At 43.6% G+C, this 102878-nt stretch overlaps 1 protein-coding gene across 2 annotated transcripts; it reads right to left on the reverse strand.

Moving 5' to 3' along the window:
• Positions 1-2948: 2948 nt before the first annotated feature.
• LOC139556947 (FYVE, RhoGEF and PH domain-containing protein 3-like) lies at positions 2949-98273 on the reverse strand. Of its 2 annotated transcripts, none has more exons than XM_071371131.1 (19): positions 97960-98273; positions 32385-32549; positions 31192-31393; positions 30154-30805; positions 27821-27910; positions 25692-25828; positions 23686-23842; positions 23404-23542; positions 22333-22391; positions 21508-21654; positions 21268-21372; positions 21073-21152; positions 20899-20929; positions 19394-19498; positions 18618-18671; positions 17803-17898; positions 17499-17633; positions 14251-14391; positions 2949-5368 (listed from the first exon to the last, which is right to left on the reverse strand). In XM_071371131.1, the coding sequence occupies exons 1-19, from the start codon at positions 97982-97984 to the stop codon at positions 5123-5125; spliced, it is 2766 nt and encodes a 921-aa protein (XP_071227232.1). In that variant the 5' UTR covers positions 97985-98273; the 3' UTR covers positions 2949-5122. The 2 variants fall into 2 exon arrangements, with proteins under 2 accessions (XP_071227232.1, XP_071227231.1); XM_071371130.1 differs by having other exon boundaries at positions 30145-30805; positions 97960-98272.
• Between the last annotated feature and the right edge of the window lie 4605 nt (positions 98274-102878).

Raw genomic sequence — 102878 nt, forward strand, 5'->3', positions numbered from 1 at the left:
CCTCTGAGGAAACCAACTTCTGAGGACATTCACATCTCAACATACTGTACCACGGAAATGCCAGGAAACCAAATGACAGTTGCAACCGACTTCCCCGACACAAATGAAGAAATGTCTACACAGTCTTGCCAAACAGTGCAACAAAAGCTTTGCTGTGGGTGTGTGTCTGTCTGTGTGACAAACAGTCACAGGAAAAACTAGCTTTGTGTGTGCACCCACTCACAAACAGACACTGGTAAGAGCCTTACGTTCCAATGGCCTTAAAAAGCCTCCACATCTACATTAAAACCATTCTCATCAGCTGTGTTTGGGGAATATTAGAAATCCAATCTCACCCTGCAGCCCGGGTACCCAGACTACCCTGCTCAGTGTGTAAAAATATTGCTTGGCACGGGATGGTAAGATCTCACAGCAGAACCGTGTGTTCTTTGACCTGACTTAAAGCGGTTCTCTGTCGAGTTGCTGGCAATGATAGCAGCCATGTTGTACCTGGTCTGTTGTGTTGAGGAAAGCAGGTTTGTGGCCTTGATGAATGAAGTCATTAGGACGAGCCTTGAGGCTCCTGGTAGAGGCCGAAGTAACACACCCTACGCTACCTTGGTGGATCTGACTGTACACAGAAAAACTGGGTTGGGTACTCTGTCTTTCTCTTTCGGCGCTATTTTCTAATGCACACACACACACAGGCACGTGCGCGCATACACATGTTATAAGCCAGTCAGCTGGTGCCTACAGGGAGGAGCAGGGGAGAAAGGATCAGTATGAAAGAGAGTAGCATCTCTAATACACAAAAACAAAATATGCCATTATGAACAATTAGGGAAAAACAAAACAGTTTTGCTGCTCTACTTCAAAAGCCCCAGCCTCCAGATACTTGAAACTGACTCTGCTGCCTGGGGAGATAAGCTCCTCGAAATCTGGCTTTGCTACCAACCAAAAAGTTGAAGAAAAAAAACCCCATAGAAATGTCGTTTTCTTTTGAAGGGAAATACGTGACGAGTTTCTCAGCATGGTCTCTGTCTAGCAGCGACACAATGCACCCAGCGCTCAGTTCTAACTGCATGTAAACTATGACAGGAAGTAACCGTCAGCATTTTCAGCGACTATCTCTCTGCACCACATCTCTCAGCTTGGGACAGGGCACATTTTTAATACATCACTTTGGCAGCTCAAATTGCTTTAAAAAGATGGGGTTCACACTATCTATAACTGTCCCTCTTTATCACACACGGCACACACACACACACGCCCCTCACGCACACATGCACAGACACACACACAAATCTAAATATTGTCATTGCAGGGTGGAAAACAAAGAGCTGAGAAAAGGTATGAGTTTGTGGAATGTGTTTTAGGGCAGCCCTGTTATTCCCCACTGCTCTCTTGCTGTGGTTTAACCCTCCTACTATACCTGGGTTTCGCTATTCCCCCCCTTTCTGACCAAACCAGACCCCCCCCCCCCCCCATCTCAGTCTGTGTGGTAGTTTCAGACACCGACACTTGTCCTCTGGTACGAAGGCAGAAGCACGTACGTCCTGGAGACAGCCAGCGTAGACAGTCAAAGACATTATACAATCACTGACCATCACATCACAGTGCTGTAATACAATGACCAAAGGACATGCATAAAGCACACAGACAAAATTCACATTATCAGTGATGTCATTTGTAACGTTCTACTCTCTAGTACACATAACCCTTCTCAGGGACACACTCACACCGTGGCTCGGATAAGCTCAAAGGCTCTGTGGCTTTATGACTACTTGTGTTGCATGACAAAATGTTCTGGCTTACCAACCTGAGAGGCTTTTGTTTTCATAATGTAAAGTAGATACGTATTGTTCTGTTCTCATGGAGAGATGTGACTGGGGAATGACGGTATAAAATTGTGCCATACTACTATAGGCCTTCAGTTAATTCCGATAGGTTTCCTTTCTACATCAAGACCAGTTATTCATCCTGTCTATCTCTCTCGCTCTCTCCTGTCTATTCCTCTTAAGATAGCTAGGTTAGACAACCACATGTTATGGTCACAGTGAGTAAATGTTTTCCTCAATAAAGTAGCTATCAGCCAAGTCAGCGCTAAAAGACAAGTGCGAGCGTTAGTTCAAGAAGTCACTTACACATCAAGTTTGCATCGTTTGCAAGTAAGCATTCAGTACCTCTCTCCATCTATTAGTGTCGTGTAGGCCTACTTGACAAACATAGCATGAGATCCAATATTCATACTTGATCAAACATTGCCTCAATTTGGGGAATAGAAATTGCATAAGAAAGGGGGAAGGAGACAGAGACAGAAACAGAGAGAGAGAGAGAGAGAGAGAGAGAGAGAGAGAGAGAGAGAGAGAGAGAGAGAGAGAGAGAGAGAGGGAGAGGGGGGGGGTAGGGTAGACAAGGGTAGACACAGGAAAACCTGGCTCCCTGTAAAGGAAAGGCTGTGTAACCACTGCACAACAGCAGAACCTGAGACGGAGCTGCATTTCCTGACAAAATGTAAAAAAATATAAAACAATTAGAGTGTCATTTCCCCAAATTTGAAACCCTTATTCAAGGTTTCAAAGACCTCTCTGATGAGAGTAGGCTACCCGTCCTGTTGGGGGAGGACGCAGAGAGCTGTGGGTTGGCAGCGCACTACATTGCTGCCTGCCATAAGTTGAGGGACAGTGTCTGACAGACCAATCAACCTGCATATGTACTCTACTGTATGCCTATTGTTATTGTTGAATGTATGGTTATTTTGACCCTTGGTTATTGTTGTTACTGTTGTCACGTTGACCATTTTGATTCTCATGTTTATATTGTAAATATCCAAAATAAGCTTTGGCAATATGTACATTGTTGAGAGAGAGAGAGAGAGAGAAGAGAGAGAGAGAGAGAGAGAGAGAGAGAGAGAGAGACAGAGACAGAGACAGAGAGAGAAAACACAAACCGACAGGACACTAGAGGGATCATGTTGGACAGTATGACACCGAGTGAGCCATTCGTCTCTTTATTGATGATATGCCTGACTGCTCATCCACAGTGCACATGCCAGGGTTAAAACACGCAATACTGAGTCTGCTCACTTTACAGTACGACAAAGAGGAAAGAGGGCCACTGGGGGTTTTCAGGGTACGGTACATAAATATGAGTGAGTTTATACATGCACATAGAGAGCCACTGAACAGTCCTCAGGTTATTTACAAGCTGGTGCCAGGGGGATTGGGGGGTAAAGGGGGACAAGGCAAAACACACAGTCTTAAAGGCTTTGCATGGTCAATCCGCAGACATCAGGGCTTTCATACTTCTTGTGTTTAGCGGAGCAGGGCAGAGCTGTTGTGAAGGAAGTTGTCAAGGAAGTGAGTTTGTATTTATACAGGACGTACCGCCCCCACCTACCGTCAACCAATCATGTCAATGTGGAGCTAGACGGAGCCCTCCGCATTGTTACAAAATTTGAGAGGCGCATGGCGATGTGGTACGAAGCTAGAATTGGCCTCTGCATGCCTCTGAAGGCTCCGCAATTGCGTCACACCCTCCATACGAAGCCTCCGACCACATTTTTGGATCAAGCTTAAATTAGCTTAGCCAGTACTTATATTGTGGCTATGGTTTCTATCACGTGACCAGAAGGGGCAGACAGGTGAGCGGTAGAAACAGGAAGTGGGAGTATATTCCTGGCCGCTGAGGGCAGAGTTGATAGAGAGGGAAGGGAAGGAGCAAGACCATACAGGAGCCAGGGACTAGCTATACATTGTCTGTAGAAACTGATTTAAGGCCAGTTTTGCGTTGTTTCCCCACATGGTGATTTGGGGAGGGGAAGCTGATCCTAGATCTGTGGTAAGTAATGTCCCGATCCTCTACAGTGGCTTCCTCTCTTCAGTTACCGGACAGGTCAAAACAACATTGGCAGGAACTCCACCCAGTCTACCGGTGGAAGAGGAACAAAATCCACCATATTGAATCGACCATCCAGTCAGATTACGTGATTTACAAAGGAGAGAGAGCAAAGAAAGAACGTCCTTTTTAAAACACGGGGACACAGCAAGGGAATGGGGTGTGTCTGGGGGGCGAGAAGGGGTGTGAGGAGTTGGGAGGCTGATTGTGGGAGCTTCAGGTGGCCAGCCACAAGCGTTCGTTCACATCTCTTAAGTTAAAATTGAGTTATTTTAGTTCATGACATACGATAGTATACACACTATACAATCACCACTGAGCTGCCACTGGGTCCACAGTGGTGGGGAGAGGGGGTATCTGCATGTGGGGTTCGATACGCTAACATTGAATATTGAAATAAAACACAGGAGCAACACACACACACACACACGCACGCACACAGACAGACAGACCGGCAGGGGTTAATGGTTCACAGTCACACAATGTACAAGGAACTTCACCTTTTAACAAAATCATACAGGATCCATCTAATAAATGCCTTCGGCTATAATTCGAAACATTAAATCAAAGAGTCTTCCGTTCTTCTTGAACTGCAGAGAACACTGAGAGAAATATAACGTAACCACGCATACAATGGTGGCGGAGTTGGTGAAACAGGTGTGTATGTGTAATGTGTGTGTGAGAGAGAGAGAGAGAGAGAGAGAGAGAGAGAGAGAGAGAGAGAGAGAGAGAGAGAGAGAGAGAGAGAGAGAGAGAGAGAGAGAGAGAGAGAGAGAGAGAGAGAGAGAGAGTGAGAGAGAGTGTGTGAGAGAGAGAGAGAGAGAGAGAGAGAGAGAGAGAGAGAGAGAGAGAGAGAGAGAGAGAGAGAGAGAGAGAGAGAGAGAGAGAGAGAGAGAGAGAGAGAGAGAGAGTGTGAGAGAGAGAGTGTGAGAGAGAGAGAGACAGAGAGAGAGAGAGAGACAGAGAGAGAGAGAGAGTGGGAGAGAGAGAGTGTGAGAGAGAGTGTGAGAGAGAGTGTGAGAGAGAGAGAGAGAGAGAGTGTGCAAATGAAAGAGAGAGCAAGTCTGTGTGTAAATGTGTGTCTGGTAGAGGAAAGGGTGAAGTGGCAGCAGAGGGGGGGAATCTTCCCTCCCTTCAAAGAAAATAAAAAGTACAAAGGAAAAGTGAATTCAAGTAACGTGTGCTCTGTCCACAGGAGAGGGGTGAAAGGTGGGATGGAGGGTCCTGTGGCTTCAGCTGAGCCGCACTATTGGCTTTCCCTGTGCTCCGTCAGGCTGCAGGGCGTGTCTGTGGGTGTTTCCCCGCGGGCGGCTCTAGAGAGAAACTCCACCCACTTGGCCTGGACTTCTGTATCCTGGGCGCTGAACAGCAGAGCCTGCTGGGAGTGACTCAGCTGGAACACGTGCTTAAGCTCAGACTTCTCTGTTGCCGACGGCGCTGCCACGCTCACCTCAAACCCCGGGAGGGGTATGGCCCGTGCCCCGCGAGAGTCCTGAAGAGACACAACAAACATGCCAATCAGAGTCAAGAGGAAGCATAGCAGTGCAGTTTTCCCCTCCTTTAATGCAGGGGGATGGATTTGATTTCATAAGCCACATGCGTACAGTGCATTCGGAAAGTATTCAGACGCCACGACTTTTCCCACATTTTGTTACGTTACAGCCTTTTTCTAAAATGTATTAAAATAAATATTTTCCTCATCAATCTACACACAATGACAAAGCGAAAAATATGTTTTGACATTTTTGCAAATGTATTAAAAATAACAAATTTAAATACCTTATTTTATTAAATATTCAGACCCTTTGCTATGAGACTCAAAATTGAGCTCAGGTGCACTTTTACAGCTTGATTATTGGAGTCCACCTGTGATAAATTCAATTGATTTGACATGATTTGTAAAGTCACACACCTGTCTATATAAGGTCCCACAGTTGACAGTGCATGTCAGAGCAAAAACCAAGCCATGAGGTCAAAGGAATTGTCCGTAGAGCTCCCAGACAGGATTGTGTCGAGGCACAGATCTGGGGAAGGGTACCAAAAAAATGTCTGCAGCAGTGAAGGTCCCCAAGAACAAAGTGGCCTCCATCATTCTTAAATGGAAGAAGTTTATAACCACCAAGACTCTTCCTAGAGCTGGCTGCCCGGCCAGACTGAGCAATCAGGGGAGAAGGGCCTTGGTCAGGGAAGTGACCTACAACCCAATGCTCTGACGGAGCTCCAGAGTTCCTCTGTGGAGTTGGGAGAACCTTCCAGAAGGACAACCATTTCTGCAGCACTCCACCAATCAGGTCTTTATGTTAGAGTGGCCAGACGGAAGCAAAAGTAAAAGGCACATGACGGCCCGCTTGGTGTTTGCCAAAAGGCACCTAAAGGACTCTCAGACGATGAGAAACAAGATTCTCTGGTCTGATGAAATCAAGATTGAACTCTTTGGCCTGAATGCCAAGCGTCTCATCTGGAGGAAACCTGGCACCATCCCTACGGTGAAGCATGGTAGTGGCAGCATCATGCTGTGGTAATGTTTTTCAGCAGCAGGGACTTGGAAACTAGTCAGTATCGAGGGAAAGATGAACGGAGCAATGTACAGAGAGATTCTTGATGAAGTCGTTTTTTGGGGTATCTGCACTTTACTTTACTATTTATAATTTTTACAACTTTTACTTCACTACATTCCTAAAGAAAATAATGTACTTTTTACTCCATACATTTTCCCTGACACTCAAAAGTACTGTTACATTTTCTTTGGTTAGCAGGACAGAAAAATTGTCTAATTCACACAAGAGAACATCCCTGGTCATCCCTACTGCCTCTGATCTGGCGGACTCACTAAACACATGCTTTGTTTGTAAATGATCTCTGTGTTGGAGCATGCCCCTGGCTATCGATACATTTAAAAATGAAAGAAAATGATGCTGTCTGGTTTGCTTAATAGAAGGAATTTGAAAATATTTATACTTTTACTTTTGATACTTTCAGTATATTTCAGTAATTACATTTACTTTGATACATAAGTATATTTAAAACAAAATACTTTTAGATTTTTACTCAAGTAGTATTTTACTGGGTGACTTTCACTTTTACTTGAGTCATTTTCTTTGACAATTGCGTACTTTTGCCACAACTGAATATAGGTGTGCCAAGCTTGGAATGTCATACCTAAGAAGACTCGAGGCTGTAATCGCTGCCAAAGGTGCTTCAACAAAGTACTGAGTAAAGGGTCTGAATACTTATGTAAATGTGATATTTCATATATTTTTTTTATACATTTGCAAAAATTTCTAAAAACCTGTTTTTGCTTTGTCATTATGGGGTATTGTGTGCAGATTGATGATGGGGAATTTTTTTTAAAATTAATTTTAGAATAAGGCTGTAACGTAACAAAATGTGGAAAAAGTCAAGGTGTACTGAATACAGTACTTTCCGAATGCACTGTAAGCTCCCTCCCCTCCCCCTTCCCCAGTTTCTATCGAATCATACAAAAACGCTCATCTAACAATCATTCATCTTAATCTTTTGCCAGGGGATGTCAGCTTTCTGCCTGCCTGGGATTGTCGCAGAGAAAGGATTTTGGTGGGATTTTGGTCTCTAAAATGGAATGGGCAGAGGCTACAGTGACTGGTTTTCAGTAGCTTTTGGGGCTTTTACCAAATTGTGCCGGTTCATTACGCTGAGCTTTTAACACAATGCACATTAGTGACATCTACTGGTCGGCAATGAAAAACACTGTTTTATGTTCAAACAGACGTTTTTTTTCTACAATATTCATCAAATCTCTGTGGCGTGGCAGTTAGTCGCAGGTCTTAGTAGCCTACTAGCAGTTCCCATACAGGTTCGCAACCTTCAATCATGCTTCCATTTTTTGCTGTCAAAAACTGTACATCTATGGCATTATTTAGGATGCTAAAGACAGAAGCTTATACTTCACTAAATAAAACGAATTGTTTGCACAACAATGTGCAGAAAGTGTGGTTTCACATAAAACCATTTTCTAAATAATATGACTTCGCCGGGATTCGACCTCATTCCCTGTCATCTGAGTGTTCTCTATCTGCTGAGCTACCTTTTAGCTAATGTTGCATGAAAAAAATCGTAAGTAGTAAAACATTGTAAGTAGTAAAAAAGTAGGGTGTCAAGTAGAGGTCGGTGTTTGAAAGCAGCTTGGAATCGAAGAAAGCACCGGAACCACAGCGAAATCATTGGGGTCTCGCATTTGGCAACACACAGTTTGAAAAACCACGTGATCAAACGAAGCTTCGTACGTCATTGATCATGTGATAATGTTACTTTGAAACGAGCATCGGTACATTGTTTCTGATCAGTAGTGCTTTGAAAACTGCATCGGAGCATTGGCGCGCCGGTATCAATCGTCCCATCGCTAGTTTTCAGCCCCGGTTATGTCTGCATACCTATACTATACAGGACAGTGGTGAAGCACCCTCAGAAGAGGGAAGAAGGTTTCCCCTGACAGTTATTATTCATTACATCAATGGTTAAAATCCCACCTAGCGAGTCCTCGCCACCTTTAAGAAGAGGCCCCAGAGTGCCACATCTGGTCACACAGTGAAATAGTAGAGTAATACCACCATGGTAATTACTGTGTAATAATTGAGTAAAAACACCATGATAATTACGGTGTAATAATAGAGTAATAACATCATGGTAATTACAGTGTAATAGAGTAATAACACAGTGGTAATAACAGAGTAATAGCACCATGGTAATTACTGTGTAATAATAGAGTAATAACATCATGGTAATTACAGTGTAATAATAGAGTAATAACGCCATGGTGATTACAGTGTAATAATATAGTAATAACACCATGGTAATTACTGTGTAATAATAGAGTAATAACATTATGGTAATTACAGTGCAATAATAGAGTAATAACACCATGGTAATTACAGTGTAATAATAGAGTTATAACACCATGGTAATTACAGTGTAATAATAGAGTAATAACACCATGGTAATTACAGTGCAATAATAGAGTAATAACACCATGGTAATTACAGTGCAATAATAGAGTAATAACACCATGGTGATTACAGTGTAATAATATAGTAATAACACCATGGTAATTACTGTGTAATAATAGAGTAATAACATTATGGTAATTACAGTGCAATAATAGAGTAATAACACCATGGTAATTACAGTGTAATAATAGAGTTATAACACCATGGTAATTACAGTGTAATAATAGAGTAATAACACCATGGTAATTACATTGCAATAATAGAGTAATAACACCATGGTAATTACAGTGTAATAATAGAGTTATAACACAATGGTAATAACAGAGTAATAACACCATGGTAATTACTGTGTAATAATAGAGTAATTTACATTTACATTTAAGTCATTTAGCAGACGCTCTTATCCAGAGCGACTTACAAATTGGAATAACGTTATGGTAATTACAGTGCAATAATAGAGTAATAACACCATGGTAATTACAGTGTAATAATATAGTAATAACACAATGGTAATAACAGAGTAATAGCACCATGGTAATTACTGTGTAATAGAGTAATACCGCCATGGTAATTACAGTGTAATAATATAGTAATAACACCATGGCAATTACAGTGTAATAATAGAGTAATAACACCATTGTAATTACTGTGTAATAATAGAGTAATAACACCATGGTAATTACAGTGTAATAATAGAGCAATAACGCCATGGTAACTACAGTGTAATAATATAGTAATAGCACCATGGTAATTACTGTGTAATAATAGAGTAATAACACATGGTAATGACAGTGTAATAATATAGTAATAGCACCATGGTAATTACTGTGTAATAATAGAGTAATGACACATGGTAATGACAGTGTAATAATATAGTAATAACACCATGGTAATTACAGTGTAATAATAGAGCAATAACGCCATGGTAACTACAGTGTAATAATAGAGTAATAACACCATTGTAATTACTGTGTAATAATAGAGTAATAACACCATGGTAATTACTGTGTAATAATAGAGTAATAACACCATGGTAATTACAGTGTAATAATAGAGCAATAACGCCATGGTAACTACAGTGTAATAATAGAGTAAAAACACAATGGTAATAACAGAGTAATAGCACCATGTTAATTATTGTAATAGAGTAACACCATGGTAATTACAGCGTAATAGAGTAATAACACTATGGTAATTACAGTGTAATAACAGAGTAATACCGCCATAGCAATTGCAGCGTAATAATAGAATAATAACACCATGACAATTACAGTTTAATAGAGTAATAACACCATGGTAATTACAGTTTATTACAGTAATAACACCATGGTAAATACAGTGTAATAGAGTAATAACACCATGGAAATTAAAGTCTAATAACAAAGTAATACCTACATGGTAATTACAGTGTAATAATAGAGTAATAACACCATGGTAATTAGTTTATTAGAGTAATAAAACCATGGTAACTACAGTTTATTAGAGTAATAACACATTGTAATTATTGTCATAATAGAGTAATAACACCATGGTAATTAGTGTAATAATAGAGTTATAACACCATGATAATTACAGTTTACTAGAGTAACAACACCATGCTAATTACAGTTTACTAGAGTAATAACACCATGACAATTACAGTGTAATAACCGAGTAATACGGCTATGGTAATTACAGTGTAATAACAGAGTAATAACACCATGGAAATGTACAGTTTACTAGAGTAATAACACCATGATAATTGCAGTGTAATAACAGAGTAATACGGCTATGGTAATTACAGTGTAATAACAGAGTAATAACACCATGGAAATGTACAGTTTACTAGAGTAATAACACCATGATAATTGCAGTGTAATAACAAAGTAATACGGCTATGGTAATTACAGTGTAATAACAGCGTAATAACCCCATGGCAATTACAGTTTATTAGAGTAATAACACCATGATTATTACAGTGTAATAACAGAGTAATAACACCATGCTAATTACAGTTTATTAGAGTAATAACACCATGGAAATGTACAGTTTATTAGAGTAATAACACCATGATAATTGCAGTGTAATAACAGAGTAATACCGCTATGGTACTTACAGTGTAATAACAGAGTAATAACACCATGGAAATGTACAGTTTATTTGAGTAATAACTCCATGGTAATTACAGTGTAATTATAGAGTAATAACACCATGGTAATTACAGTTTATTAGAGTAATAACACCACGGTAATTACAGTTTATTAGAGTAATAACACCATGACAATTACAGTTTATTAGAGTAATAACAACACAGTATTTACAGTCTAATAACAAAGTAATACCACCAAAGGAATTACAGTGTAATAATAGAGTAATAACACCAGGGTAATTAGTTTATTAGAGTAATAACACCATGGTAACTACAGTTTATTAGAGTAATAACACTTTGTAATTATTGCAATAATAGAGTAATAACACCATGGTAATTAGTGTAATAATAGAGTAATAACACCATGGTAATTACAGTTTATTAGAGTAATAACACCAAGGTAATTACAGTTTATTACAGTAATAACACCATGGTAATTACAGTGTAATAGAGTAATAACACCATGGAAATTACAGTCTAATAACAAAGTAATACCACCATGGTAATTACAGTGTAATAATAGAGTAATAACACCATGGTAATTAGTTTATTAGAGTAATAAAACCATGGTAACTACAGTTTATTAGAGTAATAACACATTGTAATTATTGTAATAGAGTAATAACACCATGGTAATTAGTGTAATAATAGAGTTATAACACCATGCTAATTACAGTTTATTAGAGTAATAACACCATGATAATTGCAGTATAATAACAGAGTAATACCGCTATGGTAATTACAGTGTAATAACAGAGTAATAACACCATGCTAATTACAGTTTATTAGAGTAATAACTCCATGGTTATTACAGTGTAATTATAGAGTAATAACACCATGGTAATTACAGTTTATTAGAGTAATAACACCATGGTAATTACAGTTTATTAGAGTAATAACATGGTATTTACAGTCTAATAACAGAGGTATACCACCAAATGAATTACAGTGTAATAATAGAGTAATAACACCACGGTAATTTGTTTATTAGAGTAATAACACCATGGTAACTACAGTTTATTAGGGTAATAACACATTGCAATTATTGCAATAATAGAGAAATAACACCATGGTAATTAGTGTAATAATAGAGTTATAACACCATGGTAATTACAGTTTATTAGAGTAATAACACCATGGTAATTACAGTGTAATAACCGAGTAATACGGCTATGGTAATTACAGTGTAATAACAGACTAATAACACCATGGTAATTACAGTTTATTAGAGTAATAACACCATGGTAATTACAGTTAATTAGAGTAATACCACCATGGTAATTACAGTTTATTAGAGTAATAACACCATGGTAGTTACAGTTTATCAGAGTAATAACACCATGGTAATTACAGTTTATTAGAGTAATAACACCATGGTAGTTACAGTTTATCAGAGTAATAACACCATGGTAATTACAGTTTATTAGAGTAATAACACCATGACAATTACAGTGTAATAATAAGGTAATACCACCATGGAAACTAGAGTAATACCATCATGGTAATTTGTTTATTAGAGTAACAACACCATGGCAATTAGCGTAATAACACCATGGTAATTACAGTTTATCAGAGTAATAACACCATGGTAATTACAGTTTATTAGAGTAATAACACCATGGTAGTTACAGTTTATCAGAGTAATAACACCATGGTAATTACAGTTTATTAGAGTAATAACACCATGGTAGTTACAGTTAATTAGAGTAATAACACCATGACAATTACAGTGTAATAATAAGGTAATACCACCATGGAAACTAGAGTAATACCATCATGGTAATTTGTTTATTAGAGTAACAACACCATGGCAATTAGCGTAATAACACCATGGTAATTACAGTTTATCAGAGTAATAACACCATGGTAATTACAGTTTATTAGAGTAATAACACCATGACAATTACAGTTTATTAGAGTAATAACACCATGGTAGTTACAGTTTATCAGAGTAATAACACCATGGTAATTACAGTTTATTAGAGTAATAACACCATGACAATTACAGTGTAATAATAAGGTAATACCACCATGGAAACTAGAGTAATACCATCATGGTAATTTGTTTATTAGAGTAACAACACCATGGCAATTAGCGTAATAACACCATGGTAATTACAGTTTATCAGAGTAATAACATCATGGTAGTTACAGTTTATCAGAGTAATAACACCATGGTAGTTACAGTTTATCAGAGTAATAACGCCATGGTAATTACAGTTTATTAGAGTAATAACACCATGGTAATTATAATGTAACAGAGTAATAACACCATGGTAGTTACAGTTTATTAGAGTAATAACACCATGGTAATTATAATGTAACAGAGTAATAACACCATGGTATTTACAGTTTATTAGAGTAATAACGCCATGTAATTACAGTGTAATAACAGAGTAACAACACCATTGTAATTACAGTGTATTAGAGCAATAACACCATGACAATTACAGTGTAATAATAGAGTAATACCACCATGGTAGTTTATTAGAGCAATAACACCATGGCAATTAGCGTAATAGAGTAATAACACCATGGTAATTGGTTTATTAGATAATAACGCCATGTAATTACATTGTAATAATATAGTAAAAACACCATGGTAATTAGTTTATTAGAGTAATAACGTCATGGCAATTACAGTGTAATAGAGTAATAACACCATGATAATTAGTTTAGTAGAGTAATGACCCCATGGTAATTACATTGTAATAATAGTAATAACACCATGGTAATTAGTTTATTAGAGTAATAACGCCATGGTAATTACAGTGTAATAAGAGTAATATCACAAAAGTAATTACGGCGTAGAATGAGTAATAATGCCATGGTAATTACAGTGTAGTAATAGAGTAATAATAACAGTGTAGTAATAGAGTAATAATCGAGTAATAACACCATGGTATTAACAGTGTGACAGCCAGCTGAGCAGCAGAAGCTCCATCTGAGGTCAGAGTGAGGACAGACAAATCCCCCTGACCCAAATCTACTGAGTACAGACAGTGGGAACACACATGACAAGGACACAGACTTTACAGTACAGGAGGTGTAAAGCACATTGACACACAAAATATAATTGATGGGATGAAAAATAACTGACCCTGTGTCAGTTGTTAGGGGAAACCTCTACCTACATATACAGGTGACCTGGGCATGGAGACAGGACGTAGACAAGACAGCGGTACAAAGACACAAATAAACAGACAGACAGGAACACAGATACAGATAAAGACAGACACAGGTGTGTGTGAGTTTAACCCTTACCTGTCCGCTGGTCTGCAGGTAGAGCACCAGTGGTTCAGCCTTGGTGATGGCCACCCAGGTCTTGGTCCAGCTCTTGCCCTTCTCCTGCACCTGCAGCTGGGCACACAGCAGACAGTTGTCCCCCGACAGAGACACCTGCTTCTGGAGAGACAGAGACACACACAGGAGGCAGAGTTAAAGGCCCAATCCCAAAGTCGATCTACCGCAGTGGGAGCCAATACTCAAATAATATTCGATAGTTCAACACAATTACAGTAGCTCGTTCCCCATGCACAAACCAACGTTTGGAATTGGAATTCCAAACGTCAATTCTACTTTTAATTCAAAGTGATAATCAGCCTGGACGTTTAAGGGGCACTCGAGGATAAAGGTCTGGGACATTCGCTTACATAACAAGCCTTGGTGTCCAGGCTCCAATTTGCTTACCGACCCAATAGGTCCACAGACGACGCAATCGCAACCACACTGCACACTGCCCTAACCCATCTGGACAAGAGGAATACCCATGTGAGAATGCTGTTCATCGATTACAGCTCAGCATTTAACACCATAGTACCCTCCAAACTCGTCATCAAGCTCGAGACCCTGGGTCTCGACCCCGCCCTGTGCAACTGGGTCCTGGACTTCCTGACGGGCCGCCCCCAGGTGGTGAGGGTAGGTAACAACATCTCCACCCCGCTGATCCTCAACACTGGGGCCCCACAAGGGTGCGTTCTGAGCCCTCTCCTGTACTCCCTGTTCACCCACGACTGCGTGGCCATGCACGCCTCCAACTCAATCATCAAGTTTGCGGATGACACTACAGTGGTAGGCTTGATTACCAACAACGACGAGACGGCCTACAGGGAGGAGGTGAGGGCCCTCGGAGTGTGGTGTCAGGAAAATAACCTCACACTCAACGTCAACAAAACAAAGGAGATGATTGTGGACTTCAGGAAACAGCAGAGGGAGCACCCCCCTATCCACATCGACGGGTCAGTAGTGGAGAAGGTGGAAAGTTTTAAGTTCCTCGGTGTACACATCACGGACAAACTGAATTGGTCCACCCACACAGACAGCGTTGTGAAGAAGGCGCAGCAGCGCCTCTTCAACCTCAGGAGGCTGAAGAAATTCGGCTTGTCACCAAAAGCACTCACAAACTTCTACAGATGCACAATCGAGAGCATCCTGTCGGGCTGTATCACCGCCTGGTACGGCAACTGCTCCGCCCACAACCGTAAGGCTCTCCAGAGGGTAGTGAGGTCTGCAGAACGCATCACCAGGGGCAAACTACCTGCCCTCCAGGACACCTACACCACCCGATGTCACAGGAAGGCCATAAAGATCATCAAGGACAACAACCACCCAAGCCACTGCCTGTTCACCCCGCTATCATCCAGAAGGCGAGGTCAGTACAGGTGCATCAAAGCAGGGACCGAGAGACTGAAAAACAGCTTCTATCTCAAGGCCATCAGACTGTTAAACAGCCACCACTAACATTTAGCGGCCGCTGCCAACATACTGACTCAACTCCAGCCACTTTAAAAATGGGAATTGATGGAAATTATGTAAAAATGTACCACTAGCCACTTTAAACAATGCCACTTAATACAATGTTTACATACCCTACATTACCCATCTCATATGTATATACTGTACTCTATATCATCTACTGCATCTTGCCATCTTTATGTAATACATGTACCACTAGCCACTTTAAACTATGCCACTTTATGTTTACATACCCTACAGTACTCATCTCATATGTATATACCGCACTCTATACCATCTACTGCATCTGCCATGCCGTTCTGTACCACCACTCATTCATATATCTTTATGTACATATTCTTTATCCCTTTACACTTGTGTGTGTGTGTAAGGTAGTAGTTGTGGAATTGTTAGGTTAGATTACTGTTGGTTATTACTGCATTGTCGGAACTAGAAGCACAAGCATTTCGCTACACTCGCATTAACATCTGCTAACCATGTGTATGTGACTAATAAAATTTGATTTGATTTGAGCATATAGGACAAATGTATTGGGAGTTTTGGACATGCACAGGTGTTCATGCTGCTGCCCCACTGTAACTGATGTGGTGCTGGAGCCCCCCTTGGTGGGAAATAATACCACTGCAGATCACTGCCATTATGGTACTGCTACTGTGAAAGATCTAGTTTGTGTGTGTGTGTGAGACAGTATAACCCCAAGACAGACAGACAGACGGATTAGACTGCTCAGTCGCTGCATCATAGGCATGAAGTGGAGAGACTAGTCACTTTCCACTAAGCCCCTTAACTAGTCATGGTACTTGTTCTCAAATAGAGGTTACTCAATATTGCTGTGTGTGTGTGTGTGTGTGTGTGTGTGTGTGTGTGTGTGTGTGTGTGTGTGTGTGTGTGTGTGTGTGTGTGTGTGTGTGTGTGTGTGTGTGTGTGTGTGTGTGTGTGTGTGTGTGTGTGTGTGTGTGTGTGAGAGAGAGAGAGAGTTTCTTAGCAGTTTCTTTTACAGCAGCACTGTGGGCTTGGTAGACATGGATAATGACACTGCAATAAAACAAAGATATTACAGTATATTATAAAGACATTGTTCAGGATTGCCTACGGGCTTTGAGACACAACGATCTGCTTCGTCCAGTCTCTGTTATACGCTGTGCTCCACACAAGCAGTCTATTGAACACTAGATCACCTTGACTCCTGGTACACACACAGAGATGAATCTTATTGAGCCATGCAGACTATAGACTGTGTACCACTGTTCTATCTCTCTAGTTAGTGTGTGTGTGTGTGTGTGTGTGTGTGTGTGTGTGTGTGTGTGTGTGTGTGTGTGTGTGTGTGTGTGTGTGTGTGTGTGTGTGTGTGTGTGTGTGTGTGTGTGTGTGTGTGTGTGTGTTTGATTGATTGATAGAGGTGCATGGTGCTCTGTGGGCCTGTCTGGGCTGGGCTCTGTCTTCTCTGTCATGCTGGTGCAACTAACGTGATTATGCCGCTCTCTCCAGAGGCTGGAGCTGAGATAGCGTGCCCGCTGCCAACCCCCATACTCCAACTCCCTTCCTCAGACCTGCTCTGCTGGGAGTCCACTCTGTGCAGCCTGTCCATGCTAGCTTCTCAACAACACTGTGCAATATACAATAAGTATGACGTTTGATTGTCTTATGATGTTTGTGAGGGGAAGCCAAAGGGAAGTCTCTGGATGGAAAATGTGTTTAAATTAAGTTATATTCTATTCTACTCTTGTCTATAGTATAAGCTGAGAGTCGGTCCTCACCTCGGCTGTAGCTTTCCTCTTCAGCTCTACTGGGGCCCCTGCAGGCCCCTCGGGGCCCTGGCTGGTCTCGAAGCACTCAGGACACACACGACACGTCTTATTCTCCAACATCTTAGAGCATTTACCACAGATGGCCTGCAGAGGGAGGGGAAGAGTGAAAGAGGAAGAGGGAGGAATTGGAGAGAGATAAAAAATATATTTAGACAACTGAAAATCAATTTTCATCGGACATCCACCAATGAAAATGCAGCATCCTGGCACTAACTGTTCCAGCCCCCAACCTCCTCTCCCTCTCTGCGCTCACCGCTCCGCAGGCTTTGCAGTGGTGCTTGCGCTTGGTAAAGTTGAAGCTGTCGTTGCAGCCTTTGCATGTCTCCTTCTCCTTTTTCTTGGAACTTTTCTGGGGAAACAGAGAAACACATACAAACAATGTATCACGATCTGTCCAATCACAAGGTCACCTTGTCTCAATACATCTTTGTGATGCCTAAGTAACCCTTACCCTGAAATAGTTGGACGAGTTGCCATTTCCCCCGCTCTCTCTGTTATCTACCCTATTCTTTCTCTCCCACTCCCAACATCGTCCTCTAGAACCAAAAAAGTGAAAATCGAAGCCCCTCCCTCTGCTCTCTCAGACTGGGGCATCGATAGCACCACCAGCCGTTTAGCACATTTGCATTGTGGGAGGGAGTGTGAAATTCACCCCCTGATCGTGTCTCATCTCTCCACAGACACCCCTCACCGCTGCTAGAGAGCGAGCTAGTGATGCTATCCCCGTAGAGAAGACAACTTACTATTTATACCTCTCTGCAGCCTACTGTGTGGATTATAGATCCACTACCATTGTAATACTACCATTGTCTTGCTACCTCAAACACAGACAGACATCCGGGCTTTAGAACAGGAGAGATCAATCTACTTCTTGTTATCAACTCAGTCATTCATGGTACTGTATTCACATTTATATTGCCCATTGTATGGTTTCTATTATTATGTGGGGCGACGCCATTCCTACTGTAGCAAAGATTCTCTTCTAATCGAAAGCAGAGTCAGTAACAGAACAGCATCAGGCAAGAGAGCCTGAGGAAATGTATTCTATTAGGACGTTTTGACACCTACCCTTTCTTGCAGTCTTTCACTGTCTGAGTCGATGGATGTGCTGCTCCAGGGACCCTGAGAAGAGAAGACAATGAATACCCGATCAGAGTGACATATTTAACCCTGGGAGAGACGTATGAGTTACATTGAAAGTACATCCATTGTTATTACGTGGCTGGCACTTCATTTCAGGTGTCAAACATATCGCTAAACAAAGCTCTCTCACACACGTCGCCAGAGAATGGGACCATCCGCCTCTGAATATTACCTAAAGCTGCTGTGTGGGTTTGTCCCCACTAGACGGCAGCCATGCCTCAGAGATAGACAATAGGCCTGGCATGTGTTCCTACTTTGGCCTGTGTCCAGATCCAACCGGTCCAAAGTGGGTCAGTGGAGATTCAGAAGAGATTTTTTGTACAGTGTGCATGGGGGCTTCCCCTATTAGGTCATGAGAGAGTGCCGGGGAACTAAAGACAGACCATGACAGTGTGTGTGTTCGTTCGTTTTGTGTGGGTGTGCGACTGAATAAAGGGCTCCTTCATAAGTATACATGTTTGTGTGTGTATGTGTGAGTTAAGTAAGAGCTTCTTTGTGTGTCTATCAGTGTCTGCAGTGAGGGACGCGTGACAACACACGGCTGTGTGTGTGTGTGTGCGCGTGTTAGGTGAGGATAGATGCTTTTGTCAGATAAAGACCTGACCGTGACACACTTTCGGACAAAGCCGTAGTGCTTTCATATTGATATATACACATGGCTTGACAGAGAGAAAGAAAGAAACGCAGACAGACTGACTGACCGGTGAGTCTGGCGGGTGGTCTTCGTCCCTGGAGAAGGAGCTATTGAAGGCTTTGTTAAAGGTCTCACTGTTCTGCTTGTGCTTCTCTATGGTGGCCAGGATCACCTGGAAGTGGATGGGATGGGGGAGAGAAGGAGATAAGCCATTAACAGTTTCAGACAGTTCAAATATTCTTCACTGGTTTACAGTAAAAGTCAAGAAGTCACAGATTTTACAATGGGAGAAATTCTACAACAATCTACAGCCCCTTAGGAGAGAGATAGACAGAGAGAGAGAGACAGAGGGAGAGAGAGAGTGGGATAGACAGGGAGAGAAAGGGAGAAAGAGGGCCTCTGCCTGTCTGAGTTAAAGAGAGCTAATATTAATAATATGCATGTCAATCTCTCCTGGCTGAAAGTGGAGGAGAGATTGACTTCATCACTACTTTTATTTATGAGAGGTATCGACATGTTGAATGCACCGAGCTGTCTGTCAAAACTACTAGCACACAGCTTGGACACCCATGCATACCCCACAAGACATGCCACCAGAGGTCTCTTCACAGTCCCCAAGTCCAGAACAGACTATGGGAGGCACACAGTACTACATAGAGCCATGACTACATGGAACTCTATTCCACATCAAGTAACTGACACAAGCAGTAAAATTTGATATAAAAAAAACAGATTAAAAAACACCTTATGGAACAGCGGGGACTGTGAAGCAACACACACATTGGCACACAAACATGCATACACACACACACACACACACATGGATTTTGTCATGTAGATATGTGGTAGTGGTGGAGTAGGGGCCTGAGGTCACACAGTGTGTTGTGAAATCTGTGAATGTATTGTAATGCTTTAAAATTGTATAAATTGCTTTAATTTTGCTGGACCCCAGGAAGAGTAGCTGCTGCTTCGGCAGCAGCTAATGGGGATCCATAATAAATACAAACACAAAAAGAGGAGAACAAAGAGAGAGACATCGTTGTCGTCTGGACTGACCCTGTTATAGAGAGATGACATCAGCCATGACATCAGAGGGACAAATGTATCAGGGACCTCTGATCCAGCCCAGTGGTCTGTGTCAGAGACTGGCCTCTACTGCACTAACAGAGTGTGTGTGTGTGTGTGTGTGTGTGTAGTGAGCACTGTATTCATGTGTGAATAATAGACTCTGTGAAGGCACAATCTTTGTGCAGCCCTCTCCAAAGTCTTGAGACACCACACATTCCTCTGTGTCCTTCAGATTGCCGAAGGGCCCTTCCACTCCTTTCCACACACTCCCAGACCCCCTGCCTGGCACACACTCCTCCCCTCCAGCCTGTGAGCCCCTTTAACCAGCTTTAGTTAGCTTTAAATGGGCTAAATGAGCTTTAATGAGCAGCTTAACGAGAGGAAACAATTTCCCAACTCAGTATGGCAGTGTGGAGGAAAGCCGCACTAATACAAATACTATTCCTAATACACAAATCCCCTGTAAAACCCATTCCATGTTAGTGTTGCTCTGGTATTCCTGACCTGTATCCAGTCTTCCTTTTCCTCAGCCGTCCTGAAAAACAGAGGGAATGTTTCAACAATAGCCCTATAGCTATTAGTACTTCTATGAGTTACTGCTGTGCCTGAAATGTTGTGTCTCTGTTACAAAAGGCACAGTTCTACAGTTCTCCCATGTAATTGCTCCATAGTTCTTACCTGGCCTGCAGCTCTAGTGAGCGCTGCTTGCCGATGATGGTGAACGTGTGAGGGAGGTTCTGCTTCACGTTCTCTTGCACCTGAAGCCGCAGAGGAGAACAGTGCCACTTTACCTCTGAGAGCAATGTCCCTTCTACGCGTCACGCATTCAGAATGGAAGGAAAGTAACAAGAGAAGAGAGGTGGCTTCCGTTACCTCCTTCCTGATCTCCATCCCAGCGATGTCGATCCTCTCTCTCACACTGAACTTCTGCCCCATCAGCCTCAGCTTGGGAACGCAGTACAGCACCATGTTGTTGAACTGCAGCACGGACACACAGAGAGAAGGGACAACGGATGAGAATACACATTAAATAGACACATGAATACGCACACACACTTTGGTATCGTCCCATTCCTACACATTCTCTTCATTCCAACTCCTTCTGCCACTCACCAGGTAGAGGTATCGGTCCTGGGCCGTCCCATTCTTGGCAGACATCTTCTTGATGTGTCCTTCTTTGATGAGCTCGTTGGCTGGGTTCACGATGTCCTCCTCTCCCCCCAGTCTCTCATAGACCTGCAGCAGTTTGTTCATCTTCTCCTGAGGAACACCAAGGATAAGGAACAATGTGAAACACACAAACATACAGAGCAAAATTATACATTCATTTAAGTCAGGGCAACAAGGAGCTATTGAACTAAAACTGTTGAGACAGAATAAGACACGATAAGTCACACCAGAGGGCAGAAGTGTGACTGTGTGTGTGTGTGTGTGTGTGTGTGTGTCATAGAGACATAATTCACTCTTCTGCAGGCTGTGAAACTAGTGGCAGGAAACGGCAGCATCCTGTCTGCACTGAAACACCCTCCCTCCCCGCAAGTCGCCGCATCCAACGCAGTTTGGACGCTAGGCTGGCTAGTTCTGCGAGCTATTCCCAAGGAGTGTAACTACTGTCATCCGGGGAACTATTCAAATGTGTTGTGTTTTGGTCTTTGCACAGTCGTTTCATCATTCAGGCCATGTGATGTTTATTGCAACAACAAAAAAAATTAAATCGTCAACACACGTTTAAACGCGTTGCGTCCACGTTGGTGGTTGCATTGCGTTTTTAAATGGTCAAGTGAAATCAACCAATCAAAACTCTCTCCCTCCTTCCCCCGCTGCTGTGAACTACAACACCACCGTCGTGAAAACCAGTGAAAAGTAGGAGAAGTACGTCAGAGAGATTCACATATGGAGGGAAGAGAGAGGGCTCCGAAGCAGAAAAAAACATCTTACCATTTTCCTGATGGCAGCATTGGAGTGGTTGGCTGCTGTGGATATGAGTTCCAGGGCTTCTATAAAACACACACAGGCAGTGTTAGACCTGTCTGCAGCAACTCTACGTAACCATGCATCAGCCCTACACATTTGAAACACTCACTGTTTATACACGGAGTGCATAAAAGATTAGGAGGTGCACCACCCGTTTGCCCTCAGAACAGCCTCAATTCGTCGGGGGCATGGACTCTACAAGGTGTTGAAAGCGTTCCACGAGGATGCTGGCCCATGTTGACTCCAAAGCTTCCCACATTTGTGTCAAGTTGGCTGGATGTACTTTTGGTGGTTGACCATTCTTGATACACGCGGGAAACTGTTGAGCGTGAAAAGCCCAGCAGCGTTGCAGTTCTTGGCACACTCAAACCGGGGCCACTGGCACCTAATACCATACCACGTTCAAAGGCACTTAAATATTTTGTCTTGCCCATCCACCTTCTGAATAACAACATCAATAAGGGATCATAGCTTTCACCTGGTCAGTCTATGTCATGGAAAGAGCAGGTGTTCCTAATGTTTTGTATCCTCATTGTATATACGACTTAGTAATTGAATTGAATACTGTGAGAAATAGGTCAGTGTCCAACCTTTCACTGCAGCCAGCCTGTGCATCATCAGACTATGGGCCTACTGTAAATGACCATGCATCAAACATATACAATGTTTGTGTTACACAGACAGGGAGAGTGGTAGACCTCTCCTACCATGTACATTACCCAACATCAGAGACACACATTCTACATTAAACACACATTAACGCACACTGCATTAAAGTCATGAACTACATAAACAGAGCTGACGTTCCCCTCTACAGGACTCCTGACACGTCACGGTGGATTATGCAGGCTTTACCTAGACATTCCTAGGTCACAAGGTCACAAGACATGGAGCTTGTAGAGTGGCTAGTACGGGTCCTAGTTTAGGAAGGGTAGTGAGGGACAAACAGACAGACAGACAAACACACAGGTAATGAGTGGGTGAGCAGTGTGTAGGTACAGACAAACAGACGGACAGACAGGCAGACAGACATACTCTCCGTGTCCTTCCTGTCCAGTGCATCATCAGGCAGTTTCTTCAGATAGTCCTTGAGCAAGAGTTCATAGCGAGGGATCCTCTGCACAGGCTCCAGCATGTGGTGCTGGAGAGTCAGGTTCCCACACACATCCTGCTTCTGTCAGGATCAAACACACAGCAACACAGTTACACACACAGTACTGTAAACATACTGTGGGTACACCACACTTTCATTCACGGGTAACAACAGCACACGTTACCATAAACACACATTGATTCTGTGGGAGAGATGCCACCTACTTGTATGTTCTGGACCACACTCTTGAACAGTGATGACCGCTGGCTCCAGGTGTTGACCAGGTCCATAGCACGGTCAAAGTTCTTCACGTACTCTCCGTACATCTTCATAAAAGGAGCCAGCTTCTGGAGGATGTCTCCGATACGTGGGTTTGAGTCCCTAACACACAGAACACACACCCGCCCATAGGGCTTAAAACTCTAAAAAATTCGATGTCTATTTTTGTACTGTACTCTGAACTTAGAGTATACTTGCAGTACACATGTGGAATTCACAGAAACAGTAACCTACGGTACATTTACTGTTTATTGTGCGCAGAAGGCGACAGGTGGAATCCCTCTACATCATTTCTATGAAACAATAATCTCTAGACAGAGAGAGACTAGCGTTGGCACACACTTATGGTAAATTTACTCCCAGCAGATGAAGACAGGCGGATAATGCCCCTATTCTACCAGCCTGGCACACACCAACCCCCCCCAAACTGCAACCCAGCTGTCAGAGTTCTACAGCCAAAACACATACCGACCATTGCAGAATTATCACTATTCAGTAATGAGAGAGAATAGAAGAGAAGAGAGAGCGAGCGAGCGAGCGAGCGAAGCATCTAAGCAGAAACCCAATATCACATAGGTGTTGTTTGTAGAAGATTTTGCATCCTACTGCACAGTCTTGATCGGAGAGCCAAGTCTAGGTCCAAAAGGCTCCTGAACAGCTTCTCCTTAACTTCCTGACTGATGTCTTGAGATGTTGCTTCAATATATCCACGTAATTTTCATCATGATGCCATCTATTTTGTGAAGTGCACCAGTCCCTCCTGCAGCAAAGCACCCCCACAACATGATGCTGCCACCCCTGTGCTTCACGGTTGGGATGGTGTTCTTCGGCTTGCAAGCCTCCCCCTTTTTCCTCCAAACATAACAATGGTCATTATGGCCAAACAGTTCTATTTTTGTTTCATCAGACCAGAGGACATTTCTCCAAAAAGTACGATCTTTGTTCCCATGTGCAGTTGCAAACCGTAGTCTGGCTTTTTTATGGCGGTTTTGGAGCGGTGGCTTCTTCCTTGCTGAGCGGCCTTTCAGGTTATGTCGATATAGGACTCGTTTAACTGTGGATATAGAAACTTTTGTACCTGTTTCCTCCAGCATCTTCACATGGTTCTTTGCTGTTGTTATGGGATTGATTTGCACTTTTCGCACCACAGTACATTCATCTCTAGGAGACAGAACGCGTCTCCTTCCTGAGCGTTATGACGGCTGCGTGGTCCCATAGTGTTTATACTTGCATACCATTGTTTGTACAGATGAACGTGGTACCTTCAGGCGTTTGGAAATTTCTCCCAAGGATGAACCAGACTTGTGGAGGTCTACAATTTTTTTTCCTGAGGTCTTGCCGGATTTATTTTGATTTTACCATGATGTCAAGCAAAGAGGCACTGAGTTTGAAGGTTGGCCTTGAAATACATCCAATTGATTCAAATGATGTCAATTAGCCTATCAGATACTTCTAAAGCTTCTAATGCTTTTCTGCAAATTTCCAAGCTGTTTAAAGGTACAGTCAACTTAGTGTATGTAAACTTCTGACCCACTGGAATTGTGATACACTGAATTATAAGTGAAAAAATCTGTCTGTAAACAATTGTTGGAAAAATTACTTGTGTCATGCACAAAGTAGATGTCCTAACCGACTTGCCAAAACTATAGTTTGTTAACAAGAAATTTGTGGAGTGGTTGAAAAACAAGTTTTAATGACTCCAACCCAAGTGTATGTAAACTTCCGACTTCAACTGTATATATATATATTTTTTTTTTATATTACTTTAGTTTATTTAGTAAATATTTCCTTAACTCTATTTTCTTAAATCTGCATTGTTGGTTTTAAGGGAAGTAAGCATTTCAAGGTAAGGTCTACCGCGCATGTGATAAATAACATTTGATTTGATTTGCTAATAGAACCATATAACATGAATGAAACACTATTACAACATAGCCCTTGGTCTCCTCACCATTCTCCAGTGATGCGTGTCTTGAGCTCAGGGAGCAGGAACTTGTGGTGAAAGCAGTAGATGGAGGATATGTTGGAGAAGATCCCCGTTATCACGTCCTGAGGGATTCCAGCTTCAGTCAGCTTAGTGCAAAATACCTACAAACGACAGGAGTAACATTACTAACATTACTAACATTACTAACTACATTACTATAAATGATATAACAAACCATGGGCTCTTTGATCGAATAATCTTTTTTCATAGGGGGATGTGTATGATGGTTAGATCTGTCTGTCATCATCAGGTCCATGACCTGTCACCTCCCTGTCAGTCACCCAACCACAGGCCTGCGTGCACCTGAGTTTCCCTGACAAACGCTACCAATGTGAGGGAGCAGAGGCTTGACAAAAACAGGAAGCGGCTCTGAGATTAGCCTACCGTCTGTGCCAGCACATATCCTGTTGTCTGTGGTCATGTACGTGACGGTCAACTTCAACAACAAATATGTATATCTCACACCAGATATAAAACAATATGAATATGGCCTAATATGGGAGGAGTAGGCCTTCGTTAAGGACAGTGAATTCGGAAAGTATTCAGACCCCTTGACTTTTTCACCATTTTGTGACGTTACAGCCTTATTCTAAAATTCATTAAATAGTGTTTTCCCCTCATAAATCTACACACCCAATAATGACAAAGAAAAACAGATTTTTATAAACAAAACTGAAATATCACATATACATAAGCATTCAGACAATTTACTCAGAACTTTGTTGAAGCACCTTTGGCAGCGATTACAGCCATTGAGTCCTCTTGGTTATGACGCTTCAAGCTTGATACACCTGTATTTGGGGAGTTTCTCCCATTCTTCTCTGCAGATCCTCTCAAGCTCTGTCAGGTTGGATTGGGAGCGTAGCTGCACAGCTGTTTTCAGGTCTCTCCAGAGATGTTCGATCGGGTTCAAGTCCGGGCTCTGGCTGGGCCACTCAAGAACATTCAGAGACTTGTCCCGAAGCCACTCCTGTGTTGTCTTGGCTGTGTGCTTAGGGTTGTTGTTCTGTTGGAAGGTGAACCTTCACCCCAGTCTGAGGTCCTGAGCACACTGGAACAGGTTTTCATCATCAAGAATCTCTCTGTATTTTGCTCTGTTCATCTTTCCCTTGATCCTGACTAGTCTCCCAGTCCCTACAGCTGAAAAACATCCCCACAGAATGCTGCCACCACTAGGCTTCACTGTAGGGATGGTGCCAGGTTTCCTCCAGACGTGACGCTTGGCATTCAGGCCAAAAAGTTCAATGTTCGTTTCATCAGACCTGAGAAGCAAGATTCTCTGGTCTGATGAAATGAACATTGATCTTTTTGAGAGTCCTTTAGGTGCCTTTCGGGCAAACTCCTAGCGGGCTGTCATGTGCCTTTTACTGAGGAGTGTCTTCCGTCTACCATAAAGGCCTGATTGGTGGAGTGCTGCAGAGATGGTTGTCCTTCTGGAAGGTTCTCCCATCTCCACAGAGGAACTCTGGAGCTCTGTCAGAGTGACCATCGGGTTCTTAGTCAACTCCATGAGCAAGGACCTTCTCCCACCATTTCTCAGTTTGGTCGGGCGGCCAGCTCTAGGAAGAGTTGGCGGTTCAAAACTTCTTCCATTTAAGAATGATGAAGACTATTGTGTTCTTGGGGACTGTCAATGTTGCAGAAATGTTATATATGTTTTATGTTTTAATACATTTCGAAAATTTTCCAAAAACCTGTTTTCACTTTGTCATTATGGGGCATTGTGTGTTGATTGATGAGGGGAAAAAATTATTTAATCGATTTCAGAATAAGGCTGTAACGTAACAAAATGTGGAGAAAGGGAAGGGGTCCGAATACTTTCCGAATGCACTGTACGTGTAGCACATGGAGATGTGTGAAACTTACTCCTCAGCCTTAAGTGTCCACGTTTGCGACACTCAAGAGCTAGCGACAGGTAGAGGCGCTTGAGGGAGAACGGTAACCTGTGTTTATCAAGCTGAGGCCCCAGGTTCAAGCCAAGTATGTGCCGAATCGGGAAGAAGTGGTACCCTCTAAGCAAGCAGTCTGACGTCCTTTGCATGTGGTTGTGTATTTCAGAGTACACAACCCACTGTGTGTGAGTGTGTGTATACCTGGTCGAGGAGGTTGAGTCTTTTGACGTAGGCTTCCTCAGTGTGAAGGAGCTCTCTGGCGATGTTCAGTAACCTCTGTGTCTCTGAGTACTGAGGGAGAGAAGTGGACACAAACAGTCAGAACCTTAGCATACCATATAGAATACACAAACCTACATTAGACCTGTATCGTACATTAAACATATGCCTCCGGGCCTATGACCTTTGAGAGAGAATATCGGCAACATTAAAACAAAACATATTAGGTGAAAAGCAACCAAACTCTAACCAGTGATTACATATAAGATAAAAGTGGTCTGAAATGGGGATGTCCGCATGTGCTCTTCTCATCTCGGTTGTTGAGTGAAACTGGGCCAACCTCATAATGTGTCAGCGCATGTTGTAACGATCGGCAGTCGGTGCTGCTTTACCGAGAGCTGAGTTAGTCACCAATACCGTGTTTACTAGTGGAGCTGAGACGACACGTAAAGGTGCTGCGGATGTGTGTTCAGTTTGACTACTTCAGGAAGAGGAATTGACTGAATGGATGAAATGACATTCCTGTGACGTGTGACTGAGACCAGTCCTCAGAAAGGGAGGGTGTACTACATTGTGACATTGTGCTTTGCAACAGCTGTCCGGTACACAATCACATGCGTGCACAAAATCGGGAAATTGGAGGAAATTGTGAAACATACACTCTTAGAAAAGTGCTATGTAGAACCTAAAAGGGTTCTTCACCTGTCCCCATAGGGGGACCATTTAAAGAACCCGTTTTGGTTCCAGGTAGAACCCTTTTCTCTTTCAAGTATTTCAAGTATGTCACCTGGTGGCAGAAAAGCCTCACAACATTAGTAAACAACTAACTCAATCAACACAAAACGACTCTGACAAACAATTGACAGCAGAAACCAAAGCAATACAAGTGAAAAGGTTTGGGTCCTTTTGGTTCCAGGTGCAACCCTTTTCTACATGAAACCCAAAAGGGTTATACCTGGAACCAAAAAGGGTTCTACCTGGAACCAAAAGGGATTCTCCTATGGGGACAGTTGAATAACCTTTTTGGAACCCTTTTCTCTAAGAGTGTACAGTAGAGATATGTCCACAAACAAACACACATTCACATACTGTAAGCATGACACACACACACTTGAACACACTCACATACACATACAAACACAAACAATATGTCTAATCTATTTCCGTAGCAGACGCTTCAGCTAAACGCTGAAAGAAGAGAAATACATTTCTTTCTTTTCCTGTTTCAAAACCCACATCCTCTGCGACAGCAGTGTCATTAAAAAGCTATCGACATGTCAGCTATTAGTGTCAGAGAAGTGGCACTGTTCCCCCACACCCATCCACACACACCTTTCCTCTGGGCAGTAATGCTGATATCAGGAAACATAGGATACCAGAGATCCCTTCCACATGAGGCAAAAGGGTGTTGGCTGCCAATACAGGGCGTGTGTGTGTGTCTGTGTGTGCTCATGTGTGTTTGGTGCGGTGCCTAGGTACAGGGCGTGTGTGTGTCTGTGTGTGCTCATGTGTGTTTGGTGCGGTGCCTAGGTACAGGGCGTGTGTGTGTCTGTGTGTGCTCATGTGTGTTTGGTGTGGTGCCTAGGTACAGGGTGTGTCGGACTGTACTGTGCCAACACACAACAACTCCAACCAGAGTTGCAGCTCCCACTCACACACCCCTCCTGTCTCTTTCTGTTTTGCGCACTCAATTTCATTACACGCTCACACTTTTCGGCCTCTCTACTTTTTTTCTCCGCCTCCTTTTCTCCCTCTCCCTATTTTTGTCTGCTGTTGCTTGACCTTCCCGCCATCCTTTAATTTCAATAAATATTTTTCTGTCGGGGGGTTCATGAATACCGGTATGATGCAAAGTTCTCTTTTGGAGGTGTCGGTGTCCCGCTCACACAGATCAACGGTGGAAACAGTAGCTGAGCTGAGTGCACTTCTGTTTCTGTCTGTCCTCTAGCAGTAGCAGTCACAAGCTCCTGTTACAGCCCTGGGCAGGTACTCTATTCCTCCACACCTCACAGAACATCCATTTTTAGATACGTCACCGACGCTTGTGACCACCACACACACTTGAGCGTCTGTGTGTGTGTGTGTGTGTGTGTGTGTGTGTGTGTGTGTGTGTGTGTGTGTGTGTGTGTGTGTGTGTGTGTGTGTGTGTGTGTGTGTGTGTGTGTGTGTGTGTGTGTGTGTGTGTGTGTGTGTGTGTGTGTCTAGACAGCCTGAAACTGATACAAATAAGAATAGAAAGACAAGTTACAGTTGCTGAACTAGGGACTAAGGAGTTTGATAAGAATGTGCGTGTGTGTGTGACTCACCCTGTGTACCTCTGTGTGTGTGTCCGCCTTCTCCCCTCCCTCTGTCTCGCCACTGCTGACCTCATCCAAGTCACTGTCCTCGTCCTGCGTGGAGTCACGCTTGTTGCCCAGTGTTACACAGCAGGACACGCTAGTCTCTGTCTCCGTGACGCTGTCGTAGCGCTCCTCCTCGTCGATGGCGTCTTCGTTGGGGAACACCTCGCCCTCTGCTGCGCACGATGGGCTGTCGATCCCGCTGTCCCGGTTGGGAATCTTCCCGTTTACGTTCTGCTCCGAGGACTGTGAGTCCGGATTGTCCTGGAGCTCATGGGAAGAGTCTCTCTGCTCCCTGTCCGTGTTGTCAAGGCAACCAACTCGATCGCCGCGGACGACGTTGAGGTCGTCCTCTGTAGAGTCCAAAGGAATGTCGCCGGGGTCGCCAATGCGGATTGAGGCCAGGCACGAAAGTTCCGTCAGCTCGGTGACCTCATCGGTCTGCTCCGAGACGATAAGAGCAAGTTTGTCGGCGGGGGACGGTTCCCCAGAGTCCTTTGCTCCTGCTGACCCTGAAGGGGCGTGTGCTGTGGGGTTAGGGGCAGAACGAGCTGTGGTTTCGGGTGTCGCGTCCATACTCAGGCACAAGTGGAGCTGATTCCTCGGAGGAACGCCAAGAATTGGAACGCTGGGATATAAAAAATAAACACTTGTGAAATTAAACCTTTCTCAGTTTCAGTCTTGGTTGGGCTGGAACCACAACACACCACCAGACAGAAGTGAACATTCCCGCAGACAGAAGTGTGAAACACAGGTTGGGTAACATCAGAAAAACAGAGTGTGTATTACGTGACAGAGGGTAAGAGAGTGTGTATTCCGTGCAAAACATTCAAAGTCCTACTCATGGTGTATAACAATACCCACATCTTAAATCATCAAACGAAATATAATGATGTGTGTCATACCACCAGTTTTCTTTACACACAAACACATGCACAAAACACTCATCTGATGCGTCAACAGGGCAAGAGCACCTCGTGGAATACCCTACCCCCCTGCAGGACAGTACAGTACCTGGAGTTCTCAAACCTCTCGATGAGCAGCCCCACGCTCTGGGCCTCTCTCTGAGGCTGTGTGGCCAGGCCAGCTGGTGTCTGGCTGGGCCGCGGTTTGGGTGGAGGTGGAGGAGCAGGCAGAGGCCTGGAGGGTGCTGGGGGAATCCTCTTGGGCTTCTTGTCCTGTCCGAGGACCAGCAGGAAGGGGGGTTTAGGGGGCACTGCAGGTGCAGGTCCAGGAAGAGGGGTGACGGAGGGAGGAAGAAGGAACGAGAGAAAAAGAGAGAGATGAAGTCAGGTCACTGGCGTAACCACGGAAAGAGTCCTGTTTCAAGTTCCCCGTGGAGTTCCGAGAGAGAAAGCCTCCATTACTGTATTCCAGATGGCTGCCGCGGCTCCCTACTACAAATGACAAAGCCACAGTCCAAAAACCACCACAAAACACAACATATAATCGCTAAACCTCTGCGAGTAGGTTTCTCGAACGCAGCGCAGGAGACGGTTCTGATCGTGCTTCGCGGAGCTGAGACAGCTTCCTGGTTTCGGAACAGGATGCGGAGACCAGTGTGTCTAAGTCACTGTGGTTTCACAGAGAGAGAAAGAAAAAACAAGCGCACGCAGGCACACAAATTACAGGCCCGAGAGTGGTCCAGAAACAGACTGCGCAAACTGCACACGCGATCAGAAGCTAAAATACTACTGCTTGGCTAGCTACATGTTCTTTAAAACATGGTTAGTGCAGAATGCATTTGGAGGACAGTAGGCTTTCTCTGTATCTTTTACGTAGGCCAGTCTTGGCTGTGTTCTTGGTGTTGCGTCAGGGCAGAATGAGGAAGCAGGCATCTCTGCCTCAGCTCTCTCTGTGTGAGGTGCCACTGCTTCCTTCCTCTCTGACTGGGTGTGTGTGTGTGCAGCTACAGCACGGCAGAGAATGGCAGGGTGTATCGTGTGGAAATTAAACTCATGCATCAACAGGCAGATAGCGTGAGGCTATAGTAGGATTAACAAGGAGTATTTTTTTTAGAGCCATCCATGTGTCTATCTGACTGATGTGTTCGTGGGATAAATACTGTACGCGGGTGAATGGGTGACCTGACCAGGTAAAACGCCGATAAACGCAAGGTTTTATATTGTACCAACACTGTTAGTCAATGATAATGACAGTATTGATATTACAAAACAACAAGTAGGAGTGATAAACCAACAGTGTACCTTGAGGTTTCTGAGAGGTGGGTGTGGCTGTGGGCTGGGGGCGGGGCTTGACTGCAGGCCGGACGTGACATTGCCTGGGAGGGGGCAGGGCTTTCTTCGCCAGCCGCGGGGAACACAGGAAGTCCACCGATCCACACTGGCACTGTAGAGAGGAGGGAGGGAGGTCTGAGAGAGAGAGAGAGAGAGAGAGAGAGAGAGAGAGAGAGAGAGAGAGAGAGAGAGAGAGAGAGAGAGAGAGAGAGAGAGAGAGAGAGAGAGAGAGAGAGAGAGAGAGAGAGAGAGAGAGAGAGAGAGAGAGAGAGAATATATTAGATTGACTGAGTGCATTACTTCCGTTCACACAACATCCAGGAACGCAACCTGTTCGGAAGGAACACACTCTCTTAGAAATAAGGCTTTCGAAAAGGAGAACCCTTTTGGTTCCAGGTAGAACTCTTTGTGTAAAGGGTTCTACCTGGAACCAAAAGGGGTTCTTCAAAGGGTTCTTCTGTTGGGACACCCAAATAACCCTTTTTGGTTCTAGATAGCACCTTTTTTACTAAGAGTGCAGTATTACTTTGCAGCACGAAAGAGTCACGGCTGAGACCAAATACCCAGCAGCTTCAGCCCCAGTCCATTACAAACCTGACCGATGCAGTTCTATACCGTCCCAGCCCCAGTCCCCCCGAGTGGTGCAGTGCAGTGTGTTACTGTAACAGTAGGAGGTGAACAAACGACCTTCACCCCAATGCCTTTGTCATGCTGCAGTGAGCAGAAGGAAGCAGAGAGGAACCAGAGATGGAGCAGAGAGCCCCTGCATCAATCATGACACCAGGCCAGGGGAGAGAGAGGTGAGGCTCTCTACAGAGAGCTCTTTGATAGGCCTGCCTCTATTTAATACATCTCTATATCCTGATCCTCCATCCTTTCAGACTGTCTGGGAGTGATACTGGCCTGTGTATGTGTGTGTCTTACTTTCTCTCTGGATGTCTGTGATATCAGGCTTTTTGAGAAAGTGTGTGAGTGTGTGTGTCCCTGTAAAAGCGCATCACAACCAACGCAACAGAACTGCAAACACTGGGACAATGAGACCTTTAGCAGCTAGCTAGTTACATCAGGGAATTGTCTGTCAGTGATTCCAATCATGTGATGCCTATAGGGGCTCTGTTAAATCCAGTGAAGTGAATTGAAGTGTGGAGTGCTGTTTTGTGCAATATGTTGGTATGGTCACATAATGTATGGTTTGTGTTTGCATTGAAAGAGGGTGAAGTGTGTGTTTACAGTATATACACAGTATACAGTTTACAGTTTAGCAGACGCTCTTATCCAAAGCGACTTACAGGAGAATTTACGGTTAAGGGCTCATCGGCAGATTTTTCACCTAGTTGGCTCTGGGATTCGACCCAGCAATTTTTCACTTACTGGCCGAAAAATTGTGCGTTTGTGTGTAAGCCTGTGTGTGTGTGTGTGTGTGTGTGTGTGTGTGTGTGTGTGTGTGTGTGTGTGTGTGTGTGTGTGTGTGTGTGTGTGTGTGTGTGTGTGTGTGTGTGTGTGTGTGTGTGTGTGTGTGTGTACTTATGTATTACTGTGCCTATGTGTGTGTTCCTGTGTACTGTATGTGTGTCTCTGTGTGTGCGCATGTGTGTGTGTGTGTGTCTAAGTACTGCTATGTCTTTGTTCCAAGGGCCCTTATCACAGCCTTTGTTTAGACTGGCTATGTGTTATCAGATGTGGTTGTCCATTAGACGTCAACGATAACCCCGGCAGTACATTATGATAATCGCTATGTAAACTAACATCCACACTGCTCCGTCTCATGCAGGCTTATCTATCCACGCCACACGCATCTCCAAAAGATTCGTTCGGAGATGGTAGTGAGACCCCCCCCCCCCCCCCCCCCGAGGAGCACTTCCATGTCTATTTTGGCGTTGTCCAGCCCAGCTTCAGGCACTGACGGCAGAGCTCTGTGAACCTGCAATAAGTCCTGCTGCGCTGTCTGCCCCCAAGAGGCCCTGCTAAAGGCTGGCTTTCCCACCGTGCTATACAATTTTACCAAACCACAGAGGGAGACGGAGAGAGAGAGCTTACATGCATCTGTGAAAGGCACATATTTCCACTTCAGACATAAACGGTATCTGTAATACACAGCCAATAGTACGTGCAGCGGCTGGGTCAATAGATGTACAGTAGCAAATCCTAAAATATAGCCCAGTTCCAGCTCTCACCTTACTACTGTTGCAACAGAAATTGACTATACACTGTAAAGGGGTTACCGTGAATTTGACAGTAATTTACAGGTAGCTGTACATCTACTGTAATATACATACGGTACCAAAGCAAGTACTGTGTAATGACACACAGTCAAATACTGTATTATAATGTAAAAAAGCTAATTCTACCGTAATCAGAATCAATGAATGGATGAATGAAATTCATTGAGGGGAGGGTTATGTATTTCACAGTATTTTACAAGGGATGGTGCAAGCAGGTTGGCTGCTAGGTAAAGTGTTTACACATTACGGGATATGAATTCATTTTTGGTGTTTTATATTACCTGCATTTCGAGAGGCCGTAACAAAGGCGTCCAGACTGGCAGTGACTTAAGGGCAAAAAAATACCAAAACGGCATGGCGAAATGCTCAACCATGTAAGGTTTAAGAGTAGTTGCCCTTCCAATCTGTCCCCTATACATTTTAAATTGATGGGGCACTTTAACCACATAGAAGTTAAAATAATTCTCACTCACGGGTGCAACAAATATAGCCTCTTACAAGGCATGGCTGAAAATATGTTAATGAGCCAGAAACAACCATACTATGAACCCACTATTGGTCAAAATGGGTTTTCACTCTCCAAGGATACGTTACTGTATTCTGTAGAATTACAGTACCATTTGAAATACAGCACTTTTCCCACAATGCACAATCATTTACAGTGTGCTGCAGTAAAACATTTCAGTTCTTTTGACTGTTGATAATACCTCAAATGACCGTATAAATGACCGTTTTCTGTTCCAGTGTAGAGTAAATAGCATCCTACAGTCTCCTATAGAGGAAAGCTGATTTCCGCCATTCGTCAAAAAATAATTGGTGTCTTGAAACATCGTAAAACAGACTCTGGGATCAGCTTTTCTACACTCGGTCCTAACCTTAACCATTAGGGGGATGAAATTAGAGCGAGTGGTTAGGGGCAACATCTATCTACTCTGACGTTGTCCAGCTAAACCACTGAGAGACTCTTTGACTCTAGACACAGGTCAGGTCTTGGGAAAAACAAACAGTCTGTAGCAGACAGACACTAATGAGACCGATGGTGCCATAGGGGTCTGGCATATGGAAACATCCCATAGTCATGGTTACCTAAGACAGTGAAATCTGGACCCGCAGATCAAACATCCTAACATTAAACTGGAACTTGATGACACAGCACGGAGAGAGGAAATACATCTACTTAACTCAACTCTACATAACACTCAACTCACCTTTATACAACTCTATACAACTTCATAACACCGTATACAACTCTACACAACTATACAACTCTACACAGCACTCATAACTCTACACAACACCCACTTAAAACTCAACACAACACTCCCAATTATACTACGCCTCTATACGATACTGAAAACTCAAACGTTTCCAAAGGTCTCAAGGACTAAAGGTCGTTCAATTGAACAACGACCTAAACCTGATAGCCAGACTGCTTATTTTAGGAGTGTTACAGACAAGAAAAGACAAGAACATGAAAGAAAAAGCTACCTGTCTCGTTGAATATTCTGCCTTTCCTTAGATACCAAGAATCCAGTGAACCATTTCAATAGGAATATCCAACACACCTTCCTTGGCCAACAAAGTAACTCATATTCTCCCAGTGTGTGTGTGTGTGTGTGTGTGTATGTGTTGTGTGTGTGTCTGTATAAGACCGGAAAGCTCTCTGTGCCAGCTCCCTGCACACACACACCCTGGAGCACCCTAAAACTCAGTCCTGCATAACACTCATCTGTAGTTGGGTGTGTTTTAGTCTAACTGCACCTGCCAAACCTGCCCTACACACCTGTCACCGTGCCCAGCTGACGTGTGTGTGTGTGTGTGTGTGTGTGTGTGTGTGTGTGTGTGTGTGTGTGTGTGTGTGTGTGTGTGTGTGTGTGTGTGTGTGTGTGTGTGTGTGTGTGTGTGTGTGTGTGTGTGTGTGTGTGTGTGTGTGTACTTCACAGAAACAGACACATTTGAATAGTAACCACACACATGCAGATTGACAGTTATGGCAACAAGGAGGTAAACATATTTCCTGATTACCCCTGTCTATGCAACAGTACAGGGCAGGAGCCTAGGTCAAACGCGACAACAATGATGGTCCACACGCTGCGTGAACACGAAGGTTATGGGAAAGATATGAACCTCTGCGTCTGATACTTTAAACACTCCGTCAGGTCCTGCTCAGAATGTCAGAGTGGTATAGTTATGTGCACACGCACATGGATTAAAAAGAGGGAAATGACGAATCAGAACCAAGGTTATTATAGTAAACTAAAACGAATCATGAAAAAACGATTTAGTAAACTGAAATCAAATAATTAACAAAACCATCATGAATTATGTTCAGTTTCTGTCACGCCCTGACCGTAGAGAGCTTTTTATGTCTCTATTTTGGTTTGGTCAGGGTGTGATTTGGGTGGGCATTCTATGTTCCTTTTTCTATGATTTGTATTTCTTTGTGTTTGGCCGGGTGTGGTTCTCAATCAGAGGCAGCTGTCTATCGTTGTCTCTGATTGAGAACCATACTTAGGTAGCCCTTTTTCCCACCTGTAATTGTGGGTAGTTGTCCATGTATAGTTGCCTGTGAGCACTACGTTGGCGTCACGTTTTCGTTTTTGATGGTTATTGTTTTGTTGGCGACGTCTTAAAATAAAGAAGTATGTACGCTCACCACGCTGCGCTTTGGTCCCCTGTTTCCACCTTAGACGATCGTTTCAGTGTTTTGTTCTTCTAAACTTTGGGGAAAAAATGTAATGGGGGTTTCAATGGGAAATCCAAATCAGGTCTGAAAACTAACTGAAACTAAACAGAATTTCTAATCAAATCTAAAAACGAATAGAAATGTAAAAAAACAAATATAAAAACACAAAACTATAATAACCTTGATCAGAACATAGCAAACAACTACAGGACAAACAGGCACGGAAACAATGTTTGACACAAACCGAGTAAACGAATACATTTGCTCACAGAGGGAGAGATGAGATTAACATTCTGTAATTACGAGAATCCATTTAACCGCAATTTAATAAAGGAAGTGGATTTCCTCTTCTGAGCTCCAATCACGACGAGGGAACAGAGAAATACAACAATTCGCTTCCGAGGACAACCATCACCACGGTGGCCCTGGGGAGCAGCGGGTTGCCAGGACGACCTGAATTAGAAGGCCAACTCATCAACGACCATACACCGTCATTATGGACAGGCAAAGGATTGCGTCTCTTAGGCAAGCTGTTGACTCACTTGCCTGTTCCTTGAGAGTGGAGATGGCGATGTCATCGCCACACACTCCAGTCAGAAGAGAACAGGAGAGAAGGAGATGGACTCAGAGAGCACAGAACACTGAAAGACAGCAGTACTGCTAGCGCTAAGACAGTGGTAAGGTAGTGTGTGTTCGGATACACTGAGGTATTCTGATACTCTAAGGTATTTGGACTGCGGATATGGAAGCATAAAGGTATTGTGTGTGTGTGTGTGTGTGTGTGTGTGTGTGTGTGTGTGTGTGTGTGTGTGTGTGTGTGTGTGTGTGTGTGTGTGTGTGTGTGTGTGTGTGTGTGTGTGTGTGTGTGTGTGTGTGTGTGCCAGAGGTGACACACTAATATAATGCAACTTTATGGGTGACATATTCAGATTCCATCACAGGAGAAACAGCAATGGCATGACAGTCTGATGTCACAGGCCAGAGCTCAACATTTTTGATTGTTTTATTTGTCTTGTGTAATTTCTTAGTCATTGTATCTAAACTGTGTGTGTAGACATGTATACGCAGGGCCCAGCTGTAAAAGAGACCTTGGTCTCAGTCTGTGTTCCTTGTTGAAATAAAGGTATAATCATTTATACTACTGCAGAGAGTAGCGAGAGTGGAGAGGGCGGTGTGTTTAAAAAAAAGTATATATATATATATATATACAGTGGGGAGAACAAGTATTTGATACACTGACAATTTTGCAGGTTTTCCTACTTACAAAGCATGTAGAGGTCTGTAATTTTTATCATAGGTACACTTCAACTGTGAGAGAAGGAATCTAAAACAAAAATCCAGAAAATCACATTGTATGATTTTTAATTAATTAATTTGCATTTTATTGCATGACATAAGTATTTGATACATCAGAAAAGCAGAACTGAATATTTGGTACAGAAACCTTAGTTTGCAATTACAGAGATCATACGTTTCCTGTAGTTCTTGACCAGGTTTGCACACACTGCAGCAGGGATTTTGGCCCACTCCTCCATACAGACCTTCTCCAGATCCTTCAGGTTTCGGGGCTGTCGCTGGGCAATACGGACTTTCGGCCCCCTCCAATGATTTTCTATTGGGTTCAGGTCTGGAGACTGGCTAGGCCACTCCAGGACCTTGAGATGCTTCTTACGGAGCCACTCCTTAGTTGCCCTGGCTGTGTGTTTCGGGTCGTTGTCATGCTGGAAGACCCAGCCACGACCCATCTTCAATGCTCTTACTTAGGGAAGGAGGTTGTTGGTCAAGATCTCGCGATACATGGCCCCATCCATCCTCCCCTCAATACGGTGCAGTCGTCCTGTCCCCTTTGCAGAAAAGCATCCCCAAAGAATGATGTTTCCACCTCCATGCTTCACGGTTGGGATGGTGTTCTTGGGGTTGTACTCATCCTTCTATTCCTCCAAACACGGCGAGTGGAGTTTAGAGCAAAAAGCTCTATTTTTGTCTCATCAGACCACATGACCTTCTCCCATTCCTCCTCTGGATCATCCAGATGGTCATTGGCAAACTTCAGACGGGCCTGGACATGCGCTGGCTTGAGCAGGGGGACCTTGCGTGCGCTGCAGGATTTTAATCCATGACGGCGTAGTGTGTTACTAATGGTTTTCTTTGAGACTGTGGTCCCAGCTTTCTTCAGGTCATTGACCAGGTCCTGCCGTGTAGTTCTGGGCTGATCCCTCACATTCCTCATGATCATTGATGCCCCACGAGGTGAGATCTTGCATGGAGCCCCAGACCGAGGGTGATTGACCGTCATCTTGAACTTCTTCCATTTTCTAATAATTGTGCCAACAGTTGTTGCCTTCTCACCAAGCTGCTTGGCTATTGTCCTGTAGCCCATCCCAGCCTTGTACAGGTCTACAATTTATCCCTGATGTCCTTACACAGCTCTCTGGTCTTGGCCATTGTGGAGAGGTTGGAGTCTGTTTGATTGAGTGTGTGGACAGGTGTCTTTTATACAGGTAACGAGTTCAAACAGGTGCAGTTAATACAGGTAATGAGTGGAGAACAGGAGGGCTTCTTAAAGAAAAACTAACAGGTCTGTGAGAGCCGGAATTCTTACTGGTTGGTAGGTGATCAAATACTTATGTCATGCAATAAAATGCAAATTAATTACTTAAAAATCATACAATGTGATTTTCTGGATTTTTGTTTTAGATTCCGTCTCTCACAGTTGAAGTGTACCTATGATAAAAATGACAGACCTCTACATGCTTTGTAAGTAGGAAAACCTGCAAAATCGGCAGTGTATCAAATACTTGTTCTCCCCACTGTATATATCCTTGGCCATTCAGACTTGACCTCTAATGACAATCCTTTCCCATCTCCTGCATGCACATGTACACACAGGCAATCACATGCACTGAGAAGTACATGCACACACAATATTCACTCTTCCCCTCCCCCTTTTCTCTCGCTGAACACTGAATGTTGAACACACACACACACACTGCTGCCAATCACTGCCAGGCCTGAGGCGACCCTGTTGGAGTTGTTTATTACCCACCATCCCTAGAGATGGATCACTCCCGACGTGGGAGCGTCTCGTCCGTCAGTCACAACTCCCCTGATCCCCCCCCCCCCCCCCAAGCCCCATCTCCCAATCACACAGCTACCCCCACACCTACCAACACTCTCTCTCTCCCCTTCACTCAGTAAGTCAGTACGTCATTCTCGGTGTGTCTCTCTCTCTCTCTCTTTCTCACAATCTCCCTCTTACGCTCTCTTATCTGCCTCTTCCTCTCTCGTGGACCGTCCTTCTATCCGTCTTTCCCTCTCTCTGTCCACCTTTCCCCCAACTTCTCTTTCTCTACAACTCATCCCTCCCTCCCTTTCTCTCTGACCCTGGCCTCCGCTGTCTGTTGTCCTGACATATCGAGACAGACTGGAAGAGACTCTCATCTAATGGCACTTTGATTGATAATGGTCATTGATCTGAGCAGTGTTACGCACGCAGACGAACACAGAGACACACATACACACAGTGCACCAGTCTACTTCTCCATGCGGCCACACTACGCTGACAGAGGCATCCAATGGGTGTCTCTCTCTCTCTCTCCATACGTCTCTCTCTCTCTATCCATCTCTCTTTCCTTTCTGCAACTCTGAGACAGTAACGAGCGCGCTGCCCTTGATGTGTTTCTGATATTTATCCCCTGACGGTCAAACCCCCGTAATTACACACAGAGCCCCATAAAGGAGCTCCACAGGAGACATGTATACAGAGAGAGAGAGAGAGACAGACTGGGAAACACATGGAAATACACACACAGAGACACACACACAGAGGCCCACGGAGACAACACAGAGATACACAGATAGACAATGGAAAACACATTGATTGAAATACTGTAAATGCACTCATCAAAAATATAAACGCAACATGTAACAATTTAAAAGAGTTCAAGTTCATATGAGGAAATAAGTCAATTGAAATAAATTAATTAGGCCATAATATATTGATTTCACATGACTGGGAATATAGATATGCATCTGTTGGTCACATATACCGTAAAAGAAAAATAGGGGCGTGGATCAGAAAACCAGTCAGTATCTGGTGTGACCAACATTTGCCTCATGCAGTGCGAGTTGATCAGGCTGTTGATTGTGGCCTGTGGAATGTTGTCCCAACCCTCTTCAATGGCTGTCCGAAGTTGCTGGATATTGTAGGGATCTGGAACACGCTGTGGTACACGTCAATACAGAGCATCCCAAACATGCTCAATGGGGGACATGACTGGTGAGCATGCAGGCCATGGAATAACTGGGACATTTTCAGTCTCCAGGAATTGTCTAAAGATCCTTGCAACATGGGGCCTTGTGTTATCATGCTGAAACACAAGGCGATGGTGGCGGAAGAATGGCACAACAATGGGCCTCAGGATCATGTCACAGTGTATCTGTGCATGGTTACACGTGGTCTGTGGTTGTGAGGCCGGTTCGACCTACTGCCAAATTCTCTAAAACGACGTTGGAGGTGGCTTATGGTAGAGAAATTAACATCTCTGGCAACAGCTCTGGTGTACTTGGGACATCTTGGGACATCTGTTACATTGTGTTGTGTGACAAAACTGCAAATTTCAGAGTGGCCTTTTATTGTCCACAGCACAAGGTGCACCTGTGTAATGATTATGCTGTTTAATCAGCTTCTTGATATTCCACACCTGTCGGGGAGATGGATTATCTTGGCAAAGGAGAAATGCTCACCAACAGGGATGCAAACACATTTGTGCACAAATTCTAGAGAAATACGCTTTTTGTGAGTATGGAACATTTCTGGGACCTTTTATTTCAGCTCATGAAACATGGGACCGACACTTTACATGTTGCGTTTATATTTTTTGTTCCGTACAGTTTGAAAACACAGAGATCGATAAACACAGCCTGGCACCTGTACTGTACAAGTCAGACTAGCCTAGTTCTACAGTGTAAACTCTGGCATGGTTTGCTGTTGGACTGATGTCTACTCAGAACCAGAGCTGTGCTGCTTAGAACCAAAGGGCAGGATTCATATTTACTAACTAGAGCAGATCTCTACAGCTCTTACAGCTCAAAAAGAAGGGATCACTATTTTCTACACAGGGGAAAGGCTCACAGTGGCAAAGCAGCACAACAGCTGTTCTAGGGACACAGGGTATATAGAATACAGGCTAGAGCTCTTCCCAATCGATGGCAATTCAGCAGATTTCTCAGTCAGGTACAGTAGGCTACAGTACATTAGAGTGATACTGCAGCGTGCCTAGCTCAATCTGTGGATAATCCATGCACATACAGGGGGATAAGGATCTCATCCAATCGCACGGGCTATATAGTACAGTAACAGCTGGCCTCCCTTCGACAGATTACTACTTTATTACTGCGCATCCATTCATTTATTTCCTCCTATCTGTTTGATTGAACCACACGACATCAGACAGCACCTCTCTCAGACATTTAGACCGAACACTAGGCTGTGGTTCTCCAGGAGTGAGCCACGCCTCAAAGCCTCCGTGGTATCATGGCTCCCCAAGCTACGCTACAGACGGAAAGGGAACGGGGTAAAGAGGGGGATCAGGGATAAGTCATCCTGCTCCTGCCCCTGTCAGTCCTAAATCAGGTCGGTGGGCACAGCAGTGGAGTAAATCAACCCCAGCTCACACACTAAGTAGGAGTATTTCACCAGCTCCCACAGATTAAGACGGAGGGATTTGGTTGGGGGGGATGAGAAAGAGGAGAGAGAGAGGACGGAGGATGAGACAGAAGGAAGGGGAGAGAGAAAGAAATGGAGAGTATGTTTAGAAGGGAGAACAAGGGAAGTGATAGAGGAGAACATTTGAGGGAGAAAAAAAATCCCCCTCAAGCCAAGCTGTAGATATTATAGAGGTCTAAATGACATGCGGACAATAATAAGCAAACAGTGTGCGGACACACACACACACACACACACACACACACACACACACACACACACACACACACACACACACACACACACACACACACACACACACACACACACACACACACACACACACACACACACACACACACACACACACACACACACATTCAAAAGGACTGCATACTCTAAATACCATGCCTAAACCATCTGAGCTGACCGGAAGCCAACACTTGTACCCAAAGGTGTGTAGAAATCAAGTTGATCTGTTTGCCCTTTAATGAGCAGTCCAGTCCTCTTCTCCTTCACACCCCCACAGGAGAGCAGTGTGGCGTGCAGACACCAGGTACTACGACAAAGCCCTCTCTCAAACCGGTAACACACAGCCTCACACGCATTGCACACACATGCACACACATGCACACACATGCACACACATGCACACACATGCGCACAGACAAACTGCAAGGCAACATCTCAGGGGGAGAAAGTGTAAACATAAAGCCCGGAGTCAGTGCACTGTTCATGTCGTGTGGCGTACAAGAGAGGTCAGATGTATGGGAGGATGCAGGTCCACTGTGGTGAGCTGATCCTCTTCAGCAGTGGCTAAAGTGCATCACAGCAGCCTAACATACTCACCAGCACACTTGTACCATACGTGATGTAATATCAGAGCACTTAGAAGGTTATGGTGAGTCCACTGTTGCTTCCACTTACTGGTGATGTTGAAAGAAAAAGAGGGTGTGGTTGAACAGAGAGATGGATTGATGGATATTGATGGATATTACTGGGGACTGGAAAACTAGCCCTTTATCTTAGGCTGGATCACGTTCTTATGTTATAAAATACCTGTTACCGAGACAAATAGGATTGCTCATGTTCTGAATCGTTCAGTGGGTTCTTTCTCTAGCATATCATTGACATTATATCCAAAAAAGTCCGATTTCGTAACCTAACACATGCCATAATAAGCACCGAGCTTTGTTCACAGAGCGGTGTGCTTTCTCGAGGCGACTTTTGAGGATTTGACATGTTGTGGTGGTTATCTGAAAAGTTGTTTACATCGGGGTCGCAAAAAGTCAAACTAACCTGACACGAATGGAATAAAATGAGCTCAGTGCTCTGTGACATTTTGCCAAAATACACTTGTTGTGATAAATCCTCAAAATAAGAACAGGAATGTCGCATACTAAAATGTCATGTCTCAAAATCGATATCTATCTTACCTCTATATTGTTTTGTGCTTCGGATTCGAGAAGAAAGATGACGAATTCAACGGCCGGACCTGGACTGTTTACACAAATCATTTGACTACATGTGTGGGTAGGATGTGGGTATGCAGACCCGCAAACCACTGTGGCCCCTCATGATGACTTCAGATTTCTTGTGGCCTACACCCCTATCAAAGTTGCCCATCACGGATCTACAGCTACTCAGACACACACACATCCTCTCGTTGGAAAGGAGAACACTCACATAGCTGGTGGAAAACAACAGTCCCACCCTGACCACTGTCACTAGGGGATGTTGGTTGCACTACAGTAAACATGAGTCATGGCCCCACCAACAACTAGCCTACTATAAAGAGAAAATTGCCGATAATTTAACTTGGTATTCCTTGATTATGTCGATTCTGAGACTTGATTCCCTCTAGATTACAGGTCAAACCTCGGTCTGCTATCTACTACTGACTAAGGGCTTCTGATGTGTGAAAGTAGTGATAATCTTAATTAATATTGACAGGTCTGATTTCACCAATCACTATGATGGATAGGACCAGCTTACTGAATGACCAGCAGGTGACAGCATGATTGATTAATTGATGATTTTAAATGTGATTTTGGATGTTAATTATTATGTATTAAAGTCCACCCCCATATTCCCGCACCCAATGCCACTGGTTACACACGTACAAACGCCCGCACAAACACACTGAACACACACACTCTCAGTTCAGTGAAGGTCCACTGCTCCTCATTGCTTCTGCAGGTAAGCCAACGTCCTCTAAGATGTCACGCACTAACCTGAGAGAGACCACAAAATCCCTGTGACACTTAACTCATGTTAACCGTGTCGACATTACACTCCCACTTTGACATTTTACATCTCTTACTAACGGTCCCACCGCTACCACACAATAACGTTACACTGAGACCAAAAACATAGCCCTACAAAGCAAGTATTTCACACGGCGCCCCCCAAAAAAACACACACTCCACACTTACAACATTTCACAGACAACCTAGACACCTCTCACTGCCACAAAATAACATTTCACTCAAACCCTAAATTCTCTCCCACACTGTAATTTACTGGCTATGTAACAGTACAGACAGTAGGGAGAGAGAAACACTCTGTGTGCTTGTGTGTGTGTAGTACAGCCTGCAGTATCACTTGGAGACAGTTTATCAAGAGACCAGCAGCAGGAAGTGGCATTTCGTGTGGTTTGCTATCACTGACAGGGAGGGACGAGACCAGCTTCCCTCTCATCCTCACCCCTAACCTCTCTTCAGCCTAGCCTCTTCATACCCCTCCTCCCTCTCTTTTCCTTCACACGAGTGGTGGGTACCTCCACAGGACCAGACGGGTGTCTTCCTGTAGAGGGGAGTGTCACCCTGTTTGTTGACAGTCAGAGTGGTCCTGTGGGGGGAAGATAGATACAGTACTGCCTGGGTCTGGGGTTGGGATTGGGGTATCGCCCAGGACAGGACAAGCAATGTCCAGACCACACCAGTACACCGATGGGAGGGGATGAGAGGAGTGGAGATGGAGGAGAGAGAGGTGAAAGGGGTGAGGACAGAACAGAAGAGACCAGGGAGAGGATGTGTGCTAGAGGTGGGTTAGGTGGAGGTGAGAGAAGAGGAGATGGAAGGGGTGAGGGTGGGTATGCTGAGGGCATGACAGGGGGCGACACCCCCCACTGATCTCCTGTGCTGGTACACACGACTCTACCCAACAAACAGACAAAGGTCACTGCACATTAACTGGGCTTTAGTATCTACATTTGACGTCATTACCTGTTTCATAAAGTCACTCGGTGTTTTTGGGCCTCAAAATGGCAGTGTCAGCATGGGAACGTTCCAAAATTGAAGAGCTCTCGCCAATCATGCTCCTGTTTTCGAAACTATCCGGGGAATAATATGTGAGACTCAGGACTCGGAGAGAAAGGTTTAACATTTCATGTGACTCTTGTACTTGAAACAATAACAAAACAGGACTTGGCCATGTGATATCCCTGGGAAAAAATAACAACCACTGACCTTCCCTCAAAACACCTCAAACAGTAGTCCTCAGTCTTCAGCAGAGCCTCCCATCAAAAAAAAAGAGTAACGCTGTGCTGCTGCCATGCTATGTTGTCGTTGCTCTCTTTATGTAGTGTTGTGGTGTCTCTCTTGTCGTGACGTGATTTTGTCCTATATTCTCATTTTTTTTGTATTTTTAATCCCAGCCCCCGTCCCCGCAGAAGGCCTTTTGCCTTTTGGTAGGCCATCATTGTAAATCAGAATTTGTTCTTAACTGACTTGCCTACTTAAATAAAGGTTAAATAAATCCCTCAGTTCATCGTAATAGCTAGCAAACACACACACAAACACAGTGCAGAGTGGGAAAACGTGGCCTTGGTTATAGAGCACAGAGTGTTGCTCTGCTATAGGGGGAAACTCTGGAGCCATTAGAGAGGAAATAAGGTCCTTTATTACCCAGTCTACTCTACACCTGAGGCATGTTAGCAAGCCCATAGGAGACATGCCACTTTCCTGTTCACTCAGTTAAATCATGTAAACTGGCCAGGCCAGTGGGCTCTTAATGAGAGGGCTGTCACCAGGGCCGGTTCTTGCCTTTCTGCCGCCCAAGGCGAGACCAAAAAATGCTGCCACCGCAATACTAAAATAGTCCCCGTAAGCAAAATGACTTTGAAAAGACATCTAAAAGATACATTTTCCAGACTTTGAAGTTCGGTTAAATTTAGGTTCGGAATGAATGGTGAAAAGACGTATTTTCTGGACGTTTAAAATACACATTTTCCAGGATGTTGAAAAGGCACCAAAGATGTTGAAAAATATGTATTTTCCAGACTTCAAAATCAGGTACATTTTCAGTTCTGAATGAAAGTTGAAAAAACGTATTTTCTGGATGTTGAAAATGCATATTTTCCAGACGTTGAAAATATGTATTTTCTGGACGTTGAAATTAGGTATATTTTTTGTTCTGAATGAAAGTTGAAAAGAGGTCATTTATAGACATCTATATTTGACTGGCACAGACCGGACCAAATCTGAACCAAACATAGACATATTTGATAGGTTCAGATTTGGTTCGGACCGTGACAAAAATGTGGATATGGCAATCAAGGCAGGTTTTTTTTATTTGTTTTTTTTCACCTTTATTTAACCAGGTAGACTAGTTGAGTATGTGCAAGGAAGGCAAATTGAAAGTCCAAGGAGGCATGCAACTGAAATGCAGGGATAGCAGCAATGAGGTTACTGAGGTAGACATGTACATGTACAACTGAATAATGGCCTTAAACAGACTTTGCAAAGCAATGTCAAAGTCCAGTAGTACCGTGAAGAGTGCAAAGAGAGTAATGCAGCAAGGTCCCTGAGAGGCAGTACTAAGATGTGGGCGGGTGGATATGACTAGTGCCGTGTCACAGAGTTCAGCAGGGTTACAGTAGCTGGAAAGAAACTGTTCTTGAGCCTGCTAGTGTGGGAACGTAGAGACCTGTACCGCCTGCCTGATGGTAGGAGGGCAAACAGTTTGTGACATGGAATTGAAGGGTCCCTGATGATACCGGGCGCCCTACGCAGACACCGCTTGTGTTTGAGGTCTACGATGGCAGGGAGCTGAGCACCAGTGATGTGCTGGGCGGTTTTCACCACCCGATGCAGGGCCTTCCCGTCGGCCACGGAGCATCCACCAAACCACACTGTGGCACAGTTAGTCAGAATGCTCTCGACCGTGCAGCGGTAAAAGTTCACCAGGATCACGGCCTTCTTCAGCCTCCTCAAAAAGTACAGGCGCTGCTGCGCCTTTTGATCAGGGTTGAGGTGTTGAGGGTCCAGGAGAGGTCATCGGAGATGTAGACACCCAGGAATTTGAAGCTGGGCACATGCTCCACCTCAGTGCCATCAATGAGAACTGGGGCGTCGCTGCAGCTTTTGGACTTCCTGTAATCCACAATGAGCTCCTTAGCTTTCTTTGCATTGAGGGCCAGGTTGTTGTCAGCGCACCATGGAGCCAGGTGCTTGACCTCCTCCATGTAGGCTGTCTCGTCATTGTCACTGATCAGACCTACCACCGTGGTGTCGTCTGCGAACTTGACGATGGTGTTGATACCGTGTACAGGAACTCAGTCGTAGGTGAAGAAGGAGAACAGGAAGGGGCTCAGCACGCAACCCTGTGGCACACCGTTGCCTAACCTGACAGACTGGGTTCTGTTGGTCAGGAAGTCCAAAGTCCAGTTACAGAGAGAGAGGCTGATCCCTAGGTCATGGAGTTTGGTGACCAGTCTAGAGGGAATGACCGTATTGAATGCTGAGCTAAAGTCTATGAACAGCATTCTCCCATAGGTGTTGGTTTTGTCCAGGTGTGTCTGTGCAGAGTGTAAAGCTGTGGAGATGGCGTCCTCTGTAGACCTGTTTGGTCGGTAGGCAAACTGGTGGGGATCCAGTGTTGGAGGGAGGCAGGACTTAAGGTAGGCCAAAACCAGTCTTTAGAAGCACTTAATGATAGTGGGGGTGAGTGCAACAGGTCAACGGTCATTCAGGCTTGATGCGGTCGACTTCTTCGGCACTGGCATAATGGTTGCGGTCTTGAAGCACGTGGGGACAACCGCCTGAGCCAGTGACAGATTAAAAATGTCAGTGAAGACCTCGGCCAGCTGCCCAGCACATGCTCTGAGCACACGACCGGGGACGCCATCAGGACCAGCAGCCTTGCGTGCATTCACCCTGCTCAGTGCAGACAACACATCTGCGATGGATAGTCTGAGGGGGAGGTCATCTGGGGGGAGCTCAGCTTTGATGGATGGATCTTTGTTGTCCCTGTTGAAGCGATCATAGAACCTGTGTAACTCGTTGGCGATGGAGACGTCGCTGGCTGTGGGGGTAGGGTTTTTTGGCCGGTAGTCTGTGATGGCTTGGATGCCCTGCCACATGCGTCGAGGGTCGGAGTTGTTGTCGAAGTGCTCCTCATTCCGCAGTTTATGGTCATGTGTAGCCATCTTGATGCCCTTTTTCAGGTTGGCCTTGGATGAGCTGTAGGCTTCCGCATCACCGGATCTGAAAGCAGCGTCGCGTGCCTTTAGCAGTAGTCGGATCTCTCTGTTCATCCAAGGCTTCGGGTTGGGGAAGGTCTTTATAAGTTTATGGGTGGTGACATTGTTGATGTAATCCAGAACGGAAGAAGCATATGTTTCAAAGTCCGTATGGGAGTCAAGTGTGGCCTGAATGGCAAACAATCTCCAGTCTGTGTTTAAACTGGTGCTGTAATAATGAGTCTGACCCCTCTGGCCACAGTTTGACTGTTCTCACTGATGGTTTCACGCGTTTTAATGAGGTGTAAATACTTGGTGAGCAGGAACAGTGAAAGGTGATCAGACTGTCCCAAATGGGGGAGGGGAATGGCTTTGTAAGGCTCCGGAATGTTTGTATACACGTGGTCTAGTGTATTGTCTCCTCTAGTGGGGCAGGAGACAATTTGGTGGAATTTGGGAAAAACTGTTTTCAGATTTGAGTGGTTAAAATCCCCTGCAACAATAAAAGCACCATCAGGATGTGTAGTTTGCTGTTTGCTAATAGCAACCTGCAGTTCCTTCATTGCTAGTTTAGCATTAGCATCCGGAGGTATATAGGCTGCAGTAACAACAATGGATGTAAGCTCCCGAGGCAAGTAGAAAGGCCTGCACCTAATCATCAGGTACTCCAGATTGGTTGAGCAATGACTGTTACTGTCTGTACTAGAGGTCGACCGAGTATGATTTTTCAACGCCGATACCGATTATTGGAGGACCAAAAAAAGCTGATACCGATTAATCGGACGATTTTTATGTATATACTGTATATCTACCATGTAAAAAATCTAACGTTTCAGTTCCTTTCTCAGAACATGAAAACATATGAAAGCTGGTGGTTCCTTTTAACATGAGTCTTCAATATTCCCAGTTAAGAAGTTTTAGGTTGTAGTTATAATAGGAATTATAGGACTATTTCTATTTGTATTCCATATACCTTTGACCATTGGATGTCCTTATAGGCACTATAGTATTGCCAGGCTAATCTCGGGAATTGATAGTCATAAACAGTGCTGTGCTTCAAGCATTGCGAAGAGCTGCTGTTAAACGCAGGAAAGTGCTGTTTGAATGAATGCTTACGAGCCTGCTGTTGCCTACCACCGCTCAGTCAGACTGCTCTATCAAATATCAAATCATAAACTTAATTATAATATAATAAACACACAGAAATACGAGCCGTAGGTCATTAATATGGTCAAATCCGGAAAATATAATTTCGAAAACAAAACGTTTATTCTTTCAGTGAAATACGGAACCGTTCCGTAATTTATCGAACGGGTGGCATCCATAAGTCTAAATATTGCTGTTACATTGCACAACCTTCAGTGTTATGTCATAATTATGTAAAATTCTGGCAAATTAATTGCGGTCTTTGTTAGGAAGAAATGGTCTTCATACAGTTCGCAACGAGCCAGGCGGCCCAAACTGCTGCATATACCCTGACTCTCCTTGCACAGAACGCAAGAGAAGGGACACAATTTCCCTAGGTAATATTGCCTGTAACATGAATTTCTTTTAACTAAATATGCAGGATTAAAAAATATATACTTGTGTATTGATTTTAAAGAAAGGCATTGATGTTTACTGTTAGGTACATTGGTGCAACGACAGTGCTTTTTTCGCGAATGCGCTTGTTAAATCATCACCTGTTAGGCGAAGTAGGCTGTGATTCGATGATAAATTAACAGGCACCGCATTGATTATTTGCAACGCAGAACAAGATAGTTAAACTAGTAATATCATCAACCATGTGTAGATAACAAATTATTATGTTAAGATTGATTGTTTTTTATAAGATAAGTTTAACGCTAGCTAGAAACTTACGTTGGCTCCTTGCTGCACTCGCGTCACAGGTGGTCAGCCTGCCACGCAGTCTCCTCGTGGAGTGCAATGTAATTGTCCATGATCGGCGTCCAAAAATGCCGATTACCGATTGTTATGAAAACTTGAAATTGCCCCTAATTAATCGGCCATGCCGATTAATCGGTCGACCTCTAGTCTGTACACCATGCTTTGTTTACATAAATGCACAAACCACCTCCTCTGGTCTTACCAAAGTCCTCTGCTGTACGATCAGCCCTGAAGACGTCGCACCCCTCTCGCCCAATAGCGTTGTCGGGTATGCTGTAATCCATAATAATAAAACCATGACGCTGCAATCCATAATCCTTTTTTGTGAGACGATTCTTAGTCGTTTTTCGTCCATTTTGTTCACCAGTGACCGGACGTTAGCGAGGAAAAGGCTAGGTAGTGAAAGCCGATGTGGGGTTAGCTTTTGCCTAGCCCGGAGGCCACCCCGCATCTCTCGCCTTTGTTTATGATCTCGACGCCGCCTCCGGGCACTTCCTCTCGGAGATGTTTCAGTCTCCCGGGGCGTCTTTGCGATCTACAGTGGAAGTTGTAAGTTGTCAAAAAACTCTCTTTGTGCATTGTGTTCCAATATCCAGAAGTTCTTGTCGGCTATACAGAGTGTACGTCAGGCTGTACTGAGTGAATAAACTAAGAACTATTAAGTAAATTACTGCTAATTCGTCAAATCTGGGTAGACGCCAAGCCTCGCGGTGTACATGCGCCGCCATTATAAAATTAGATTATTGCCATAAAGGGTCTCCTGGGATAGGTTTCACAGCACATCTGACCACCTGTTTGCCACCGGCACATTCTGTACAATGAATATAATATGTCTTGACTTTGGATAAAACAATTCTGCTAAGATAAATTACCATATTAGTGGGATAGAGGAAGCCTATTGGTCAAAGCCAAAGCCAGGCCAATGATATGTGGAGAATGTACATTTGTGGAGCTTTAGTCTGGGTTGAGAGAATTCCTAAAGGTAAATTCATAAAAGGTAAGCAAAAAATGCAGAGTGTTTTTCAGGAAATTGCATCACAAAACAAATGTGGTACCCATAAAAGCATTTAACAATCATATACTGTGGTAAATCTGGTGGAAAAACAGAACAATAATACTGTTTCCCCATTTCTATTCCTGCAACAGTAGCACCCAATAGCCTATCTAATAACAGAGCACAGCAGCATCATATGCACCAACTACAGTTCATAAATGAGAGAAATAGAATGAGATTTCTTTGTGATGCATTTATGTGTATCTATAAAACAGCATATTACAGCTGAAGGTATTCCTGTCACGTGCCCATGTGTGAGTATAAGCGCCGAGTATCCAGCTTTAAAGCAGCCTTTAAAATTGCCTCCTGATGTTAGTCTAGAGGGCCTTGATTCTGGGGTCTTACATTCTCACACACACACACACAACGTGGCCTACGGCCGAGAGAGGGGCTCTTTGGGTTTGTTAAATATCCTGTTACTCGCTCCTGGAACTCACCCCTCTTCTTCCCCAGACTGGTAAGAGACTAGAGGAGGGCACTACAACGGCACAGCTCCAGCATCACTGATACCTCGCGGCTCCTGCTTCCTTTTGAAGTACTGAAGCGCTTTTAAACAGGAGACAGAAATGAGAGGCAAATGGCCTCCCCTCCAAGAGGATGTGCAAGATAAGAGATGTTAAATATCATCCTGGCTGCTAGCACTACAGAGACTTGGCTCTCAAACCCCCCCACACACACACGATGCTCTGCTGAACTGCTCTTTCATTTAATGTAGGCAGTTTATGTGTGTGTGTGTGTGTGTGTGTGTGTGTGTGTGTGTGTGTGTGTGTGTGTGTGTGTGTGTGTGTGTGTGTGTGTGTGTGTGTGTGTGTGTGTGTGTGTGTGTGTGTGTGTGTGTGTGTAGGTCTGGACGTGTTTAACTATACTTGTGGGGACCAAATGTCCCCACAAGAATAGTAAACAAACCACAATTTGACCAACTGGGGACATTTTGTTAGTCCCCACAAGGTCAAATGCTATTTCTAGGGGGTTTAGGTTTAAGGTTAGAATTAGGGTTAGAATTAGGTTTAGCGTTAGAGTTAGGTTTAGGGGTTAGTGAAAATCAGATTTTTAATGGGACTGAATTGTGTGTCCCCACAAGGTTAGCTGTGTGTGTGTGTGTGTGTGTGTGTGTGTGTGTGTGTGTGTGTGTGTGTGTGTGTGTGTGTGTGTGTGTGTGTGTGTGTGTGTGTGTGTGTGTGTGTGTGCGTGCGTGCGTGCGTGCGTGCGTGCGTGCGTGCGTGCGGTTATCCTCCTTCTCTGATCTGAAGCTGACGTTTCTCCTGGACACAACACACATGCTTCATCGGAGAGTGTCCCTAATGCTTTCTGACTGGCTAAGCAGGAACACACACATACTGTAGTACAATTAACAAAACCACTGACATCCAATACACGCAGATAAACATTGGCACATACACATTAACAAACATACTGTCCTCATGCTCCTTAGAATCCAACACACCAAAGAATTTGAAGGAGAGTTCACCAAGGGATGGGATAGCCCAGGGCTGATTGTTACCATGACAACAACGCTACTCTTGAGCTCAGACAGACACTGTGCCATCCACTCCCTAAAGTGGTACCAAAATCGATGTCGGCTAAAACACCTCTTTCGACATCCAACTATATTTAAACCCTCAGCCAAAGCCTAAAATGACACACTGCAGGCAGGGAGGAAATGGACGTTCTCCAGTGAAGGACCCCCAGGTGCCCTGTATCAACCAGCCCAGGATAATTACAGCTGTGATACAGCAGCCTGATCATGCTGACTGTTCAACCTGGTATTAGGGTGTGTGGTGTGGTGTAGCCAGCCAATTAGATCTACTCCTCCTGTCCCTCCAGACTTACCAAGGACCGGCGATCAGACAACCACCATCTGACATTCAAGGGGAGGTTCGATAAATCTTCATATTCGTCATGGTAAGAATCTTTAGTCATAGTTATAGCTTAATAGCCCAAAATGTAACGATAACATATAATATACATTTAAAAAATTGGACTTAATAGTTGGTTTAATCTTTGCAGCAGCTGTCCAGAAAAAAAACTGATGTTGTGTAGATATTGAATGTTGTAGATATTAAAGGATGTAGATAATCAAAGGTTGTAGATAGTGAAGGCTGTAGATATTGAATGCTGTAGATATTGAAAGTTGTAGATATTGAACGCTGTAGATAGTGAAGGTTGTAGATATTGAAGGTTGTAGCTATTGAAGGCTGTAGATATTGAAGGTTGTAGATGGTGACGGCTGTAGATAGTGAAGGTTGTAGATATTGAATGTTGTAGATATTAAAGGATGTAAATATTGAAAGTTCTAGATATTGAACGCTGTAGATAGTGAAAGCTGTAAAAATTGAAGGTTGTAGATATTGAAGGCTGTAGATATTGAAGGGTATAGATAGTGAAGGCTGTAGATAGTGAAGGCTGTGAATATTGAAGGTTGTAGATTTTGAAGGCTGTAGATATTGAAGGTTGTTGCTATTGAAAGTTGTAGCTATTGAAGGCTGTAGCTATTGAAGGTTGTAGCTATTGAAGGTTGTAGATATTGAAGGTTGTAGATATTGAAGGCTGTAGATAGTGAAGGCTGTAGATAGTGAAGGCTGTAGATAGTGAAGGTTGTGGATAGTGAAGGCTGTGGATATTGAAGGTTGTAGATAGTGAAGGTTGTAGATAGTGAAAGTTGTAGATAGTGAAGGCTGTAGATAGTGAAGGTTGTAGATAGTGAAGTCTGTAGATAGTGAAGGTTGTAGATAGTGAAGGTTGTAGATTGTGAAGGCTGTAGCTAGTGAAGGCTGTAGATAGTGAAGGCTGTAGATAGTGAAGGCTGTAGATAGTGTAGGCTGTAGATAGTGAAGGCTGTAGATAGTGAAGGCTGTAGATGGTGAAGGTTGTAGATAGTGAAGGCAGTAGATAGTGAAGGCTGTAGATAGTGTAGGCTGTAGATAGTGAAGGCTGTAGATAGTGAAGGCTGTAGATAGTGAAGACTGTAGCTAGTGAAGGCTGTAGATATTGAAGGCTGTAGATAGTGTAGGCTGTAGAGAGTGAAGGCTGTAGATAGTGAAGGCTGTAGAGAGTGAAGGGTATAGTTAGTGAAGGCTGTAGATAGTGAAGGCTGTAGATAGTAAAGGCTGTAAATAGTGAAGGCTGTAGATAGTGAAGACTGTAGATAGTGAAGGTTGTAGATAGTGAAGAGTGTAGATAGTGAAGGCTGTAGATAGTGAAGGCTGTGGATAGTGAAGGCTGTAGATAGTGAAGGCTGTAGATAGTGAAGGCTGTAGATAGTGAAGAGTGTAGATAGTGAAGGCTGTAGATAGTGAAGGCTGTGGATAGTGAAGGTTGTAGATATTGAAGGTTGTAGATATTGAAGGCTGTAGATATTGAAGGGTATAGATAGTGAAGGCTGTAGATAGTGAAGGCTGTGAATATTGAAGGTTGTAGATTTTGAAGGCTGTAGATATTGAAGGTTGTTGCTATTGAAAGTTGTAGCTATTGAAGGTTGTAGATATTGAAGGTTGTAGATATTGAAGGCTGTAGATAGTGTAGGCTGTGGATAGTGAAGGCTGTAGATAGTGAAGGCTGTAGATAGTGAAGGCTGTAGATAGTGAAGAGTGTAGATAGTGAAGGCTGTAGATAGTGAAGGCTGTGGATAGTGAAGGTTGTAGATATTGAAGGTTGTAGCTATTGAAGGCTGTAGATATTGAAGGTTGTAGATGGTGACGGCTGTAGATAGTGACGGCTGTAGATATTGAAGGTTGTAGATATTGAATGTTGTAGATATTAAAGGATGTAAATATTGAAAGTTCTAGATATTGAACGCTGTAGATAGTGAAAGCTGTAAAAATTGAAGGTTGTAGATATTGAAGGCTGTAGATATTGAAGGGTATAGATAGTGAAGGCTGTAGATAGTGAAGGCTGTGAATATTGAAGGTTGTAGATTTTGAAGGCTGTAGATATTGAAGGTTGTAGATATTGAAGGTTGTAGATATTGAAGGCTGTAGATAGTGTAGGCTGTAGATAGTGAAGGCTGTAGATAGTGAAGGCTGTAGCTAGTGAAGGCTGTAGATAGTGAAGGTTGTAGATAGTGAAGGTTGTAGATAGTGAAGGCTGTAGCTAGTGAAGGCTGTAGATAGTGAAGGTTGTAGATAGTGAAGGTTGTAGATAGTGAAGGCTGTAGATAGTGAAGGCTGTAGATAGTGAAGGCTGTAGATAGTGAAGGTTGTAGATAGTGAAGGTTGTAGATTGTGAAGGCTGTAGCTAGTGAAGGCTGTAGATAGTGAAGGCTGTAGATAGTGAAGGCTGTAGATAGTGAAGGCTGTAGATAGTGTAGGCTGTAGATAGTGAAGACTGGAAATATTGAAGGCTGTAAATAGTGAAGGCTGTAGATAGTGAAGTTTGTAGATAGTGAAGGCTGTAGATAGTGAAGGCTGTAGATAGTGAAGGCTGTAGATATTGAAGGGTATAGATAGTGAAGGCTGTAGATAGTGAAGGCTGTAGATAGTGAAGGCTGTAGATAGTGAAGGCTGTGGATAGTGAAGGCTGTAGATAGTGAGGGCTGTAGATAGCGAAGGCTGTAGATAGTGAAGAGTGTAGATAGTGAAGGCTGTGGATATTGAATGTTGTAGATTTTGAAGGCTGTAGATATTTAATCCTTGAGGGCTTTACTCCTGGATCATTCACATCGATCCCCGGTCACAAGGTCGGTGAGTACACAAACACGACAGTCCCCTGCCTCGCACAGCTGGCGCCGGTCGTCATGGAAACACTACGACTCCATACGACTCAAAGATAACCCCCTTTGTCAGCTGAAGGGTGGTGTGGCGAAACGCGGAGAGTGATATAGACACATGACAGTAAAATACCTCCATAATAGTAGCAATAGTGGTTCAATCAGCTTGCTGTTATAGCTGAGTAATCTTTGGGGACAGTGCGGGATGTGGTCATGCCCTAGATGGTAGTGGACAGCTGAATGAGGTCAGTGGTGTGTCACCTTGTTTCAACATGACCTCTTCCTCCTGCTGATCGTTAACTGGGATGGGACCGGGCGTTGTAAAATCATCAGAAGGACTTTTTAAACCGCGGCCGTTACATTTGAAAACCCCCATAAATGATCGAAACAGCGGGAGGAAGGGGCAACTCTTACTCACCTCATCAGTCAAACACCCAGTAATGTAGACAAACTGAGCAGGAATGTAAAAGCAGTTAACGTAGTTCACACACTCATTCCCACACTGCTCGGCTAACATCACTCTTTCAAGGAGTAAAAATACACCCAGCACTGTAGTATTCACTGAAATAACACCCGCGGGGAGACTGAAGGCAGCATAAATTGTCCCCAATGTCAGTCTCTCAATAAAACATGCAGGCTAGCATGAATATTTCAACAGGCTAAAAGAATTAGCCCACATTCAGCAGACAGCTTCTACCCCATACATCCCTGCACACCTCCTCGACCCAGACAGAGGTTCAGAGAAAACTCATATACACACACATACTTACAGACGGTCTGAGACGAACATTGTAGACATTACTACAACTGGCTACGGCTGCACAGATGAGCAATGTGCATAAACAGAGAATATGAAAACACAAGTCAATGATATAACCACATTAACATATTCATCATAAATATGTGTTAAAACATTTCCACTTATGCACACGCACGCACGCACGCACGCACGCACGCACGCACGCACGCACGCACGCACGCACACACACACACACACACACACACACACACACACACACACACACACACACACACACTGGAACTCACCAGCTAAGCATAGGCTGCCATCTGCACTCTATGGTTTTCTCTCACTCTCCCTGAAATCTCTGTAGGGTCACTCTTCTCCAGTCCGACACACATCACACACACAATAACACCAATCACAAGGGTCCAGTTTAGTCCAGCAGCATGTCGTTACAGCCACGGGGTTGTTGTGAGAGAAGCCTGGATGGGTTTATTACAGTAGTAATGTGGATCTTCAGTCAGTCAGTCAGTCAGGCAGCATGACTCTCCTTCTCCAGGATCTCTCTCACTGACTCACTCTGCCCGAGCTTCCACCTCTCTCTCTCTCTCTCTCTCTCTCTCTCTCTCTCTCCCCTCCTCCTTCTCCTCCTTCCCCCACACTACAAACACACTGTCCCAGCCCCAAAAGTGTGCTCCTGTCCTCCTCCTCGCTCTCCCTGTCCTGATCCCGCTCTCCCATTCAGCAGAGCGCTGGTGAACAATGCCCCCACCGCCGCAACTCTCAAAGCCGTTCTCAGCTGGCAATAATGCCTATCCACCGTCACTATGGAAACTAATGAAGGCCCGGCCGGGGTGGGGGAGAGGGGGGGGGCAAGCAAGAGAGCGAGAACGAGGAGGAGAGAGAGAGAACGAAGGGAGAGGAGTGGTTGAATGAAAGATGGGGAAGCGTGTGAGTGAATGAGCGATAGGGGGAAGGTTTGACAATTCTAGGTTCAGGCGGTGATGACATACAGTACATGTTTTATTGTTAAAGGGGCAATCCTGAAATATAACTCCCTAAATTCCATACCTCCAGAGAGCTAGTTACTCCACAGCGGATCACTAGAGTCTAGGGTGCGGCATACCCCAAGTGACTTCAACCAGACGGAGGGAGCCTTCTTTAAGCAGACGCGCCCAAGCCTTCTTCATATGCACAGGCTATTATACCCTTTTTCTTCTTCTCTCTCCCTTTCCCCTCCTCCCTCCTTCCCTCGATGGGCCAAGTCTCTGTCAGGGTGACGGGTGAGGGGCGTGTCTGAAAGAAGCAGGCGACGTCGCCCGACGCACGCGCGGAACCCGCCCTGAACAGTTGCGATTTCCACGGAAACGGCGTCGAAGTAACCGCTGTTCCTAAAATCACGGCGTTGAATTGGAGGAGAGGAAGAGAGGGGGGTGGGTGACATTTTGTCACGAGACGCACGTGCAAATGTGGGAAAGAGAGTCAAACGCTAGCATGAGAGCTCGTTGATTTTTGCGTTGATCCTGCCTTCGCCTTTCTGGGCTGTTAATGTGCTGTGGTATAGGGAGGTAACCTGTATTAATTCACATACCTCAGCATTTACTGGACTGTTGCTGTCTGAAGCATGCACTGTGATTGATATTCTCTGCTGTCGATCAGCTGCTCCTCTCCATTGTACTAGAGCAGGGTGCTGAACCAGACACAACTACTCAGGTAAAACCGATCTGAGGAAAAACACAAGGAGGGCAGCAGACCTAATCGTCTACTTAGGAGTAGATAGCAAGGGAGCGATATGGAAAGGATTGATGAAGAGACACGTTTACTCTTCACACAGACGAGAGGAATTTGGGACACTGTGAAACAGAAAGGAATTCAAAAACGTCCCATCATCCTTCCTGCTACATCCATTTGGCTTATGCAACACTGGAGAACGGGGACGGTGCGTGTGTGTGTGTGTGTGTCTTGGGAAAGTAGGACTGAGTTAAGTTGGTCAACTCTCCCTGGCCTATACGTGTACCCTCTTTCCATATGTCCTACAACCAGGCCATTCTCACCATCCACACTGCTTGTACTCTACTCTCATCTACGACTCTAGTCAGATTCATTATATCTTCACAGTACAGTGTAGAGGTTTATTCTGATCAAGTCACCGAGATGCAAACACACACACTGACACACACACATGCACATATACACACTGCGAAGAACACCAGTCTAAATCTTCTGTCCTTCATGCATATGCTTCACTGACCTGAGCACAGCATCTGTCTCACAGCTGCCTGAGGTGGTCAACACACACACACATATGCATGAAATAGCACTCGTTTTGACCAACAGTGCTCGAATAACACTAGAACGCACACTTGCATGCACAGACAGACACACAGAGACAGATGGAAGACACTATTTGGAGATGTTTTCTAATTTGAGGGAAGATTATATTCCTTTGGCAAGGTCTGACACTGTGAAAAAGTCAAGGTCGGCCAACTTGACTGTCCGTGCGTGTGTGTCTGTGTGTGTGCTCTCGCAGAGAACAAGGCACATGAAGTCCTGCAGCAAACCATCCCCCACTAACAACCTGACTAACTACCCCCTACCCACACACACACACACACTCACACACACTTTCCACTGTATACACACAAATCCCCCCTCACCCACTCACATGCAGACAAAAAACATTTAAACAACAATTATTTCGAAAGCCTGCCATAGTCTTGCCAAAGCCTTCAAAGACTATGTCTGCATTTGCCTCACAAACCACAAACCCCCTTCCCAAGGACATTACCTACTTCCAGAGCTGATTTTTAAATAGTTAATATAAATCGATGAGATGTCGCCGTGGTGAGGCTCAGTGCACCCTACGGATTGTGAGCCGGAAGGAGGACACTGGGCTGTCGTCATGGAGACCACGCTCGCAGTCCACTCACAAGTACAAATACCTAACGTGAACGCAGAACGCACATGCATGTGCAAGCATTGCCCCGTAGCCTATCCCGTGAGGACAGACAGCGTTTCAGTGAACTCAGGCTTATCTCTGAAGGCCTGTGTGTGTGAATATCGCCAATGTCAGAGACACAACATGCTGCCTGGCTTCTGTTCTGTAAGGGGAAGAGGTCGCGAAAGGACACTGGCATCGCAACAGAAGGCCCCTCTACAGCTACTAAGACACACTCTTTATACACACTAAGCATCAATGAGATTCTGGTCTAATTCTATTGCTAAGCTACTAAAATATTGTAATTGACTGAGAGTTTGGGAATTACAAATAGAAAAAAAATGGGTGGAACATTGTAGGCTTTGCCCAAGTGTGTATCCTTAATCAAATCAGTCTCCAGACGATCAAATGCACTGAATGTTGACACTGACAATCCCCTTTAAGGCGCCCGCATGCTTCCCATTCGAAACAGTTCAGAACAGTTTGTGCATACAGTACATTATGTTTTTATTCCATTTGATCTTCGTCAAGGGTTTTCATGCGCACAAAACAAGTTCTCGAGACAAGCCGAAGTTTGGTCGCCGAAGTCTACAGCCCTTCATTGGTGATGGATCAACAGTAGGGATTCTTCAATAAAGCGTTTGATGTCATTCAATGAAAGAGACGACTCGTTTTCATGTCATTTTCTTTCACGAGAAATACCGCACCAAACATCTTAGTTAGATGTACAATTGCGCGACTAAGATCTCCTCGGGCAAAAATTGCCAAAATTAATTACAGATTTCTTGAGTTATCTAAGATCAATTCTGCCTATTTCGAGGAAGCGTATACTGGCTACGGCATCTCAAGATGGAAAAACAGTACTAATGCCGCTTTTTTCTGGTTTTAAAAGCAAAGGTCTTTTAAGGGAGTATACGAGCACACTCGTTCAGTTCACCTGAGGCGCCAGCCAACCCAAAGCACGTGGAACGCTTTACTTAGCTCCTCAAATATTCAGTAGCCCAAATCACAATGGGGTTTAAAGCCCTCTGATCTGCTCATCTCTTTCACCCATCATCAGCCACAGTGTGTCTTTAAAGGAGCAAAGCCATTAATATTTCACCCAGCTGGAGGAGCCTTTCATTTATTATTACAATTAAAACAGATCTGGTGGAGTGAAGAAGAAACGGAATAACAAAGAGGGCAAACCCCTGTAATAATCCCTGTAGTGCCCCGCTAGATAGAGTTACTAGACCTGCTCTCCCGACGAGAGCAGCGGTCAGACACGTCAGTGGACCAGAGTGGAATGATCTGGCGAATGCATATCTATGCTTGTCACACTGTGCGAGGTTGACTGGCCCTGGGGCTGAGAGAGAGAGAGAGAGAGAGAGAGAGAGAGAGAGAGAGAGAGAGAGAGAGAGAGAGAGAGAGAGAGAGAGAGAGAGAGAGAGAGAGAGAGAGAGAGAGAGAGAGAGAGAGAGGGGAGTCACATGAGCTGTTAGCGTGTGTAATAGATGACACTGCCCCAGGGGGTGACAGTTAGAGGTGCCGGACCATGGAAACCCAGTTTTGAGGCACTGTCCCCCCAGGGTCCCCCTCAACACCCGCCGAGCCCGTCCCGTGACCCCCTTACCTTGGGGCACGGAACCCACTGTGGCCTGAACATGGACTCAGTCATATCAGAGCTTTTTATCTATCTAAAATACGACTACTACAAGTTGATAGTTGCAGAAGAATGCAGTTTGTATTGACTTAACCTCTATGTGGGTATCGATTAACTTGAACTTCAGAGAGCAGAGACTTTATGGGCGCTGTGGTTTAGAATGTTGTAACGGTGTAGTTTCGTGAGGTGTAATACTACAGCAGCTGTAGCTGCAATACGACTCCGAACCATAAGTCAAATAATGAAACATCATTAAGGTCATCGTGTTGCGTTCATACGGTGCGACTGCAATAATGACAGGAAGCAGAGTGGGACTACAACACTATGGGATTACAACACCAAACAGGCCCCAGGCCAGGATGGACCGAGATATGACAAGGGAGCTACGAATACTACAAACTACGTTTACATTAGCTTCATCAGGAACTTTACTCAATCATCCTACAGTAATATACTGAGAAATACCAGGTAATATACAGTACACCGTACACAGTTGCTATTGGGATTAGAAAAGGCTCGAGAGGTCAGTTATGTGTCCTACCCACCACCGCGACCTGTATGTTCTCGTTGGCTGGCCCTCACTACATATCCGTCGCCAAACCCACTGGCTCCAGGTCATCTATAAGTCTTTGCTAGGTAAAAAGTTCCCCGCCTTATCTCAGCTCACTGGTCACCATAGCAACACCCACCGGTAGCACACGCTACAGCAGGTATATTGCACTGGTCATCCCCAAAGCCAACACTTCCTTTGGCCGCCTTTCCTTCCAGTTCTCTGCTGCCAATGACTGGAACAAATTGCAAAAATCTCTAAAACTGGAGTCTTATATCTCCCTCTCTAACTTTAACCATCAGCTGTCAGAGCAGCTTACCGATCACTGTACCTGTACACAGCCAATCTGTAAATAGCACACCCAACTACCTCATCCCCATATTGTTATTTAACTTCTTGCTCTCTTGTACCCCAGTATCTCTACTTGCACATCATCATCTGCACATCTATCACTCCAGTATTAATGCTAAATTGTAATTATTTTCGCCTCTAGGGCCTATTTATTGCCTACCTCCCTACTCTTCTACATTTGCACACACTGTACATAGATTTTTCAATGTTTATTTTCTTTTGTGTTATTGACCCTACGTATGTTTATGTGTAACTCTGTGTTGTTGTTTTTGTCGCACTGCTTTGCTTAGTCTTGGCCAGGTCGCAGTTGTAAATGAGTACTTGTTCTCAACAGGCCTACCTGGTTAAACAAAGGTGAAATAAAACTTTATTTTAATTTTGTATTACCGATATCATTAATATTGGCATATCACATGCTCTTTTCAGTGGGGTTTGACAGAGAGTAATTAAGGTGTGATAACCCGCTCTTTTTTTGCTATCCCTTTGTGCCAGAGCATGTGTGATAAACTGTGTGATGTTCTGTGTTTGAGAGCCTGTGGCTTTATTCTGGTCCATTAGAAAAGGTGTGATATTATTTAAAGTGCTTCTGTGCACACTGTCCATTTTCTGCTTCTAGTGTGATATTTTGTGTATTGCCAAGCTTGTTAGAATCTTTTTCTGCCCGCTGTGTTTAGTACCCAGTACACTGTGTGTGATTGTGTTTATCTATGCAAGTTATATTGTGTTAATATGTATTTTCCTGCGTGATGTACGTTTAGGGGTGATTTTGTGTGTCTGTGCGTTGTATGGTGCTATTGTTAAAGGTGTGATCGTGTGTGTAGTGACCAGGGTCCTCGGTGGGGTTTGTTCATCTGACAAGCTGCAGACTCATCTCATCTCCCCAGCAAGTCCAGATGGCCTGTTATTACACACGGCTCAGCACGGATTAACACAGAGAGAGAGAGGGAGAGAGAGGAGGAGGGGGGAAGGGAGCGGGAGTGGGAGGAAGCGAGAGGGAGGGAGAGAGAGAGAGAGGTAGCGGCAGTAGGATGCTGCAGGGTAGGACACCTGGCATAGAGCAGAGGACTGACAAACTGTGCTTCAATGGAATGTGACAAACACACACACTACGTCATTCCCTCATCCTTTCCCATAACTGACTATCTCAACCTTATTCTAACCATAGACATTAAAAACCAGTAGATAGTGATGGCGCTGACATCATCCATGTATTCCTATGGAAAACTCCTGATGACGCATGAAGCTGGAAGTATTTTGAAATTGAAGATCACCATATTGCTGAAGCGGGCTGAATGGCACCCCCAAAAATTCGAAGGATCATGGTGAAAGTGGCCATAACTAGCAAAGGATCATGGTCGATGTAGTCGTTTTCATCCTGCCTGAGTCAACCTTAATGTCTATAGCATGAGGGCGTGAGCGACCTCGTAGCCTGCTGGCCCGTGATTGGTCTGTGTCAGTACGCGGTCCTGTGTGACGAAAAATGTACTATTTAATGAAATATCTCGATTTGAAGCAAAGTTCAAAAGAATTCACTGTGGGGATCGAACTAGCTCATTATAAACTCATTTTAGAGCCCAGAACGGCCATCAACATTTTTGTTGCTTGGCCGTTCTGGCTATCATACTTTACATATAGGCTTTCTAGGGCAGACCAGGACTTTTGGCTCGTGACTTCACGCTCCAGACCGGACACAGGGGGCCTGATTCAAATACAGACTCCCTAAAATCTCATCATCATCCCTCAACATGCAACCAACATTCCCTAACTAAAATGTCACCTCAACCTTTCTCTGACACACAGACGCGGAGGGTGTCATCGCGATAACTGAATAGAGCTCCCTATCTACATACTGTGAGGTGATACGCACACAGCAGCAGCAGTTGATGGATTGGGACCTTCTCCACTGTGACTCTGTCAGCCCAGAGTTCCCCGCGAGGACATTCGTCACTAGACTCCAAGGTGACATGATGGATCACGCCATTGCTCATAAAGCACACCGACATAGCCCACAGAAATAAGTACCGCCTCACCTTTCCAAAATACCATTTAAGTTATACAGTTTATGTTAGTAGCTGGAGGCTGATTCTGAAGTGGCTCTGAAAAGGTTTATGTTAAATATGAAGGGACATTCCAAGTGAAAGTATGTGCAGACTCAGTTTATAGAGCTAAATGTATGATGTGGTTAGATAAACAGACTTATACAACAGTAGAGATTTACACGTTTTATAAACATAAATGTACAGTATACGTACTGTATGTATATACAGTAGCTAGAGATGTTCCACATAATGTACAGACAAACTGTCATGGCGGTTTAAAGGAGAGGACCAAGGTGCAGCGTTGTGAGCGTACATTTTCTTTATTTCATCAAAATGACGCCGGACAAAACAATTAAACACTACAAAAACAAACCGTGAAGCTCAAAGGCTATGTGCCCTAAACAAAGTCAACTTCCCACAATGACAGGTGGAAAAAAGGGATACCTAAGTATGGTTCTCCATCAGAGACAACGATAGACAGCTGCCTCTGATTGAGAACCACACCCGGCCAAACACAAAGAAATAGAAAACATAGAAATAAAGAAACTAGAATGCCCACCCTAGTCACACCCTGGCCTAACCAAAATAGAGAATAAAAGCCTCTCTATGGCCAGGGCGTGACACAAACATTGACTCACAGGAGGCATTAGGGCCATGTTATTGTTTCATGTTGACTTATTCATATCACTCAACAAAACCAGGATCTAAAATGAAATAGAGGACAATGAGAAGGTTATTGAAGAACACAATCCACGCAGAGATCCTGTTTGTGGTTATGACAGTACTGCCAGGCTCCATTTAGTTGTCAGTGTGACTGGTTCACCTCTGAGTGTGTTGCTGGCACGTCCTGGCTGTCAAAATAGTTGAAAGACGGTCGCGTGCTGTTGTGTTGTTACTATTATCAGTCTAGAAACAGTAACAACGTAGACCAGACATATGCTATAGCAGGGGAGTCATGTTAGCTGGAAGGCAGATTGGATTGTGTGAGTATTCTCTAGGGTTGGGCTGTATCAAGATGTGTATACTGTCATACCATTTCTGTACCATACTGGGGTATACGGTATTGCCGGAAGTGCACACACAGGACTCTATAAAAAAATTAACAAAGTATATTCAGTGGGGAGAACAAGTATTTGATACTTTGCCGATTTTGCAGGTTTTCCTACATACAATGTGATTTTCTGGATTTTTTAGATTCCGTCTCTCACAGTTGAAGTGTACCTATGATAAAAAAATTACAGACCTCTACATGCTTTGTAAGTAGGAAAACCTGCAAGATCGGCAGTGTATGAAATACTTCTTCTCCCCACTGTATATATATATATTTTTTTTTATGGTGTTGAAAACCATACCATTGGTTTTTCTTAAATATCCCGGGTATATGCTATTAATGGTTTATCCCCCAAGCCTAGTGTTCTCTATAATGAGCCCAATCATTCAGCTGTGTCTTGCTCCACATTGATAGATGGCAGCTGAAGAGGGTACATGCGCTTCATATTTCAGACATCTTTCACTGAGGTAATTAATTACATCCATTTACCTGCAGGCATTTAGAACAGTGGAAACAGGAAGGAAGCCCTGCAGGCTCTCAGCATCTCTATCACACACACAGCTGCCAGTGTGCCTGAGGTGTGTTGTTGGTTTTTAGTACATTTTGACCCGACTGGATTGTTGTTCATCTAATGAGGGGCTTGTTAGTGAATTAGAGCCTCAGTGAGAAAATAAAACCTTAACTACAATAACTGAAGGAGGAAATGAATGGACAAAGACCAGAGTGACAGGATCCATCTGTTTGGGATGTAGCCCTCATCCCCTCATTAAGGCATGGGTGTTGTATTGCTCCTGTGATGACAGGCTAGGGCGGTCAAGGTGTGGTGATGTAGTGGTTAGTGAAGTGGACACTAGACCAAAGGATTCCCGGTTCAAATCACACTGAACAGAAAGGAGCATATATAGTGAATTAGTTAAAGGGATAGTTCCCCCAAATTATTTAATTACATATTGGTTTCCTTACCCTGTAAGCAGTCTATAGACAAGGTACAATATGACAGCAATGTATGGTTTGGTTTAGTTTTCCTGGCATTGTTTCCACATGCTAACGTTTTAGCATTTGTGGCAAAAATCAAATTGAAGTCATACAGTGCACATATAATACCAATATAATTTATAATAAATCATCTATAAGTGACCTTGATGAGATTCACATTCAATTTTAGATAATTTTGGATGATTTGGACTTTGTGCGTAAAAAATGCTAATATCAGTCCCATGACTTGAATGGGAAGTGTACCACAAATGCTAAAACATGTCAGCATGTTGAAACAGTGCCAGGGAAACTTAACCAAAGCATTGATTGCTGTCATACCTTCTCCATAGACTGTTTACAGCGTAAGGAAACAATTTTTTTATTTGGGTGAACTATGCCTTTAACATCTCACAACATAGCTCTGATAATGTTTGGTGTGGGGTGCTGTGGGAAAAGTGCAAGTCATATTTGAGATATCTATATAATATATATACAGTTGAAGTCAGAACTGTACATACACCTCAGCTAAATACATTTAAACTAAGTTTTTCGCAATTCCTGACATTTAATCCTAGTAAAAATTCCCTGTCTTAGGTCAGTTAGGATCACCACTTCATTTTAAGAATGTGAAATGTCAGAATAATACTAGAGAGAATGATTTATTTCAGCTTTTATTTCTTTCATCACATTCCTAGTGGGTCAGAAGTTAACATACACTTAATTAGTATTTGGTAGCATTGCCTTTAAATTGTTTAACTTGGGTCAAAAGATTGAGGTAGCCTTCCACAAGCTTCCCACAATAAGTTTGGTGTATTTCGTACCATTCCTCCAGACAGAGCTGGTGTAACAGAGTCAGGTTTGTAGGCCTCCTTGCTCGCACACGCCTTTTAAGTTCTGCCCACAAATGTTCTATGGGATTGAGGCCAGGGCTTTGTGATGGCCACTCCAATACCTTGACTTTGTTGTCCTTAAGCCATTTTGCCACAACTTTGGAAGTATGCTTGGGGTCATTGTCCATTTGGAAGACCCATTTGCGACCGAGCTTTAACTTCCTGACTGATGTCTTGAGATGTTGTTTAAAAATTTCCACATAATTTTCCATCCTCATGATGCCATCTGTTTTGTGAATTGCACCAGTCTCTCCTGAAGCAAAGCACCCCCACAACATCATCAAGGTTGGGATGGTGTTCTTCGGCTTGCAAGCCTCCCCCTTTATCCTCCAAACATAACGATAGTCATTATGGCCAAACAGTTCTATTTCTGTTTCATCAGACCAGAGGACATTTCTCCAAAAAGTAAGATTTTTGTCCCCATGTGCAGTTGCAAACCGTAGTCTGCCTTTTTATGGCGGTTGGCTTCTTCCTTGCTAAGCGGCCTAACAGGTTATGTCGATATAGGACTCGTTTTACAGTAGATATAGATACCTTTGTACCTATTTCCTCCAGCATCTTCACAAGGTCCTTTGCTGTTGTTCTGGGATTGATTTGCACTTTTCGCACCAAAGTATGTTTATCTCTAGGAGACAGATCGTGTCTCCTTCTTGAGCGTTATGATGGCTGCGTGGTCCCATAGTGTTTATACTTGCGTACTATTATTTGTACAGATGAATGTGGTACCTTCAGGTGTTTGGAAATTGCTCCCAAGGATGAACCAGACTTGTGGAGGTCTACAATTCTTTTCCTGGGGTCTTGGCTGATCTCTTTTGATTTTCCCATGATGTCAAGCAGAGGCACTGAGTTTGAAGGTAGGCCTTGAAATACATCCACAGGTAAACCTCCAATTGACTCAAATTATGTCAATTAGCCTATCAGAAGCTTCTAAAGCCATGACATAATTTTCTGGAATTTTCTAAGCTGTTTAAAGGCACAGTCAACTTAGTGTATGTAAACTTCTGACCCACTGGAATTGTGATACACTGAATTATAAGTGAAATAATCTGTTTGTAAACAATTGTTGAAAAAATTACTTGTGTCATGCACAAAGTACATGTCCTAACCGACTGCCAAAACTATAGTTTGTTAACAAGAAATTTGTGGAGTGGTTGAAAAACGAGTTTTAATGACTCCAACCTAAGTGTATGGTAACTTCCGACTAAAACTGTATATATAAAGAAAGAGCGAGACAAAGAGAGAGAGAGAGAGATTTCACTATTTGCACATCGTTACAACACTGTATATATACATAACATGACATTTGAAATGTCTTTATTCTTTTGGAACTTCTGTGTAATGTTTGAATTGAATTGAGAGTATCCAGTCTTACAGAATCATTACTGCCTGAACCCAGAGAGGGAGAGAGAGGGAGGATAGAAGAAGAGAGTGACATGATATATGGCTCACAGTGTGTGCTGACTATAATAGGACAGAGAAAGAGAGGAAGAGCGGAGATGGGGAGAATCAGTCTATCGTTGTCACGGTGACCTTCAGAGTCAAACACCTTGACGACAGCCAGAACGAGCCGAGCACCGCTGGGCTCAATCTGGATGCCCTCAAACCCCAGAGGGCCCCAAACACAGGGCAAGACCAGTGAGTCAGCGAACACTAAGCAATCACAGTGTAACATGTCAGGTTGTAACTTTTCATATCTTAAAAGTCAAGGTGAGTCAGTAGGAAATCTGCAGACTTCAAACCCGAATGAATGACAAATATAGAAATACAGAGTTAGAGCGTTCACATTCATGATGGTTCGAGGCAGGCAGAGCTAAACTTGTAGTAGGCTAGATTTGTTGAATAGAGAGTGCATTTGTACAAAACAGGCCAAAGAGACCATAGGAATCTAGATTAAGGTTATGCAATGCCATGCAGCCAGTGAATGATATCTTAAAACCTCATGTACATTGATACCAATTCCTTCCCGTAATGAAATGCCATTGTGTATTCATCATTGGCTGAACACTGACTCAGAGTGGCCATGGCCTATAGATGGTTCCTGTGCGAAGGCTGAGAAAAGGCACCATTCAGGCTGTGTTACAGAGGCCTCTGGTGGTCAAACTGGAACGGTACAGGCAGAGATAGTACAGTAGAACAGTACCAGTAGGTCCTATGTGAAAAGGAACGCATGACTCCCCTTCATATTACTACAAAACAATTCATGTATGTCTTAAAAATGTGCATTTTATGTCACATTTTAAATAACCCCATCTAAGTACTCTCTCTCTCTCTCTCTCTCTCTCTCTCTCTCTCTCTCTCTCTCTCTCTCTCTCTCGACCTGCTGTTTTCAACTGTCTAGACAGCAGGAGCGGTAGAGATACTCTGACTGATCGGCTATGAAAAGCCAACTGACATTTACTCCTGAGGTGCTGACCTGTTGCACCCTCTACAACCACTGTGATTATTATTATTTGACCATGCTGGTCATCTATGAACATTTGAACATCTTGGCCATGTTCTGTTATAATCTCCACCCAGAACAGTCAGAAGAGGACTGGCCACCCCTCATAGCCTGGTTCCTCTCCAGGTTTCTTCCTAGGTTCTGGCCTTTCTAGGGAGTTTTTCCTAGCCACTGTGCTTTGACACCTGCTTCTACACCTGCATTGCTTGCTGTTTGCATTGCTTGCGGTTTCTGTACGGCACTTTCTGACATCAGGTGATGTAAGTAGGGCTTCGTAAATACATTTGATTGAATTTGATTGACACTTTCAATTTCTCGAGCTCCTCAAACTCAGATCGCCTCATTAACACCCAGGAGACAATGTGTGGGAGGCAAGATAAACAGACAGACTAAATGCAGCCATTATCACAAAGCCATACAAAGAGGCAGCTGGGCATTTCCATAAGTACAACCGTAACAATGAACTAGTGTTAACAACTGTTTACTGAACCGTTAACGATTCCACAGCATTGAATAGTTCATAGTGGGGTCTCCAGGTCCTTCTTTCTCTGTATTCTGTATGATAAGCCAACAGGGGGCCTAGAGGGGTCTTTATAAGATAACAACACACTTCATTCATAAAGCCTTCCTCTCAAACACAGCATGGCGCTAAGAACCAATGTTCTGCTGACACCAGCACACACCCTTCCCACCCCTATATCTCCTTTCCCTCTTTCTGTTATCCCATTCTCCTGCCCCCCCCCCCCCTCCCTTTTTTTTGATTGTAACGGTTTATTTGTTGAAATTGTAGTATTTAAATTGTACCTTGTACTTTTGTTATTCTTCTTGTTTTATTTTGAATGTTTGTACTCGGGGCACAATTGTGAATGAGACCCTGGTCTCAGTTGGGCTCCCCTTAATAAATAAAAGTTAAACAAAAAATACATTATTACCTCCCTCTCGCTCCCCTCGCAGTGAATTTGTAATGAAGCTCTGAGAGTGTGCAAACAGGCCAGCTATTTAGTCTGGGGAGACATGGTGACAGGCTTGGACAGGTGCTACAGAAAAGACGGGTGACATGTGTTTGGCTTCCAGCCGACTGATATGACCTGAGGGCTGAGGGCATGGTATTAGCTTAGCTTAGCATAGCCCATCAGGATGTATGGAGGGTTTGGCCTAGTTCATTATGTACAAGAATCTAATGTGTTAAAACTGTTTGATTTCTGTCGGGTAGGCTACACTCTTCAAAAAAAAGGGTTCCAAAAGGCTTCTTCGGCTGTCCCCATAGAAGAATCCTTTTTGGTTCGGTTCTACCTGCAACCAAAAAGGGTTCTTCAAAGGGTTCTCCTATGGGGACAGCCAAAGAATACTTTAAGGTTCTAGATAGCACCTTATTTGAATATTTTCTTCTAACCCTTCCCTCATGTTCTATTTGGCTACACACTGTTATGTTCCGGGTCAATTTGACACAGTACAATAAGCACAGTCAACACAGAAAATACGGTAAGTACAGTTATCTAAATGTTGCTGAGCATGTCCTCTTCCAGATCCTCTTTTTTCTGGGTTGGTAGTCCAAACCGGATTTTTTTTTGTGCCAAAAGTAATACATCCGTCAGATCGTCGGTGATCCGACGTCGTAAATAATAATTTGTCAAAACCCTGTTTTTAGCGCAAACCCTCTGAACGTTATAGGGAAATCATACTTATATCTATGTGATCGACATGGTCACGCCTGTCACGTGCAGGAAGCAGCTTGCTTCTAAGACACACCGTTTAAGAGTTATAGGTCAAAGGTAGAAGATCAAATTGCAGGTCAAATTGACTTCCGATCAGTGTTTCTCACCCTCTGAGCATCATAGGGAAGTCATACTTAAATCTCCGATGTGATTTCAAACTCAAATATGTGTCAAAATCACACGGAACATAAGGGAAGTGCAATCAGCAGCACTGAGACTACATTTATGACTTGTTTTACGGGTTACATCAGGTGAGCATGAGTGTGTGTGTGTGTGCGCGTGTGTGTGCGTGTAAACGGTGTGTTAAATGTAAACGGTTCTGAGGGTTATTTTATTTTCATGACAATCTTCATCCATAACCACTGGTTACACGATCATACGGCAATTGTGCCAGCCCAAAGTACCAATTCAGAACACATTGTTGTGGAGCTCCACAGCAGACTAACACAGGTGCTTCCTCGTCCTCTCTTCCACCCATGACCGACCACCCGCCACCTCCCTCTACCCCTCCTCCCCGTCTCTCTCCCTCCCTCATTCCCTCTCGTTCTCCATTTACATCTATCTCCTCTCTCCTCTCTCCCCTCAATCCTCTTCTATCCTCCCTTGTTCTACCTCTCTCCCTCCTCTCCTCCTCTAATCGTCTATCCCTCTCCTCCACTCCTCCTCCTCCTGTCTTCTTCCTCCCTCCCTCCGGATCCCTCAGCCTCACCCCTGTGTGTGCAGGAAGCTTCCATTCCAGAGAGTGGGCTTCTTTGATGATCAGAGGGGAAAAACACAATTCCGACAGTGTGCTAGAAGGAGCACAACTCATAAAACACTCATACACACACGCATGCACGCACAAACACAGAGAAATCCAATGGCACGTGCATTTAATATCACTTTTTTTTTTCTTTCCATATGACTTTCCCAGAAAATTTCCCCTCATCAGTGTAGGTCCAACCCAGTCAGACAGCCCTGAGCCTGGGGAGCACAGACAAAGAAGGAGGATGGAGAGTCTCTATCACTCTCCTATACCTATAGTCCAGATACAGTAGTTGTTTGAGTGTGCATGGAGGCTCCACAATGTCCATAGGTTTTATACTGGTCCACAGATACAATATTACTGCATCAGTGTTTAGTATCTAGACCAAGATAAGCTACTTGTGACAGTCAATATGTCAAAGCTTTACATTATTCCCAAGTCACTGAGCATATCAGCTCTATATTGGATGACACTGAGTAAAAAAACTAATTCAGTCCATTTCTGGAAGACTCCAACAGTTGGTACCATTTAGCAAATCTAGGTCACTTCCGCCCTCTGTAAAACTGTGTGTGTGCGTGTGTGTAGCAGGATGTGTGTCTCAACCAGACCCTACTCCGAGAGACCTGCGTGTAGCAGGATGTGTGTCTCAGCCAGACCCTACTCTGAGAGATCTGCAATATAAACACATGGTACTCTCGACAGAAACATCCTTCTCTCTCTCTTTATCACACAACTGTCTCACCATCATTATCTCTCTATCAATCCCTCTTTCAACCTCAGCCTTATTCCTACATGTGTGAAGAGGGCAGGGCAGCACCTCTTCACCCTCACGAAGCTGGAAAGATTTGGATCCTGAAAAAGTTATACAGCTGCACCGACGAGAGCATCTTGACTTGGTATGGCAAATGCACCGCCCTTGACCGCAAAGCGCTAGAGGGTGGTGGGGACAGCCCAGTATATCTCTGGGGCCGAGCTCCCTGCCACCCAGGTCTTCTATATCAGGCGGTGTCAGAGGAAGGCCAAAAATATTGCCAACGATTCCAGCCACCCAAGCCATAGACTCTGTTACCGTCCAGCAAACGGTACTGGAGTATTGGCTCTTGGACCAACAGGCTCCGAGACAGCTTCTACCCCAAACCATAAGACTGTTAAATAGTCAGATGGTGCCAGGTTTCCTCCAGATGTGACGCTTGGCATTCAGGCCAAAGAGTTCAATCATGGTTTCATCAGACCAGAGAATCTTGTTTCTCATGGTCTGAGAGTCCTTTAAATGCCTTTTGGCAAACTCCAAGTGAGCTGTCATGTGTCTTTTACTAAGGTGTGGCTTCTGTCTGACCGCTCACCATAAAGGCCTGATTGGTGGACTGCTGCAGAGATGTTTATCCTTCTGGAAGGTTATCCCATCTCCACAGAGGAACTGTGGAGCTCTGTCAGAGTGACCATCGGGTCTTGGTCACCTCCCTGACCAAAGCCCTTATCACCTGATTTCTCCGTTTGTCCAGGTGGCCAGCTCTAGGAAGAGTCTTGGTTGTTCCAAACTTATTCCATTTAAGAATGATGAGGCCACTGTGTTCGTGGGGACCTTGGGGACCAATGCTGCAGACATTTTTTGGTACCCTTCCCCAGATCTGTGCATCAACACAATCCTGTCTCAGAGCTCTACGGACAATTCCTTTGACCTCATGGCTTGGTTTGTGCTCTGACATGCCCTGTCAACTGTGGGACCTTATGTATGCATAAGATGTATGCCTTTCCCAATCATGTCCAATCAATTTATTTACTACAGGTGGACTCCAATCAAGTTATAGAAACATCTCAATGATGATCAAGTTAAACCGAATGCACCGAATGTGTTTCAGACATAAGGAAGTAGATGGCGCCAAATGTTCTACTTTTAAACTCGGACAAAACAGAGATGCTAGTTCTAGGTCCCAAGAAACAAAGATATCTTCTGTTGAATCTGACAATTAATCTTGATGGTTGTACAGTCATCTCAAATAAAACTGTGAAGGACCTCAGCGTTACTCTGGACCCAGATCTCTCTTTTGACAAACATATCAAGCCTGTTTCAAGGACAGCTTTTTTCCATCTACGTAACACTGCAAAAATCAGAAACTTTCTGTCCAAAAATGATGCAGAAAAATGAATCCATGCTATTGTCACTTCTAGGTTAGAGTACTGTCTCACCATCAGTGAGAGAAAAGAAAAATCTAAAAGCTTTAACAAGAGCAAGGTATTGTGTTTCATTTGAAAACAGCATCACATTTTGTAAAAGCAGAATATTTCAGGTCATCCTACCCCCCTAACCTTTGACCCTGCTCTACTTTCTGGCTACCCGGATAAAACACGAAATAAACTTCAGTTAGTGTTAAATACGGCTACTAGAATCTTGACTAGAACCAATTTGATCATATTACTCCAGTGCTAGCCTCTCTACACTGGCTTATGTTAAGGCAAGGGCTGATTTCAAGGTATTACTGCTAACCTACAAAGCATTGGACTTGCTCTTACCTATCTTTCTGATTTGGTCCTGCCGTACATACCTACACGTACGCTACGGTAACAAGACGCAGGCCTCCTTACTGTCCCTAGAATTTCTAAGCAAACAGCTGGAGGCAGGGCTTTCTCCTATAGAGCTCCATTTTTATGGAATGGTCTGCCTATCCATATGAGAGATGTAGACTCGGTCTTGACCTATAAGTCTTTATTGAAGACTCATCTCTTCAGTACGTCCTACGATTGAGTGTAGTCTGGCCCAGGAGTGTGAAGGTGAACGGAAAGGCACTGGAGCAACGAACCGCCCTTGCTGTCTCTGCCTGGCCGGTTCCCCTCTCTCCACTGGGATTCTCTCCTGAGAAACCCAATTACAGGGGCTGGGTCACTGGCTTACTGGTGCTCTTCCATGCCGTCCCTAGGAGGGGTGAGTCACTTGAGTGGGTTCAGTCACTGACGTGATCTTGCTGTCCGGGTTGGCGCTCCCCCTTGGGTTTGTGTCGTGGGGGGAAACTTTGTGGGCTATACCCGGCCTTGTCTCTGGATGGTACGGTGGTGGTTGAAGATATCCCTATAGTGGTGTGGGGGCTGTGCTTTGGCAAAGTGGGTGGGGTTATCTACTGTTTGGCCCGACCCCTCCTGTCTCAGCCTCCAGTATTCATGCTGCAATAGTTTATGTGTTGGGGGGCTAGGGCCAGTCTGTTATATCTGGAGTATTTCTCCTGTCTTATCCGGTGTCCTGTGTGAATTTAAGTATGCTCTAATTCTCTCTCTCCACAGTGACTGTACGTACATACCCCAATCAGAAGCCATGGATTACAGGCAACATTCGCACTGAGCTAAAGGGTAGAGCTGCCGCTTTCAAGGTGCGGGACTCTAACCCGGAAACTTACAAGGCATCCTGCTATGCCCTCCGACGAACCATCAAACAGGCAAAGCATCAATACAGGGCTAAGATTGAATCATACTACACGGCTCCGACGCTCGTCTTATGTGGCAGGGCTTGCAAACTATTACAGACTACAAAGGGAAGCACAGCTGCGAGCTGCCCAGTGACACGAGCCTACCAGACGAGCTAAATCACTTCTATGCTCACTTCGAGGCAAGCAACACTGAGGCATGCATGAGCGCTTCAGCTGTTCCGGATGACTGTGTGATCATGCTCTCCGTAGCCGACGTGAGTAAGACCTATAAACAGGTCAACATACACAAGGCTGCGGGGCCAGACGGATTACCAGGACGTGTGCTCCGGGCATGTGCTGACCAACTGACAGGTGTCTTCGCTGATATTTTCAACATGTCCCTGATTGAGTCTGTAATACCAACATGTTTCAAGCAGACCACTATAGTCCCTGTGCCCAAGAACACAAAGGCAACCTGCCTAAATGACTACAGACCCGTAGCACTCACGTCCGTAGCCATGAAGTGCTTTGAAAGGTTGGTAATGGCTCACATCAACACCATTATCCCAGAAACCCTAGACCCACTCCAATTTGCATACCGCCCAAACAGATCCACGGATGATGTCATCTCTATTGCACTCCACACTGCCCTTTCCCACCTGGACAAAAGGAACACTTATGTGAGAATGCTATTCATTGACTACATATCAGCTTTCAACACCATAGTACCCTCAAAGCTCATCACTAAGCTAAGGATCCTGGAACTAAACACCTCCCTCTGCAACTGGATCCTGGACTTCCTGACGGGCCGCCCCCAGGTGGTGAGGGTAGGTAGCAAAACATCTGCCACGCTGATCCTCAACACTGGAGCTGCCCTCTCCAGTCGTGAAGAGGGCACGACAAAGCCTATTCCCCCTTCAGGAAACTAAAAAGATTTGTCATGGGTCCTGAGATCCTCAAAAGGCTCTACAGCTGCAACATCGAGAGCATCCTGACTGGTTGCATCACTGCCTGGTACGGCAATTGCTCGGCCTCTAACTGCAAGGCACTACAAAGGGTAGTCCGTACCGCCCAGTACATCACTGGGGCTAAGCTGCCTGCCATCCAGGAGCTCTACACCAGGTGGTGTCAGAGGAAGGCCCTAAAAATTGTCAAAGACCCCAACCACCCTAGTCATAGACTCTCTACTACCACATGGCAAGCGGTACCGGAGTGCCAAGTCTAGGACAAAAAGGCTTCTCAACAGTTTTTACCCCCAAGCCATAAGACTCCTGAACAGGTAATCAAATGGCTACCCGGACTATTTGTATTGTGAGCACCCCCAACCCCTCCCACCCCGCAACCCCTCTTTTTACGCTGCTGCTACTCTCTGTTAATCATATACGCATTGTCACTTTAACTATACACTCATGTACATACTACCTCAATTGGGCCGACCAACCACTGCTCCCGCACATTGGCTAACCGGGCTATCTGCATTGTGTCCCACCCACCACCCGCCAACCCCTCTTTTACGCTACTGCTACTTTCTGTTCATCATATATGTATAGTCACTTTAACCATATCTACATGTACATACTACCTCAAATCAGCCTGACTAACCGGTGTCTGTATGTAGCCTCGCTACTTTTATAGCCTCGCTACTGTATATAGCCTGTCTTTTTACTGTTGTTTTTATTTCTTTACCTACCTATTGTTCACCTAATACCTTTTTTGCACTATTGGTTAGAGCCTGTAAGTAAGCATTTCACTGTAAGGTCTACACCTGTTGTAGTCGGCGCTTGTGAAAAATAAACTTTGATTTGATTTGTCTATGTTTGTGTTGCTTCACAGTCCCCGCTGTTCCATAAGGTGTTTTTTTAATCCGTTTTTTAAATAAAATGTTACTGCTTGCGTCAATTACTTGATGTTGAATAGAGTTCCATGTAGTCATGCCTCTATGTAGTACTGTGTGCCTCCCATAGTCTGTTCTGGACTTGGGGACTGTGAAGAGACCGCTTGTGGCATGTCTTGTGGGGTATGCATGGGTGTCCGAGCTGTGTGCCAGTAGTTTAGACAGACAGCTCGGTGCATTCAGCATGTCAATACCTCTCATAAATAAAAGTAGTGATGAAGTCAATCTCTCCTCCACTTTCACCCAGGAGAGATTGACATGCATATTATTAATATTAGCTCTCTGTGTACATCCAAGGGCCAGCCGTGCTGCCCTGTTCTGAGACAATTGCAATATTCCTAAGTCCTTTTTTGTGGCACCTGACCACACGACTGAACAGTAGTCAAGTTGCGACAAAACTAGGGCCTGTAGGACCTGCCTTGTTGATAGTGTTGTTAAGAAGGCAGAGCATCGCTTTATTATAGACATACTTCTCCTCATTTTAGCTACTACTGCAGCAATATGTTTTGACCATGAAAGTTTACAATCTAGGGTTACTCCAAGCAGTTTAGTCATCTCAACTTGCTCAATTTCCACATTATTTATTACAAGATTTAGTTGAGTTTTAGGGTTTGTTCCAAATACAATGCTTTTAGTTTTAGAAATATTTATGGCTAACTTTTTCCTTGTCACCCACTCTGAAACTAACTGCAACTCTTTGTTGAGTGTTGCAGCCATTTCAGTCGATGTACAGTCGTGGCCAAAAGTTTTGAGAACGACACAAATATAAACTTCACAAAGCCTGCTGCCTCAGTGTCAGATGTTACTATGGAATACTGAAGTATAATTACAAGCATTTCATAAGTGTCAAAGGCATTTATTGACAATTTCCTGAAGTTGATGCAAAGTCAATATTTGCTGTGTTGACCCTTATTTTTCAAGACCTCTGCAATCCACCCTGGCATGCTGTCAATTAACTTCTGGGCCACATCCTGACTGATGGCAGCCCATTCTTGCATAATCAATGCTTGGAGTTTGTCAGAATTTGTGGGTTTTTGTTTGTCCACCCGCCTCTTGAGGATTGACCACAAGTTCCCAATGTAATTAAGGTCTGGGGAGTTTCCTGGCCATGGACCCAAAATATCGATGTTTTGTTCCCCGAGCCACTTAGTTATCACTTTTGCCTTATGGCAAGGTGCTCCATCATAATGGAAAAGGTATTGTTCGTCACCAAACTGTTCCTGGATGGTTGGGAGAAGTTGCTCTCGGAGGATGTGTTGGTACCATTCGGGCTGTATTCTTAGGCAAAATTGTGAATGAGCCCACTCTCTTGGCTGAGAAGCAACCCCACACATGAATGGTCTCAGAATGCTTTACTGTTGGCATGACACAGGCCTGATAGCAGCGCTCACCTTGTCTTCTCCGGACAAGCTTTCTTTCCGGATGCCCCAAACAATCGGGAAGGGGATTCATCAGAGAAAATTACTTTACCCCAGTCCTCAGCAGTCTGTCCCTGTACCTTTTGCAGAATATCAGTCTGCCCTGATGTTTTTCCTGGAGAGAAGTGGCTTCTTTGCTGCCCTTCTTGACACCAGGCCATCCTCCAAAAGACTTCGCCTCACTGTGCGTGCAGATGCACTCACACCTGCCTGCTGCCATTCCTGAGCAAGCTCTGTACTGGTGGTGCCCCGATCCCGCATCTGAATCAACTTTAGGAGACGGTCCTGGTGCTTGCTGGACTTTCTTAGGCACCCTGAAGCCTTTTCACAACAATTGAACCGTTCTCCTTGAAGTTCTTGATGATCCGATAAATGGTTGATTTAGGTGCAATCTTACTGGCAGCAACATCCTTGCCTGTGAAGCCCTTTTTGTGCAAAGCAATGATGACGGAACGTGTTTCCTTGCAGGTAACCATGATTAACAGAGGAAGAACAATGATTCCGAGCACCACCCTCATTTTGAAGCTTCCAGTCTGTCATTCGAACTCAATCAGCATGACAGAGTGATCTCCAGCCTTGACCTCGTCAACACTCACACCTGTGTTAACGAGAGAATCACTGACATGATGTCAGCTGGTCCTTTTGTGGCAGAGCTGAAATGCAGGGGAAATGTTTTTTGTGGATTCAGTTCATTTGCATGGGAAAGAGGGACTTTGCAATTAATTGCAATTCATCTGATCACTCTTCATAACATACTGGAGTATATGCAAATTGCCATCATACAAACTGAGGCAGCAGACTTAGTGAAAATTAATATTTGTGTCATTCTCAAAACTTTTGGCCACGACTGTAGTAGCTGACGTGTATAGTGTTGACTCATTCGCATACATAGACACTCTGGCTTTACTCAAAGTCAGTGGCATGCCGTTAGTAAAAAAAATTTAAAGCAAGGGGCCTAAACAGCTACCCTGGGGAATTCCTGATTCTAACTGGATTATATTTGAGAGGCTTCCATTAAAGAACACCCTCTGTGTAACAATTTTTCCACATTATAGCAGGGGGTGTAAAGCCATAACACATACGTTTTTCCAGCAGCAGACTACGATCAATAATGTCAAAAGCTGCACTGAAGTCTAACAAGACAGCCCCAACAATCATTGTATCATCAATTTCTCTCAGCCAATCATCAGTATTTGTGTAAGTGCTGTGCTTGTCGAGTGTCCTTCCCTATAAGCATGCTGAAATTCTGTTGTCAATTTGTTTACTGTGAAATAGCATTGTATCTGGTCAAACACCATTTTTTCCAGAAGTTTACTAAGGGTTGGTAACAGGCTGATTGGTCGGCTATTTGAGCCAGTAAAGGGGGCTTTACTATTCTTGGGTAACGGAATGACTTTAGCTTCCCTCCAGGCCTGAGGGCACACGCTCTCTAGTAGGCTTAAATTGAAGATGTGGCAAATAGGAGTGGCAATATCATCTGCTACTTTCCTCAGTAAATTTCCATCCAGAATGTCAGATCCTGGTGGCTTTTCATTGTTGATAGACAACAATAATTTTTTCACCTCTTCCACACTGACTTTATGGAATTCAAAAGTACAATTCTTGTCTTTCATAATTTGGTCCGATATACTTGGATGTGTAGTGTCAGTGTTTGTTGCTGGCATGTCATCCCTAAGTTTGCTTATCTTGCCAATGAAAAGCCATTAAAGTAGTCTGCAATATCAGTGGGCTTTGTGATGAATGTGATTCAATAAATGAAGGAGCCGAGTTGGCTATATTTCCCCAAATTTCATTTGAGGTGCCCCAAAGCTTTTTACTATCATTCTTTATATAGTTGATCTTTGTTTCATAGTGTAGTTTCTTTTTCTTTAGTTTAGTCACATGATTTCTTCATTTGCAGTACGTTTGCCAATCAGTTGGGCTGCCAGACTTAATTGCCATACCTTTTCCCTCATCCCTCTCAACCATACAATTTTTCAATTCCTCATCAATCCAAGGGGATTTAACAGTTTCTACAGTAATTTTCTTAATGGGTGGGTGTTTAGTAGTAACTGGAATAAGTAGTTTCATAAATGCGTCAAGTGCAGCGTCTGGTTGCTCCTCATTACACAGCAAATATTATTTACATCATCAAAATATGAATCATTACAAAACGTATGACCTCTTATACACTATATTAGGCTCAGACTTTGGAACTTTTTGGTTTTCCTAGATATGGCTATTATATTGTGATCAATACATCCTATGGATTTGAATACTGCTTTAAAGCAAATATTTGCAGCATTAGTAAAGATGTGATCAATACATGTTGATGTGATGATTTAATTCCTGTGCTGTTTGTAACTACCCTGGTAGGTTGACTGACAACCTGATCCAGGTTGCAGGCACTGGTTACAGTTTTAAGTTTTTTCCTGAGTGGGCAGCTTGATGATAGCCAGTCAATATTTAAATCACCCAGGAAATATACTTCTCTGTTGATATCACATACATTATCAAGCATTTCACACATGTTATCCAGATACTGACTGTTAGCACTTGGTGGTCTATAGCAGCTTCCAACAAGAATGGGCTTTAGGTGAGGCAGATGAACCTGTAGCCATATTACTTCAACAGTATTTAACATTAGATCGTCTCTAAGCTTTACAGGAATGTGGTTCTGAATATAGACCGCAACACCGCCTCCATAGACATTTCTGTCTTTTCAGTAGATGTTATAACCATGTATTGCTACTACTGTATCATCAAAGGTATTATCTAAGTGAGTTTCAAAGAGTCAGAAGTCAGAATATGAATGTCATCTGTTACAAGAATAGACTTCATGGACCTTGTTTCTTTGGCTACATATGATAATATGGGCAATTTTTTAGCACTTTTCTGGGCTACTTGATTGTTTTTAATACTTTACTGGGAAGCTTATCAGAGGTAGGCTTACTCATGTTATTTACGTTGGAGCTGATAGTGCAGGGTGAGCTGCATAAAGTGGTCTTCCTACTATTGCACACCGCCTCAGTGCTAACAGTGTAACTCTGGGTTATAGGCTCATGATTACTGCTTACAATAGCTGTAGGATAATCAGATGTATTCAGTGCAATTAGGGGTACATAAATTAAATTACTTACATTGTGTTTGCCAATGCCCCTAAGATAATGTACATTTGATGCAGCATTATGACAACTCATTGTCACAATTGTAGGGATTAACGGAGCTGGTCTTGGATCATTTACCAGTCATTGTTTCAACGCAGCCTTGAAATGCCAGGAGTCCAGGAGCCAAGATGATTTGGATGGACTCCGTCATTCCTGTAGAGTATCTTCTGTTTCGAGAAAGTGTCAAAGTTCAATAAAAGACTCCAACAGAGCTACAGTAGTCGTTTAGCCAGATGTGTAATGTAAATCCATTTTCAAATGTTCCCGAGCTAGCCCTAATGATGTCGTTTGACCCCACATGGACTACGACAGTGTCAGCTCCCGGCATCTGTGGTAGAACAGTCGGAAGCAGCCTTGGTATGTCCTGTACTCGTGCTCCTGGGTAGCACATGGTTTTTGCCTTGGGGACCGAGATGTTTCTCACCATAGAGCTGCCTATGATGACAGCTGGTGATGTTGAATGGGCCGGACTCTCAGGCAGCCTCACGGTCTGGTGAGGCCGGGAGCCTCGAGGATCTGAACCAGAGGTAGAAGCCACCATTATCATTTCTACACAGTTTCAATTTGGTTTTAGTCCTTTATTTATTTATTATTATTTTTGTGTGCATTTCACGCCCTTTTTCGATCTTGTCTCATCGCTGCAACTGCACAACGGGCTCGGGAGAGGCGAAGGTCGAGTAATGCGTACTCCAAAACATGACCCGCCAAACCCGTACTTCTTAATTAACACTCGCCCGCTTAACCAGCATGCTGCACCAATGTGTCAGAGGAAACACCGTTCAACTGACGACTGAAGTCAGCCTGCAGGTGACCGGCCCACCAAAAGATCTAAACTTTTGATCGTTTTTTACTCAAACCACTTTTGTTAGTTTTTTACTCAAACCACCCACGGGCCAGATTGTTTGGCCTTGAGTTCAACTGACGACTGTAGTCAGCCTGCAGGCGTCCAGCCCACCCCAAGGAGTCGCTAGAGCGTGATGAACCAAGTAAAGTGCCCCCGGCCAAACCCTCCCCTAACCCGGACGACGCTGGGCCAATTGTGCGCCGCCCTATGGGACTCCCGGTCAAGGCCAGTTGTAACACCGCCTGGGATCAAACCTGGGTCTGTAGTGACACCTCAAGCACTGCGATGCAGTGCCTTAGACTGCTGTACCACTTGGGAGGCCGGGCTTTAGTCCTTTAAATGTTAGACACGTGATCTACAGTAACATAGTTTTTTATATTTGACAGTAATCACACATGCACATAAATGTAGCGTGCACACACAGACGGACACACACACAGACACACAACGTCTGTCAATCACACTTCATCTGGGTGTCAGTAATCTCGTTCCCAGACACTTCTGCCCAAATGCGCAAAGAGTCAAATGCATTAAACTTGGCCTTCGTTAGTCATTAGTGTGCAGTTGCAAACCGTAGTCTGGCTTTTTTATGGCGGTTTTGGACCAGTGGTTTCTTCCTTGCTGAGCGGCCTTTCAGGTTATGTCGATATAGGACTCGTTTTACTGTGGATATAGATACTTTTATACCTGTTTCCTCCAGCATCTCCACAAGGTCCTTAGCTGTTGTTCTGGGATTGATTTGCACTTTTCGCACCAAAGTATGTTCATCTCTAGGAGACAGAACGCGTCTCCTTCCTGAGCGGTATGACAGCTGCGTGGTCCCATGGTGTTTAAACTTGCGTACTATTGTTTGTACAGATAAACGTGGTACCTTCAGGCGTTTGGAAATTGCTTCCAAGGATGAACCAGACTTGTGGAGGTCTACAATTTTTGTCTGAGGTCTTGGCTGATTTCTTTAGATTTTCCCATGATGTCAAGCAAAGAGGCACTGAGTTTGAAGGTAGGCCTTGAAATACATCTACAGATACATCTCCAATTGACTCAAATTATGTCAATTAGCCTATCAGAAGCTTCTAAAGCCATGACATCATTTTTTGGAATTTTCCAAGCTATTTAACAGCACAGTCAACTCAGTGTATGTAAACTTCTGACCCACTGGAATTGTGATACAGTGAATTAAACGTGAAACAATCTGTCTGTAAACAATCAATGTAAAAATTACTTGTGTCATGCACAAAGTAGATGCCCTAACTGACTTGCCAAAACTATAGTTTGTTAACAAGAAATTAGTGGAGTGGTTGAAAAATGAGTTTTAATGACTCCAAACTAAGTGTATGTAAACTTCCGACTTCAACTGTATAGGTGCTGTGTGCAATAGCCTGAGGACGAGGTGAGGGTGTCAGTAACGGACCACACCAGCATTCCTCTCTGCACCTCTGGGAGGATTATACCATCGCTGTTCACCAGTTCACAGTCCCTGTGTTCTCTGTCATTATGGCACATTTTTAACACAACATAAACACATATATCATCAGAACAGTTGAAGAGAGAGCAAGATCCAAACAATGGCCTTTAGGACTGAAAATGTGAATAGAATACTAGACTGTAGTGAACGTTCCCTACTCTGAATGTCACAAATGAATGTCATGTCACCAGTCAAGCAGCATCATCTGAGGGAAACAGTCACACACTGCATGGCACGCGAACACAAGACATTCCTACAGTCCATTCAAACAGCGAGTCCAGGGCTTCAGTTCCTTCCGGACATCCAGCAAAAACAGAACTCTCTTTTTAAATGGCCTCGATCTCATCTTACATAGAGACACGCACGCACGCACACATGCACACACACCAATCCCACTTTCTCTCTCTCCCTCTCTCTTTCTGCAGGCTCCGTGACGTGCCTCCAACAGTGAGTGTGTCCCAAGCAGGAACACAATTAGAGGAATCAATGTGACACACATGCAGGGAAGAAACCTGGGGCTTCTATAGGCCTTTAGTACTGAGTCATGCTGTGTCAGAGAGAGAGAGAGGGGGAGGGAGGGCGAGAGGGAGGGAGGGAGAGAAAGAGGGAGGGAAGGCGAGAGAGAAAGAATTATAACACAGAGAGCTGAAAGATAATGGGAGAGTTTGAGACATTGAGTGTGAAAGAGCTACAGTATGGAAACAGCAAGTGTGTGAAAGTTGGGGACTTGGGAGTGAGATTAAAAGAGGGTGTTGGATGGGAGACATTTCCAAATTTTCCCCATCCTCCTCCTCCTCCTCTCTTCTCCTGTGTTCAGTGTTTATTTAACACATAGGGGCGATGTTTACACAGCCTAGGTTAAACACAGCCGGAGCCAATCACTTTTGTTAATAATAAATAACGTGAGCTGCAATAAGCCGCAAAGCATGCTGGGATGGCTGGTGTGCCAGGGACATCATCCTGTATCTGGATCTGACCCACTAACAGACAGAGACAGCGCCCGCATTCACATTTACCCACTTCCCTGGTAGAGAAAGAGAGAGGGAAAGTTGAGAGACAGAGAGAGAGAGAGAGACAGAGAGAGACAGAGAGTGGAATAGTGTGTGTGGTCATGTAGAAAAGACGAGCAAACAGGGACAGATTCATCTGTACAGTAGAGGGAATGTGACAAGGACTCCGTCATCTTTTGTCAGAGGAGTAGAACTATTAAGGAGGCTCAAACCTGTAGGGGGCTGCAATCAACACATCAAAAGGAGGAAGGAACTTCCCACAAGAAAAAATACTACAGTTTACTATATAATACTACAGTACTACATACTATAGAATTCTGTAGTAAACTGTAGTATACTCTAGAATAGTTAAGTAATAACGTATTTTTTAAATGTGAACGACGTGTTTTCATTAGAAACGTTATTTCAATGAGTAAATTGGTTTTAGTTCCTCCTTCTACCCGACGATATATTCCAGGCAAAAGCCAGTTGTTAGATCTGATATTCTGAAGTTTCTAGCGAAACAAGCTGGTCACCCATTCTATTAGCATGGTTGCTATCCAAAGTTCTAAGCAAGAAAAGGTTGCTTTGGAGGTTAGCTACTTCTCCTTCGCTAGCTAGCCAACTAAAGCTAACACACAATCACATCAAACAGTTGAAATGACAGCAAACTATGTGCATTTTCATTTGTTTTGCCATTATTTCTATTGCCATTTCTTTGGATATATCCATTGTAATGATCCTGACAAATGAATTTGGCTGGCTCAAAGAAGCTGTCAGTCTCGTCACTTTCATTCACTCGATGGTTTGGGGCAGCAGTTAGCCTAGTGGTTAGAGCGTTGGACTAGTAACCGTAGAGGTTGCAAGATCGAATCCCTGAGCTGACAAGGTAAAGATCTGCCGTTCTGCCTCTAAAACAAGGCAGTGTTCCTAGGCGTCACTGAAAATAAGATTTTGTTCTTAACTGACTTGCCTAGTTAGCAGCAACACTGTTGCACATGGTCAGAGAGGCAGGCAGCAATGATTAGACAAATCCCAACTGTTGCAAACCAAATGCTAGCCTAGTAGCATGGGGAAATAATGTCTAGACACTTTTTTCCGGGGGAGATTAAGTTTATGAATTGCCTGGCTGGGCTGTGGGACAGTGGATGCGCATTGATAAATCAAACGGAACTGTTAAGGAGGAATGGAAACACTTTGGGCAGTAAAGCTAAGCAAAGAAGTGTATTCAATCCACTAATACTAAACATGTACATGACATAGAAACATCTCTATTTTGTAGATTTTAATCTTGAACAACATTTATTAGAGGTAGAGGTAGGCCATCTTGAATTGCCATAGCATTGAGGCCAATGCGTCATCGGCAGGGTTGATGATTAATAATATGCATGTCAATCTCTCCTGGCTAAAAGTGGAGGAGAGATTGACTTCATCACTACTTTTATTTATGAGAGGTATTGACATGTTGAATGCACCGAGCTGTCTGTCTAAACTACTGGCACACAACTCAGACACTCATGCATACTAGAGGTCGACCGATTAATCGGAATGGCCGATTAATTAGGGCCGATTTCAAGTTTTTATAACAATCGGAAATCGGTATTTTTGGACACCGATTTGGCATTTTCTTTATTTTTTACACCTTTATTTCATCGTTATTTAACTAGGCAAGTCAGTTAAGAACACATTCTTATTTTCAATGACGGCCTGCTAGCTAGCATTAAACTTATCTTATAAAAAACAATCAATCAATCATAATCACTAGTTAACTACACATGGTTGATGATATTACTAGTTTATCTAGCGTGTCCTGCGTTGCATATAATCGATGCGGTGCGTATCGTTGCTCCAAAAACATCAATGCCTTTCTTAAAATCAATACACAGAAGTATATATTTTTAAACCTGCATATTTAGCTAAAAGAAATCCAGGTTAGCAGGCAATATTAACCAGGTGAAATTGTGTCACTTCTCTTGGGTTCATTGCACGCAGAGTCAGTGTATATGCAACAGTTTGGGCCGCCTAATTTTCCAGAATTTTACCTAATTATGACATAACATTGAAGGTTGTGCAATGTAACAGGAATATTTAGACTTATGGATGCCACCCGTTAGATGAAATACGGAACGGTTCCGTATTTCACTGAAAGAATAAAAGTCTTGTTTTCGAGATGATAGTTTCCGGATTCGACCATATTAATGACCTATGGCTCATATTTCTGTGTGTTATTATGATATAACTAAGTCTATGATTTGATAGAGCAGTCTGACTGAGCGGTGGTAGGCAGCAGCAGGCTCGTAAGCATTCATTCAAACAGCACTTTCCTGCGTTTTGCCAGAAGCTCTTCGCTGTGCTTCAAGCCTATCAACTCCCGAGATTTGGCTGGTGTAACCGATGTGAAATGGCTAGCTAGTTAGCGGGGTGCGCGCTAATAGCGTTTCAAACGTCACTCGCTCTGAGACTTGGAGTAGTTGTTCCCCTTGCTCTGCATGGGTAACGCTGCCTCGAGGGTGGCTGTTGTCGTTGTGTTCCTGGTTCAAGCCCAGGTAGGAGCGAGGAGAGGGATGGAAGCTATACTGTTACACTGGCAATACTAAAGTGCCTATAAGAACATCCAATAGTCAAAGGTTAATGAAATACAAATGGTATAGAGAGAAATAGTCCTATAATTCCTATAATAACTACAACCTAAAACTTCTTACCTGGAAATATTGAAGACTCATGTTAAAAGGAACCACCAGCTTTCATATGTTCTCATGTTCTGAGAAAGGAACTTAACCTTTCTAGAACCTCAACCCCGGATCCGGGATCACCCCCCACCCCCCACACACTGATTAGCATAGATAGCATAGCTTCAGAAGTAGATAGTAGCATCTAAATATCATTAAATCACAAGTCCAAGACACCAGATGAAAGATACAGATCTTGTGAATAAAGCCACCATTTCAGATTTTTAAAATGTTTTACAGGGAAGACAAAATATGTAAATCTATTAGCTAAACACGTTAGCAAAATACACCACTATTCTAACTCCATCAGTTTCTTACTCCTTCAGGTGCTATCACCAATTCGGCTCAACTAAGATATTGATATCCACTAACCAAGAAAAAACCTCTTCAGATGACAGTCTGATAACATATTCATGGTATAGGATAGTTTTTGTTAGAAAAAAGTGCATATTTCAGGTAGAAATCACAGTTTACAATTGCACCGACCATCGCAAATCGACTAGAATTACTAGATAGAGCAACGTGTATGACCAATTTACTCATCATAAAACATTTCATAAGAATAGACAAAGCATAGCAATGGAAAGACCCAGATCTTGTGATTCCAGACAATATTTCAGATTTTCTAAGCGTTTTACAGCGAAAACACAATAAATCGATAAGTTAGCATACTACATGTGAAAACGTTACCAGAGCATCGATTCCAGCCAAAGAGCGCTATAACGTAATCACCGCCAAAAGATATTAATTTTTTCACTAACCTTCTCAGAATTCTTCCGATGACACTCCTGTAACATCATTTTACAACATACATATACAGTTTGTTCGAAAAGGTGCATATTTAGCCATACAAAACCGTGGTTACACAATGAAAATACTAGGAAATCAAGCCTCAATATGTCTGACGTCATCTATCAGAGTGATCTAGTTTAATTAAAAGCTAATCATATACTTGACTAAAAAATACAGGGTTGACAGGAATCGAAAGACAAATTAGTTCTTAATGCAACCGCTGATTTACATTTTTAAAATTATCCTTACTTTTCAATACAGGGTTGGCCAAGTGAAGCTATACAAAACAAAATGGCGATGTATGCGTTTAAAATATTTCGACAGAAACACGGTTTATCATATTAAATATTGCTTACTTTGAGCTGATCTTCCATCATATTCTTGGGCAATGTATCCTTTCTATGTTATAAACGTCTTTTGGTCGATAGATGTCCTCTGTCCTTCGAAATGTCCACTAACAACGACCGAGACCGCGAAACGTTCCCAAAGCTAGAAAGTGCACGACAAATAAATTCCTCAGAATCGCACTAAACGGATATAAATTGCTATAAAACGGTTAAAATTAACTACATTCTGATGTTTTTAACAACTATAACGACTGAAAACATGACCGGAGAAATATAGCTGGTTAGAAAACGATTTGGAACGAGACAGGTCCGATGGCCTTCACGCTTGAGGCGCACGTTGAGAAAGGGCGGTCTCTGTACATTTTGGTCATTTATAATGGCTGTGAACGTCCCATCGATTTCATTGAAAACGTGATGACGTACAGACACCCAGAGGAAGACGTAGGCAGTGTCGGTTTCTTCATAGCATTCACTGTGGCCTTATAAACAGACCCCAGATCAGAGGTAAAAATTTCTGAAATCTGAACCCTGTCATGAAAAGTGCTGTAAAAATTGTTCTGTACCACTCAGAGACAAAATTTCAACTCCTATAGAAACTATAGACTGTTTTCTATCCAATAATAACAATAATATGCATATTGTACGATCAAGAATTTAGCACGAGGCAGTTTAATTTGGAGACCCAAATATGCTAATGCGGAACAGCACCCCCTATAGTTCCAAGAAGTTAAACGTTATCTTTCTTACATGGCACATATTGCGCTTTTACTTTCTTCTCCAACACTTTGTTTTTGCATTATTTTAACCAAATTGAACATGTTTCATTATTTATTTGAGGCTAAATTGATTTTATTGATGTATTATATTAAGATAAAATAAGTGTTCATTCAGTATTGTTGTAATTCTCATTATTACAAATACATTTAAAAAATCGGCCGATTAATCGGTATCGGCTATTTAATCATGTCTACATATCCTACATTACTCATCTCATGTGTATATACTGTATTCGATATCATCTACTGCATCTTGCCTATGCCACACGGCCATCGCTCATCCATGTATTTATATGTACATATTCTTATTCATTCCTTTACATTTGTGTGTATAAGGTAGTCGTTTTGAATTTGTTCGATTACTTGTTAGATATTACTGCACTGTCGGAACTTGAAGCACAAGCATTTCGCTACACTCGCATTAACATCTGCTAACCATGTGTATGTGACCCATAAAATTTGATTTGATTTGATAGCAACCATTTTTGTTCGAACGGATAACCAGTCTTTTTCCATAGCAACTCTGCAAAAATAGTTAACGTCTGTAGCAACATGACCAAAATAACTAACAACCAGATGTCTGTCCGGACTATGAATTTGTATGAATTTACTTATTAAAGTAAAGTTTTTTTATGAAAATGTGTCATTCATTATTGCTCGCTATTGGGCTGAACAAGGACATTTACATATGACTTCATGACACAGCACTGCCTCTTGTATCCTCGATCATGTGTAATACTTACTATAAAATGTTGTAGTATACTGTAGAATACTACAGTATACTACAGTCTGCAAAAACACTACAGTAAATACTACTGCCAACATCATAAAAATCTTTTTTCATTTGAAAGCTGCTAAGCATAAGACAAGGAGAGTGTGGGAGAGAGAGAAAGGGGAGATCTGAAAGAGAGAGGTCTGGGAAAGAGAATGTCTGGAGGGCTAAGAGAGGGAGAGAGAGATATGTAGGAGGGAGAGAACTGTGGGAGAAAGAAGACAGACTGGCGGAAGGCAGCCGGGAGGAGAGCCAATTGATCCCTCCCCAGAGACCACCAACAAACACACTCTCTACAGTTCACCACCCCAACAACCTTTGTTATTGCCCAATCAACACTATCACTCTCTCTCCATCTTTCTCTCCATCCATCTCTCTCTGACTGTCTCCCATTTAGCACATATCTTTCTAAGACCTACAGCATATCGTTTCATCTCTATGACTATGCTAAGATTTAGTTTTCTAATATTATGTTATGGTTCTCAAACTCTTTGTGGTTTAGAGTGCACTTTGACCCAATGAGTGACACGCTTAAAGGCAAAATGACCAAGATATTTCAAATAAACCCATGCAAAAGACCTTAACAGGTAGAGGACATTGCCTTTAACTGTTAAGTCAGTGGCTGTCTGAGTACCTGTGGCAACTGTGTGATCACACCACTGTAGTTAACTCTCTACACAAGTAACACAACTCTATGTTAATAGACTGAGAACAAATGTCTCACACGTACATTGACACGCGCATACACACACATAAACTCAGCAAAAAAAGAAACGTCCCTTTTTCAGGACACTGTTTTTCAAAGATAATTCGTAAAAATCCAAATAACTTCACAGATCTTCATTGTAAAGGGTTAAACACTGTTTCCCATGCTTGTTCGATGACTCATAAACAATTAATGAACATGCACATGTGGAACGGTCGTTAAGCCACTAACAGCTTACAGACGGTAGGCAATTAAGGTCACAGTTATGAACTCTTAGGACACTAAAGAGGCCTTTCTACTGACTCTGAAAAACGCCAAAAGAAATATGCCCAGGGTCCCTGCTCATCTGTGTGAACGTGCCTTAGGCATGCTGCAAGGAGGCATGAGGACTGCAGATGTGGCCAGTGCAATAAACTGTAATGTCCGTACTGTGAGACGCCTAAGACAGCGCTACAGGGAGACAGGACGGACAGCTGATCGTCCTCGCAGTGGCAGACCATGTGTTACAACACCTGCACAGGATCGGTACATCCGAACATCACACCTGCGGGACAGGTACAGGTTGGCAACAACAACTGCCCGAGTTACACCAGGAACGCACAATCCCTCCATCAGTGCTCAGACTGTCTGCAATAGGCTGAGAGAGGCTGGACTGAGGGCTTGTAGGCCTGTTGTAAGACAGGTCCTCACCAGACATCACCGGCAACAACGGTGGGCACAAACCCACCGTCGCTGGACCAGACAGGACTGGCAAAAAGTTATCTTCAGTGACGAGTCGCGGTTTTGCCTCACCAGGGGTGATGGTCGGATTTGTGTTTATCGTTGAAGGAATGAGTGTTACACTGAGGCCTGTACTCTGGAGCGGGATCAATTTGGAGGTGGAGGTTCCGTTATGGTCTGGTGCGGTGTGTTACAGCATCATCGGACTGAGTTTGTTGTCATTGCAGGCAATCTCTACGCTGTGTGTTACAGGGAAGACATCCTCCTCCCTCATGTGGTACCTTTCCCGCAGGCTCATCCTGACATAATCCTCCAGCATGACAATGCCACCAGCCATACTGCTCGTTCTGTGCGTGATTTCCTGCAAGACAGGAATATCAGTGTTCTGCCATGGCCATCGAAGAGCCCAGATCTCAATCCCATTGAGCACATCTGGGACCTGTTGGATCGGAGAGTGAGGGCTAGGGCCATTCCCCTCAGAAATGTCCGGGAACTTGCAGGTGCCTTGGTGGAAGAGTAGGGTATCATCTCACTGCAAGAACTGGCAAATCTGGTGCAGTCCATGAGGAGATGCACTGCAGTACTTAATGCAGCTGCCACACCAGATATGGACTGTTACTTTTGATTTTGACCCCCCTTTGTTCAGAGACACATTATTCAATATCTGTTAGTCACATGTCTGTGGAACTTCAGTTTATGTCTCAGTTGTTGAATCTTGTTTGGTTCATACAAATATTTACACGTTAAGTTTGCTGAAAATAAACGCAGTTGACAGTGAGAGGACGTTTCTTTTTTTGCTGAGTTTACATACTCACTCTCACTCTCTCTCCCACTCCCTCCCTCTCCCTTTCCCTCTCCTATCTAGTCATCTCATTCCTGAGGCCAGGCGATCCTGAGACCAGGCGATCCTCTCCTAGATTCTGTCTGCAGACACTCTCCTCCAGTCTAATCATATTCCTCACCATGAGGGATTCACATGGAGCAGAGCCTTAGAACACCAGTCTTTATACACAGACCATGTATCAGCCTCAGCCTCTGACTCCCCTCTGATTACATCCTGCACACCAGATAGCAGCCTGCATATCATTGAACGTTATCATGATCATCATTATTATAATTAATTGTGATCATTATCATCACCCCTATTCACATCAGAAACCAACTCCTCTCTACGAGTATCAGTTATTGGCCTCTCGTGATCACCGTCTTCATCACACTTATCATATCTCAGTCTATAACTCCCCTCAACATCCTGTCCCCCAGTATAAACATCCTCATCTCAAACATCCTCCTCCCTTCATTCAATACAACTACTTCCCTGTAGCCTAATAATCACCATCAGACAAAATACATAGGATAAAATGAGGATGGGACTTTACAACAAAGAACTTATTAATGTCTTGGCAGGGGCGGACCGGGACAATAATTTGGCCCTGGCATTTTATCCACACCAGCCACATCACTGAGTGTGCCGTGACACAATACTCCATCATGGCAAAGTGAAAACATTTAAATTTATAGAAAATTAAATACAGAACTCTCTCGTTTACATAAGTATTCACATAAATATTCACACCCCTGAGTCAATACTTTGTAGGACCACCTTTGGCGGCGATTACAGCTTTGAGTCATCTTGGGTATGTCTGTATCAGCTTTGCACATCTGGATTTGTGGATTTGCTCCCATTCTTCCTTGCAGATTTTCTCAATCTCTGTTAAGTTAGATGGGGAGAGGCAGTGAACAGCAATCTTAAAGTCTTTCCACAGATTTTCAATGGGACTCAAGTCTGGGCTTTGGCTGGGCAACTCAAGGACTTTCACATTCTTGTTCTGAAGCCATTCAAGTGTTGCTTTGGCTGTATGCTTGGGGTCATTGACCTGTTGGAAAGTAACTCTTTGGCCCAGTCTAAGGTCATTTGCACTCTGAAGCAGGTCCTCATCAAGGATGTGCCTGTATTTAGCTCCATTCATTCTTCCCTCTAACCGTACCAGTCTCCCAGTCCCTGTCGCTGAAAAGCATCCCAATAGCATAATGCTGCCACCACCATGCTTCACGGTAAGGAGATGAGGAGGTAATGTGAGATGAGCTGTGCCTTAATTTTCTCCAGACATAGAATTGTTATCTCTTCAGACCACAGAATATTTTGCCTTATGATCTCAGAGTCTTTCACATACCCTTTTTGCAAACTCCAGGCATGCGCCTTTTTCTCAAGACTGGCTTCTGTCTGGCCACTCTCCCATAAAGCCCAGATTGGTGAAGTGCTGTAGAGACTGTTGTCCTTCTGGCAGGTTCTTCTTAGCCAAGGAACTCTGTAGTTCTGTCAGACTGGTCATTAGGTTCTTGGTCACCTTCCTGACCAACATCCTTTTTGCCCAGTTGCTCAGTTTGGTTGGATGGCCAGCTCAAGGCAGTCTGGGTAGTTCTATATTTTTTTTCAATTTCCCAATGATGGAGACCACTGTGCTCTTGGAAACTTTCAACACTAGAAATTATTTTATACCTATCCCCAGATATATGCCTCATCACAATATCTCAGAGATCTACAGCCAGTTCCTTGGACTTAATGGTATAGTTTCTGCTCTGAGATGCACTGTCAACTGTGGGACCTTATAGAGGCAGTAGTCTTTATTTCTAAATCATGTCCAAACAACTGAATTGGCCACAGGTGGACTCCAATCAAGGATGATCAAAGGATATTGGATTTTTTTTCTCCGTTATTTTACCAGGTACGTTGACTGAGAACACGTTCTTATTTACAGCAACGACCTGGGGAATAGTTACAGGGGAGAGGAGGGGGATGAATGAGCCAATTGTAAACTGGGGATTATTAGGTGACCATGATGGTTTGAGGGCCAGATTTGGAATTTAGCCAGGACACCAGGGTTAACACCAGGGTTAACACCCCTACTCTTACAATAAGTGCCATGGGATCTTTAAAGACCTCAGGGAGTCAGGACACCCGTTTAACATCCAATCCGAAAGATGGCACCCTACACAGGGCAGTGTCCCCAATCACTGCCCTGGGATATTTTTTAGACCAGAGGAAAGAGTGCCTCCTACTAACCCTCCAACACCACTTCCAGCAGCAGCTGGTCTCCCATCCAGGGACTGACCAGGACCAACCCTGCTTAGCTTCAGAAGAAAGCCAGCCATGGTATGCAGGGTGGTATGTTGCTGGCTTCGGAGATCAATTTGGAGTGTCATAGCAAAGGGGTGTGAATACTTATTTAAATAAGGTATTTCTGTTGTTGTTGTTTTTAACATTTGCAATAAAATGTCTAAAAACCTGTTTTCGCTTTGTCATTATGAGGTATTGTGTGTCAATTGATGAGGGGAAAAAATATTTAATCCATTTTAGAATAAGGCTGCAATGTAACAAAATGGGGGAAAAGGGAAGAGGTCTGAATACTTTCTGAAAGCGCTGTATAACACAGAATCTTAGCCTATCTAGTCATTCTACGATCACCTACATTTGGTAGCCTATGATGTTGTATGCATTTTCTGGACATGGGCACGGTTGCTCATGCGGTGGTTACAATGTATCAGTGGTCAAATGTTCTCATAAAAGGTGATGGTATCAAAAGAGTTTGGTACAGGGCTACACATCACTTTTATATGCAAATCTCATTGGATACATCGTTTGATTATTGAGATATCGGCCTCAATTTAACTTCAGAGTTGCTTTTTCTTCTGAGGGCTAATCTGGGCCATTTTCGGGGACAGCTCCAGCCGGGCACAGGCCACCAAAATCGGGGGGGGGGATGAGAGTGGCTTGCCCATCACAGCAGCAGGCCCTATCTAGGGCGCAGGCGCAGCGGCAGGGCAGATACTTTCATTACAGGGATCATGAGGATAATACACTTTACTGTTTGACCAAATCATGGTTTTTAGACGCACAAAAATTAGGACGTTTTGAGTGAGATGACAATGTAGAATGTGCTCTTTCTGCATTTATAGGCACCCTTTCCGTTTTTTACGATCCATGATCTTGGCTGTCGAACTGATCACGCGTCGGGGGGAGGTCTCTTTGCTGATACCGCATTTGACTTTGAATGTGTATTCGCGTTACCTCAGCTCAGAAAACCCATCTTGGTAAGTGCCAGCTGTTGCCCAATGATCAGCCAAAGGCTCATTATAGATTAGTATAGCCATGTCACCTTTATATATTTTTGTGTGTGAATTTCAACCAGCCCACCCAACAAAAAAATGGTGTAGCCCATCTGGCATCTGCCAGAATTGCCAGATGGCCAATCCACCCGTGTCTAGAGAGCTGAGCTGTGTGTGTGTGTGTGTCTAAGAGAAAGGCTGAGAGAAGCATATGCCTTATAATGCGTGGCACAGGGGCAATAGTGAAGTCAGAGCTGCTGCCACTTGGGGTTTGGTGCCGATTTTCCCTCTTCTCCCCAAGGACCTTGAAGTTTTTAGTGATGTGTGTGTGTGACATTTAATTGAAAGGTAAATATCCTGTTATGTAGGCCTACGAATAATGTTAATCCGTTTGTTGAAGTTCGTCTTTCTCACCCGCAAAAACTGCATTCGTTAGACTTGTATCGGGAAACGATACAAAGGACAAGTTTGCGCCGTAAAGTTGCACCATAAAATAGATAGTTTTTGCTACATGTAGCCTCCCCTGTGTTAACTTTGTAGCACCATACTGCCACTAGAAATGGATACTTCAAGACAAAACCCCCCAAAACAAAAAGCAGAACAACTCAGAGCTGTAAAATGCGTAGCCTAAGCGTTGGCTTACCAGTTGTTGCTGAAACCCCCTGCATCTTGCCTACAGTTGTTGTCCTGCTTGGCTGAATCCCCCCTCTCCGACGCTAGGCTCACAGGAGATTGGAAACAGTGCACAGACGAACTAACGTTTTACAGTCAACTCAAACGAAGGAGTGTCCCGACTTCAGAGTCCTCTGCGTTTTCCCTTCTCTCTTGGCAAAAATCTCTAGCCTCCGCGGCAGGGCATAACGGGCATGTAGGGTTTCTTTCACGGATATAGGAGGGTGTCCAATGAGCGCGTTTAATGCATTGGAGCAATGATTCATTCACTCCTCCCGGCTCTGTCCTCCTTATAGCAAAAGTATTCTTCTCTATGCGTTGAGTGCGCTCAACTCCGCCACTGGAGAAAGGAGTTGCGCGTTCACGCTGACGCGCGGTCACGACGACCGTGGTCATTCATTTAGTACAGTAGAATAAAGTAAATCATGGGACTATTATGTTCGTATACATTGTTGTTTATTGCATGTCTTTTGCTTCGTTATTTTACACAGTAACCTCCAAAATGTTTACGTTTTCCTCAATTACATTAAATTCAGCATTAAAAAAAAGGTGCAAGTTTAAGTTTGTTCCACATGAGCAAGTCTGAGAACACTATGATGACACACCAAAATGTGGTTGATGGATCCCTTTTGTCTTCTTCTCAAATCAAATCAAATTTTATTTGTCACATACACATGGTTAGCAGATGTTAATGCGAGTGTAGCGAAATGCTTCTAATGCCTCTAAAGGGGAAGGTCATTCAAAACTAACGTTAATGAGTTGGGTAATCCAAAAGTTTCCTTACTGATTACAATTTTGGACAGATAATTAGTACGTGATTACATTTATAAAGTAACCTACCCAACCCTGAACCTATTACCGTAGGCTATTACCATATTATAACCCCAAATCAAATATTTCCAATGATTATGTTTTTGAGTCCGTAAACAGTGCTTAAAAATATGTTTAAACAAACTATGACGTCATTCTCATGGACTGTCAGTTCCCACCCAGCCCCATCCTTCTACCAAACAAAGTGGCAGGATCAGGCCTTGGAAAACACAGATTGTTTTACCTTTAATACTGACATTTACATTTACATTTAAGTCATTTAGCAGACGCTCTTATCCAGAGCGACTTACAAATTGGTGCATTCACCTTATGATATCCAGTGGAACAACCACTTTACAATAGTGCATCTAACTCTTTTAAGGGGGGGGGGGGGGTTAGAAGGATTACTTTATCCTATCCTAGGTATTCCTTAAAGAGGTGGGGTTTCAGGTGTCTCCGGAAGGTGGTGATTGACTCCGCTGACCTGGCGTCGTGAGGGAGTTTGTTCCACCATTGGGGTGCCAGAGCAGCGACCATTTAGCAGGGTCATTATAACAGAACATATGTTGAAATGAGCATCACTGTAGGCCTACATCGATGCCCCATTTGGCCATTTGTATAAGGGTCGCTGGGTGCTTCCATCACTGCATTAATGGTTATCATTGGGCTTGGCTTCCTCCTTGGTCCTTTGACTAGATTCATCTATAATGGTTGAGAAGAAAAGTAAAAATATAAGTAAATATAAGTAAAAATATTAACTGGCATTTCTATGTCACGGCTCAGGCCCTTTCCCTCCCATAGATGAGCAGTGTTGATTCCTCTTGAATTCCCAGCACGCCGAATAAACCTTGTCAGCTGTCCCTGTGAGTTAGTTTTCAGAGGAACAAGGAATTGATAGAGGCAGAAAGCCAAATTGCTTGCTTAAATATGAAACACTTTGCTATTTCTGTTTCATAACCAACTGTTAATTCGCCCCTCGGAATAAAAATGCAAAGTTTGAGGTGACGGTATGATACCCTGAGTTATAATTCATTTTAATGTCTAATGCCAAGTTATATTAAGGTTAAATATATATATTTTTAAATAATGTCCTACGAACATGTGATACTGTGTAGAGCTACTGTCTGTAGCCACCCTCTGCCATCAATAACCATATGATTGTAAAGTATGTTTGTGGAATGTTGTAATGGTGACATATCAAGGCCTACTGTTTGGCTAACTGTGTTACCATTTTGAACCAATCATGTGGGTAATGGTCGACTGTAGTAGGTCCTTCTCTCTCCTGTCTCTCTCTCCTTCCCTCTCGCTCCCTCTGAGTTAACCCATGTCAATTTAACTATGCGCAATTAACCCCTTTTGTGCCTCGTTGTGTAGTTGCACGTTCCTCGTCTGCCCTTGATCAACACAGACAAAGTGTTGGAGTCTGTAGTGACATGCCCACTGGCTGGCTGGCCGGCTGGCTGCCATTCACTTGTTCATTTACTGACACTCTGCAGTCCGTGATAGTCTGTGTCCGGCTACTGTAGCTAGCCATACCAGGCACTAAGGGCAAGCACAGAAAAAAGTTGTAGGCTACATTATTGTAGGCTGCAGGTAGCCTAGCGGTTAAGGTATTGGGCTAGTAGACGAAAGTGTGCTGGTTTAAATACCCAAGGTGAAATGTCTGTTTATATGCCCTTGTCATACAAAATGAGTATGGCACGTAACAGTGTTGTGTTCGAGACCATCTAAAGGGAGACTGGAGCAAATCGAGTCAAGACCAAGACCAGAGGAGGGGTGAGACCGGGAGGGGGACAAGGGGTCCAAGTCAAGACCGAGACCAGAAAAATGCGAGTCCAATTCTAGACCACGATCAATTTTTTGTAAAATAACTTTAGGTTGGTCGCCAGTTACTTTGTGTACTAAACGTGAAAGGTTTTTTGCAATGGGAAGCAATTGTTGTACATTTTGATTAGGAATGCTTTGCCTAATGGTTGTGTTTTTGTAATCTTATGATTGGGACCTACTGGCTAATGTCCGAGTGAATGGACTGCCTAACCTTTAACATCATTCTGTGTGACTGCTGTTTTTCCATCGGCCCTATGCAGTGGTGTAGTGGAGCCTGGAGAAGTGGGTATACTCATACTTTGCTAAACAAATCCCAAACGGCTTGCCCAGCGAAGGAAAGGCACCCACTGTGAAAAAGCCTATCTTTTCTAGGGTTTTATATAGCAAAAGATTTGCACTCTCTAAATCACATATTTTGGAGGTCTGAGGAGTATTTTTGTAATAATAATGTATAATGTATAATTATAAAAACATCCTCTGATCACCTGGGGGCTCCCACAGTCAAAGTCACAGATCAGTGCTAAATAGAGCCAGTTACTGAAAGAGAGAGAGATACACACGTTTATTTCCACAGGGCCGGGGGGTGAGGCAGGGATGCAGCTTAAGCCCCACCCTGTTCAAAATGTATCAATGAATTGGCGAAGGCACTAGAACAGTCTGCAGCACCCGGCCTCACCCTACTAGAATCTGAAGTCAAATGTCTACTGTTTGCTGATGATCTGATGCTTCTGTCCCCAACCACGGAGGGCCTACTGTAGCACCTAGATCTTCGGCACAGATTCTGTCAGACCTGGGCCCTGACAGTAAATCTCAGTAAGACAAAAATAATAGTGTTCCAAAAAAGGTCCAGTTCCCAGGACCACGAATACAAAATTCCATCTAGACACCGTTGCTCTAGAGCACACAAAAAACGATATATACCTCAGCTTAAACATCAGCGCCACAGGTGACTTCCACAAAGCTGAGAACGATCTGAGAGACAAGGCAAGAAGGGCCTTCTATGCCATCAAAGGAACATAAAATGCGACATACCAATTTGGATCTGGCTAAAAATACATGAATCAGTTATAGAACCCATTGCCCTTTATGGTTGTGAGGTCTGGGATCTGCTCACCAACCAAGAATTCACAAAATGGGACAAACACCAAATTGAGACTCTGCATGCAGAATTCTGCAAGAATATCCCCTGTGTACAACGTAAAACACCAAATAGTGCATGCAGAGCAGAATTAGGCTGATACCCGCTAATTATCCAAATCCAGAAAAGAGCCGTTAAATTCTACAACCACCTAAAAGGAAGCGATTCCCAAACCCTCTATAACAAAGCCATCACCTACAGAGAAATTAACCTGGAGAAGAGCCCCCTAAGCACGTTGGTCCTGGGGCTCTATTCACAAACACAAACAGACCCCAAGGACAGCCACACAATTAGACCCAACCAAATCATGAGAAAACAAAAAGATAATTACTTGACACATTGGAAAGAATTTACAAAAAAACAGAGCAAACTAGAATGCTATTTGGCCCTAAACAGAGAGTACACAGTGGCAGAATACCTGACCACTGTGACTGACCCAAAATTAAGGAAATCTTTGACTATGTACAGACTCAATCAGCATAGCCTTGCTATTGAGAAAGGCTGCCGAAGGCAGACCTGGCTCTCAAGAGAAGACAGGCTATGTGCACACTTCCCACAAAATGAGGTGGAAACTGAGCTGCACTTCCTAACCTCCTGCCAAATGTATGACCATATTAGAGACACATATTTCCCTCGGACTACACAGACTCACAAAAAATGTGAAAACATATCCAATTTTGATAAACTCCCATATCTATTGGGTGAAATACCACAGTGTGCAATCACAGCAGCAATATTTGTGACCTGTTGCCACAAGAAAAGGGCAACCAGTGAAGAACAAACACCATTGTAAAATGAACCTATATTTATGTTATTTTCTCTTTTGTACTTTAACTATTTGCACATCATTACAACACTGTACATATACATAATATGACATTTGAAATGTATCTATTCTTTTGGAACTTTTGTGAGTGTAATGTTTACTGTTAATTTTGTATTGTTTATTTCACTTTTGTTTATTATCTATTTCACTTGCTTTGGCAATGTATACATATGTTTCCCATGCCAATAAAGCCCCTTAAATTGAATTGAAATTGAGAGGGAAGAGAGAGATGGCGAGAGATAGTCAGAGGGAGGGAAATGGATAAAGGAGAGAGGATGGGAGGACAGAA

The sequence above is a fragment of the Salvelinus alpinus genome, chromosome 28, assembly GCF_045679555.1.
Source record: "Salvelinus alpinus chromosome 28, SLU_Salpinus.1, whole genome shotgun sequence".
Lineage (NCBI taxonomy): Eukaryota > Metazoa > Chordata > Actinopteri > Salmoniformes > Salmonidae > Salvelinus > Salvelinus alpinus.

Bases quoted from the DNA above. Each gene is read 5' to 3' on its own strand.
- LOC139556947 (XM_071371130.1), bottom strand. From the start codon at position 97,984: ATGCAGGGGGTTTCAGCAACAACTG. The intron at 30,806-31,191 runs GTACTGTACTGT...TTTATATCCCAG, and splicing joins GAGAGGTTTGAGAACTCCAG to CGTTCCAATTCTTGGCGTTC. The intron at 23,843-25,691 runs GTGAGGAGACCA...TCTGTGTGTTAG, and splicing joins ACACGCATCACTGGAGAATG to GGACTCAAACCCACGTATCG.